Consider the following 144,179-nt stretch of genomic DNA (forward strand, 5'->3'; position numbering starts at 1 on the left):
GCCAACTGGCCTCCTAAACAGGCCAAATTGGCCAGCGCAAAGCCCGGGAACACTCCTGGGACCTGCACAAAGATATCACTCCAGGGACTGATGTTGTCACACCATGTTGGAAGTGCACCCTGAGTAGCCCGTTCCCACACCTTTTCCCCTGCTGGCTAGGTGAGTGGTGGCAGGGGGAGGAAGCTCCCAGTGGGGGATCCTCCGCCTCCACCGGGGGAACTGCAACCCTCTTTTCCCTATATGCTACTGTTTTGATCTTTTTGTACTAGGAAAAAACTCCTTCAGTGCAAAATGCCAGCAAGTTAGTGACCATGCAGTGAATATGATGACACCACAGAATCATGCAGCCAACAGTCCTAGACTACCAGAGCAATCCTCAGGGGTGCTGCAGTGGGGCATACAGACACCTGCATAACTTTGGCGGTGTTAGTCTGCTCCCTAAAGATTTTCAGGAAAGAGAGATGCCAAAGGGCAAACCCAGCCAGGGTTCAGGTGGCAGAGCAAGCTCTCCAGTTGCCATAGAAACTCTAGCAGCATCCACTAATCACAGCTGCCGTTAACAGCTCTGTGAGTGACAACTAAAGGCGGACCCAATCTCTAGCAGCAAATATGGCAGCCACCTGTCATTACCACTTCCTTCCCCCTCAGAGAGCCAGCAGACAGGCTGTCAAAAACCCACAACTACAGCATCCAAACAGAGGCTGTCAAAAACCCACAACTACAGCACCCAAACAGAGGCTGTCAAAAACCCATAACTACAGCACCCAAACAGAGGCCTCACCTCTAACCCAGCAGGACACACACTCAAGTGGCAGACAGGGTACCCACCCCATGGCTAGCGAGGGCAAGACTGGCAGCAGCAGCACAACCATCTCACAACCTCCCCCCAAGTCACACACTGCTTCCCCCCCTCCCCGCTGCCCAGAAAAGTAAAACAGAAGGCAAAAGGACCAAAAAGACTAGACCAGCCTTGAACCCACAGCCCTTGGTGCTCAGGTGCAGATCTCAAGCCTCAGAGCCAGGAGAGAAGGTTCCTGAGAGACATGCCAGCAGGAACTAGACACCCCACTGCAATTCTGATATCACCACCAGACACATGGGGCCAGGCAGAGAATATCACACAGATTGACATGTCTCAGTGGAAAGACCCTGGGATAGCATGGCTGGGCCTCCTGGTTCAACTCCCACTTGGGCAGAAGGGAGAGGAAGGATAAAGCCCCAGGTCTGACTCCCTCCCACACACACAAATGGCAAAAGAGGGAGTAGGATAGCCTAGCTGATGTACCCCAAAAAACCACAATTTGGGCTGGTACATGGCTCCCCAAGTCCTCTGCTTTATCCATGGTCACAGCACCCTAGCATTGAACTTGGAGCCCCCCATGTGCTAACCATCTTCATGGCTTATCAGATGCCAGCAGTGCTGTGGGAAAGTATGGGACCCCTTAGAGCCCCCCCTCAACCTCCCAGGTGCCAGAGGACCACTGCTCTATTGAGCAGCAGAACAAAACAGAGGTCCAGTGGCACCTGGAAAACCTTCAGGAGCTACTCATCATTACTATCCTCCAACCCTGATGCCATCCTCTGGGATATGTGAAGGGACAGCCCTATAGGGAAGTGACAAATGGAGGGAAGTTGAGGCAGTGAGGGTTAACGAGCTACCATCATCCACACACAAGCAAACAGATAGGGAGAGAGTTGTGAAACAACACAGACTTTATTGAACTGTCAGACATGAAGGGGATGCCTGGATGCAGGTTGCCCTTTGTCCAGTATGGCAATTGTACCTGTGTCCTGCTCCTAGAGGCCTTTCGGAGGCAGGTTGAGCCATCCCTTGTGCTGTTTGCTCGCAGGTGAAGCAGACTCACAGGCCAAATGGCTGCCTGAGGGAGGATGCTCCTGGAGCCAGGCTGGAAAAAGTCTGAGATGATTACTGGGGACTGTGATGGCCATGTTCCCAAGTCACTCTCTTGGATTGCCACTTGCCTGGAGGAAAACAGAGACGTGAAGCGATGGCAGGCCAGGTCTACTGCACCTCAGAAGGATCTATGGCCCCACTGGGGGGCAGGAGACTCTCCTGAGGCAGAGAACCCTGGCATCTAAATGACACTAAATGAAGTGTTCTTTGACTGTGTCAACTTGCTTTGCTGCTCTGCTGCTGCTCCATGGAGCTCTGATCCTGTGGGGGAATGAGTCCAGGGACCATCTTAATGGGGGAATACAGAGAACCAGCTCCCAAGGACCCTGACTCACAGTTGTGCCCTGTCCTCTCCTCTGGGCCATTTGGGCAGGATCATGCATGAGGAGAAGATGACTCTTCCATACGCGTGGGCTACACCACCATTTTTCATGGCATAACTTTCCACCACTGTTTGGGAGTGTTATGCAGCCTGGAGTGGCATAGGAAGCTGATTAATTCCCAGCCACTCCCTGGACTGCCCAACTCACATGCTGGTGCATGGATTTATGCCCAAGGCCCGCCAGCAGCTGGCCGATGCCGGGCACCACCAGTGCAATAGCCTAGGGGAGTAGTTCCAAGGAACTGTGCTAGTGTAACTTGGACTCAGAACGACTTAACTCCAAGAAAAATCAGCGCAGGGGTTAGTCAGCTCCCTGAGCACTCCCCCACCCTTATGATTGCTCTGTACATGATGATGTGACTGAAAGTAAGGCCTCTGTCTGCCCTCTGTCTGAATGGGAGGGGGAAATTGATTGATTGATTGATTGATTGATTGATTGATTGATTGATTGATTGATTGACTGACTGACTGACTGACTGACTGACTGGCTGGCTGGCTGGCTGGCTGGCTGGCTGGCTGGCTGGTTGAAAGCATTCATTAGCTGCCTTTCCTCCAAATGTTCTCAAGGAGGTTTACATCATAAATATATCAACAAATAGCAGATAAAAACAGAGTTAAAACACAGTTAAAAACAGAGTTAAAACTATTAAAACAGAATTAAATATTCAAAAAAATGTCCTAAATAAAACAATCAAATCGTCATTGCCAGGCAACTGATCTGGGAGGTTCAAGAAATCACTCTCCATCTTGATGTGCTATTAACTTAATGCCTGACAATATAATTTGAAAAAATGCAACATTAGATTTGTACACATTACTATGAACACAAGTGTACCCTCAAGTAGACACATACATCCATTTGTAAGAAAGAGTCAACACGTGTTCATTTTAAAAATAAATTGGAGGCCAGTACATGGATAAATATGGGGCATAAATGATATGTTCAGCCATACAAACATTAAATGTAAGGTAAGAATTACTCAACGCACAAAGAAAAATCATGTGTACACTGGTTTATTGTAACATAGGTTATCAATAATATAAAAGTTCAAAATATAACACATTAGGTTGGATCCTACCAGCTTTTCTACTAGTGAAAGAGGTGGAACGGACCATGTTTGGCAACCAAAAAGGCTATGCTGAAATTTGTGAAACCCACATGGAGAAAAGCCACATGGGATGATGACTGTGGTGAGGTAGCAAATTGGGCACAATTGAGCAAAAAAAACCCTGGTTCAATCCAACTCACTGTAGAAGCAAATATACAAGCTACATGTTGCATACAACAGGCTGACATTCCTTGTCTTACCATGTTGTGCAGGAAATTTTGTAGTCTAATAGTGTTGAGAGGCAAAATTCTTAACCCGACCGAGCAAAAACAGAATATGGATTAAAATGGTCATATCCATCTACATCTACATCCACGTTCTGCACCACTATGTGCAGTTCTGCACGCTTGAATGGAAAAACTCTCACTCCTGTTTCCTCTTCCTCCAGTACATGCCTCCTCGACAAAGAATTTTTGCACTGGGAAAGGGTGCAAAAATTTCTCAAGAAGAGTGTATCAAATGCGCATACAAACACCATTTCATCTCAACACCAGTGATCAAGCTTGGTGGATCACTTTAGTTAAGGTGTTTTTATTCAAGAATTATTTCAAGTTCCTAATCCACAACATTTCATTCACTGCTTTGATATAGTCACTCAAAACAGGTCATAAGAGATTAAAATTAAATAATTACGTCTGGAAGGATACCCTTGTTACAAAAAAGGAAAGAAAAACCTTCCACTTTTGAGATACTGCTTACAGAAAGGGACTCAGAAGCAATGTGGAGCAACTTATGCCATTGTATTGCTATTTCCCAAATTTTGAGACGTTACCTACCATTCATCACCCAAAGTCCTAGGTGCCGCAATTCCAACTGCACATGCAAACTAGTTCAGAACTTAATAACTGGAGCAAATTGCTGAGAATTTTAATTGCTAACAAAGAAAGGTTTCTCATCAGTGTTTTTGACAACATCCTCAGTGGGTTAGATCCAGACTAAATTTTCCAGTAACAGAAAGGAACTTTCCTTCCTCCCCTTCCCACTACAGCCCTCCAACCACCACCAAATGCTGCTATTTGGGGATAAGGAACCGTGAAGATTGACGTGAGCAGGGCTTTTTTTCTGGGAAAAGAGGTGGTGGAACTCAGTGGGTTGCCCTCGGAGAAAATGGTCACATGGCTGGTGGCCCCGCCCCCTGATTTCCAGACAGAGGGGAGTTTAGATTGCCCTCTGCGCCAGTGGCCACCAGCCTTGTAACCATTTTCAAGAGGTTCCAGAACTCTGTTCCACCATATTCCAGCTGAAAAAAAAGCCCTGGACATGAGGTGGATCTGCCACAGGAAGGGAGAATTAGGGGGAATTGCTAATATAGTCTGGATCCAACCTGTTATCTGCAGAAAATGCCTTTGTTATTCCCAATATAACGCAGCTGTGTTTTCCTTCCCACTGAAATCTATACATTCATGTCTCTCATCTGTCCTATGCAGCATGCCTTTATCCCCAAACTTCCAAAATATAGAATCCAGGATAAAGCATGAAACTTGAGTTATTTGTCGTAAGGTCAGAACACATACATAAATGTAAAGTACTTGCATGGCAGAGGTTAGAGAGGCAAAGAAAAGGAAACCTAATGAGCAGCAGTTCTGGGAACCATGCCAGAAAATATTTGTAGGGTAGCCACATTGAGGTTCTTAGGTACGGCCAACAAGTATATCCTCTGAACAATTATACAAAATAGTTACTGTTTGCCTTTTGAGAGCCTGGTATTTATTTATCCATACTGATAATAGCATCATTTTTAAAATAGTTACAAATAGGAGCATTCTAATAGTTGCATGGTGCCTTTTCTCACAGAACAATTAGCAATAGGAGCTAGTTATCTTTTAACGAGATGACTGTAAAGAAAAAAGAAAGAATATACATTAAAATGTTTTATACATAGTAGAGATGGGCACGGACCGGCATTTGCCTACGGACCACCGGTTTGGGGTTCATGGGCTTCCAAGGACCACGGTCCATGAACTTTTAACGGACCAGACCCGGTTCGAGAACTGGTTCAAGAACCGGTTCGAGTCAGAAAAGGCCTTGGTTTTCCCACAGATTTTCACTTCAGTCGACTTTCCCCACCAAAGGTTCTCATGTAATGCTCCTCGATTATCACTTTTCCAAAGAGACAAACAACAACTTCCCCTCCCCTATTCTGACTGACCCTTACCCACCCTTGGGGGAAGGAGAGAGTCTTGTGCTCCTGTCCAGGAGAGGTGGCTACCCACTAAACCCACCTACATGGGGCTGCATCAACAAGAGATGCCCTCCCCGGGGGCAGGGAGACCAACTCTCCATGATGGGAAATGAATGGATGTACTTTAGTGAAAGCCAACTCCGCAACAGGATCATGTAGCAATTCAAAGGCCCCTTGCTGGAATGGAAGGCACGGGAGGGATGGAAAGGATGTCTTCCACACCTTGAGGGAAGGAAACTTATGCTACCCTGTTCAGAGGGAGCCTCTTTGGGCAGTGGACAACGAGTCCCACCTAAGTGACGTGGTGTGTCAGCTTGCTTGCTATCAAGCAAGCTGACCTGGGCCACTGTCCTACTTCTCACTGGACTTTGGGGATTGACCCTCAGAGGGTCCCTTGCGCTCACAAGAGCAGGACGGTCACGGACAAAACCCACTTCACCGAACGTGATGCAGTCCATCAAGGAAGCTCATCATGTGCCTTAGACTGTTTTGTCAGCATACAAATCATATCAAGAAAAAGAGGAGGTACTTAGAAGGTGCCAGGGACAGGGCTTGTCATCAGGAGGAGGATAATATATGTTTGTAAAGCTCAGTCATCATGTGCCTTACACTATTTCATCAATATACAAATACAAATCCACTATTTAGGGAGTGAAAAAGGCTTAGAAAGAAGTGAAGCAGACAGGGCCCCCCAAAACCTGCTGCCAGTGGTCCTAGGGTGGGTGTTTCACAGAGGCCAGTAGCAGTCTTCCCCCTGCACCTCAAAAGCCAGGCTGGAAATGTCCCCCCAAGTCACCCACTAAAAAGGCTTTGAAAGGAGTGAAGCAGAGAGAGCCCCCCCAAACGTGCTGCCGGTCATCAGAAAGTAGGTGTTTCACAGAGCCTAATAGCAGTCTTCCTCCCCTTGCATCTCATCAGCAGCCAAAAAAAAATGTGGGGGAATGAAGGCAAGAACTCAAGCAGACAACGCCCAAAGCTGCCTTGCACCCACTGTGGGTCTGTGAGTGGGGTGGCGTCACAGCACAATAGAACCCACCGGCAACCCAGAAAAAAGGAAGAGATTTGGGGGGGGAGGGGGGTTAAGTCCGAGAAGAACCCAAGGACTCAAAATGCAAAAAGAAATCAGAGTAACCCAATAGTGCAGTAAAAGGATTTTTTTAAAAGTGCTCTAGAATAGAAACGAGGAGAAAAAAATTAAACAGGAATGGAGAAAAGAGAAAGCTCTCTTGCACCAGAAGCCCCAAAGCCCCAAGGCACAAGCCGCGCTCTCACAAAAAAAAAAACCTTCCCCACAGCAAGCAGTTGCTAAGCTAACTCGCGTCCCTGCGCCAGCAAAATGGAGTGGAGTTTCGCGCGCTTTGTCTTTTAAGCAGAAAAGCTGGTAATCTCTGTTTGGCTGACAGAGCTGCCAATCAAGGTTTCCTGGGCTAAGATTGGTGTGTTCCAAACGGGGAAGGTGGCTCCACACCGCTGCTGAGGAAATTGTTTGAGCGGGAATCCTGGCATGACGGGCCAACGGACACACGGACAGAAAGCCCCAATGTTCTGCGGTTTCGTGAGAAAAACATGCACCCACGGGCCGCGTGTTCACGAAGGACGAACTGGGTAAGTTCGTGACGAAATTAGGTCTGTTATGCGGACCGTGCCCATCTCTAATACATAGTATTAAGAATGCACTCTGGACTAAGATGGCCCTGGAGGTCCTTTCCAATTCTGTGATACTTGAAAGAAATCTCTAATCACCCCATAATTTAACACAATTCAACCCATGCTTTCCAATTTGAGCAAGAGATCAGGGTGAAAGGAGCAAAGTGTGTCACATATGAACAGCAGATCTGGTTGGAGTTTGATTATGAGGAAAGAACTATTGCAGTCCTGCTTGTTCAGCACAAATCCATATGGAAACAGGGACAGGGGAGCTAGTTCTTCACGTTATAGCATTTGTTGGGAATTTTATAGCTTCAACATACACAAATCAAAAACAGTAACCAAAAAAAAAAAAGAATAACCAAACCAAAAGATATTTTCTTGTGACATTTGGGCAATATTCCAGTCACCTAATCAAAAAAGGAGTTACGGCCAAAATACAAAGGGGAGGGGATTTGCAATTGTTTCTACGTGTCCAGCGTTTAACATCTAAGTAGGTGGGTGTCTTTTTTAAAAAACATTCTTTGTGTGAGTGATGGGGACTAAACATTAGTTGTGTGGTTTCATTTTAAGGATTGTTTTTCCCAGCCCACCTCCAGTACCAGAAGTGGTCATGAACGGGAGGCAAAAAACACAGAAGTGCTACAAAGTAAGAGACCCAGTATGGTGTAGTGGTTAAGCGTGTGGGACTCTAATCTGGAGAACTGGTTTTGATTCCTCCACTTGAAGCCAGCTGGGTGACCTTGGGTCAGTCACAGCTTCTAGGAGCTCTCTCAGCCCCACTCACCTCACAGGGTGATTATTGTTGTGGGAATAATTAAAGACATACTTTGTAAACCACTTTGAGTGGGCATTAAGTTGTCCTGAAGGGCAGTATATAAATTGAATGTTGTTGTTGTTGTTGTTGTTGTTGTTGTTGTAAGGAGGCAGTGTCTGATCCTCTTGTCCACATGCTTTTTTTTAATCTAAAAAATAGCTCACATCCACCATTTTAGACATGAACAGATGGACACGAACATAAATATACATGGATTTCTTACCCTTAAAGGAAAGTAGAAAAAAGTCCAGTAGCATGTTTAAGAAGGCAGCCTGAGCTTGGAAAACCTGCTTCCATTTCATGGAAAATTCTTGTGAGATCAGGATGCAGGAGAATTTTTATTTCTTTATTCATATTATTTCAACCACCATTGTAGAAATCTGCCAGAGGTGGATGACAACAAAATTGAAACAAAGCAATAGTACTGTGAGCCCAATGAAAATCAGCATCTTTGACTGATTTTGCAAGATAACTCTTCCCGCATTTCCAAGTTAACGTACAACCGTTGAGAAAAAGAGCATCCAGACATTCCCCCAACTTTCCAATTAATAAGTGAAGCATTCACACCAAGCTTTGAAAATGTTTGAAAATTGCAGACATTCATCTGTTTAAAAAAAACTTCACACAACATAAACCTAAACGTTGCAGGCAAAACAGGCATTTTATTTATAGTTTTGTTTTGGCACTTGTGTGTATTTCATATACAAAAATGAAAACTGCTATTTTTAGGTTATATAACATTTAAAAGAAAGAAAATAAAATGATTTCCAGTTTCATGTGCTTCCTTTGGCACAGCCCCACCTTTTCATAATTGGAAAATGATGATGATTGGGGTGGGGGCACCCCGAATTCTGTGAGCATCTAACTTAAAGTCTTAGAAAAACAAAGTTGTGACATTTGTGGTAGGAAAAAGAAATGAAGAGCGCCAACCAAGGGTTCATATACTCACAAAGCTGTCATTGAACTCCATTGTTTTAATCAAGAGTCAGAGTTAATGTTCATTCAGCAATTTTCATTTTATTATTATTAATTTTCACTTAAAATTGTTTCAAGTAGCTTTTAAGAAGTTGTTGCCAAAATGTACTGTTTATATAGTGCTTTGCAGAGTAACAAACGGAAAGGCCCAACTTTGCCAAGACCTTAGAGAGCAAGAGACAGTCTGCCCCAGCGCTCCCCACAGCACAATAAAGACAAGGACAACTGGGGGGGGGGTTCAACCGGTTTTATTTATTTAAATTCATTTAAATGGCCGATCTACATCCCTGCTTATTTAAATAAGCTGACCGTTTTGATGCCAGGCTGTACTAGGCAATCGCTCCAGATGCCCACTTGGCAGTTCGATTCTGGCTCTAAACTTGACCAGCAGTTATCACCAGCCTTGTTTATCCCAGCAACCCATCCTATTCCTGCTGCCACTCAAAGTTTAACACCCCTTGCCCACCCAAAGGTGCAGGTAAACAAATAGCTTCCTTTTGCGTCCCCTAATTGACGGAGTCCCCTTAACCTCCACCAATAATGTCTCCTGTTCCATTTGCACTGATGGAGGCTGGAGCAAACGGAATCCATGGTGTTAATGCAATGAACCTCCCATTTTCTCATTCTTACACAAGGAGAGTGAGGTGACTTGGTGACAGACTGAATATAGGAAGCAAAGGAGAAGAAGGAAGCTGAGAAAGCCAAGGCTTTGGGCATGCTCAATGAGGGTGGATCAATAGATATGGAAAATATGTGAGAAGATGAAGGCTTGGAAGGAAAGAGGAGAGATTCAGTTTCAACACATTGAGATGGTCATGTTATGTTGGACAGGCAGTGGGAGATGTAGAACTGGATGGAAGAGAACCGGCGTGGTGTAATGATCAGAGTGTCAGACTAGGATCATGGAGACCCACGTTCAGATCCCTACCCTGCTATGGGAACTTGCAGGGTGACTTGGGACAGTCACTCACTTTCAGGCTAAGCTATCTCACAGGGCTGTTGTGAGGATAATGTGGACGAGATGAGACACTTTGGGTTCCATTAAAAAGAAAGTTTCAGGTGAGTAGCCATCTTTATCTGTACTAGTAGAACCAAATTCAAGTCCCTCCAGTGGTAACTTAAAGACCAAAATTTTCCAGGGTATAAGCTTTCATGATTTAAAGCTCACTTTGTCAGATACTCAAAACCTGGGCCGTTTCCACACTACTCACCTTCATCCAGAACACTGCCGAATGTTGCGAAAAAACCGTGGAAGATAGCGTCCTCTCGCACAACATCGCACAAAACTCAGTGAGAAGACGCTATCTTCCACATTTTTTTCACGACTTTCCGTAGCGTTCCGGATGAAGGTGAGTAGTGTGGAAACAGCCCAGATATTTTATATCTGAAGAAGTGAGCTTTGACCTTTCAATTTGGCAGCAAGAGGATTACCATTAATTTGAGAAATGACAGTTTTGTTGGAGTAGAGAAGAAAGGAAAAAAAGCTTTTTTAGTAAGGGGAAAGAGGAGAGAAAGTGATGATAGGAGTAAGTGGTGCACGGTAGGAGTATAGAGGCAAAGAGGAGAAAGGAAATCAGATCAGAGAGGAACAGATATTATTTTAGAATAAATACAATGCTAGCAAAGGAAAGAAAGTAGGGTTGCCGGTTCCACGGTGGGGCTGGGGAATCCCCCCGCTCCCAACCTTCGCACCCCCCTCACCACTCACCTGGCCCATGGGCAGAAAAGGTGGGAAAACAGGCCTCCGGGGGCACAGTCCCAGCATGACATGGCAACTTCACTTCCAGGAGTGATGTCATCACATTGCTGTTGGGACCCGAGGTAAGTACCGGGTCTTCCCCCACCCTCCCGCCAGGAGGGTAAGGGGACCTGGCAACCCTGAAAGAAAATGATGGTCAAAATTCCAAAGGGGAAGGAATTTAGAAACCTAGTACATCTGAGAAAGATCTGATCATTTGCCCCTCCCCATTTCAAGTACTTTCAAAAACTCAGAACTTGCAAGCAGTGTGAGCTTTTACCAAGTGTCAAAGGGCTCAAAGCGGGAGGAGGTTCTGTCACCAGCCTCTACTCTACGTCTCTTCTATACTTCAAGAGCACCGAGGAAGATTGTTCTAACGGAATGGAACTTGGATTATAAGGAATTGAATAAGAAAGGGCTTTTCAGCATACCCGGATATGTATAGGATGTTTATGGATTGTAATCTGCTCTTTATGTTTCATTGCTGCTATTATTGCACAGGATATACGTTGATATGAAATGATTGTTCAGTTTTGTTATTGTAGGCACTGATAAATTAAGTAGCACTTGCACTTTAATTGATAAATTGGGGATTTAAAAACGTATTGTGTGGATTTCCTGCGGGATTATACCAATTGCACGGCATTTGGATAGTGTCAGAAATCAGGGAAGGATCGAGGGGGGACAGGGGGGGTAACCTGCCCCCGGCGCTGCCAAAGAGGGGGTGCCGGGTGAAGCTGCCAGCTGCCCGGGAGGCTGAGTGCAGGGTTGGTAGACCCTCGCCAGCCCCGCCGATGGGGCAGCTGGCTGGCCTGCCGCGCGCGCAGGACCTCCCAGCCCGGCACTCAGCCACCAGTGCAGCAAGCCAGCTGCCCCAGCGCACGCCCTCCCTGCCGCCAGGTCCGCGGCTCACCGTGGGCTGGGGCAGCCAGCTTGCCGCAGGCGGCACAGGGCAATGGGGCACACTAACTGCATGGAAGGCATCCTAGCCCTGTGCTCAGCTGGCCGCGCGGCAAGCCAGCCGCCCCAGCACCTGGTGAGCCACGGAGCTGTCAGCAGCGAGAACGTGCGCTGGGGCAGCTGGCTTGTCACGCGGATGGCTGAACGCAGGGCTGGGAGGTCCTGCACGCGTGGCAAGCCAGCCAGCCGCCCCAGCGCACGCCCGCACCGCCACCAGTTCCATGGCTTACCGGCCGCTGGAGCGGCCGGCTTGCTGCACATGGCTCCCTCCCTGCATGATGTCACAAAAGTGATGTCATCACGCAGCACCGGGAGCGAACGCGTGCACTCGGGCAAGGTTTGCCCTCGGCACCCACGCGCCTGGATCCGACGCTGTCAGAAATGCACTGACATAGCTGAGTGAAGTTACTAATTTGACAGCAGAGTGCAAGTGTGATCTTCAGGTTATCAAATGTGTACTGATGTCAGCCATTTGGATTAAAGTTCTCACAATGATCTATGAGGTCAACTTAGTAATAGAATCTCGTGATGCCACCTTAGATGTGGAAAAGGACAACATTGATCAATTATGGGCAGATATCCTGAAATTGAGAGAGAAATGGAATGATGTACTTGAGGAAGCGTGGCATGTGTCAGTCAAAATTGGTGTTCCAGATAGTTTTGCTACTCACAGGGGACCCGGGGACCCAAGAAACCCAACTCAAAAGGATGCTGAAAATTATTTCAGGGTGAATGTGTTCTACAGCATAATTGGCTTTGTTACTGATGGCCTTTCACGTCGCTTTTCTGCAGTCAGGGACATTTGTAGACTTTTTGATTTTTTGTGACAATTTAAGCAGTTAAATGAGAATAAGTTGTCACAAAAACCTAGTCATTTCCAGCTGCGATACCAAAGGCACATTTCAAGTGACATTCAGAGCAAAGTACTTCTTCTTAAAAGAATTTTTGATGTTAATTTCAAACTCAATGTTGTGTCACTGAAAAAAAATTGTGGTCATATATTGAACTTGAGATTGGGCATTTTTTTTTCCAAATATCATAATTGCATTGCTCATTTGTCTGTCATTACCAGCAATTGGCGTCTAATGAGAGGAGCTTTAGTGTTCTAAAACGAATTAAGTCATACTTCCGGTCCCAAGAGTTGCTGTCATGGGTGCAGTATAGAGGGGCACACTCTGGATATCCAGGGTAGCCAATCAGCTGGACTATCCTGTTCCCGCCTTTGTAGGGGCCAAACATTTGCTGCAAGGCTTTTGTCTGCCTCTCGCCTCTTCCCATGTGTGGATTGAACCAGCATCCCTGGATGTGCTATCCCACTACCTTTCTACTGAGCCATGTTTGTCTGAACAATGATGTCTGCCTGGCCCCTTGTGGCTGGTGATGCTAGAAGGACTCCAGTGGAGTGAGAGACATCTTTATGGATCTTCTCTAGCTCCCTCACAGCTTCTCTTCCAAGTCTCAGTCTTCTTCTGATTTCTTCATTGCAGTCTCCCTTTGGGTTGATGATTGAGCCAAGGAATAGAAAATCTTGAACAATTTCAATTTCCTCATTGTCAACTTTAAAATTGGGTAATTCCTCAGTAGTCATTATTTTTGTCTTCTTGATGGTCAGCTGTAATCCTGCTTTGGCTACCGGAGCTGACTAATTGGTTTGGGAGTGGAGATAAAAGGAATTGGGAACTTGAACAATTTAACTTAAACATTCCATTCTTGTTTTGGTTGCATATAAAACAAAAGCCCCATTCTAAGACATAATAGAATTTTATTCAAGAATCCTTGATAGAGATATGGGATAAATGCAAGATTCAATTGAAAAATGTACCGAGCAATATATATGCCAGACTTACAGATGCCTGGCTGTGCTATCCCAGTACTTTCCCCTTGAGCTATGGCCAATTTTAATTCATTTATGCCTTGGGTTGAGAGAGACTGTATTATTAAGAATAATATGATTTATACATGAATGTTCAACTTTAGCCTAGCAGGTAAGATAGCACTAACATCAGTTATAATATTTCCATATACTCAAATTAAAAGTACTATTTTCTTCCTACAACATTAGATAAATATATTTTGTCTCTTAACAAATAACAACAACTACACTTATACACGCTCTTCTAGACAGATTAGTGCCCGGCTCAGAGCAGTGAACAAACTCAGTGTTATTATTACCCCACAATGCACCTGGGGAGCTGGAGCTGAGGGGAGTGGCTTACCCAAGTCCACCTGCTGAGCTCATGGCAGTCGTGGGAGTCAAAGTGCTGATTTGCAGTCCAACCATTTAACCACTATGCTACAGCAACTCTCTTATTTCTGTATACCTTGGGCTCTGAATCAGTAGTGAGCAGCAGGAGAATTTTTGTCATTGCACAGTGGTGATAAATGTGTAAGAAAAAAGTTCTGTATTTTCAGATGTATTTGGATACTCTGTACCCTGTACGATGATTACACTTATAATGATATTTGTATTATATTGTTATGGTAACACGTTTTTTAAGAGCCCCCCAACATAGAGCCAGCTTCTGCCACTGTGTCAAGCCCATTAATGCTTGACTGAATCAGGGCCTACATTGTTCCCATAGAGACAGCCATGCTATAATGCTGAAAGTCCTGCTATATGATGTCACAACCAATCAGAACGTTCACAGTGCATGTGCACAGTGCTTGCTGTGCATACTGCTCTGTAGTATCGGCCTGTTACCATGGCTTATACCCACCTCTTCCTCATGGTCTTGCTGGTGTCCCTTATGAGGCTGAGTGAAGCTTCATGGCCTTGCCCAGTCCCCTGCCGCTGCTCCATGAACACTGTCAACTGCAGTTGGATCAACAATTCTCCCAGACTCCACCAGGTGCCCCTTCCCAAGCTGGCTGTTCATCGCCATCCTTTTGAGTACTTGGACTTTACTGGGAATGCGATTTCCTCCATTGGAAAAGAAGCATGGCAGGCCTATCCATGGGCTGAGTACTTGGTCCTCAAGGGCAACAGCTTGAGCAGACTTCAGAACTCATCTCTGGATGGCTTGCTGTCCCTTACCTATCTGGACGTGTCATGCAATAAAATACAAATTATTGAAAGAAATGCATTTGAGGCAGTTCCGTTCCTGCAATTTATAAACCTCAGTGGCAACGTCATTGAACGGATCATTTATGGGACATTCCGGGCCTGGCATGGCATGCAATTTTTGCTCAAGATGAATCTCAGCCACAACCCACTGGCAGTCATTCAGGATCCTTATTTTTACAGACTGCCCTCGCTGAAGCTGCTAGACCTTGGAGCCACCAAAATAACGCCAAGGATATTGGAGGACCTGCTGCAGATCTCCCTGCAGCTGAGAACTCTCATCTTGCCCCCAAAGATATCCTGTTGTCTTTGCCATATTAAGGATGACATCGAAGTTTTGTGTGACACAGTCAAGTTGAGGTGCACAGAGCCATGTGCTGTAAACGCAATTGTGTGTGAAAATGAAGAGCCTTTGAACAGGATGCAAGAAGAAATCGTGAAAGTATTAGAAACCAGGAAACTGAAGGGCAGCAGCCTGCTGAGCATCATGCCGGAGAGAGCTGTATCCAACAATAAGATGCTGGCCCAAAACTACTCCAGCTTAACTGCCAATTTTAATCTGTTGAAATCTATCAAGCAGTTAATGGCGCAACAGGCAGAGTCCTTGGATGTGGACCTGGCTGACAAAGGTGAGCTGAAAAAGTTTTACCTGCTGGCCAGTCTGCTGCTGGCGGCACTCAAAGAAAAATTGTTGGAACTTATGGAAGACAATCCAGAAGCAGCTGTCCAAACTGAGTTGTCTTCCCCGGTTCCAGAGAAGTCCAGAGATGAGGCCTCAAAAGAGTCTGTGAATATTTCCCTCCGGAAGGAAAGGCATGTGAGGAAAGTAGAGACAGAAAACTGGCTTGGAACAAATCAAAGAAGCAAGGCTGAAAGCTGGAGGAAACTAGCAGAAGACGTAGACCCTCAGCTAGACATGTCCCATCTCAGGTCTTACCAAGGAGCACTTCAGTCCTCTTGGAAACGCTCCATTTCAGACTCTGCAAATAATGGCCAGAAGCTGACAGCCTCCATCAAAGTGGCCAATAATGAGAACGATTTAACAAGCCCCTCTAGTGACAGAAACTCTGTGGCAGTATTGGGAAATGGACTTGCAGCACAGAGCTTGACTGAAGAACTGCTGAACTGGCTGCTGCACAGACATAACCTTCCTGTGGGAGATGGTACATCTGAAATCTCTGCCGTTGACTCAGAACCCACCTTGCCTCATGGGACATACTGGGAGCATCAGAGGACCTCTGTTTCTCCGCCGCTGAACTTCTTGGCACCTCAGGATGACTACTTGCTTCAGGGCAATCTCTTTGAAGCTGAACTGAACAAGAAGTTGACTTCCCTTATCCCAAACGTACCAGTGAGGAAGCTTATCTCCCACGTAATCCGTATTCTGAAAATAGATTTCACAGAGGCCATGATGGAGATGGCTTGCGCTAAACTCATCTCCAGAACAGGCCTACTCATGAAACTCTTTAGCGAGAGGGAAAACGTCAACGAGACCTCCTCCCTGTGGAGGTTGTATTTCTGGCCTTCCAAGAACGTAGCCAGTATGACCACAGCAAGCTCAAGGAAAATGGAGAAGCCTTTTGATATTACAGCAAGCCAGGAGATTCTAGGGTACGTGAATGGAAAAAAGCTGCTGTTGGCTATTTTGGTGATCGGCATTGTCGTGTTTATTTTTGCTGTTATGAGCCTGATTGAGATGTGCTCTTGGCGGTGTGCAGCCAGAGATTCTCAAGAAGGGACCTTTCTAGGCAGAAAGAAGAAACCCTTACCAGATGAAGAAAGAACAGGGTCTTTGTTGATGGATATGCCTCTTTGGCTTAAAGACATTCATCAGCCTCGGGATGAAATGCAGAAGAAGAACATGGTGGACAAATTGCATGATGAAGAGTCCTTGGAGGATATATTCGGCTGGGGCAATGCAAGGCCACCCTTTCAGGGACCCCCTGTGAAGAAAAGCAGTTCAAGAACATTATCTATATCAACATTTAAAACCCAGCCTGCCTCTGTAGCTGCACCACCACCTCCTTCTCCACCACATTCTACTCCTTCTCGAAAGTCCAGTTTGAAACAGGGTTCGGACACAGCCAGGGGAAGTGCTGAAGCTGCCAGTTCAAAAGCAGCATCTTCTGCAGCAGATCAAGATGATGAAGACGAGGAGGGGTCTGCTGAGAAAACTGAGAGTCTCACTGAAGAGACTATGACTGAAGCACCAGAAAGTGGGGAGGGGGAAGGGGAAGACGAAGAAGAAGAAGGGGGAGAAGAAGAAGAAGAGAGTGAATGACCTCTCATAGTTTTATGAATATTTATGTATATTTTCTAGAATAATGTTGTGCTGTTGTTTATGCTGAATATTATTACAAACATAGCTCTGAAATATAAGAAACCCAACAGAATTGAGGTTTGTTTGGGTTTGACACAAATTCTGCAGTCATATTTCTGCCTGCAGGATTCTAATGACACTACACTTTTAAAAACAGAACAGAGCTGTATTTCAGTACTGTTATGTGTTTTTCCACACATGAGTAGGCAAGAGAGAGATAAACCATGACAATTCCTTGATTAATAGTATGTTAACACTTTGGGATGCCTATTGTTAAAAAAAGTCCTGTAAATCCATGCTCAGATTAGTCACTAAAGAAGAACAAATTGTATATGTTTTTAAGCAAGGAGGGTTTAGTAAGTGGGAAGGGTGTAAATTAGGGAAATGATTTGATTAAAAGACATAACGTGCCATATGAAGAAACGTGCTTGAGAACTGAACCAAAAATATCCAATGTCTTATCTACAATCAAAAGATGTTTAATACAGCAGATTGAATCTAGTAATGTAGCATATGAACTGACACAATTTGAACAGCTTATGACGACATTAGACAAGAAGATATTGGCCGTTTCCATACATCCTTAACATAACACAAGACTCACGGAACACTGGCGGCTTCGTAGCACAATTTCTGACGTCACCCGGATGCAGGCAGTTGCAAGGGCGCCATGAAAATGGCATCACAATGCAGTGACATCAGAAATCATGCAACGAGGCCACCAGCATTCCTTAAGTCTTGCGCTATGTTAAGGACATGTGGAAATGGCCGTTGTCTAAGATCTACTCAATACTGTACAGGCTAAACTCGGGAAAGGGAAAATCCCATAATATTCTTCAATGGAATAAGAGCCTTGGCTGTTGCTTGGACCCTAGCAAATGGAGCTTAGGAATGAAGTTCTTTTCCAGCATAAAAATGAGAGCTGCTTTAAAATGGTGCATCAATAGCACTTAACACCAAGCAGATTATCTAAATTTCCAGTCGGTTAGTAGTAAGTGCTGGTTTTGTACCTCACCAAAAGCAAATTACATTCATATGTGGTAATTATGCCCCATGGCTCAAGTTTATTGGGGGCATAGTACAAAAGATACTTTTGAGATATAGGGATTGGTACTTAATTTGAAATCTGAAATTTATCTGGGAAAAGAGGGTGCTGCAATTCCAACTGTACATGCAAACTAGTTCAAAATTTAGTAACTGAAGCAAATTGCTGAGAATGTTAATTGCTAACAAAGAAAGGTTTCTCATCAGTATTTTTGACAACATCCTCAGTGGGTTAGATCCAGACTAAATTTTCCAGTAACAGAATGGAACTTTCCTACCTCCCCTTCCCACTACAGCCCTCCAACCACCACCAAATGCTGCTATTTGGGGATAAGGAACCGTGAAGATTGACGTGAGTAGGGCTTTTCTTCTGGGAAAAGAGGTGGTGAAACTCAGTGGGTTGCCCTCGGAGAAAATTGTCACATGGCTGGTGGCCCTGCCCCCTGATCTCCAGACAGAGGGGAGTTTAGATTGCCCTCCGCGCCAGCAGTGTGGAGGGCAATCTAAACTCCCCTCTGACTGGAGATCAGGGGGCGGAGCCACCGGCCATATAACCATTTTCAAGAGGTTCCAGAACTCCGTTCCACCACATTCCAGCTGAAAAAAAGCCCTGGACATGAGGTGGATCTGCCACAGGAAGGGAGAATTAGGGGGAATTGCTAATATAGTCTGGATCCAACCTGTTATCTGCAGAAAATGCCTTTGTTATTCCCAATATAACGCAGCTGTGTTTTCCTTCCCACTGAAAGCTATACATTCATGTCTCTCATCTGTCCTATGCAGCATGCCTTTATCCCAAAACTTCCAAAATATAGACTCGAGGATAAAGCATGAAAGTTGAGTTATTTGTCGTAAGGTCAGAACACATACATAAATGTAAAGTACTTGCATGGCAGAGGTTAGAGAGGCAAAGAAAAGGAAACCTAATGAGCAGCAGTTCTGGGAACCATGCCAGAAAATATTTGTAGGGTAGCCACATTGAGGTTCTTAGGTACGGCCAACAAGTATATCCTCTGAACAATTATACAAAATAGTTACTGTTTGCCTTTTGAGAGCCTGGTATTTATTTATCCATACTGATAATAGCATCATTTTTAAATAGTTACAAATAGGAGCATTCTAATAGTTGCATGGTGCCTTTTTGTTCTCACAGAACAATTAGCAATAGGAGCTAGTTATCTTTTATGAAGCAAGTGAGATGACTGTAAGGAAAAAAGAAAGAATATATATTAACATGTTTTATACATAGTATTAAGAATGCACTCTGGACTAGATGACCCTGGAGGTCCTTTCCAATTCTATGATACTTGAAAGAAATCTCTAATCACCCCATAATTTAACACAATTCAACCCATGCTTTCCAATTTGAGCAAGAGATCAGGGTGAAAGGAGCAAAGTGTGTCACATATGAACAGCAGATCTGGTTGGAGTTTGATTATGAGGAAAGAACTATTGCAGTCCTGCTTGTTCAGCACAAATCCATATGGAAACAGGGACAGGGGAGCTAGTTCTTCATGTTATAGCATTTGTTGGGAATTTTATAGCTTCAACATACACAAATCAAAAACAGTAACCAAAAAAAAAAGAATAACCAAACAAAAAGATATTTTCTTGTGACATTTGGGCAATATTCCAGTCACCTAATCAAAAAAGGAGTTTCGGCCAGAGGGGATTTGCAATTGTTTCTACGTGTCCAGCGTTTAACATCTAAGTAGGTGGGTGTCTTTTTAAAAAAAAATACTTTGTGTGAGTGATGGGGACTAAACATTAGTTGTGTGGTTTCATTTTAAGGATTGTTTTTCCCAGCCCACCTCCAGTTCCAGAAGTGGTCATGAACGGGAGGCAAAAAACAAAGAAGTGCTACAAAGTAAGAGACCCAGTTTGGTGTAGTGGTTAAGCGTGTGGGACTCTAATCTGGAGAACTGGTTTTGATTCCTCCACTTGAAGCCAGCTGGGTGACCTTGGGTCAGTCACAGCTTCTAGGAGCTCTCTCATCCCCACTCACCTCACAGGGTGATTATTGTTGTAGGAATAATTAAAGACATACTTTGTAAACCGCTCTGAGTGGGCATTAAGTTGTCCTGAAGGGCGGTATATAAATCGAATGTTGTTGTTGTTGTTGTAAGGAGGCAGCGTCTGTTCCTCTTGTCCACATGCTTTTTTTAAATCTAAAAAATAGCTCACATCCACCATTTTAGACATGAACAGATGGACACAAACATAAATATACATGGATTTCTTACCCTTAAATGAAAGTAGAAAAAAGTCCAGTAGCACCTTTAAGACTAACCAACTTTACTGTAGCATAAGCTTTCGAGAACCACAGTTCTCTTCGTCAGATGCACCTGACGAAGAGATGCATCTGATGAAGAGAACTGTGATTCTCAAAAGCTTATGCTACAATAAAGTTGGTTAGTCTTAAAGGTGCTACTGGACTCTTTTCTATTTTGCTACTACAGATTAACACGGCTAACTCGTCTGGATCTATGATTAAAGGAAAGTAAATGCAATGTTTACCTCACTGTGTTTATTTTAAAAAATCCAGCTATCCTTTGGTATCGCCTTTTTGGAGCACAAAGAACAAAAAAAGATAAATAGATAAACCATCTTTCCCTTATCCTTAGTTTGGCACCAACCCTTTAAACAGGTGTTACATTGATTTATACATATTTTTTTGGTTTTGTACTATTTTAAGCCTTATACTTTTTTACAGCATTAGACTGTTTTGTGTGTCTTGTGCTGTTGCTGTTTTAATGCTAGTGGGCACCTTTTATTCTTTGCTGCAGTATTGATTTAGTGAATTTATTGTATTCTATATGTGTCTTGGAAACTGCCTCAGTCAAATTAGTTTTTGAGAGTTGTGATAGATAAATATATTGAAATACACCAAAACATGCTAACCAGAATTGGTAAGCTTTAAAATCATAAAACCACCTCGTTTCTGAGGCTCTTATAGTTCGATATACTTGCAATCATTCTTTGTTATTTTGAAATAGTGTCCCCATTATTTCCTATGGGTAGACCTACCCTGGCTGTAGTCCACAGGAAAGGGCCCTGTTATTTCCACTGCAATTGCCAATAGCCCTGTCCTCTGCCCAACCCACTTTTAGTGGGCATCAGATATTAGGCCAGGCTTCTAGTCCCTTAAAAATGTAAAGGGATGGGAGATGCTGACTAAGAGCAATTGGAGAGGGCCAATTTTCTATCCCTCTCTGCTCATGTTGCCTTTGGGACAATGAAAAGTGTGCAGTCCCCAGAATCCTTATTCGAAAATAACATAACGCTTAAATGCACACTGTGCCAAGCATGCTACATGCATGGGTAGGGTTGCCAGCCTCCAGGTGGTGACTGGAGATCTCCTGGAATTACAACTGATCTCCAAGTGACAAAGATCAATTCCCCTGGAGAAAATGGCTGCTTTGGAGGGTGGGCTTTATGGCATTACACTCCACTGAGGCCCCTCCCTTCTCCAAACCCTGCCCTCTCCACCCTCCACCCTCCAAATCTCCAGGAATTTCCCAACTTGGACCTGACAACCCTTTGCATGGGTCTAGCAAAGGGAATCAAAACATTATTTTGAGCCTATGGAGCCTAACCTAGAGGGCAGCCTGAGCTTGGAAAACCTGCTTCCATTTCGTGGAAAATTCTTGTGAGATCAGGATGCAGGAGAATTTTTATTTCTTTATTCATATTATTTCAACCACCATTGTAGAAATCTGCCAGAGGTGGTTGACAACAAAACTGAAACAAAGCAATAGTACTGTGAGCCCAATGAAAATCAGCATCTTTGACTGATTTTGCAAGATAACTCTTCCCGCATTTCCAAGTTAACGTACAACCATTGAGAAAAAGAGCATCCAGACATTCCCCCAACTTTCCAATTAATAAGTGAAGCATTCACACCAAGCTTTGAAAATGTTTGAAAATTGCAGACATTCATCTGTTTAAAAAAAACTTCACACAACATAAACCTAAACGTTGCAGGCAAAACAGGCATTTTATTTATAGTTTTGTTTTGGCACTTGTGTGTATTTCATATACAAAAATGAAAACTGCTATTTTTAGGTTATATAACATTTAAAAGAAAATAAAATGATTTCCAGTTTCATGTGCTTCCTTTGGCACAGCCCCACCTTTTCATAATTGGAAAATGATGATGATTGGGGTGGGGGCACCCCGAATTCTGTGAGCATCTAACTTAAAGTCTTAGAAAAACAAAGTTGTGACATTTGTGGTAGGAAAAAGAAATGAAGAGCGCCAACCAAGGGTTCATATACTCACAAAGCTGTCATTGAACTCCATTGTTTTAATCAAGAGTCAGAATTAATGTTCATTCAGCAATTTTCATTTTATTATTATTAATTTTCACTTAAAAATGTTTCAAGTAGCTTTTAAGAAGTTGTTGCCAAAATGTACTGTTTATATAGTGCTTTGCAGAGTAACAAACGGAAAGGCCCAACTTTGCCAAGACCTTAGAGAGCAAGAGACAGTCTGCCCCAGCGCTCCCCACAGCACAATAAAGACAAGGACAACTGGGGGGGGGGGTTCAACCGGTTTTATTTATTTAAATTCATTTAAATGGCCGATCTACATCCCTGCTTATTTAAATAAGCTGACCGTTTTGATGCCAGGCTGTACTAGGCAATCGCTCCAGATGCCCACTTGGCAGTTCGATTCTGGCTCTAAACTTGACCAGCAGTTATCACCAGCCTTGTTTATCCCAGCAACCCATCCTATTCCTGCTGCCACTCAAAGTTTAACACCCCTTGCCCACCCAAAGGTGCAGGTAAACAAATAGCTTCCTTTTGCGTCCCCTAATTGACGGAGTCCCCTTAACCTCCACCAATAATGTCTCCTGTTCCATTTGCACTGATGGAGGCTGGAGCAAACGGAATCCATGGTGTTAATGCAATGAACCTCCCATTTTCTCATTCTTACACAAGGAGAGTAAGGTGACTTGGTGACAGACTGAATATAGGAAGCAAAGGAGAAGAAGGAAGCTGAGAAAGCCAAGGCTTTGGGCATGCTCAATGAGGGTGGATCAATAGATATGGAAAATATGTGAGAAGATGAAGGCTTGGAAGGAAAGAGGAGAGATTCAGTTTCAACACATTGAGATGGTCATGTTATGTTGGACAGGCAGTGGGAGATGTAGAACTGGATGGAAGAGAACCGGCGTGGTGTAATGATCAGAGTGTCAGACTAGGATCATGGAGACCCACGTTCAGATCCCTACCCTGCTATGGGAACTTGCAGGGTGACTTGGGACAGTCACTCACTTTCAGGCTAAGCTATCTCACAGGGCTGTTGTGAGGATAATGTGGACGAGATGAGACACTTTGGGTTCCATTAAAAAGAAAGTTTCAGGTGAGTAGCCATCTTTATCTGTACTAGTAGAACCAAATTCAAGTCCCTCCAGTGGTAACTTAAAGACCAAAATTTTCCAGGGTATAAGCTTTCATGATTTAAAGCTCACTTTGTCAGATACTCAAAACCTGGGCCGTTTCCACACTACTCACCTTCATCCAGAACGCTGCGGCATGTTGCGAAAAAACTGCGGAAGATAGCGTCCTCTCGCACAACATCGCACAAAACTCAGTGAGAAGACGCTATCTTCCACATTTTTTTCATGGCATTCTGCTGCATTCTGGATAAAGGTGAGTAGTGTGGAAACAGCCCAGATATTTTATATCTGAAGAAGTGAGCTTTGACCTTTCAATTTGGCAGCAAGAGGATTACCATTAATTTGAGAAATGACAGTTTTGTTGGAGTAGAGAAGAAAGGAAAAAAAGCTTTTTTAGTAAGGGGAAAGAGGAGAGAAAGTGATGATAGGAGTAAGTGGTGCACGGTAGGAGTATAGAGGCAAAGAGGAGAAAGGAAATCAGATCAGAGAGGAACAGATATTATTTTAGAATAAATACAATGCTAGCAAAGGAAAGAAAGTAGGGTTGCCAGGTCCCTGGTGGGGGTAGTAATAGAATCTCGTGATGCCACCTTAGATGTGGAAAAGGACAACATTGATCAATTACGGGCAGATATCCTGAAATTGAGAGAGAAATGGAATGATGTACTTGAGGAAGCGTGGCATGTGTCAGTCAAAATTGGTGTTCCAGATAGTTTTGCTACTCACAGGGGACCCGGGGACCCAAGAAACCCAACTCAAAAGGATGCTGAAAATTATTTCAGGGTGAATGTGTTCTACAGCATAATTGGCTTTGTTACTGATGGCCTTTCACGTCGCTTTTCTGCAGTCAGGGACATTTGTAGACTTTTTGATTTTTTGTGACACTTTAAGCAGTTAGATGAGAATAAGTTGTCACAAAAACCTAGTCATTTTCAGCTGCGATACCAAAGTCACATTTCAAGTGACATTCAGAGCAAAGTACTTCTTAAAAGAATTTTTGATGTTAATTTCAAACTCAATGTTGTGTCACCGAAAAAAATTGTGGTCATATATTGAACTTGAGATTGGGCAATATTTTTTCCAAATATCGTAATTGCATTGCTCATTTGTCTGTCATTACCAGCAATTGGCGTCTAATGAGAGGAGCTTTAGTGTTCTAAAACGAATTAAGTCATACTTCCGGCCCACAGTGGTGCAAGACCGATTGAATGGTTTAGCTATTTTGAACATCAACAATGACAAGACAAAGTGGCTTGATTTTTTTGATCTTATTCATGAATTTTCCCAATGAAAAGCACGTAAAGCATTTCTAAAGATGAAGAAGTGATGCCCATTTCTGATCTGAAATTCCCAATACAGAATGTATTTGGTGCTTCTCATTACAGTACTGTACTTTTAGTATCGTCTTAGCATTACATATATCTTGAATAAAGCTGCTTACTATTACTTTTTTAATAAATCGTTCTGTAGAAATCATTCATTTTGTCATTAATGTGATGTAGTTAAGGAGTGTTTTATCATACAGTTCTAAGAATAAATTGTTTAATTTCTTGTAAGTGGTTGTGATTTTGTGCTAAACCAGCAGCTCCTCCTTAGCCGTTACAGTTCTATTTCTTTTAATCTGTTCTAGTTTTAAGTATATCATATACCACATGTACATGTATATACCCATACATAAATCATATGTATATAGCATTGATTACAAAAGTACTTGAAAAGTACAATTTGAAATAGGGCCTACATTTCCCATCTGGCTTGGGCCTATATCCAGCTCTACATGGCCCTACGCTCCCACACCTCACAACGGGCCCATTTTGGGCCAAATCGGGCCCATGGGGGGGATGATTCAGCTCTTTGGCAAGCACAGAAGCGCATGCCAGGCCACCCTTTGACTTGCGTGATGATGTCACTTCCCAGAAGTGATGTCATCTTGCATGTGCATGCAAAGAATGAAGACTTCGGAGGGTAAGTGCCAGGTGACCTGGCAACCCTAGGACCATAGCAAACCAACTTGTTTTAAAGTGACTAAAATAAATCAGTTAATATTAGAAGAAAGGGTCCTTAAAATGCTATCCTGCTGCTGACGGCTGAAATCTGGTCAAATTATCATTTTCACTGGATCTTTCAGTAAGAAACACTGAAGTAAGAAACACTCAGTAAGAAACACTAGTGTGTGTGCACTCACACGTTGCACCAGAAAATGACATCATTTTCTAGCACTACAGAGGAGCTGCAGGTCACACTGAAGCCCAGTTCAGTAAAAAATGCCCATTTGGAGGAGATTTTTGCTGAATTGGGCTCCAGTGCATTCCACAGTTCCCCAGTTGTGCTGGAAAATGACATCATTTTCTGGTACAACGTGGGACTGTGGGAGCTAAGTACCGCCCTGCTTTGGCCCCTGGCAACCCTACCATGGCAGCATAAGAGTAGCTTGGTTGACTGCATCATTCAAGTAATAAGGAAGATTCTAAACATACAGTAGGTACTGATTTGTGGTAGAATTTGTAGCAAACTGATCAAAAATCAAAAAGGCTGAGCACAGTGTGTGAGGGAGTATCTTATCCAACCATCGGCAGACTTTGGAGAGCAGGACTTTTCTGTTTCTTCCGCCTCCTGCAGGCCATTGAGTCTTTAAAATTCTGTTCCTGAGGGTTAGCAGGCACTGAGGAACAACACAGAGAGGAAAGTCGGAGGGAGAATTGGCGGAAAATGTCAAATGTTCCACCAATGGAAATGCTGTTCCTCTGGAGGAATTGTATGGCTGGAAATGCCCCGGTGAAAACAAGAAACAATGCCATGTGATGTCTGCATTTGGAGCAGGTGTAGGTGTGGGGGATGATATAACACAGGTTAATGCATTTCTTACTGTAAGTCAATTTGAGCCTAATTTCCTGGGAATTTGGGTGGAATATAAAAGTGAAACTGTAGTATGTTGCAGGCTCCCCCAACCCTGTAAAAAGGGGATTCTGTGGGACTTTAACAGCTAACAGGATGTATTGTAGTACAAACTTTTGGAGGCTAGAATCCATTTTACCAGCTGCATAAAGTCTGTGCTGACTGAAGGTGTCCTTCATAGGAATGTCAGTCAAAAGATTCCATTTTTTTCTGTTCGCAGACTTTTAAGTGACCTCTGTGTTCTCTTTGGTGTCAGAGACAGATGCAAATTGCCAATTCATGTTTCAAATGGAGTTTCCTTTTTTTAAAACCTGAGATCAAAATGATTTTAAACCCACATACCTGTTCAGCATTTTCCTTTCCACCCCAATGATGAGTTCTTGAGAACTTTGGTTGTCATAAGCATTACATGACTTTTCTTTTTCTTTTTTTTGAAAAAATTTTTATTGGGTTAGAATCCGTTATTTTTACATTTACATTCAATTTTCCCCAAATTTTTCATTTCTAACCCCCTCCCTTTCCCCCCCTTTTGTTGACTTCCAACAGTTTTCCAACCCTTTGTCCCTTTTCCCCTACTTCTATTAAATTTCTCTCTCTAAAACAAATACATATTCTCCATTATACTAAGCAGTACATCCTTAACTATTTTTCTTATTATATACCCAAACTGTAAGTCTTTGTTTCCATCTTAGATAAACAATTTATCCCTTTTTCCAATTTTAAATATTTCTATATTTCTATATCATAAACCTGTATATCATAAACCATAAAAATCTTACACATTTAAATCAAACAATTTGACTTATTCTCTATGTATTACTCATTCTATCTTTTTATGGTAATTCTATATAACTCTCGTCACCTAGTCAATCAATTTGACTCATCTATACATTCAGTTTGGTGCATTATACAAATCTTATCAAAGAAAGAAAATATTGTTGGTTACTCAATCCGTATATTTAATCCTTATCCTTAATTATTTTCTATCAATATTCTATTTATTAACCACTATATATCTATATACATATCAATCTGTTAATCTAACTGCTTATAAATTCACATTTATCTCTTCCCCCCCCGGTAAAGTCACCCCCCTCTACATTTTATTATACTTCAGTAGTTCTCAAACTGCCACAGTTTTCCTCCCACCTCCCATTTCTTCTCCAGATATTGTTTCAGGTTCTCCCAATCTGTGTTAAACTGCCCTGAGTCCAGATTTCTCAATTTTCTTGTCATCTTGTCCATTTCTGCCATGTACAGCAATTTGTAGGTCCAATCTTCAATAGTTGGCACTTCTTGTACTTTCCATTTTTGCGCATACAAAAGTCTAGCTGCTGCTGTCATATAAAATATCAACGTCCTATGATGGGCTGGAATTCCCTCCATTCCCAAGTTTAGTAGCAGGAGTTCTGGGTTCTTATTTATTTGAAATTGTAAAATTTCACTCATTTCTCTTATTATTTCCCCCCAGTACTGCCTAGCTACCTCACACGACCACCACATATGATAGAGGGAGCCCTCATGCTTCCTACATTTCCAGCATTTATTAGAAGTGTTCAAATTCCCTAGCGCAATCTTCTTTGGTGTCATGTACCAACGATAGATCATTTTGTAGATATTCTCTTTAATATTTGTACATGTCGTTGTCTTCATTGTAGTCTTCCACAAGTATTCCCATGCCTCCATTGTTATCTCTTTGTTAAAATTTATAGCCCATTTCACCATTTGTGTTTTAACTGTCTCATCCTCAGTATACCATTTCAACAGTACTTGGTATACCTTGGATATTCTTTTCTTGTCCTCTTTAAGAAGGGTCTGCTCTAGTTCCGAATTCTCTATTCGTATACCTCCCTTTACAGAGTCCGAGTTATACAAATCTCTGATCTGTCTATACTGGAACCAATCATAGTTCGGTGATAGTTCCTCTTGCGTCTTTATTCTAAGTTTAAATGCTTCTATTTTAGTTATTTCTTTATAAGTCAAACATTGTCTTTCGTTATCAACAGCTCTCGGGTCTATCACCTCATATGGAACCACCCACCAAGGAGTTCCTTCTTGTAGGTAAATTCTGTACTTCTTCCAGATTGTGTATAGACTTCTCCGTACAAAATGGTGCAGGAACATCGAGTTGACCTTTACTTTGTCATGCCATAGGTATGCATGCCATCCAAATATTTTTTTATATCCCTCTAGGGCTAATAGTTTCTTGTTCTTTAATGTCATCCACTCTTTCAACCAAACTAGGCAGATTGCATCGTGGTAAAGTCTCAGGTTGGGCAGTTGCATTCCGCCTCTTTCCTTTGCATCTTGTAAAACTTTCGTTTTCACTCGAGGCTTCTTGCCTGCCCATACAAAGTCTGATATTTTCCTCTGCCATTTTTCAAATTGTTTAGAGTCTCTGATGATTGGTATTGTCTGTAGCAAAAACATCACTCTTGGTAACACATTCATTTTAACCGCTGCAATCCTACCCAACCATGACAGATTGAGCCTATTCCATTTAATCAAGTCTCTCTCAATCTGAATCCACAATTTTTCATAATTATTCTTGAACAAATCTATATTCTTTGCAGTCAGTTCAATTCCCAAATATTTCACCTTACTTGTTACTTCACAATCCGTTGTTTCCATTAACAATTGTTGTTTCTGCTTAGTCATGTTTTTGCATAGTATCTTTGACTTCTTTTTGTTAATGAAGAAACCTGCCAAGTCTCCAAACTCCTTGATCTTATCTATCACTTTTGGCATGTTCTCCAGTGGGTCCTCTACAATTAACATTATGTCATCCGCAAATGCTCTGACCTTGTATGAATAGTCCTTTATTTTTATTCCTCGAATTTCCTCGTCTTGTCGTATTTGTATCATCAGAATCTCCAATACTAAAATGAACAACAGTGGAGACAACGGGCAACCTTGTCTTGTTCCTTTGCTTATAATCAATTTCTTGGTCAATTCATCATTCACCACAATTGCTGCAGTCTGGTCTCTGTAAATTTCCTTAATTGCTCTGATGAATCTTTCTCCTAATTGTAGCTTTTCCATAGTAGCAAACATAAAGTCCCAGTTTAAGTTGTCAAATGCCTTTTCAGCGTCAACAAAGAAGAAACCAACCTCTTTATCACAACGCTTATCATAATATTCAATAGCATCAATCACTGTCCTTAAATTGTCTCTTATTTGTCTGTCTGGCAGAAAGCCTGCTTGCTCCTCCTCTATAACTTCCGAAAGCCACCCCTTCAGTCTCTCCGCCAGTATCTTCGCAAAGATTTTATAGTCATTGTTGAGTAACGATATAGGTCTGTAATTTTTCACACTAGTCAAGTCTTGGCCCTCTTTTGGGATCAATGATATGTTCGCTTCAGACCAAGTGTCTGGAATCCTTTGATCCCTTAAAACTCCATTGATCACCTCCTTTAGGAATGGTGCCAGCTCATTGGCCATAGTCTTATAAAATTTAGCTGTAAGTCCATCTGGCCCTGGCGCCTTTCCTAGATTTGCAGATTGTATTGCATTACTTATTTCCTCATCCGTTACTTCACTGTTCAGTTTATTTCTCCAAGCGTCCGAGATTTCTGGAAGTGTCATTTTCTCCAAATATGACGCTATTGAATCTTTATTTACTTCTTTCTTATTATACAGTTTAGCGTAGAATTTATAAAAGGCTCTACTAATGGTATTCTGTTCCAAATACGTTTTGTCATCTTCACAAATTTTATTTATTGTTTTCTTTTCCCTTCTCTTCTTCAGTTGCCATGCCAGGTACTTCCCAGGTTTATTTGCACCCTCAAACACTTTCTGATTCAGCCTTTTGAGATTCCACTCCAATTCTTTATTACTCATTGCTGTTAGCTGTTCTTGCAGTATTTTAATTTCCTGGTATAATTTCTTTTTCCCTGGTCTCTTTTTTAACTGTATTTCCTTGGTTTTTATTTTCTCCTCAATCTCTTGTCTCTTCTCCTCTTTCTTCTTTCTTGCTCTACCATTTAAGTCCATTAGTATGCCCCTTATAACCGCCTTATAAGCATCCCAAACTTTATCAGTTGGTACTTCTTTATTCACGTTGTATTGTATGAAAAACTTTGTCTCTCTTCTCAATATTTCCATATTCTCTTTTTCCTGTAACAAATCCTCATTTATTCTCCATGCTTTCCTTTTCCTCCTTTTCCCCAGCTTCCACATGATTGGGTTGTGATCTGAGCCTACCATCGGCATTATTTCTACATCTTTAGTCCATAACGCCAAATCTTTTGAGGCCCAGATCATGTCAATTCTTGATAATGTGGAGTGCCTTGCAGAATAAAAAGTAAACTGCCTACTTTTAGGATATTCTCTCCTCCATACATCTTCAAGAGTCTCTTGTTGAATCAACTCAAAAAAGAGCTTTGGTAATAGTCCTCTTTTCTTTTGTGCCATTGTAGTCTTTTTGTCCAGTTCCAAGTCTGTCACTCCATTGAAGTCTCCAGCAAGAATTATCTGGTCATATGAAAGATCATCTAAATGCTTCCTCAAATCCTCAAAGAAGCTCTCTTTTGCACCGTTGGGTGCATAGATTCCGACTACCAACACTCTCTTTAAGTTCCAAGTACATTCCACTGCTACAAATCTGGCTTCCACATCCTTCATTATGAATTTTGGTTGTAGCTCCTCTTTTACATACAACACCACTCCTCTTTTTTTCTTACTTGAGGCCGCTACAAAGTCTTTGCCCAATTTTCCCAGTTTTAAATATTTTACATCCTGTTTTCGAATATGAGTCTCTTGCAAACAAACAATATCACATTTTTGTTTTAGTAGCCAGTGAAAAATATTTTTTCTCTTATTCGGTGAATTTAGTCCATTTACATTCCAAGATAATACTTTACACTCCATATTCATAATCTTGTTGGTAAGTCTTTTTCATTGTCCCTTATAAATCGCTCCATCTCCCGCTCAGATCTGATACGCTTTTTGGCGCCTCCAAATTCGAAGGACAAACCCTCTGGGAGCTCCCATCTGTACCTGATTTTCATGTCCTTCAGCATCTGGATTAGCGCTTTATATTTTTTCCGATCTAGTAACACTGATCTGGGTAGTTCCTTCATTATAATGATTGTCTTGCCATCGATCTCCAATGGATCTTGAAACTGTTTAGTCACAATCTTCTCTTTCATGTTTCTTGTTGTAAATTGTACAATCACGTCTCTTGGTACTTTTCTCTGGGTTGCAATTCTCGAGTTCACACGATATGCCACATCTAGGATAGCCACAACATCCTCCTCCTCCTTCCCCAGGTATTCAGCTAACACCTCCGTCATCTGCTCTTGCGCTGTCTTTCCTTCCATTTCCGGCAGGCCGCGAAATCTGAGCTGCTTCTCCATATGTCTACTTTCCGCAACCGCCATCCTTCCCCTCATCAACCTCATCTCTGTTTGTTGCGTGTCTGCTAAGTTCTCCATCGCTCCTTCTACTGTTTTAACTCTCTGCTGCGTCCCTTGTAATTCACTTTGTATTGTTTCCATACCTTTCTTCACTTCTGACAGCTCCGATTTTACTTCTGACAGCTCCGATTTTACTGTCTGTTTAACCTCTTTGATCAGCTCCAATTTCATGTCTTTAAATTCTTTAATCACCTCCAAAAGTTTTTTATCCAGGTTTTCTATTGCCGATTGCCACTCTTTCTTCGACATCGTGGGGCTTGCTTTGGCTCGCTCCCACGAATCCGCTCTCTTCCTTAGCTCCGTGGCGTTAAATTTAGTACCTTTTTTATTTCAAATGTCCCGGTCTTCTTGCATAAATTAATTTTAAAGGGTCCAAAATGTCGGGCGTCTTTTCTCTATGGTCTCTCTATGATTTTATAATCCAATATGGCCTACTTCCTTTTCCGCTGAAGCCGCGACCCTTCCCCTCTCAAAGATGGCGATTCCCTTCTTCCTGCCCTCCAGCAAGGGCCGCTTCTCTCCAGCCACTCTATTGTTGTTACGCACTTCCTGTCTCCCGTCTTCCCACAGCAGGTCTCGCGATGGTGTCTTTTTCTCACAGCTCCAAAGCCACAGGTATTCAAAACAATAATCCGATTTCTTTAATAACTTCTTTAAACTTAGTCTCTTTTCTAATACAACTCCTGCCGAAGCTTCCCCTCCTTTTCGCTAGTCTGTTGCAGTTTAAAATTCTACTTTTTTTCCTCTCTGTTTTTATCAATCTGTCCCGTATCGGAAGATAGTGATCTTTACCTTCCCTTCTCTTTCCTCGGGTTGTAATCGCTGTTTCGATTTCAAGTTCTCCTTTCCACTTCTTCCCCCAATCGAAGCTTGGGTATGTAGGTCTTATGCCAGCCGAATTGGCCCCAAAACTGCCGCAGAGATTGTAGCCGACCCGTCGCAAGGTGGGACCTCAAGGATCGGGAGGGGACCCGTTATGTAGAGCCCCCCCTCGTCCGAGATCTAACTCACCCTAGGGTCTTGAGCGTTCTTTGCCTGCTCTCCGCCTGAGAGCAGTCGGCCGCGGGCTATTTTCACCCCGCCGGCCGCTTAAAACGGCAGTCCGGTCAGCTCCGCAAATGGAGCTGCGTTAGACCTCCATGAATCCCAAACCGGAAGTCACACATGACTTTTCTTTTAATACTCCTTTTTTGTTTTGCTGCAGTATGAATCTTATGTCCAAATATTGTTTCCTCCAGCTCTTCACACCACTACACAGTGCTCTCCTTATCTGATCAGTTCTGTTCTCCTGATATTTTATCTATTGCACATTTTAGCCTTCACTTTTGTTCTGTCCCAGTCAAAAGGCAATTCATCCCTCTAAGAAATTAAACAGGACTGGCAGCACCTGACTTCCTCCTCTGAGTTCCTGTCCCCCTCCCCAGCATCCCCAGGTAAGGCCAGGGGTGCCACAACCGCCCCCCACCCCCCGGACAGCAGGAAAAGAGAATAGAAAGATGGTGTTTCAAATTATATAACTGTTCTTTAAAAGCTATATAAAACAGACACTGAGGATGAAATTCTCCCTAATGAAGAGCCTCAGGCTCAAAGTCCAAGTCTTTGTCTTACTTCCACTGGTATTTCTTTACTTGTGTTGAGTAAGCCATACTGCATGTTCACCACAGCTGCCTCTGTACAAGGAAGCTGGGGTTTGGAGCAGGGTTTGCTTTGATTGCATTCAAGCCTCATTGAATTTTATGGGATGAGATGAACTCGGTGATTTAAACTTGGAGCCATTTATTGTCTTTTAGGAGTTGCAGATGGGATTGTAAAGCTAGATGATCATTTTCAGAGGAACTGTCTTTGCCCCCTTCCTCCCCTTCCCCACATCAGATTTCAAGAAATATAAATGTGGAGTTAGCAGGACAATCGGTTGTGACATTATAGGTTCACTTATCCCCTCTTTTGCTTCCAGCAGCTGCGCCAGAACAAGGAGAGAAAAGAGCAGCATTTTCTGTGGAATGCTGCAGAAACATCCAGGTGAAGTCTCTGCTGCCTTGGTCGCCAACAGCTTTTTGGCAAAGGGCCTCTTTGCGGAAGGATATGACATGGTGGTTACCAGATGTCACTCTTCCACTTGCCCCCTTCTGTCTCTAAGTTGAAAATGGTGCTGGGCAGCAATACCCCACAGCCAAATTGTAGCTTTGGACAATGAATTGCCGATCACTGTTGTGAACCCTGTAACACCACACCCACTCACACAATTAGCTGAAATCTTTGTCCTAATCTTTAATCTCTTTTTGAAATTGATCCATAGATAAGACCAAAGTTAATTCTGTAAGTAATTTCAATATGTAGCCAAGTTTAAGATAAAACCTTAATATTAAAAAAAAAGTTTCCTGAAAAACTGCATGTTACCCAAAATAGGAGGTCTCCTCAATCAGTTGTGGGAATTAGCATTAAAGGAGGGGGCAACGGGGAATTTCCATCTATGTATACAGGGACTGTTCCCTTAAAGAACACTCAAATAAATCAGGCAGTTTTTCAACAGGACAGGGTTTTTTATTAAAGAAAAAGAAAAGGCAAACCTACAGAAAATCACACATAGCATGCATACAAGGCTAACTAGGAAATACATGGAGGAAAGCAGGAGAAAGTAGTTAGGAAGAGTGATAATTACCAGTCCTGAAGAAGAGGGGTCCGTGGGAGCAGCTGCAAAATGACCAGGAAAGAAGGAGAAGGCTCAAGTGAGGGTGCGTGAATGAGTCCCAAAACACACACACAGAGCACATGTCTTAGCAACCCAGTTATAGAGCAAAACGTATCCTGGGGCAAGGCTGACGTCTTGCTCCCAAAATGACACCTTAATGGCTTGTCCAGAGGTAGGACAATAAATTGGAAAAGGTGTTATGTAACTATCTGGGATGGACTATAGATAAAAATATTGCTTGATGACCTGATAAGTGCCAGGCTGGACGTCTATCAGATATGCTGAATAGCCTGATTAGGTGAGAGAGGAAAGATGGAGGAAGGTGTTGATGAGATTAGGTAGGGAGATGTCTCAGGAAGCCTTGCAATCTCTGCTGCTCTCTGGGGTGTGGAGGGCCGTCAGTCAGTCACTCCTTTCCCAATCACTCATGGCTCAATAACTTTCCAGTCTCCAGGCCAACTGGTGTCCTCTCTGCCTGGGGCCAGGCAGTGCCCAAGGGGTTCATGATATTTTATATCCATAAACTGCTCTTGCAGTGTGGGGAGGTGGTCTGACTGCTAATATGTGAATGGGGGAGGGGGTATGGCTGAAATGCTTTTATCCCCCCCCCCTCCAGCAGAGATAGAGACTCTTGGCACATCCAAACCAACCTCTTGGCCTCAGCTCAAAAAAGTAGTAGATTTACAGCCCCTGACAAGTAATATTCTGTACTGGTTTTGCTGCACTGTTGCCCTGCTCCTATCTATATTTTAATCTCATTTTGTATGGAGTCTCTGTATTTAAAATTTTATATTTTATATATGCCAATAAAGGCTTGCTTGACTGACTAGATTTACAGCACCTAGGTCCTCCTCCGTCTGCCAATTGCCCTTCAGAACCTTAAGGGGGTAGCTGAGCCTCTTTATCAGTCTTGTAAGGCGCCACAACCACATACAGGCATTCTGGTCCTCACAAGACATTAAGGCCATTTCCACACACTTTCAAAGGGATGGTCCACTCACCGAATGCTGGCGGCTTTTCCCCACAGTTCCCCCACAGTTCTGAGGAAGAGAACTGTGGTTCTCGAAAGCTTATGCTAAGTTGGTTAGTCTTAAAGGTGCTACTGGACTCTTTACTATTTCAGCTTTTCCCCCAGGAATCCAGACAGCTCCATTTGCAAAATGGCTGCGGGCCATTTTTCTTTCTTTCGAGTGTTTTTATGGGAACGCGGAATATGTGCAGAAAAAAGGGAAGCCAAATGGCCCACAGCCATTTTGCAAATGGAGCCATCTGAATTCTGAGGAAGAGCCACCAGTGTTCAGTGAATGGGCCGTCCCTTTAAGAGCATGTGAAAATGGCCTAAGTGCTCTGCTTCCTGAAGCTGTGGGACTGCCCCACCACTTGCAAATGGCCACCAATCATCTAGAAATAGGGAAATAAGGCTTTAGAGACCTTCCCTTCAGTCGTGGCTGCCCAACAGTCAGGGGTGGGTAAGTCAACATCCCCTGACCGTTGTGTCATTGTCAGTTGCCTCATATTGGATCTATTATCACTGAAGAATACTACTTAGGACAGGTTCATGGTTGGACAGCCTCAAACACAATTCTCTCAATGATTTGGATTTTTTGAGATGACAAGTCCCAGTAGGTAAGGGAGAGCAAACCTTCCAGAAACAAACTCTGCTCAAGCTGTTGCCTTTGAAGACCAAGTACTCAGCCTTCCACACTTCTTTTCCAATAGAAGAAATCACATTCTCAATAAAGTCCAAGTATGCAAAAGGCTAGAAATGAACAGCTGGTTTGGAAAGGAGCATTTTGTGGAGTCCAGGAGAGCTGGTGATTCTGCTGCAGTTGATGATTTCCAAGGTGCAGTGGCAGGGGACTGAGTGAGACCCTCCAACTCCATCCTGCCTAGTCAGGGGCACCAGTAGGGCCATGAAGAAGAGGTGCGCATAAGTCATAACAAAAAGGCTCATCCTACAGTGCAGACCTTAGCACACTGCACAGCAAGCACTGTGCACATACACCATGAGTCTTCTGATTGGTTGTGACATCATTTAACAGGACTTTCAGCATCATAGCATGGCCATCTCTATGGCAACTATGGAGGCCTTGATTCCAAGCCAAGGATTGATGGGCATGAGACACTGGGAGTAGGATGTGTGTCATTTTAAAACATTATTACCATAATAATACAGCCATTGTATCATTGTAAGCATAATCATCGCACAATGTACAGCATATGCAAATATATCTAAATATTATATAAATTCCTTACTTACACATTTATCCAATTTAATTTTGTTTGAATACAATAAAAAGAATACCATTTCTTAACAAGTGGTAGCCAGTTTGGTGTAGTGGTTAAGAGCAGCAAGACTCTAATCTGGAGAACCAGGTTTGATTCCCCACTCCTCCACTTGAAGCCAGTTGGGTGACCTTGGGTCAGTCACAGCTCTTCCAGAGCTCTCTCAGCCCCACCCAGCTCACAAGGTGATTATGGTGAAGAAAACAATAGCACACTTTTTAAACTGCTCTGAGTGGGTGTTAAATTGTCCTGAAGGCAGTATATAAATTGAATGTTGTTGTGCAAATTATTTATCATCCCAAGTTTGTACATATGTTATTTTCTCCACATATGGATAGCATATGCTGGATTGTAATATAGAGCTTCAGAAAGGGCAGGTACAGATGAAATGCCACTCAATTTCATGACCGTGGTTAAGTCCAAGCTATGGCTTGCATCCTATCAACTTTCCCACTCAACCCCACCAATTTTCCTAATCACTGTAGCCCATACGACTTTTTTTTTTACAGGGGACCAACAGTCCATGATGTAGCTTTTTTGACTCTCCAAAGGGGCACTGCCTCCCTTGCTAGCTAAAAAAAGTTGGTAGTCTTTTAACTGTAGATTGATTTAATGATAGTCATACAATATGCATGTGGACACAGAACTTTCACTACTGTAATTCCCCTGAAAAAGAAGGGGTAATGGCCATGTGAAGGACAATGGGGACAGATCATTAGACCTTAGAATGTTCTCCCATTCTTGTATTATTAACAAAACACAAAGAGTCACTGAAGTTTTACATGCCACCCTCTAAGTATCTTGGTAATGCACATAAATGGCTTGTCTTGTACCTCGTTTCTCCCGTCTCTCTTTGTTCATCTCCTTTCTTTTTCTTTAAATGTTGTTCTAACATTTACTTACCTATTCTGTTAAAACAAAATCAGTTCAAGTTAGCAAAAAAAAAATCTAATTAGATAACATTACATGTCCAGGAATTGCAAAAACGAGATAAATGATTGGGTAGCCAAAGAATGTTTGTATCAGCTTATAGAGACTCCCCCTTCCCCAGTAAACTAGCATTCCAAGGTTCACGTCACATGATAGGGTCTGAAGGGAGAAATCTGCTGGCCACACATCACTAGAAACCAGAGTCAATACATGCAAAAACTGCTCGTTTACCTAGCCAGATCTGCCTTCAGACCCACATCAAAGGGTATGCTCCCATTTTGCCAGCAACATATTAGCTCCTGTGTTTATCTTAGGAACAACACTGTCATGTAAGATATTTGCTTGCTGTGCTGTTCTTAACACCCATTTAATGACCTATGTTTTTAAAATCAGTCTGTATGACTGACTTACTGCTTTGTGAGCAATCTCCTATGACAATCGAGGAATATAACAGTGGAAGCCCCCAAAAGACCTCTATTGCCGTTTCTCTGGACTGATTTTTATTGGTCACGCTTTGGGATGACTCCAGGCTTTTGCTTCAATAGCTTTGTGCAACAGCTTCATGTCTGCTAGTATTTATTGAGTGAGCTAAAGTTTAAGTTCTGTTAGTATCCCAGATCCAAGCCAGCCTTCTTAATCTTCATTAGAAGGGTGGTTTCTCCATCCAAGTTCAGTACCTCAGATTTTGAACATGAATTTATATAGCCTTAAAAATAAACTGTTTGGAGTCTCCATTCTCAAAGGGGCATATACGTAGCCTATTCTCCTTTTTTTTTTTTACCCCCACAGGAATGATTAATGTCACTTAAAGTAGGTTAGAGAAGAAAGAATCATCTGGAACAGATCTCCCATTGATGAACTGTAATGGTTTTATAGCACTTATTCAACTCCTCATCCCAAGATTTACTAAACTCCATCCACCTCATTAACTCTAGTGGGTTTTGGGGGGGGGGCATTATCTCCCTTTTTCTGCTGCTTTGTCTTCAAAACCGGCAGGAAGTTCTTTTATAACTCCTTTTTCTCTATGAAAAAAAGTAATGTCCCATGTGTCACTCAGCATCATTCCTGAAAGGGACAAATAAAAGTTCTGAGGTTTCAGTAAATTTAGAACAAACGTGTGGTCCTCCTGCGTAAAATTAAGAGGCATAGCCAGACTGAATAAAAAAATCTGTAAATATTGTATCTAAATGTAATTAAGAACCCAAACCCACTAGTAGGAAAGACTGAGCATAATCACAGAGGATAGATTTTGATAAATTCTGCAATGGTGGGAATAGTTTAAAAGAAGTTTGGTTTCAAATATAAAAAATGTTGTTTTGATTTTGTTGCAAAGACCAGTTTGGACCAGTTCATCTTGCAGGATGAAACTCGTGCTTCCTCTGGAATAGCTAAAAGCAGGGAGTCATACATCCGTCCCATGAAGTGATGCACGATCTGTCACTGCATTTGAAGTACACATATCCCACCGCAGAGCACTTGCAAGCTCCATCTTTCAGCATGAACAGATGTCATCCAAAGAGAGTGTCACTTGTTCTCCCTCGCTTGTTCACTTGGTATATCCTGAAAATCTTGTTTCTCTGTAAGGTACCACTGGACTCAAATCCTGCTTTTCTACTGCAGACCAACACAGCTGCTCACCCCAAATTTTACTCTGTCCCTGTCTGCTTATGATTGAGTGAGACTAACTCCACGCCCCACCCTGCCCCACCTCCCTCCATCCACAATTTCCTCTAAACATGTCCAAGAGGGTGGGCTCTGACTCAGGGATGCCCATGCTAGACTTGCTGTCGCTGGTCATTGTGGAGCCACTGGACTTCTGTTTTGTTCAGCTGCAGAACATAGCAGAGGTCCAGTGGCAACTTGAAGGCTGACCCCCATATATTAGTCCCCAGCTCCCTCACATACACATGCTTACACACCTGCTGAGTGTTGTGGGTGAGTTGCAGAGCAAATGGGCTGGTGAGTGATCTGAGGGGGTGTGGGGCTGCTCTGTCATGGGAGGGGTCTCTAGGGCCCACTCTCCTTACAGCACTGCTGGCATCTGATAAGCCATGAAGCTTGGCGGTACAGAGGACCCAAGAGTTGCTGTCATGGGTGCAGTACAGAGGGGCTGCACATTTTATCTTGGCCAAAATGATGGATATCCAGGGTGGCCCATCAGCTGGACTATCCTGTTCCCTCCTTTGTAGGGGCCAAACATTTGCTCCAAGGCTTTTGTCTGCCTCTCGCCTCTTCCCATGTGTGGATTGAACCAGCATCCCTGGATGTGCTATCCCACTACCTTTCTACTGAGCCATGTTTGTCTGAACAATGATGTCTGCCTGGCCCCTTGTGGCTGGTGATGCTAGAAGGACTCCAGTGGAGTGAGAGACATCTTTATGGATCTTCTCTAGCTCCCTCACAGCTTCTCTTCCAAGTCTCAGTCTTCTTCTGATTTCTTCATTGCAGTCTCCCTTTGGGTTGATGATTGAGCCAAGGAATAGAAAATCTTGAACAATTTCAATTTCCTCATTGTCAACTTTAAAATTGGGTAATTCCTCAGTAGTCATTATTTTTGTCTTCTTGATGTTCAGCTGTAATCCTGCTCTGGCTACCGGAGCTGACTAATTGGTTTGGGAGTGGAGATAAAAGGAACTGGGAACTTGAACAATTTAACTTAAACATTCCATTCTTGTTTTGGTTGCATATAAAACAAAAGCCCCATTCTAAGACATAATAGAATTTTATTCAAGAATCTTTGATAGAGATATGGGATAAATGCAAGATTCTTTTTTTAAAAATATTTTTATTAGGTGAGCATAATTTACAAATAACATTTATCTATTGAAACCTTAATATCTATATTCCCCCCTTTCCCTCCCCCCTTTTTCTAAGACTTCCAACAGCTTTCCAACCCAATAACAAAATCTATTACTTACTTATCTATTCTTTCTACATATCATTATAACCTTTTACTTTACTATACTAAATAATATCCATTAATTTCAAATCAAATTCTAATCTTAAACTCAATAGTTAAAACTTCCCTTTATCAGATAAAGATTCATATCTCCTAATCTCCAAATTTAATAACTTTCCAGTTGCCAGTTTTCCCTTTACATCCCACTTCTTCTCTAAATATTGTCTTAGCCTTCCCCATTCGTTAAAAAATTCTTCTAAATTCTGATCTCTCAGCCGCCTTGTCATTTTATCCATTTCTACCATGTACAGCAATTTTTGTATCCAATCTTCAATAGATGGTATTTCTTGCACCTTCCATTTCTGCGCATATAATATTCTTGCCCCTGCTGTCATATAAAATAATAATGTTCTATGTTGCATAGGAACATCTTCCATATTTAAGTTCAGTAGCAATAGCTCTGGGTTCTTTGTTATCGATATCTGCAAAATTTCATTCATCACTTCTAAAATATCTCCCCAGTACTGTTTAGCCACCTCACAAGTCCACCACATATGATACAATGATCCTTCATGATTTTTACATTTCCAACATTTATCTGACATCTTAGCATTCCCATACGCTATTTTTTTAGGCGTCAAATACCATCTATATATCATTTTATAAACATTTTCCTTAATACTAGAGCAGGTTGAAATTTTTAATGTATTTTTCCACAGATACTCCCATGATTCCATTGTTATATCTCTCTGACAGTTGATAGCCCACTTCACCGTCTGGACTTTAACAGATTCATCTTCTGTATACCACTTCAAACGTATTTTGTAAATTTTTGATATTTTCTTACTTTCTTGTAGTATATTTTCCTCCAGCTCCGAATCTTTCCATCTAATTCCCCCTTTTAAGCAATCCGAGTTATATAAATCCTTGATTTGCCTATACTGAAACTATCCATAGGATAAAGATAACTCTTCTTCTGTTTTAATTTTAATCATATTTTGTTCCATTGTCAATATCTCTTTATATGGCAAACACTGTTCTTTATTATAAATAGCTCTCGGATCAATAACTTCAAACGGTACCACCCATGCAGGGATACCTTCGCACAAATAGTTCTTGTACTTTTTCCAGATTGTGAAGAGGCTTCTTCTAATATAGTGGTGTAAAAACATAGCGTCCGCTTTTAATTTATCTTGCCACATATAGGCATGCCAACCAACCAATTTCTTATAACCCTCTAAAGTTAGAAGCTTGCGGTTCTCCAATGACATCCAATCTCTTAACCACACTAAACACATGGCTTCATAGTACAGTCTAATATTTGGTAATTGCAGTCCACCTCTTTCTTTAGCATCACACAAGACTTTCATCTTTACTCGAGGTTTCTTGCCTGCCCATACGAAATCCGATATTTTCCTCTGCCATTTTTCAAATTGCTTACTGTCCCTTATTATTGGAATTTTTTGTAATAAGAACATAATCCGTGGTAACAGGATAAATGCAAGATTCAATTGAAAAATGTACCGAGCAATATATATGCCAGACTTACAGATGCCTGGCTGTGCTATCCCAGTACTTTCACCTTGAACTATGGCCAATTTTAATTCATTTATGCCTTGGGTTGAGAGAGACTGTATTATTAAGAATAATAATATGATTTATACATGAATGTTCAACTTTAGCCTAGCAGGTAAGATAGGGCTAACATCAGTTATAGTATTTCCATATACTCAAATTAAAAGTACTATTTTGTTCCTGCAACATTAAATATATTTTGTCCCTTAACGAATAACAACAACTGCACTTATACACGCTCTTCTAGACAGATTAGTGCCCGGCTCAGAGCAGTGAACAAACTCAGTGTTATTATTACCCCACAATGCACCTGGGGAGCTGGAGCTGAGGGGAGTGGCTTACCCAAGTCCGCCTGCTGAGCTCATGGCAGTCGTGGGAGTCAAAGTGCTGATTTGCAGTCCAACCATTTAACCACTATGCTAGAGCAACTCTCTTATTTCTGTATACCTTGGGCTCTGAATCAGTAGTGAGCAGCAGGAGAATTTTTGTCATTGCACAGTGGTGATAAATGTGTAAGAAAAAAGTTCTGTATTTTCAGATGTATTTGGATACTCTGTACCCTGTACGATGATTACACTTATAATGATATTTGTATTATATTGTTATGGTAACACGTTTTTTAAGAGCCCCCCAACATAGAGCCAGCTTCTGCCACTGTGTCAAGCCCATTAATGCTTGACTGAATCAGGGCCTACATTGTTCCCATAGAGACAGCCATGCTATAATGCTGAAAGTCCTGCTATATGATGTCACAACCAATCAGAACGTTCACAGTGCATGTGCACAGTGCTTGCTGTGCATACTGCTCTGTAGTATCGGCCTGTTACCATGGCTTATACCCACCTCTTCCTCATGGTCTTGCTGGTGTCCCTTATGAGGCTGAGTGAAGCTTCATGGCCTTGCCCAGTCCCGTGCCGCTGCTCCATGAACACTGTCAACTGCAGTTGGATCAACAATTCTCCCAGACTCCACCAGGTACCACTTCCCAAGCTGGCTGTTCATCGCCATCCTTTTGAGTACTTGGACTTTACTGGGAATGCGATTTCCTCCATTGGAAAAGAAGCATGGCAGGCCTATCCATGGGCTGAGTACTTGGTCCTCAAGGGCAACAGCTTGAGCAGACTTCAGAACTCATCTCTGGATGGCTTGCTGTCCCTTACCTATCTGGACGTGTCATGCAATAAAATACAAATTATTGAAAGAAATGCATTTGAGGCAGTTCCGTTCCTGCAATTTATAAACCTCAGTGGCAACGTCATTGAACGGATCATTTATGGGACATTCCGGGCCTGGCATGGCATGCAATTTTTGCTCAAGGTGAATCTCAGCCACAACCCACTGGCAGTCATTCAGGATCCTTATTTTTACAGACTGCCCTCGCTGAAGCTGCTAGACCTTGGAGCCACCGAAATAACGCCAAGGATATTGGAGGACCTGCTGCAGATCTCCCTGCAGCTGAGAACTCTCATCTTGCCCCCAAAGATATCCTGTTGTCTTTGCCATATTAAGGATGACATCGAAGTTTTGTGTGACACAGTCAAGTTGAGGTGCACAGAGCCATGTGCTGTAAACGCAATTGTGTGTGAAAATGAAGAGCCTTTGAACAGGATGCAAGAAGAAATCGTGAAAGTATTAGAAACCAGGAAACTGAAGGGCAGCAGCCTGCTGAGCATCATGCCGGAGAGAGCTGTATCCAACAATAAGATGCTGGCCCAAAACTACTCCAGCTTAACTGCCAATTTTAATCTGTTGAAATCTATCAAGCAGTTAATGGCGCAACAGGCAGAGTCCTTGGATGTGAACTGGGCTGACAAAGGTGAAGTGAAAAAGCTTTACCTGTTGGCCAGTCTGCTGCTGGCGGCACTCAAAGAAAAATTGTTGGAACTTATGGAAGACAATCCAGAAGCAGCTGTCCAAACTGAGTTGTCTTCCCCGGTTCCAGAGAAGTCCAGAGATGAGGCCTCAAAAGAGTCTGTGGATATTTCCCGCCGGAAGGAAAGGCATGCGAGGAAAGTAGAGACAGAAAACTGGCTTGGAACAAATCAAAGAAACAAGGCTGAAAGCTGGAGGAAACTAGCAGAAGACGTTGACCCTCAGCGAGACATGTCCCATCTTAGATCTCACCAAGGAGCACTTCAGTCCTCTTGGAAACGCTCCATTTCAGGCTCTGCAAATAATGGCCAGAAGCTGACAGCCTCCATCGAAGTGGGCAATAATGAGAACGATTTAGCAAGCCCCTCTAGTGACAGAAACTCTGTGGCAGTATTGGGAAATGGACTTGCAGCACAGAGCTTGACTGAAGAAGAACTGCTGAACTGGCTGCTGCACAGACATAACCTTCCTGTGGGAGATGGTACATCTGAAATCTCTGCCGTTGACTCAGAACCCACCTTAAGCGAGATCTCACCTGACATAAAATTGCCCCACGGGACATACTGGGAGCATCAGAGGACCTCTGTTTCTCCGCCACTGAACTTCTTGGCACCTCAGGATGACTACTTGCTTCAGGGCAATCTCTTTGAAGCTGAACTGAACAAGAAGTTGACTTCCCTTATCCCAAACGTACCAGTGAGGAAGCTTATCTCCCACGTAATCCGTATTCTGAAAATAGATTGCACAGAGGCCATGATGGAGATGGCTTGCGCTAAACTCATCTCCAGAACAGGCCTACTCATGAAACTCTTTAGTGAGAGGGAAAACGTCAACGAGACCTCCTCCCTGTGGAGGTCGTATTTCTGGCCTTCCAAGAACGTAGCCAGTATGACCACAGCAAGCTCAAGGAAAATGGAGAAGCCTTTTGATATTACAGCAAGCCAGGAGATTCTAGGGTACGTGAATGGAAAAAAGCTGCTGTTGGCTATTTTGGTGATCGGCATTGTCGTGTTTATTTTTGCTGTTATGAGCCTGATTGAGATGTGCTCTTGGCGGTGTGCAGCCAGAGATTCTCAAGAAGGGACCTTTCTAGGCAGAAAGAAGAAACCCTTACCAGATGAAGAAAGAACAGGGTCTTTGTTGATGGATATGCCTCTTTGGCTTAAAGACATTCATCAGCCTCGGGATGAAATGCAGAAGAAGAACATGGTGGACAAATTGCATGATGAAGAGTCCTTAGAGGATATATTCGGCTGGGGCAATGCAAGGCCACCCTTTCAGGAACCCCCTGTGAAGAAAAGCAGTTCAAGAACATTATCTATATCAACATTTAAAACCCAGCCTGCCTCTGTAGCTGCACCACCACCTCCTTCTCCACCACATTCTACTCCTTCTCGAAAGTCCAGTTTGAAACAGGGTTCGGACACAGCCAGGGGAAGTACTGAAGCTGCCAGGTCAAAAGCAGCATCTTCTGCAGCAGATCAAGATGATGAAGACGAGGAGGGGTCTGCTGAGAAAACTGAGAGTCCCACTGAAGAGGCGACGACTGAAGCACCAGAAAGTGGGGAGGGGGAAGGGGAAGACGAAGAAGAAGGAGGAGGAGGAGAAGAAGAAGAAGAAGAGAGTGAATGACCTCTCATAGTTTTATGAATATTTATGTGTATTTTCTAGAATAATGTTGTGCTGTTGTTTATGCTGAATATTATTAAAAACATAGCTCTGAAATATAAGAAACTCAACAGAATTGAGGTTTGTTTGGGTTTGACACAAATTCTGCAGTCATATTTCTGCCTGCAGGATTCTAATGACACTACACTTTTAAATACAGAACAGAGCTGTATTTCAGTACTGTTATGTGTTTTTCCACACATGAGTAGACAAGAGAGAGATAAACCATGACAATTCCTTGATTAATAGTATGTTAATACTTTGGGATGCCTATTGTTAAAAAAAGTCCTGTAAATCCGTGCTCAGATTAGTCACTAAAGAAGAACAAATTGTGTATGTTTTTAAGCAAGGAGGGTTTAGTAAGTGGGAAGGGTGTAAATTAGGGAAATGATTTGATTAAAAGACATAACGTGCCATATGAAGAAACGTGCTTGAGAACTGAACCAAAAATATCCAATGTCTTATCTACAATCAAAAGATGTTTAATACAGCAGATTGAATCTAGTAATGTAGCATATGAACTGACACAATTTGAACAGCTTATGACGACATTAGACAAGAAGATATTGGCCGTTTCCATACATCCTTAACATAGCACAAGACTCACGGACACTGGCGGCTTCGTAGCACAATTTCTGACGTCACCCGGATGCAGGCAGTTGCAAGGGCGCCATGAAAATGGCATCACAATGCAGTGACATCAGAAATCATGCAACGAGGCCACCAGCATTCCTTAAGTCTTGCGCTATGTTAAGGACATGTGGAAATGGCCGTTGTCTAAGATCTACTCAATACTGTACAGGCTAAACTCAGGAAAGGGAAAATCCCATAATATTCTTCAATGGAATAAGAGCCTTGGCTGTTGCTTGGATCCTAGCAAACGGAGCTTAGGAATGAAGTTTTTTTTCCAGCATAAAAATGAGAGCTGCTTTAAAATGGTGCATCAATAGCACTTAACACCAAACAGATTATCTAAATTTCCAGTCGGTTAGTAGTAAGTGCTGGTTTTGTACCTCACCAAAAGCAAATTACATTCATATGTGGTAATTATGCCCCATGGCTCAAGTTTATTGGGGGCATAGTACAAAAGATACTTTTGAGATATAGGGATTGGTACTTAATTTGATATCTGAAATTTATCTCTTGATATATATATACAGGGCTTTTTTTCTGGGAAAAGAGGTGGTGGGACTCTGCATTACCCTATGTGCTCGTGCAAAGCGCCCCCCCCCCCCGGAAATGTGTGGTGACGTCACTTCCAGAAGTGACGCCATTGTGCAGGGCATAACCACCCCCCCAGGAGCCCCCCTGCAATTCAAGCCCACTCACCTTCCCACCCCTTACCTGGCAGCAATGTTCCCTCTAAGTGGTGCAGTGCTGTGAGCCAGAAATCTACTTTGTGAGCAGCAACTTGCAAGTTTTGAGCATGCCTTTTCCAAAACCAGAACCCATTTGATTAAAAGACCTTGGTATTCGGTATCATTAATATTTTAATGACACCCACTTATGCATGTGGTTCTCAAAAGCTTATGCCTCAATAAACTTGGTTCTACTGGACTTTTTAGTATTTTGCAACTACAGACTCACTACTATTACAACTACAGACTAGCAATATGACTATTCCTAACTGCTGTGTATCAACATACAATAAAATCATATAAAAACCAATTTATAAAAACAAAGGGGGAAAGAAAGGGGAGAAGCAGCATGGTGGTACTACTGGGCAATGGCTGAAAGCATTTCCTACGAGTAAACACAGTGAATAATAATGTGGACTGACTTTCTGTGTAGATCTACTTGCTCATAACGAGTTGATGGTTGCTAGGCTGCTACCAATGCTCCTATGGAAGTGTATCGAAAAGAGTTGAAGTTCTTCTTACCCAGGAATCCTTCCCTTATCTTCAAACCAGTCACCTGGTATGGCTCATTCACTTTTTTTTTTTAAAGTGTTCCCCTGTGCTAGCATTAGATCATTAGAGGGTATTGCCTTCCCCTGGCCATCTGAAGCTGTGGGGGTTAAAGAGCCCAATTGATAACATTATAGTTTCTCCCCCTCCTCTCACCCATATGTATGAGTTTCTCTTTGCTAACGTGAGACTGAAACCCTCATTGTCAGAGAACAATGCTGGAGGAGATTTGTTTCTTTCAAACGCAAGCTCATATCCCCGGAGTGACAGTCCACAAGAGTAATATCAGCATTATATTTCTAACATCTTAGTACACTTTTTCAATTTTTTTTGTAAGAACACAGGAGTTATACTTCATAATTATAAAGTGCTTCCTTTATAATGCAGTTCCCAATTCAGAAAAGCTCTTAATAATAACAACATTTGACTTATATACTGTCCTTCAAGACATCTTAATGCCCACTCAGAGCAGTTTACAAAGTATGTTGTTATTATCCCCACAACAAACACCCTGTGAGGTAGGTGGGGCTGAGAGAGCTCCTAGAAGCTGTGACTGACTCAAGGTCGCCCAGCTGGCTTCACACGGAGGAGAGGGGAATCAAACCGGGTTCTCCAGATTAGAATGCCGCACGCTTAACCTCTACACCAAACAGAAGAGTTTGGTAATTATTTATAAATATGAGGGAGGACAAATCTTTATGGTCTCTCTAGATGTCTCTTTAGCTTGTAAAAACCTAGAGGGATTTTTTTTTTGGCAGACTGATAAAGAATGTATGCAGGAAAATATTGAAGGAATCCAAGCTTGGGGTATATTATTAATCACAATATTTTTTTGTTAATAATAGAGTTTTCTCACTAAAGATGGGACACTCCCTATACCAAGTCAGACTATCGGTTCATCTAATCTTTGACAACCACAGTTTCCCAAAGACTTAAGCAAAGGCTTTGGGAAATTTGTAACACCTGAAATTTATGGAGATTAAACCTGGGACTTTCTGTGTAAATGGCCCATGCTCTGCCTGTGAGCTATAGTCCTTTTGACAAACGGGGGTGCCTTACAGAGTAACATTTGTTTATACCCTGCCTTTTCCTTGGGCTGAAGGTTGCTCAAAATTCCAAGCAATAAAACCATACAAAATTACAGAGTAACATCTATTTATATATTTATCCCCTTCCCCAACAAACTGCAGCTTAAGCCCCAATAAATAATGCTACTCACTGTTTATTATTGCAGCCCCCTCCTTTTGTAGGCCTCCTATGTTATTTGCTGAGCTGTTTCCCCTTCACATTGCTATTTTCAAAGCTCCCAAATTCCTTCATTTACTCTCTGCCTGTACTAGCCCAGCCAAATTCTGTTTCCTTTCCTCTGTCCTTCTTTATCTTACTCACTTTATTTTATTAACTTCATTTCTCTCGCCCTTTAAGATTTTCTCTAGTTACCCCTTTTCAGTAAGCAACATACATCCAGCAGCAGTAGTTTCGGTTTTGAAGCACCCGCCAGGCTAACCTTTTCACTTCCTGAGTCACTTAAAGTGGCAATGCCTCCCTCTCTTTCCCGCCCTCTTTCTCTACTGCAGATCGTGAAAGCTGCCAAACCATGGTGGTTTTAAGAGGGATTTCATTTCCTCATCTAGGATTCAGCTTAAAAAAAACCCCGTTCTCTTGCAATGAGAAAAATTACTCTGTATTTCTATTTTCCGTTTAAAAAGTAGGCTTGATCAGTGGTTTGATGGAGCTCAGCCTAATAATCAGCCTGGCAAAAAAGTCAAACGAATGCTGTTTTCTCCTTCTGTACAAAGGGAAAGCTGGGCAGCTGAGAGGCTCCTCTGCAGTTGCCTGCTCTGCTCTGTGTCCCACAGGCTTTCCCCTGTGGCTCCCTCCCACCAGGGAAGCTTAGAAGCTTCTGGGTAGGGCCAGCCAGCTGGGAAAGGGAGGGAAGTTTAAATCGTGCTGGGTGCTGCTCCAGAGCGGCAGAGAGCAAGATTAAATACCCCTTCCCCAGCTGACGGAAGATAATAGAATCAAGTGGGTGGGGCCACCAGTCATGTGATTTTTTTAAAGAGGTTATGATAACTATTGATCTCAGGAAAGTATTGCTGTGTTCTTTGACCTCTGTGAGAATAGTATTTGCACATTACTGCAAACAATTGAAGTTGCTTGGCAAATTAGAACAGTTCTTGAAACATGTAGCAATTGTTATCAATAGTTAACAGCCACTCAAAATTCTAAGAATTTTAATGATAAAAATGGCAACAATTGTCAGCATTTTTTTAAAAAATCCTTAAACTCAAACTGTTAGAAATGATGGTTGTTGGGGGTTTTCCGGGCTGTATTGCCGTGGTCTTGGCATTGTAGTTCCTGACGTTTCGCCAGCAGCTGTGGCTGGCATCTTCAGAGGTGTAGCACCAAAAGACAGAGATCTCTCAGTGTCACAGTGTGGAAAAGATGTAGGTCATTTGTATCTACTCAGGAGGGGTGGGGTTGAGCTGAGTCATTCTGTAAGAGTTTCCCAGGGTGTGGAATGCTAATGGCGGGAGGCTTCACTGTATCCTGAGGAGGTTCTTTTGCATATGGATTGGTGCTTGATGTGCTAATCTTCTCTGCAGGGCTATTGTCGGGTGTGGAGTGTTTTGTTGGCCTGGTGTTTTTCAGAACTGGAGCCCATGCTCTGTTCATTCTTAAGGTTGCTTCTTTCCTGTTGAAGTTTTGTTTATGCTTGTGAATTTCAATGGCTTCCCTGTGCAGTCTGACAAAGTAGTTGGAAGTGTTGTCCAGTATTTTGGTGTCCTGGAATAAGATACTGTGCCCTGTTTGAGTTAGGCTATGTTCAGCCACTGCTGATTTTTCAGGCTGTCCAAGTCTGCAGTGTCTTTCATGTTCTTTTATTCTTGTCTGGATGCTACACTTTGTGGTCCCGATGTAAACTTGTCCACAGCTGCAGGGTATACGGTATACTCCTGCAGAGGTGAGGGGGTCTCTGCTGTCTTTTGCTGATCGTAGCATCTGTTGTATTTTTCGGGTGGGTCTGAATACTGCTTGAAGGTTATGCTTTTCCATAAGCTTTCCCATCTGATCAGTAATTCCTTTGATATATGGCAAAAACACTTTTCCTGTAGGTGACTGTTTTTCCTTGGTTGTTTGATTCATCCTGGGTTTGATTGCTCTTCGGATTTCATTTCTGGAGTAGCCATTTGCCTGAAGTGCGTGGTTTAGATGATTAATTTCCTCATTGAGAAAGCGCGGCTCACATATCCGTCTTGCACGATCCACTAATGTTTTCATTATGCCTCTTTTCTGTCGGGGGTGGTGATTGGAGTTTTTGTGTAAGTACCGATCAGTGTGAGTTGGTTTCCTGTAGACCTTGTGACCTAACTGAAAGTTTGCTTTGCGGATGACCAAGGTATCCAGGAATGAGAGTTTTCCCTCACTTTCTTTCTCCATTGTGAATTGTATGTTCAGGTGGATGTTGTTGAGATGATTCAAAAACTCCCTCAAGGTCACAAGGTCTACAGCTCCTTAGGTCACAAGGTCTACAGGAAACTTGGTCTACTGGGAAAGCTTATGGAAAAGCATAACCTTCAAGCAGTATTCAGACCCACCCGAAAAATACAACAGATGCTACGATCAGCAAAAGACAGCAGAGACCCCCTCACCTCTGCAGGAGTATACCGTATACCCTGCAGCTGTGGACAAGTTTACATCGGGACCACAAAGTGTAGCATCCAGACAAGAATAAAAGAACATGAAAGACACTGCAGACTTGGACAGCCTGAAAAATCAGCAGTGGCTGAACATAGCCTAACTCAAACAGGGCACAGTATCTTATTCCAGGACACCAAAATACTGGACAACACTTCCAACTACTTTGTCAGACTGCACAGGGAAGCCATTGAAATTCACAAGCATAAGCAAAACTTCAACAGGAAAGAAGCAACCTTAAGAATGAACAGAGCATGGGCTCCAGTTCTGAAAAACACCAGGCCAACAAAACACTCCACACCCGACAATAGCCCTGCAGAGAAGATTAGCACATCAAGCACCAATCCATATGCAAAAGAACCTCCTCAGGATACAGTGAAGCCTCCCGCCATTAGCATTCCACACCCTGGGAAACTCTTACAGAATGACTCAGCTCAACCCCACCCCTCCTGAGTAGATACAAATGACCTACATCTTTTCCACACTGTGACACTGAGAGATCTCTGTCTTTTGGTGCTACACCTCTGAAGATGCCAGCCACAGCTGCTGGCGAAACGTCAGGAACTACAATGCCAAGACCACGGCAATACAGCCCGGAAAACCCCCAACAACCATCGTTCTCCGGCCGTGAAAGCCTTCGACAATACATGTTAGAAATGAATTGATAAGAAATAATTATAACTACGTACATTCTCTTCATTTGTTTTCAAACTAGATGTGAACTGGATGTGTTGTTTGCTCTGTATAGTGATTCGGACTATGCATAGTTTTTTTAAAAAATTCTGCTTGCGGAAGGAGCAGTCACTATCTAATAAGAATGTTCCTAACTACTGTTCCTTTCATTAGAAACAAGGGAATGCATGGAATAAGAGCTTCTTGTTGCCTATTCTCCCATTCATAATTTTGTTTTAATTGAGCAACGTTTAGTTTTTTAGTTAGCTAGAAATACCATCAGCTTTACTGTGGAACAGAGTGATCAGAATGAGATTTTTTTTCAGTCCAATCCAGGCAGTTTATTCACTCGGTCTGCCCCAGATGCCCTGCTTGTCACAGCCTTCGTCTTTTGTTCATGACCCCCCCATAACATAGTGTTCTTGGTGGGCAAAGACAATATCCCCTTCCTTTTTCTGCAGCAGAGCAGCTGGATAGATGCAAACCGCTGATTCTAATGGGCTTAGGCTGGGATAACTCTGCATAAGACTTAAGTTCACCATTAATTATTCAACATTAGTACTTTTAACAAAGTAGGCACTTACTATGCATCAATTAGTACAGTAAGAGTATGGAAGCAAATAATTCATATGGTAGCCATGTTAAGTCTGTTGCAGGAAAGATAAACAGGAATCTGGTGACACCTTAAAATCTAACAAGATTTTATTTTATTTTTTATTTTATGTTTTGTGAACTAGATTGTATAAAACTATGGTGGTAGCTTGTCCCAAGGGGAAAAATAATCAGTATTTCTGATACCTATGCATCAATGGCTGAAAAAAGCAGTGGATTTCTGCTTTCTTTCTTTAAAATGTGGATTTCATTGTGATGATATGGATGCAGAACTGAACTGTGCTCAGCTGGTACCTTTGAAAAAGCGATCCATATCTACTACAGCACGATCACCCCTCCAGAATTTTATGCAAATGACAAGGTGCTAGACATGACAACTCACTCTTCTACAGTTTAATATTACTAATATTGTAAGGCAAAAAACAAAAAGCCAAACTTAAGTTTTTGAAAAATAGCAATGTTGTTACTATCTTTTGCAAGGATGTGGGGGAAATCCATTAAAATAAATCTATTCTTGAGGATCTAGTAATCTCAGACCTCCACTACAGACTGTGCCAAAATTCAGAACAGGTAAGGGAATGTTTCCAAACTGAACTGTCCTAGTTTAAGAAATGGAAACAATTATGAAATGGAAAACAGGGTCCCAAATGCTTCTTAACAAATTTAACCAGAGGATGCTGAAAACCATTTCCCAGACTTCCCAACAGCAATGAATATTTCCGAGCAAAACCTTCTGAAGGTTCCTCCCTCCATATTTGTAAAATTAGCAACTGCCCACTGACATGCCAACTCATGCTCATAGTTGCCAATTCTGGGACGGGAAATTCTGGAGATCTGAGAGTGCAGCTTTGGAAGGGCAATGTTTGGGGATGGACCTCAGCTGGATATAATGCCATATAGCTCACCCACCCAAAGCAGCCATTTTTTCAGGGGAACTGATCTCGGTCATTTGGTGATCAGCTGTAATTCCAGGAAATTTCCAGGTCCCACCAAGAGACTGGCAATTCTATCACATGCACTTTCTGCAATGGCTCCCACCTTGCAGAAAGGCATGCCAGAGGAGGTCAGGGATGCTCCCAACAGTACTATCATTCTGCAAAACCCACAAAACAGAAATGTTCAGGAAGGCATTCTTGTACTGTAGTGGGAGAGAACAGTTCAGAACATACAAGCAAAGCACACATTCAGTACAGAAAGTTTAATTTGCAATACAGTGAAGTCCATTCTGAGATTCTATGCAAGATTTTCAAAAGACCGCTGACAGAAAAGGTCAAATTTATTATCTTCTTTAAAAAAAAATCTTTTGACTGAATTTAGCACCTGTCTCTAATTGTTTATAATCAGAGTGCTATATTTATCCTGTAAACTATAAAAAGCAAAAATCTAAGCCACGTTAAATAATGTGAAAGGAGTAAAAGAAAGCTGCAGCAGCAGATAGAAATACTAGACAGAGGGGGCTTCAAAATAATATTTAAAAAAGACAAAATTTTAAAATTTTACCGTAAGAATATTAACCGTAATAAAAAGAGAAGACATTAAAACTAACAGTTTGTTAGGTGCCAACATGTAATAGACTCCATAAGACAAGCAAATAATGAAGTTAAGGAGAAAATATCTGTTTTTAGGGAAGAACTTCCTGACAGACACTACAAAGCAGTGCAAATGGTGACTGTGTGGTCCCCCTTCTTGGTAATAAACCAACTGTCAAAGGTTGATCTGCAATTAATAAGCATCTTAAGCCTTTTCCAAGATTTTGTAATACTCTGTCAGTACAGTCCATGCTTTAGGAGCCATGAAACCTTCCGGAGGATTCTGCCCTTCCCGAGCCAGTTTGCGCATGCGGGTTCCCGAAATAAATTCAAAATCTTCATGGCTGGAAAGGAAAAAAAGTTACATTAAGTAGAGGATTCAGCCATTCGATTCAACTTTATTAGTGACTTTGTCCTAGAAGTGCTCCTGGGGTGAGTCACTAGTCAGAACACAGAGATTTGGACTGAGGGAATCATTCCCCATCTCCCTTGTAGAGTGGAAGTCCTCTTCATCTACACACAGTGAAGTAAGTGAAATATGGTAGCAACCGTTACCTCTACTGAACACACATGAAGCTGCCTCATACTGAATCAGACCCTTGGTCCATCAAGGTCAGTACTGTCTACTCTGACCGAGTTTATTCTATTTAGCCCCCAATAAGACTCTCTAAGAATAGGCTAAGACATAGTGTTCTCAAGCCAGGCCATAACTGAGGAATAATCTGGATTCACATCTGTCCAATCCATCTACTGCTCTACAATAGTTTGATGAATAAGTAGTAGGAATGCAACAAAGAAGGACTATACAACAAGTAAAAAAAGATAAGGCTCCTGTAACCAGGGCTTTTTTTCAGGGGGAACATGGGGGAACGGAGTTCCGGCACATCTTGAAAATACTCGGCAATAGTGCTTGAAAATAATATGATTTCAAAAAATCCCATGTGTTTCTTCCTCATTTCCCCCTTGAGAGTTCCGCCACCTCTTTTCCCAGAAAAAAAACCCTGCCTGTAACCAACAAAAAGCTTTACAAAAGAGGCTGATGGAGGGAGGAAGGGAGGAAGAGAATGGGCAAGCCTATTTCAAGGACAGATAACAGCATCACAAAGGCACAGAAGTAGTAAGGGCAGCAGGAAACAGGGGGCCAAGATTCAGTCAGACAATTCTAATGAGATTCCAGTCATAGGCAACAGCAAGATGTTGTGATCCCACATGCTTTTACTGAGCAGCAGAGACTCAAGAGGTTGTTTCAGTCACATTATGCCCAAAGCTGCAAGTCACACTCAAACTAAGTATAATCCTGCAGCATCAGCTTATGGAATCCATTGCTGTATACTTGTTTAGGTATTTAAAAAAAAAATTAAAGAAATTCATAGAGTATAGGAGTTAGTGGTGACTGCTAAATGAAGGACAGAACTTCCATACTCAGAGGCAGTACATCTATCACCACCTGTCAGTGATGTGGGTTTTCCAGGGGGAAAATTCTGATGCAAATTTAAATAAATAATGTTAACAAGATTTAAATATTTTTAGCAAAAGAAGGCAAATGCACCACGTACAAACATCGGGGTTTGTCTGCACTTCATATCCCCCATTTTATTTTTAAAAATTATTTACGTTGCAGCACAACAGCTCTGACAACTAAAACTATATTTACATATGTGGGGTAGAATCGTTTCCACATAAAACACCGGAAAAATTTTCAGAACAGAAAAGTTTCACCCCATATCACTAATACCTGTGCTTGGGATACATAAGAACTCACCTGCCCTAATTGTTTTTCAGAAGCCACTTTAAGCAACAGGATTGGACGAGACAGACATTTGGTTTTCAGTGTTTTTTAAAACAATGCTTAGTCTTGCACACATTAAGGTCAGTTTTTCCTCCCACAAGGAAGACTTCATGCACTCATGAAAGCACCCAAGGTATAAGAGAGAAGGCATGCAACCAGATACCTAACAACTTACCGAATGAATGTAACCATGAGATGGAACAATGTACCTAGCTTGAATTTTATTAAAAATTATACTCTATATTTGATTTTACAGCCGTTCACTTCACCTTTGCGTTAGTGTTGTACTATGTACTAGAGTTTTAGCTCTTGGGCAGGGCTGTCTTGTTGTCTAATATTGTTCTGTACAATGGCAAGTTGTTATAGGAGATTTATATTATTGTCTTATAACATCAGCACTAAAACGTGCCTGGAAAAAAGACAAAGGATGCATCATGTTAAGTAAGAAACACCATTGTTTTTAATAAGTACACTAATTTAAATAAAGGCTGTTTTGTTCAGTAAGAGTAGGAAAGCAGCTTACATATGAATTATTAAACTACTGTGTGACAGAATCACACATAGCCTGTTTCAGCCAATTAAAATACTGAATATTCCAAAATGAATAAAAATTATTATAGCCTTTCAGAACTAGCCAAAAAGCCAATCTAATAATTTGTAGTAATAAGAGAGTGTTCATTCCATTTATCTTGTGATTTATGATGTGTTTTAATTTTTAGGATAGACCATATTAAATGAATGACAGAAACACATTGTCCATTCAGTCTGAACTAGGATTAAAGAATACAAAGCCCTTTTTAAAAGCAAACACTAGAAACTAATTGAGCAATACTGCCAAACTACTGCTTTTCTCAATTGTCCTTCCATGTGGTTAAGAAACATTTGTCTATTGTTCAGCAGTTCCTATTGACACTAAATCTTTATTACGCAGCATCAGTAGATGGACAAGTATCCTGCTGAACAGCACAAACTACTTTCAGATCATCCCAAGCTACAACTAGATATAGATAGCCAATCACAAGTTATGAACAAGTTGATGCAAGTTTGTGGACCAGCAATCTGTTGGCAAAAGAGGACAAGGGGTCTCTCTTGAAACCTGAAAAGGCAATGCTAAGGATTGGAGGACTCATGTGGACAAAAAGCTATACAGGTCAGGGAAGCAATGAGATGGGAGGGATCACTTGCCTTCCCTCATGTACAAGTGAACCAAGTGGTAGGATCCAATCTGTTGTTTCTTTACAACAGAAATAAAAGCATGAAGCAACCCACATTTTCAGCTGCGTATGGGGCAGAGTTTGTTGAGAAGGCAGCTCAGATAGCAGCATGTCAAATAAGATGAGGGGAAACTGTACCGTAACGACCAGAATGCACAACTTGTCCTCCTATCTCATTTGAGTTTCTGGATCCAAATGGAGATTATTCTCTCTCGGTGGGTATTTGAAGCTTGTGAAGTGGCCAGTTTATTGTAATAAGTGGCATGGTGCTGAGCTGGTATTTAAATATATTTTGAGATTCTGGTTTTATTATTACTTACTCTTATGTTGTATTTTAACTTTTTACATTGTTAAATGTTGTAAGTTGCTTCAAGAGGAATGAGGAATGACTGAACTAATAAATAAATAAAAATAATGTATATCTGTTCTTTGTCTTGTAAAATGCTTGTCACATATGACACCAGGGACTGCAAATTTCATGTTCTGTCCTAAACAACTGCAGAAAGAAGCAATACCAAGCAAGAAGCAATACCAAGTAGCACTTATAAGATTAACAGAATTAGTTGTAGGGTATGAGCTTTCGTAAGCAGTGAGCTGTGCTGCACGAAAGCTCATGCCCTACCACTAATTTTGTTAAGTCTTATAGGTGCTACTGGACTCTTTACTCTTTTCCACTGCTACAGACAGACAAACACGGCTACCCATCTTGAGCTAAGAGACGCAGAGTTCTAATCAAACAAATAGTGTGGTTAGATAAAGGTAGGAACAGTGAACTGGCAACTCTGATCTGAGTACAAGAGATAAGTAACCATACGATTTTTCACTACTCTTGCATCAGTTGTTTGCCTCTAAAGAAGTGTAACATGTATGCTGGAAATGCCTACAGGTACCTCAGCATCCACTTGTCTGTGTGAAGTCCACTAGGGTTGCCAACTCCAAGTTGGAAAATTTCTGGAGATCTTGGCGGTGAAACCTGGAGAAAGTGGGGTTTGGGGAGGGGAAGGACTTTGGCATGGCATAATTCCATAAATTCCATCCCCCAAAGTAGCCATTTTCTCCAGGTGAACTGATCTCTGTGGCCTGGAGACCAGTTGTAATTCCAGGAGATCTCCAGCCACTACCTGGAGGCTGGTAACCCTAAATTCCACAGTTGTGTCTGAGTATCTTTGTTTCTTTGTCTGTGATCTTTGTTTATTCTGAGCTTGCTCCTATTCTCAAATAAAAGGTCTTTCACATCAGGTTCATAGGTTGAAATTGCCACTACTCTCAATTATGGTGGCCCGCAGGCTACTTAATGACTACTTTTGGCTTTGATCTTGTTTTTAAATGTTGGATATTAGAATACAGCCTTTTTCTTGGTTTTGCTTCTTTATGCAGTTGGTATTGTCTGAGGTTTTGCTAGCTGTTTGTTTTGTGGGGTGAGGTATTTTAAAGTGTATCTGTTATAAATTGTCAAGTTACAATGAAGTCTTTAAAATATCTTAATAATATCCTTGAAAGGCAGAGGGCTTTTTAAAAGTAGAACCCTAACCTTAACTGAAATAAAAATTAAATTGACTGAAAGCTTTGATTCTGAGATGATTTCAGCAAGCTATAAATGGTACTGTGTGCTAAGAGTTTTTGTGATTAGATCACTATGTCATTAAAACATTTCTATTTATAACTTTGGCCTAGTTCTTCTAAGATTAAGTAGTTTTCATTTTGCTTTAGGAAGAGTTCTATGGAACTCAAGAATCTTGAATTCTAACTGGACTGGATCCAATAAAAAGCAGTTTTTTTGCCGATGACTCACATTTGTTCATCACTTGGTATCTCACAGTTGTACATGGGAAATGCCTCCATCAAACTGTACTGTGCTTGAGGTGATACAAAAGTTCTGTCTGTGTTGCACAATCTGTGATAGCTGATTCACACACGAAAGTGATTACTTCTCAATGCAGCCATCATGTAAGGAGCCTGCATGTGTTAACCAGCTTTATTCTCTGCTACCAACAAGGCAACAATGATCTGTACTCTAGAGAAAGCGGAGAAGTACTTGCTAGTACTAAACAGACACTGTGTGGTATAGAAATACACCAGATATTCTGTCAAGATGCAGAATTATTAGCTTTTGCACAGATTTTTCTAGTTTTTTACAAGACATATTTCCTTTCTTACCAATGTTCACTCTCAGCAAGCACCCTGTGGCTAAATTTTACAGTAGCCTTCCAATAAAGACTTATGAATGTGTACAATTCCAAAACAATATGGCAAAATGACGTGCCAAGTCTTGTCTTGCGGCACTATACACCCCCACATGGCTAGATATACATATTTTTCCTCACTTCTTTAAAGGCCAAATGAAACAGATGGTCTTCCATCGTCATTATTATGGATGAGGCGCCAAGCTTCATGCATTTCCTGGCAGATTTTCATTACAATTAACATTTCAAGACTTCCACAGCCATTCCATTATTTTTTTTAAAAATAAGATCACTTATGTGAATTAGGCTAGAGTGAGAAAGGAAAAGAAAGCAAAAGAAAAGACAAAGAATTCAAATATAAAATCTAGAAATGGGACAGCTAACACTTTGTATGGCATCCCAGAACTGCGAGAGAAGACATATTTCGATGTATTGTCGAAGGCTTTCACGGCCGGAGAACGATGGTTGTTGTGGGTTTTCCGGGCTGTATTGCCGTGGTCTTGGCATTGTAGTTCCTGACTACAATGCCAAGACCACGGCTATACAGCCCGGAAAACCCACAACAACCAAGACATATTTCGTTTTCCTATTCTGCTATTCACAAACCTTCGACAGGTGCACCCAGTGAGGACTTGCAGGGCAGGAGAAACCCCACCCCTTCCACTGGTCTACTTCCTTATTTCTTGCTATCCCAAACTTCCCATTGCCGCTGCCACCGTCCAGCTTCATCCCAACCCACTGCCTCCACTTTCTTTCCCTCCTGCCACTGCTTCCTCTTCTACCCCACTGACTCCTTCCCCTCAACTCTCTCACCACAGTGCCCTCTTCGTCTCCACTTCACCACAGCCTTAATGTTCCACACCCCACCTACTCTTCACCCCTCCCCTCAGCCATTTCTGAGACTTTACAAAGATGCCTGTGTGTGTGAGGTTACTGACCATGATTTTGCAAGTGTGACGTATATGCAGGTGCACACACCACTTCTGTTACACAGGCTTGCAGAAACATCACTTCTTCCGGTATCTGGACCCTCTGTGTGGATTTCTTTGATATTTACTCCAAGGCCCACTTCAGAATTAGACATATAATGAAGTGGCCTTATATAATCCTAGAACGTATGATCGTGTGTAAAGAGCCAATCTGAGAACAGGAGGAATGTGAGCAACCATGCTAGCCCCACCCAATTGACCCTATATGGTTTTCACAATGCTGTACTCCCATGATGAAGAATTCTGCTTTTCAAACATTTCTGATCATAGGGATGAAGCTTACAAAGCACGCCATTTGTATATTCACATGCACTGTGCCCGCATGAGGCAGAGGTGGGGGCGGGGCCTCTGCACCTCTCCTCCCTGTACATGCATGTCACATGCACAGAACTGACAGTCTGACGATTGATCTCAGTATTGTCTCCTTTGACACACAGTGGCTCTCCAAGTCTCAGATACTGAAAGTTCTTCCCAATCCCCAAGAGCTGCTAGAGACTGAACTTGAGACCTTCTGCATGTGACATCTTCCTGAGCTGTGCTCCCTTGCAAGAACTAATAGTCATTATGTGCCACCTGTTTCATTCAAAGTCCTTCTCAAACCTACCTTTATGAAGTCTTCAACACATGAAATTCGTGGCTCAGAGGGGATTTGAAACTGGACTGCCCCATAGACCAAGCCTAAACAATTACAGTACACTAGCTCGTTTAGACGAAGGGTGCTGTATGAATCAATAGCAGTGTAATTTGGTGCTACTTTGCCTGTCATCAGTGTAACTGATCTACATTCAGATGTAGAAACTGAGCATTAGGACTCATAAGTTTTTTAATGACTTCGGAAGAAGGGTTCTTGTCTTCTCATGCTTTGCCATGATGATGCTTCAGCTCTTATAGTATCCTCACACATAATCTTTCTCATATTTTCTCCTCAGGCCCATAACCAATGTAGATGCCTGTGACAGTTTTTAATTTTTTTTAGATTCAATTACAAGAGGACCCATGATGCTGTCTCCCTCTTGACTGCAGTTTACCCCTCCCTTTGTTCTAACCAGGGCTGGAGCACAGTGGAACGAAGTTCCAGCACCTCTTGACAATGGTCACATGGCCAGTGGCCCCGCCCCCTAATCTCCAGACAGAGGGGAGTTTAGATTGCGCGGAGGGCAATCTAAACTCTCCTCTGTCTGGAGATCAGGGGGCGGGGCCACCAGCCAAGTGACCATTTTCGCCAAGTGTGATTTAAACTTTAAAAAACTCCTCCCCTCTTCCAGCTGACCCAAAGTGACGTCATTGTGCGGTCCTGAGTTCCACCACTGAGTTCCACTACCCCTTTTCCCAGAAAAAAAGCCCTGGTTCTAACAATGCTTCATCGCTCTCCCCATGAGCCCACTCTCTTCTCCCTGCCCCCTCGCCAGCCTTGTTCAACGACTCCTTCCTTTCTTCATCTCCATTCGTTGGCTCTCCCTTCCCAGCCCTGAGTGAGCCCTTTATCCCCATCCTATTTCCGCTACTGCTCCCCTCCACCCCCGAAATTCACCAATTCCGCTGGTTATCAGTTATCATTAAGCGTTGCTCTGGGAACCCAAAACACCAAGCAAAGTTCTTCCTGCCCCCATATTTACTATGAGGTATGGTGAGATCAGGCCTCCATTTGAAAACACATGCACACATTTTTCATCTTGTTCTGTAAACCTCAGTTCTTCCTTAGGCTTGCAGAAACCTATAATGTAACAGTGGGTATTCCCACTATGCTTTTTTTTTTACCCTGCAAAGTTGGGCAATCATGGATATTAGATATACAGATGGTATTTTTGGAGGGGGGGCTAACCACATCATAAGATGGCAGCAAGGAAGAGAATTCATATAATGTGTTCTAGCACATCATCCTTTCTTTCCTCCGGAGATCTCAGGGCAGCACATTTGGCCTCCCTCTGCTCCACTTTATTCTCACAACCATCCTGTGAATTAGCTTATACTGAAAGGAGGTGACTAGTCCTGGCTCACCCAGCAAACTTCACTGTTGAGTAGGCATTTGAACCCAGATCTCTTAGATCCTAATCAATGATCCAAGATCATTGCCTCTTTTCCCTACATGCATCAGATTGCTCAAATTGTACTGTATTGAAAGTCCCTTGCATGACAAGGCTCGCATTTTCTACAGAAATAAGAGCATAACCTTCTTTCTGGAAAGAGAAATGGAACAATAAAAACCAATGAATTTGTGCTGTTCTGACTTCTGATTAAACGGGAAAAGGGACAGACCAATTAAAGTCTCATATCCTCATGAAGCGCCAAGCTGAGTGACGCTCAGATGGCTCGTGTGCAGTCCCTTTGAAGGGGGGATTTAAAGCGCTGTTCCCTAGGCACCTTTTTTTCCCTGAGAGTGTTTCACCCAACATCTGTGCTGCATGCTACAGACACCACACCAAATAGGACTTCTGCTTTCACATACTGCCAGCCATCCTCCTTCCATTCCAGCAACAGTAAACACGTCTCTATGGCATAATTAAAAATTGCCTTCTTTCCCACCACCCCGTCACGGTGACAGAAATGCTAGAGTGTAAGCAAAATAATACTCCTCCTCTGCTGAACAGGCTAGACAGACTTGTAAGCTACAAACCGGAGAGCCATTCCACTGCCCCCAGCAGCAGCTCAGGCTCTTTGCTTTAACAGCAACACTATGTGTTACTCGCCAAGCAGCTTTTGAAACAGAATGTTCAGTAAATTAAAAATAAAAGCTCACTTGAAGGCCGTTTGATATATAGAGCTTTGCAGGTGACCAGTCCCTTTAATCAGGAGCACATTTTACAGCCACATCCCATACGTTCAGGGTGCTGCTCACCCGTTCCCAACAATGCTGCTTTGTATTAGCTAGGCACTGAGTAAGAATAATAAGCTGCACAATGCCCGAACAGGAAAAATTACTCTCTGTGCTACAGGGTTCATCGCCCCAAAACGGATGTAGAATGTGTTGGCCTAGTCTTTTGTTCTCTGCTATTGGAGGTTAGAAAGTGTCCAAAAGAAACCTGTGCCTCCAAGGTGCACTTTTTAAGCTCTATCGTGTGCATATCTAGGAGCAGGACTGTAAGCAGAACTGTGTGTGTTCTGTACCCTCCCCCATCCCTAATTTTCTTATGTAGCATGAATTACTTGGGATTTGCTGTTGGAAACTTCTCTCCCAATCATCAAACACACTTTCAGGTTCTGAATTTTTCTAAGCACTTATCTATACGTTTTTGAGCACTTTTTAAAATTTTATTTGTGCAAAAAAAAAAACCAATGCTTTTATAAAAGGTCTCCAAATATCTAGAAATAAATCCTTATGAAATTATCATCTACATGCAATATGTTCAAATGTTAGAATTTTTATAAGGTCTTCAATCCAATATTGCAACTTATTCAGCAAAAATTATGTTCAGAGTATATTGGACACCACAGTGCCTTTTTAGTAAAGGGTTAAGTACAGTGTCCAGTTGCTTGTGTTGTAACATACAAGATGCGACTCTTAAGCATATGCTTTTTCTTGGCCTCAGCTCCTCATATATGTGTGACCGCCTCTCCCCCTATGTTGCACCATGGCAGCTTCGCTCATCTGGACATGGCGTTCTACAGATACCACACAACAGTTGGGCAAAATCAACAGCTGCCTACACATGTGCTTTTTCTGTGGTAGCCCCCATCCTAAGGAATGGCTTGACTAAGGTCAAGAAAGCTCCCGCTCTCCCGGCTTTCTGCGAATGATGCAAAGCTGAAATATTCAGGAGAGCTCTCTACCCAGATTATAGAGCTGTGTTGTAAGAAGTAGCTCAGAGAGATGCATTGGAAGAACTGGGACTATACACTACTCTGTTGGGTACTGTCTGCTGATGTAGACAATGACATGTGCCTACTGGGGAGTTTCCACCTTGCAAAATATGCCATGTAAATTAATTATGTGTTGTTTCAGAAAGGTTTCACATCTCTGTACTTGGCTTTATGCTTGTTTTCCCATCCCAAGTTTTTGCTACCATATCCTATTCTATCTCTTTCATTGAATGTCCTAACGAAAACTATTGTATTGTCGAAGGCTTTCACGGCCGGAGAACGATGGTTGTTGGGGGTTTTCCGGGCTGTATTGCCGTGGTCTTGGCATTGTAGTTCCTGACGTTTCGCCAGCAGCTGTGGCTGGCATCTTCAGAGGTGTAGCACCAAAAGACAGAGATCTCTCAGTGACACTGAGAGATCTCTGTCTTTTGGTGCTACACCTCTGAAGATGCCAGCCACAGCTGCTGGCGAAACGTCAGGAACTACAATGCCAAGACCACGGCAATACAGCCCGGAAAACCCCCAACAACCATCGAAAACTATTGTACTCAGTGAATGACCTAGCTGTTGATTATATTGTATTTTCATCTGTACTGTGTACTTCACCTTGGATCTCAGTGAGAAAGGTGTAATACAACAACAACACGGCCCTTTGGAGAAGAAGTCATTACTCATATAAATTTTGTATTAGAATACTCATTTTTCAGAATGTTTACCTTTAAACTATTTGCCTGCCTCATGGAACCTCACAGATAGTTAATAGAAATGGACCCTCCATGCCCTTACAGTCACTAAAAGAGTTATACCACACTAAAAGACCAAAGCCTACTTTTTCTAACTCATTTTTGAGCACATCTGTCACGACTATAAAAGTTAGGACATTGTTTGTTTGAAAGAAAAAAAAGGTGAGATTCTCAAGATGATGAGTTCTATGGCTAATACTGCATTCTATTATGTTTTCAGACACCCACAGAAACTTGGCATATAGACAGCCCTGGTTGTAACTTTAATGCATGGACTAGAGCAGTGGTTCCCAACCTTTTGGATATGGTGATCCACGAGTCCACATTTACTTGGTACGGTAACCCATCCAGGGTCTAAGTTTTCTAGTCTAGTGGAAATATGACTGTGACACCCATCTAGTCCAGCATTCCATTTTCTACAGTGGCCAACCATATGTTTTTGAGAAAGCAATGAACATCACATCCTACTATGAACCCCACACAAGTGGCATTCCAAGGTACACAGCCTTCACATATGAGGACTACACTCCAGCCTTTGACCACCCTCTTCTTCTCCTTTACTCCCTCTAATCCCCTTCAAGATTCTAAGTCCCTCTAGTACTCATCAAGACACATTTACTTGATTCTTTATCAATCAACATGTATATGCAGTGAAGAAAAAAATACCAACTAATGTTGGATATGAATGTTGGATATGACCCTGTTTCCAAGGTCAGGTCCAAAATACAAGTTAAAGCCGTGCCTCAAATTAAGCACCAAAGTTGGTACTTATAAGAGCCACTTCACACATGATGATTTTCCTTCAGAAATATTATTCTTCATAGGAAAACATGCATATCTGTGAAGTTATTAGTTGCTAGATGGCTTCCCCCCTCTTTATTGTTGCAAATGATAGGGGAAACAAAAGTGTAAAAAGGTGGCATAGAGGAAGAGGAGATAAAGAGAGGTATGCAAAGGGCAGGAGCAGCCATTAAGGTAAGGCTGGCATGCGACCAACTTTTGGGTCCCAATCCACAGGTTGGGAAACACTGGGCTAGAGAATACTGTACTGTAACTTCCCAGGGCAACCTGAGGCACTTGCCCATCTCTTCCAATACTCCTCTATCCTCACCAGAAAAGCCAACCTTAATCAGTTTTTCTTCGTGCTTTTCCCCTGGATGCTAGTTAAGTTTTCTTCCCTTTTCAGCATAGCCTTTTGTTTGTAACATTGTCCACACATTTTAGGCTTATGTTTCCAAACTAAGCACCTCAGTATTTCCTGTCATGTTTTTCTCCTATACTAAAAAAAGTGAATTTAAAGAAAAGAAATTCCCCACCCCATAACTACCCTACATGACTGAATGTTTACATTTCACCAAATCCAAGTTTCTCAGACTGTAGACATGCAGGTACAACATATACATTTTTCATCAGTTGTGAGAAGTGGGCCTGCTTTAAATTTCTGCTTTACTCAACAAATTTCATAGAAGCAGAGGCCTGATCATTTCCCTATTGCTACTTCCATATATTTTACCCCAGAGCATCCACTAAAATATATATCATTCCTCTCCAATGTGTGCTTGTTTCATATGCTTTTGTCTGCATCAAAATATAAAATGAATAATGTATCCTTCATTCACTCCTTAAAACTGCCAATATGCTGAATGAGCCTTTATTGCATAATCAAGTCACTTTTATTAGTAAGTATTTACATCATTTATAAAACGTACACAGCCAAAGACCTGAACAGATATACTTAGAATAATTAGAATAACATCTACACACAGGGGCTATGTCAGCTCCATCCAGTTTGCTGAAATCAAGCAACAGTTTAGAGGTTCTGCTCACTTCTGAACTTCATGGGACAGTTACTTTGCAGGAAAATTATTAAAACAAGATGGAGGACATTCCAGCACTTTCAAGCAACTTAAGCATCTGTTAACACTTACACCTGAAAAAGGGATTCAGACGAATGCAAAGCTAGGAATGTTTTTCTTTTTACCTGGTCTGTGTATACATATAGCAGCACTGCATGAAGCAAGCAAGTCCTGGGTGGCTCAAACACTGGCTTTTATCAATTAACCTTTCAACAGGTCAGGCAGCCTCTCTCAAGAGTACACGAGCTCTTAGCAATACTTTACTCACAGCCTGCAGGAGTACTTAATTTGTCAGATATTACATGATAAAATCAGTGACTACTCAAACTTCCCAACATGATTTCTATTTCTTACACATTTCACAATTTTCATACAGGAATGGAAATAGGTAAAAGTCAATGGTGCAAATGAAGAACATTATTTGCCACACTGTATCCCAAATACCAACTTATGTCTGGAAACCAACTTATGTCTGGCATGGTAAAAGTAATATTAATAATAATAATAATAGCATTCGATGTATATACCGCCCTTCAGGACAACTTAATGCCCGCTCAGAGCGGTTTACAAAGTATGTCATTATTATCTCCACAACAAACACCCTGTGAGGTGGGTGGGGCTGAGAGAGCTCCAGAGAGCTGTGACTAGCCCAAGGTCACCCAGCTGGCTTCAAGTGGAGGAGTGGGGAATCAAACCCGGCTTTCCAGATTAGAGTCCTGCGCTCTTAACCACTACACTGAACAGGCTAGGCTCAACCAAGTTGGCTAGGCACACCCAAGTAGAAGCTTGGGTGTGCCTAGCCTCATTCAATCTTTGGCTAAAGTTAAATGTAAATCCTCAGGGTTTAACTCCTTTGATCCTTAAAGATAGCTATGAGTCTGTATGGTTAAAGGCACTCAAAAATAAGTTACAGAATTTAGGTTTTCTCCTCATTCTGTGTTGGAGTTGGGATACGAACAGGCAAAACAAACCTAAAACAAAGGATGCTGGATATTGAGAAACAGATGGACATAGAAAGGTCATGACCTCCTTATCTATGGATAGCTCTAGATGCATAGTTTCCCCAGCCGTCTATTTATTTCGACTGGAGATACAGCAAAAAAGCAGTACTGGGTAAGAAAAAGGAAAGACTTGAAGTTTTGCAGCAAAACTAGTAGGGAATTTTTACTTGGATAATAAATATTCTTCTTCATTTGCACTGCTGGCTTTTGCCTATTTCCATTCTTCTGTGACTGGTGCAGCCTTCCAGTTTTCTTCTTACAAGTTTCATACATACTTCATTAGCAATTTTTTTCAAAAAATAAAACCTAGCTTGCTTACCATCAAACCTATCCCAGGAAACAGACTTACATATTTTAGCAGCTAAATAGTACCACAGCAAGGCTGTGAAAATGTTTGATTTGGTGTTCTAGGAGTCCTAGACTAGACTGCTAGATGACCTTATTCTTCCTCCATAACCTACAGAAAAATCAAAAGTGACAACCGACTGCCCTTTCTGGAGATTGTGACACTGTGTTGCATCAAACAGACCTTGGGTGGGTCATATGAAGAACACCCTCTCACCGAAGAGCCACAAGAAATGTGCTTTAATTACAAACCCCACACAGAAATATCAAAGTCTCAATTAGCAGTCTGCATGAGAGGGTCAGCCATAACTGGATATAAGGTAGGATAATTTTCATAGAAGGCCTACATAAAGGTATATATTTGCGACAGATGGAAGATCTCTGCAGTCTAAGCATGCTACAGTTAAACAAGCATTTAGAAATTTGTCAGACCACATGGTGGTGTCAAATGTAGTCTGTCAAACTAAATCCTCAAAGCTGAAAATAGAAATTGCAAAATGATCTACAGTAATAGGGCAAGCAGTGGAGTAATAATAGTGTATTAGAGATGCAGGAACACTCTTTGGTGCCATTCCAAGGCCACCCAAGTTGGCAAAACGACTCAGAGCGGTCAAGATCCAAGCTGATTTGAGGATTTTTATTTAAGATGCAGAGACAGAAGTTTTTTTTAAAAAACTCTGCTAAATGGTGAACCAGGCACTGCAGGTTCCCAGATTAGAATTTAACATGGGCCCTGAGAAGTGGGAATGTACTTGAAAGTGAAGTAATAAATGCAGAGACGTGCTTGTGTACAAATCCAAATCCCATACCCAAAATATTATGTCAGACATTCATCAGCTTTTAAAACTGAAAAATAACTTACTGTTCCGAGTCATAGTAATCCATGCATTTCTTTTTCTTGTTATAAGCTGCCACTCTGAAGGGTACAATTTCCAATGTTATCAGGCCTGGCGCCATAGTCAGCACTTTGGCACCATGGGTTGGATCATAGAGATCTTTTCCAGTCTCAGGATGAGGCATGCCGGCAGGGTCTCGGCCCACAATGTAGAAGTTGGCTCCAGCTACCATTCGTGACCTGCAATGCCACTGAACCTAGAATAAGATTTGAGAAGCAGTTTTAGCAGGAGAGAGGAAGAAGCAGCAAGGAAAAAAGCAAGATCCCATTGTTACTATTAGGCAAAAAGCAAATTCTCTACACTCCAGGATCATATATCCATCAAGAGCAGAACTGGGCTGAGTGGGCACCCCATGGCCACCCCATCCATCTGTTCATAGAATTCGTTGTCCCATTGGAAGTAACTGGTTGTCAGACAATGGTGGAATAAGGCTGTTACATCCTCTGGGAAAATCTGATTAATAAGTGCAATAGTGTCTTTTACTGGAACCTTGGTAAACAGGGATACTACATCAAAACTGACAAGTATGTCTTGTGGATTGAGTTTCAGAGAACTGATTTTGTTGATGAAATCTGCTGAATCTTTGATGTAAGACGAGGTTTTCCCAATGTGGTCCTGCAGGAGATCTGCCAGATGTCTAGCTAATTCATATGTCGGTGAACCAATGGCACTCACAATGGGTTGGAGTGGGACTGGGAGAAAGAAATCGAGGGAAAACTCCCATTCCTGGATACCATGGGGTGCCCACTCAGCCCAGTTATAGCAAACTTCTACATGGAACATTTTGAAAAAACAGCTCTAGAATCAGCACCCCACAAACCTAGTGTATGGTTCCGGTTTGTGGATGATACATTTATCATTTGGAGCCATGGGGAGGAAGAATTGATGGGGTTTTTGAATCATCTCAACAACATCCACCTGAACATACAATTCACAATGGAGAAAGAAATCGAGGGAAAACTCCCATTCCTGGATACCTTGGTCATCCGCAAAGCAAACTTTCAGTTAGGTCACAAGGTCTACAGGAAACCAACTCACACTGATCGGTACTTACACAAAAACTCCAATCACCACCCCCGACAGAAAAGAGGCATAATGAAAACATTAGTGGATCGTGCAAGATGGATATGTGAGCCGCACTTTCTCAATGAGGAAATTAACCATCTAAACCACGCACTTCAGGCAAATGGCTACTCCAGAAATGAAATCCGAAGAGCAATCAAACCCAGGATGAATCAAACAACCAAGGAAAAACAGTCTCCTACAGGAAAAGTGTTTTTGCCATATATCAAAGGAATTACTGATCAGATGGGAAAGCTTATGAAAAAGCATGACCTTCAAGCAGTATTCAGACCCACCCGAAAAATACAACAGATGCTACGATCAGCAAAAGACAGTAGAGACCCCCTCACCTCTGCAGGAGTATACCGTATACCCTGCAGCTGTGGACAAGTTTACATCGGGACCACAAAGCATAGCATCCAGACAAGAATAAAAGAACATGAAAGACACTGCAGACTTGGACAGCCTGAAAAATCAGCAGTGGCTGAACATAGCCTAACTCAAACAGGGCACAGTATCTTATTCCAGGACACCAAAATACTGGACAACACTTCCAACTACTTTGTCAGACTGCACAGGGAAGCCATTGAAATTCACAAGCATAAGCAAAACTTCAACAGGAAAGAAGAAACCTTAAGAATGAACAGAGCATGGTTTCCAGTTCTGAAAAACACCAGGCTAACAAAACATTCTATCCCCGACAATAGCCCTGCAGAGAAGATTAGCACATCAAGTACCAATCCATATGCAAAAGAACCTCCTCAGGATACAGTGAAGCCTCCCGCCATTAGCATTCCACACCCTGGGAAACTCTCACAGGATGACTCAGCTCAACCCCACCCCTCCTGAGTAGATACAAATGACCTACATCTTTTCCACACTGTGACACTGAGAGATCTCTGTCTTTTGGTGCTACACCTCTGAAGATGCCAGCCACAGCTGCTGGCGAAACGTCAGGAACTACAATGCCAAGACCACGGCAATACAACCCGGAAAACCCACAACAACCATCGTTCTCCGGCCGTGAAAGCCTTCGACAATACATTATCCTGTGAACATGAAGACATGGCCCTAGACAAGACTGGGACTACAAGATACAAGCAGCACACAACACAAGTTAAACAGGGTAGTGCTTTCACACTGCTCTGCTCAAATGACGAGGAACGTGATAAAGGGAGACACAGAATTCAGAGTAAAATGGATAGAACAAAGCAAAGGAGCAGGAGATAGGAAATGCGTGAACTGGCAAAGATCATGAGACCGAAAGCTCTTGGCTAGGGTTACAGGAGGAAATTTTTCTTGGGCTGGGGTTCTGGAAAATGTTATTTCCTTCTGTGGTGGTAGGAAAGTCTTAGCAAATAGAAGCAAACAGAAGATCTTGATTTTGTTCTATCTTGTGTCCCTTTAAACACTTAAAAAAATAAAATAGAATTTGTGTTTTAAAAATAATTTGTAATGAGAATATCTATTAGATCAATGCAAAACCAACAGGCAGACAGATCATTTATAGTGTTTATTCTGCTCTCCTCTGCCCACTGGCTTGCAAGCAGCATTCAAAGACCACAGAAATTCCACTAAGTGACAGCACAAATCAAAAATAAAAGTACTAGCCAACAAACCTTGAAGATGGCCTATTTTTATTAAGTGCTGAATACCCACAATTAGGGTTAGATTATATTTTTCCTGTGACTCCATCTGACATATAACACTGTCTATCCAACTGGCAAGCTTCCTGCGCTGCTTGATTTGGTCTAAACCAGGAAAGCTGAAAGCACTCTCTAGAGCAGTTAGTGCATGGAGTCCTGTGCAACACTTCTGAACTGTGCAGCCCCCACTGGCCCCAACTGCAGTGTCTCCCAACCAATATGTGGGCTAGAACAGAACACTGCACTCCTTGGGTACCAATATGCAAAATCAAACACACTGCCTTTTAGAAGCTACCCAAGCTCGTGGCAGTAGTGGGATTCAAACCAGCAGAGTGCTGATTTGCAGCCCAGCCACTTAACCATTATGCTAAATCAACTCCAACTGTGGTTTGGGCTAACTTTGATTAGCATTGAGACTAGTATATATACACACAACACTAACCACAGTTCCAAAACAAACAGGAAGAGAGAATGTCTGCCTGTATGAGAGATGCACAAACTCACAAATGGCATATCAGCATCAGGCCACAGAAATGGCCATCAGGAAATAGCCAGTTCCCACAGCCCTGTATTTTAAGAGGAAAGTAGAAATTTATTTATGCATGCACCCTGCTTGACTGATGGCATACGCTCGGTTTTGTGGAAGAAGAGATCTTTTTCCACAAAGCATGAAAAGCTGCCTCAGTTTTCTGACTACTAGAGACTTCCTTAAAAGTCTGATCTTCAGTTGCAGCAGCAGCCATAAAAACAGTTTCAAAAAGTAATTACTCTTTGCAAAATACCAAGTCGTGTTTTAAAGCTCCAAGTCAAATTCTGGCCTGCTACACCTACAAGTGAATATCAGGGTTCCTACTGACACAGCTATGTCCCTCTTTTAATATTCAATTACAAGTCAGATGTAGACCACGATACCCCAATATCCACAAGCCTCAATGGGTTTTTTTTTTATTCTTTAAAGATTATAACTTTCTTCCTAAATTCACAAGAACTACAGGGAAAAAAGTTTCAACACAACTGCATACCAGCTTTCAGATTTTGCAGCCAGGAGCAAAGTGAACAGTTGCCAGAGTGAACAAGTGGTAAACATTTTCACCTTGACCACAGAGAGAAGTGACAGGCACCAGATTACGGAGAGAGGTGTGTTGCAGACACATGTGGTTTCCCACTTACTATTGCAAGTTTACAGATGTTTGCAACACAGTCATATAACCCATTTAAACAAAGATCAACACCTCTGCCACTTCAGCTTTGGGTATTTTACCTAGCATATGTGAATAATGATATGTTCTAGGTTGCCACAAAGCGAGCAACCTACTGCAATTAAAAATTAAGAATGTATGAGAAAGAATAGTTTCAGAAAGCTTGAGTGCTGTAACTTATTTGATTTCAGAAACCAGGATGTTCACGTCCCCCCAAAAACTATCTGCTCTTTTTAGAAATATCTTTTGCCTTCATATAGGTAACAACCTAGCTGAAAACATTTCTCATCTCGTTAGGCAACACTCCATAAAAACTGCATTTTTGAAAAAGAAAAAAAAATAAAGTTACTGAGACCTACAAAACACGCTCATTAAATATTTACTGACTGGAAAACCACGTCCAAACCGCTGATAACCATACTGGCTTAGCAGCTGTCTATTGTTCTGCAAGTCATTTGTGTTACAGAAACAAATCTGGTACCAATGTCTTCTAAATGACCGACAGAAAATGATTAAAGGGAAGAGTTGTCTTTTATTAGATGGCTAAAACATACTATTGGCAAGCGGTTGTCTGAGGTCATTGGAAAACAGAGAATAAATTAAGGGATGTTTCTTATTTTATTTTCATTCACAATTGAAGACAGTGGACACAATTTCTTGATCAAATCTCAAACATCTTCCATGTTCTCCAAATTCAAATCCCAAAGGACATTAGAGAGAGGGTATCCACATATACAACCTTATTATTTTCAGAGACCTCATTAATTATGACAAGTAGCTGATGGATGCTATTTGGCACATGGTTCAACTGCTCAATATAAAGACACCAGAAATGAAGCAGACTGGTGTTCTACACTTTACCCAAACTCTCTTAGGAGGACTATTTAAATATGTATTTTGCTTGTGACACTTGTTGGCTTCATACCGCGTGAAGTTTTGCTACATGGAATCTGTTTTAAATAAACATGAGTTTTCCTGCATGCCCTCACTCTTTCTCTCTCTGAACTATCCTCTCACTTTGTGAAGCGTTCCCAGACAGAGAAAGGTGTCCCCACGGACAATACCTGGCATTAGAGAAGGATGAATCTACCCCACTGTTTACACTTCAGGCATTTACAAAAAGAAAATTAACCACTCCTAATAAACCAAAGCCCCCTGCTGTGGTAAAGGAATGTGCGATAAGAAAGAGAAACAAAGGCACAATGCCTTTTTACATGCTCCCTGGGTTTGTTTTGAATTGTTAATATGTATCAGATTGGATTAAGGGCCACTTAACTAACTGTTGCATGTAAATACAAATGCGTTATGTGAACCATGCCACTACTAGGATCATAATCTGTTCCAAAAGCATAAAACCATGATCTTTGAAGACAGAGAAGCAAATGAAATTACTTTGGATAAAACCCTCAGTGTCAAAGGATCTGCCAACACTCCTGATAATTCCGGCAGCAAAACACTGGCCTGTATCCCACCACACACTTCCAAAAACTTATATGGGCATTTAGTTTCTCTTAAAAGGGGGCAACGATTTCTATCCATTCTTCCCTTGCGCTACAGCTTACTGGGTTGGATCCAGCCAGGCATGTGGGGGGAGGGGGGCAAGGTCACCTGGTCTCACTACACTGCAGGCCCAATAATGATCAGGCCGTCGTAGCATTTTTAAATGGATAAATTCTTCTCTAAAATGCCATCGGCATCCATAGGTTAAACCCATAATGTCTTTTTTGGTCCTCAGTCTCATCCAATTCCCCTTTGCTTCATTGCCCATACTACACGGCTTTTGTCCACAGAGGTTCCATTATCCCCAGTATAGCCTTTTTAGGTGATCCAAGGGGACCTCTCCTCCTTTTGCCATCAGTGGAGAAGACTGTTAGATCCAAACCACTGAGTCCCCCTGAAATTTTGCTCTTTGGGGTCAGTGGGCCATGAGGAACGTAAGAGGGGGAAAAGCAAGGGCCTGCAAGCAGGAGAGGGAATCAACAATCTTTGCCTCTTCATAAGAGGGTACTGAAGTTTTCATAACTCTTAAGTGTTTAGAATGTGTGGATGGATACAATGAGTGAATGAGGAGAATACCAACGAAGAGAGAAAGGGTGCCTGCCAACAAGATCTGTTTGCTCAGAGAACTCTATAACCCATCAGCACCTCCTTATTGTCCCTCACATCTTCTTTTATATGCAAGAACAGGTGTAATGGATGGGTAGCATGCCAGAAAGCTTTGAAAGAATTCCAGAATTCATACGCCAGAGTCCATGTGGAAGCTTTTATAATGTGCAATTTTCTTTCCATCTAAGAAACGTAACATTTTAAATTAGGCCAAAAATAATAAAGAATACTGTGAATGTAGATTTTGTTAACAGTAAACTTCACAATTTTGCAAATCTAAATGCAGTTGGATTAAGGAAAGTGTTATTGAAAGATACCAGAGACCAAAAAAAAGACAAAATTCTCCACATACAGGATTGTAGCTATCAACCCAATAAAGGACTATATCAATCCTAAAGATGATAGTGTCCACAAAGCTCTTGGCAAGTTTGATTTTTTTAATGTAAAAACCAAAATTGTCTGGATTCTTGAGAAACAGAAGATTCCCCATTAAATATCATGTTTTACTCCATGTACATCCTCAGGGCTTATAACAGGTCACAGTACCAGTTTTCTTGACATCTGCTAGCATGCTTCAGTTAGCAGTAGCCATCTCTGTGCATATTTTTCCTTTTGTTTGATTTTTTCCCCTTTTCTCTGTGGGAAATCATAAGCAACAATATATTTTTAAAAAATCCTTAAACCAATTCTTTTCAGTATCTTTCTGAAAGATTTCTAGCAAGAAACACAGTCCATAAAACTGGGCATTTTTAATGGCATGGATAAGGCCAAAGATGAGAAGAGATGGTTTTTTCTCTTAGAGCGGAACCACAAGTGACGCCTGACACAGGTTGGACACTTGTCAGCTTCCCTCCAGTTTTGATGGGAAATGTAGGCAGCTTGGCGGAATGTTGGACAAATGACAGTTGAAAAGTCCATTGGACAGCAGTAGGAGAGCCAAGCTGCAAGACCAGGATGCCTACACTTCCCATCAAAACTTGAGGGAAGCTGACAAGTGTCCAGCCTGTGTCAGGCGTCACTTGTGGTTCCGCTCTTAGATGTTTGGATCAAGATTCCATTACATTCAGCATTACTGTTCCCACAACACTAGATGGACGGAAGAAAAATCACACACATCTCTAAAAGGAACAGAAATGAAATGTTTGCAATGTTCTGAGGAAACACATAAGAAAGTTTATGAGGTATAAAAACTATGGTCTGAACTACACAGCCCATCCAGAACTGATCACTTAATTTCTTTTCCAATTCCCACCAAAGTTCTAAGTAAAAAATTGGGGGAAGGAGACATTTTATGGCACTGTGTCATACTTTGAAACAATTTGCCCAGACACAGGGACTGCCAAAAGTATGTTTTCTTTTCAGCTGTTTGCTCACAGTCGTCCCAAATCCAAGAGAACCAGAAGACAGACACTGAAGTATGAAAAATAAAAAGATCCCAAATCTTTCACATATTGAAATATATCCAAGATATAAACCACCCTGTAAATCAAAGGAAAGAGAGGAAAAGATGGTACAAGAAGTCGCTTGAACAGGAAGCATCTCGTGTACCTCTCTTTTAAAGCCTCCCAAACAAGTGTAAATAGCTCGTAGCAGGAGCCCCAGATGCCCGTGAATGAGAGCCTTGTAGACAAAGTGTTCACTCCTAAGATGACTGTATTGGTAATTTAAGAAATTAATTAAGACTAAGTAAGATTGGAGACATAAGAATTAGCAATCGTAATGAACTTCCTACCTCGGTTGGTCCAGCATACATCATGGGAGAAGGAAATATGGCCACCACAGTTGTTTCTGGATTTAATATTCCTTCCTCCAGGACTGCCGCATGTTGCTTCATCCGCCACATCAGAGGAACATCATCGTCCTTTGTCCAACCACCCAGCGGATGCAAGAGCAGAACTGGCCTCCTGTAGCCCCGTGCCAGCAGCTGCTTATGAGTGTCCTGCATTAACAGGGCATGCCCATTGTGCACAGGGTTGCGCAACTGGAAAGCGAAGACAGCATCTACGGAACAATGAAATATTTTAAGAGTATTAATGCAGGCAGAACCAGTCAATGAGAAACAGCCTGTGCATTCCAAGGTTTTGTCTACAATAGAGCTCCATGGGGGAGGACAGGAGAAGAATTCAAAAAGCTGCAGAAAAATGTAGATGTTAGTGGATGGTCTGCCAAGTTCTGAGATCAGAGAATAATCTAACACAATGAGCACTATTACACTGAGCTTCACGGGGAATATTTAATGTTACTGGTCAACAGTGGTGTGATGCTGCCTTCCCTTACGCCATGCAGTGTCTTAATGTTGCCTGTTTAGATAGCTTTGAATTAGGAAATGGCTGTAAACAGAGTAACACACCCTACAGAGACAGCATCACAAAAGATGAAAGGCCATACAGGTGCAAGAAACAAAATGCACTGATTTTGAAAGATACCCCAATTCATTTCAACCAACTGGCTATCCATTGGGGAACAACAAAAAAGGGTAACAATGCATTTACGGTAATTTAGACAATGATCCCCAAAAGGTGCAATTTATATAACTCCTGCAGTAATCATTTTGTATTTCTGGATCAATAAATCTCTCCTCTGCATCTGCAAGAAGTTTCATTTATCCTGTTATGAAAGCTACAAATAAATCAGAACTAAGTGTTAAGTGTACAAAAGACCCCTAAGCTGTTCAGTGTTCTAATCGAGCAAACATCCATATACCGCTATTTATTTATTACAGAAATGAAGTCCGTGTGCACAGATACACACCCTCCTGACCTTGAGAAGTTATCAAAGCTAGCATGGATATAGTCTCAATTTCCGGTTACACAGGCAGCAGAGAGAGCAAAGAAAAGGAAAACACAGCTTGACCCCGTGCACTAACAATGCTTAGTGTGAGCACAGAGACCAGCTGCACAGTGTGGGGAATGCTGCATTCAGCAGCTGGCTTTTGAACACTGTCCTTGCTGTCACACATATTCCTCCCATCAAGCGTCTGGATAACCACCCTCTCTCACCTAAATGGGAGTGAAAGAGCACTGAGCAAGAACAACATAACGAAAAAATATGTTCAAAATCCAGCTGCTGCATGCAGAAGTATCTCAGGCCATGCAGCTGGCATTTATGTTCATATTGCAGAAATACTTTTCCATGCATGGATTACTATCATTGGAGCAGGACTGTTGCCTTCTATAAAATTATAAGCCTGCTGGCAACTTGTGTTCATTTACAAGATATAGTTCCACATTATTTATTGCCCATTATTATAGGCTATCATGAGTCTCATTTTGTTTTCTCATTCTCATGGCTTACGGGAGCAAAGATACTTCTTATCAGGACTATCCAACAATGAAAAAAATTGCAACCGATTAACACTGCAATCCCAAGGAAAGGTCATTCAGACTAAGTTTACTGACTTTGGACTGCACTACCAGTATCTACCTTCCATGGTATTAAAATTATGCAAATCAAGTCAATGTAAATAAATTTAATATTACCCCACCTACAGTAACAACATAATCTTGAGTGTGTTTGTTTGTTTGGGAGAACTCAAACAAAAGCTGCTATTCCTTGTTAACAGAATCAAAAAGAGTCCAGTAGCACCTTGTTAACAGGGAAGTCCATGAGATCTAATGGTACACTTTTGCTAATGGAAGGGGGGGAGATTTTGCCAATTCCTCCCTCCCAGTGTAGACCTCCAATTCTTTCATACTCTCCCCTGAAGGTCCCAGTCCCCTAGGAGCAGCATTTGGGGCTGTAGCAGGAAGTCAAGAGGCATGGAAGTCTACTTCCACTGATAGGTCTTTTGTGGCAGGAATCAAACCCATTTCCTCCCCACATGACATGACCACGGAGGCAAAATTGGTTTAAAAACGAAATGCATCGTTTGTTCTCAGGCCTGTTGGTCAAGATATGCACTCACCATTTCAAGAGCTAAAAGCAAATGGATTAAGGCATGCTGGCCTACTAATTTTGGAGAAATGTTTCCGCTTTCTCCCACCTCTGCTTTGAATTTCCTCCTCCACACCTATTAGTGTTAATTGGCAGGCAGCTCTTGCACTGCCAGCTAGAAAGGCGCAGAACACATACTTCCAGGCTGTTGCTGTCTGGTCTGTTACTTATTGCTCTAACACGAAAACACTAAAATGGAAAACAAATAAACTAACACATCAATGGCTTTTCTCTACTCTGCTGTGAAGCTAGCAAAACTATTTCCTAACTATTTTTCATAAGAAATGGACATAATTTAAAGCACAGTAAAAATCTTTGGAAGGCTCATGTGGTTTGTTCCAATGCACCAGCATTGAAAAAAAATTACAAAGTAATTCTGGAGTATTTACAAATCATAAAAGTGTCCATGTGCTAAGACACTTGTCAGCCAATGAAACAGAAAGTATCAATAGTTATGGACCTGGCTGGCATAAAGAAACCATCAGAATACTACAGAGTCACAGCAGGGCAGGAGAGAAGCCTTATATCCGCCCTGAGCCTGCGAAAGCGGGGAGGGCGGAATATAAATATAATAAATTAAATTATAGATCCAAAGACATTTAAAAAGTTTCACTGCAGCTGATCATCCATTAAAAAGATTCAAGACTGGGTGAAAAACCACTCTGGCTGCATACACATACCTTTTTCCTATGTAACACTACTGCTATTTAGGACTGCAGCCATCACAAATCCATTTTGGATAGAAAATTATAATCTTTTTGCACTGGTAGTGTGTTGGTCTTTAGCGATCTCAGGCAACGGTGGTGAGGTTTCAGGCAGGAAAGAGCTGGATTCTTCTCTTGCCTACCATCAGTTGTTGTCAAGGCATCTCCCAAGCAAGAACTCACCAGCATTCATGTCTTTGAACTTCTGCTTTAGCTCAGCAGGTGTGAGACGGTATTGATCAAGGCCATCATTCCAGAAAATTCGATCAAGAACTTGTAGATCACCACCCACAAGCCAGTCCCCTTGTTCCAAGACCATCTAGGAAATTTTAAAGAAAAGAACTTTCTCATTAGCATGAGAACAGGAAGGAATACCTTCGGCTCAACTACACAGAAGAAAATAATCATTTGCTTTGAAAAACTGAAAAGTATCACATTTAAGAGTTCTCTTGTCTCAACAAGCTAATTTGCTACACTGGAAACTGCACTATTAAGAGCCTCTTCATGTGTTACAGACTACACAGACTGGGTATACATCCCCATCCTGTGTCATAGATAACAGCATGAATTGTGGGTTCTCCTAAATTACTGTACATGAAGTTGACAATTAGGATTAGTCCAAAGGAATATTATTTGCGGAAACTCATGAGTTTCCTGGGATATAACATGGGCTTCCTTAACAGCCCCTCCCCAGGTTCTGTTTCAAGTTCAGAACTGAATAAAGAGAATCAGGAAAACAGGGGTCCTGTACAGAGCCACTATCTGTGATCAGGCATAGTGGGGGAATCTTACACAGTCCAAACTTCAGACGAATTTATAGCAGCATACATAAGATGCATTCATAAGAAGCAAAGACTGTCAGCAGATGTTTATCTACATTGCTGGAAACTGCCTACAGTAGATTACCATTTCATGTGTCCTTCTGACTACACAGCCAATATCATGACTCTCAAGCTCTGCTTTTCCTGACCTATCCCTATCCCTAACTTAAAAAAAAACTTTGCCCCATGACACTTGGCATCTCAGCAGACAGAACATGCCAAGAGCAAAACCAGAATTCAACCACATTTTTAGAACTTGAAGTCTAATAATTAGATTTTTAGTGGCAATTAAGAAGTTGTATTAAAGCAACATTAAAAATTGTTTGTCAGAATGAAAGGAGGATGAGCCGAAGACTGGACACAAATACTCTGGATCAGACCAAGCCAACCCCTACAGCAGAAAGGCCAGCTGTTTTCCTGTCATCGCTGCCAAATAATTCATTTTGCTGTGTTTTCCTCTAGGTCTCTTGTCCACAAAGCTGTTTTTATAAACCACAGGAGAGGCCAAACTTCTCTCTGATCTTTGCTGGCAAACTACAGGACTTGTCCCTCTTTTACATTCATGCACACACGATCATGGAAATCAAATTTCTACAGTTTAAATCAAAAATAGAATGTGCTCATGAAAAATCAATAAAACAGATCAGCAAATGGAATTGTCAAGAAATCTGGATCAAGGTTTTCATAGATTCTTCACCAACAGGGAACCCTCATCAGGGTTAAAAACGGATTTTGTTTTAAACAAAGATCAAAGCAGCTTGCAAAAACTACCTTGATGTAGGGATGTTCCTTGCACGTTGTCCCCCACTGTCTGGCACAGCGCTCTTCTTTGCGGTGCTCATAAAATTCTGGATTTCGGAGAATAGCCACACGCCGACCTTCGTACAGAAGAGCAAAAGCTGTGCAACCATCTAGCCTCTCTTTGTCTTCTTTTGACGCTGTCAATACTATAGGCACTGAGAGATTAATAACTCCTCCTGTAGGGCACAAGGGAATGACAAAATTAGTACCAGTTGTCCTGTAGCAAAGAGTCTCCTTCTAAGTCTCCTAGATGCCTTGAAGAAGAAGAAAAATCAGTTCTAAAACCCTTATGTTAACCGCTTGCCTTTCCATAAGGTTTTTTGCTTTTCATTTTCTTGGGGCACAAATATAACTTCAGCAGATTTTTTAGGTGTTCACTTTTCCCCACCGCCACCTAGACAAACATGCAGCAAACATGCCTCTCCTTCCTACAGTTTTGTAGCAGCACAGGGGAAAGTACCTTGTCTGAAAGCTGGGAGACCAACACAGTGCTGTATGAGAACTGATCACACCAGCCTCAGAGACCATGTGAAAGCAAGCATCCTTACACTAAAGAAATGTTAGGCATTAACACTTCAAGGTTCAATGGCCTCTGAATCTGATTTCATTTCCACAGAACGCTTTTAACCAGAAAACTTAGAACAGCTTTAGGCAAAAAGAAACACATTTTAATTCAAAAGTGGCACAACCTTGGATCTAGGCCTTTCTCTTGTTGCATTATTTTATACCACTTTACCATTAACAAATCCCTCAGGCTGGAGAGTGGCGAAGCACCTCATCACTCACATCCTCCTATTATATTAGGTGTGTGAGATAAAGTGGATTTCTTTTATTAGTGCATCTTCTTTTACACACACAGGATTCCTTAATCCTTCACCAGAGAGAGCTCATCAGCTACAAATCAAGACCCTTTTTCTCTGGATCCAATAATGTATTAGATTATATGGGATGAGGATAACATGGGAGTCACAGATAACAAAGCACATTTATTTTGTTAGTAAGCATGACCTGTCATGCTTTCCCATTCTAGTCTGATAGCTGATACAGTCACCAAAGAGGTGTTCAATGCTTGTTGGTTACAACAACATTTGTTTTTTAAGCATTTCACACGTATCATCAGTAACTAGACAGCTTTAACAACTCCCTGTGTTTTCAATGAACAGCATCTCCAAACCCTGTCTGCCAAAAATCATACATTACAGTCCTTAATGGACTCCCTGCCTAGTCAGGATGCCTCCTGTCCCTTCTCCATTCAAAACCCAATTCTTCTTTTTGTTGACTGTTAAACACCTCGGGTTTTCCCCTCCCCCCTCACTTCAGCATTCCATACAGCCTTTCAAATCCTACTGGTCAGTCCTGAACAGGGAGAAAAAGTGGGCGCAATCGTCTCCTGTCCATCATAAAAAGATTTAGGTATTTATGAAACAAACATTTTGTCCTTCCTGAAGGTGATCGAGACCCATTCTCTTTGAGTTTCAAAAGGATGCCAAGATGCAAGGAACTAATATCCAGCTACTCTTTTAAGTGGTAGTTCCCTTCTGAAAGAAGTGGGCACTTGCTTCACAACTTTCTCATTAAGTCCAGAAACTTTCAAGTGCATAAAAGTATGTTACCAGCTTGTCTGTCCATATAAAAATTCCAGCTATTCTTTTTTATTTTTAGTAATAAGAATTTTACCCTGTCTTTCTGCCCTCATAGAGCCAGTAAGGCAACTAACAAAACATACAAGTTAAAATCCCATCTTAAAACCAGCACACAAATACATCATTAAAACAACTTAAAACCAGAGTGTGACATAAATACAAAAGATATAAACAACTGTTAAAACATTGGGGAGGGGCAAAGTTTACTGAGGGAATGCCAAGCAAAACACTGCTGGAAGATAAAAACAGAAAAGGACAGGCAAATCTCCATGCATCTGACGAAGAGAACGTGATTCTCGAAAGCTTATGCTACAATAAAATTGGTTAGTCTTAAAGATGCTACTGGACTCTTTTTTATTTTCCCAAGGGAGAGAGTTCTATAGTTTGTGTGCCATTACTGAGAAGTCCTTCTCCCAGGCTGCCATCTGCCTAATCTCAGAAGGTGGGGCACATGAAGCAGGGCCTCCGAAGATGACCTCAACATTCAGGTGGGTTCATAAGTGACTAGGCGGTCCTTCAGATATGTTGGTCCCAAACCATATGGAGCTCTAAATGTCAGCACCAGACTCAGAATTGTGCCCAGAAAAAAACTGAAAGTATTAGTGTTTCGAAACATGAAGAGAAATATTATATAAAATATATTGGAAAATTAGCTTTTTCAATACATTTGGTATTGTTTCTTCTGCCTGAAATTGTTTCCAGTTTATGCAAAATATCAAGTCTGGAGCTTTGAAATGAAATAGGATTTTTTGAAAAAACAGAAGGGGAGGTAATTTGAGCACTGAGCTTGAAAGAATTCCAAAGCTGCAATCCCATTTTCCAAAACAAAATAAGGGAGGGGAGAAGCAGGGTTTAATTTGAAACCAGGTTCACACACACACCCCAATTTTTCCAACTAGAGTGTAAGACTCAGTCTGGACCTTGAGAAATAAGGAAGATGTTAACAGACATCAGAGTATATCCAGTGTGCCTTTCTGAAAAAAAGGATAACTAGCATACACACCCACTGGGGCAAGGAGTGAGACAGATGTAACCAAAATGTGGTGTGGGAAGGCAGAGGGTAAAGGTGCAGTACAACACTGAATAACTAACATCTATTTATTGTTTTAAAAGTCAAATCAGAAACCTCCACAGAATTTAAAACACAGACACATTTTAAGACAGCAAAAAGGATATCAAAGTAGAATGTTGTATTTTTCTGCTGTTTGGTGCTGGACAGGGTTCAATGCTACTTATAAACAGTTCCTTATTTTCTACTCATGGCTGAAAGGTGTTTTTTCCAACTCAGTACAGCAGCTCGGGCTCAGCCATGCTGCCTGCCTTTGTAGGCAGCTTCAAGAATTTCCACTATAGCAAGAACTCCAACATGATTTCTACCAACCTTCTATCAAGAGAGTGAAATGTATATGATTCAGGTGGATCAAAATCATATAGTTTGAATTGTCTGGTAAGAATATTTTTTAGCCAGTTAAGGCAGCCATCTACAGGGAATAATTCTAAGCTGAACATCAAAGTGGCGTTCCCTTTTATAGTGACTGTATCATTCACAAGTACAAGGAGAGGAAAAGGAAGCTCTTTTCTGGCAAAACCTAATACATACATAACAACCTGTTAGACTAAAGAAGGAAATTCTAGGTTACCACTAAAGGTGTTCAGCACTGGAAATTAAATACTTTTCTATATGTCAGTAAACAGGTTTCTAACAAGGAAAACAGAGGAGCTTTGGGGGCCTTGCTTCAAAACTGAGGGCTTGAAACAACTTTACCACACTTAAACTGGCAATTAAAGAGAGTAATGTAAAATAAAACCATTTCTACAGCTGAAGTCACAGTTCACAACATGCAGCGATAGCGGTGGCAGACAAAGATGGAAAGAGCAGAAACAGCAGGGCACAAAGAATAAGAATATTTAATTGCCCCAAACCCCTGAAAACACGGCATCCAGCTTGCCCTCAATTGCTCATTGTGCCCCAAAGGAATAAGCGTTCTTTAACATTCCACTAGAGCAAGCACGTGCTGCCATCCTCTTTGTGCCTACTATATTTAAAATGTCTTACCATCCAGTAGACAGTCAAAATGAAGGCACTGCAAGTATTCTCTCTCTCTCATAAAGCCATTAAGAGGCGTTGCCCAACCCTCTGCCAGAACTTGCACCCATTGCATGTCCACCTGAAAATAGAAGTATGTTTAATGTACAATCAGCTCTCAAGTTTTCACCAAGTTATGTTCTCGCTGTAAAAAGGGGCAAATCTTCCAAAAAGAGACAAATAACTATTCTTCCAAGTGTAGCTTCTACACAATACTGAGAGCGACTGTATGCAGTAGCTTGAATGAGGAACTTAAGACTAAAGAAAAGACACCCAGGTTCAAATTTCTGCAAAGTTTCTGTTCTGGGGAACCCCTCCACCCCCCCCCCATCCACTTACCATACCTGGAAGGAGAGTCAGCTGTGCTGCAGGCCACTGCCGCTGTGGCAGCACGAGGGTGCGCTGGCCTGGAGGCTCCAGGCCGTTGCAAAAGCCTCGTGCTGCCACTGCCGCAGCAACAGCGGCAGCATGAGGCTGCTGCAACGGCCTGGAGGCTCCAGGCTGTCGCAGCCTTGTGCCGCTGCCACCTGAGCCTCCGGGGCATTGGGGAAGGCCAGAGCTGCCTCCTCTTGCCCTTTCTGCCCCTCAAATGTCCACGGTGCGCCAGCGCCGCAGCGGCCATTTGAGGGGCAGGAGGGGCTTTCTCCGCCTCCTCTGGCGCACCGTGGCCATTTGAGGGGCAGGAAGGGCTGGAGGAGGTAGCTCCAGCATTCCCCAACATCCTGCAGGCTCGGGCGGCGGCAGCTGCTGCCAACAAGGTAGTTGGGGGTGGGGGGTGGGGGGTGGGGTGGGATGACGTTTAAAGGGCCCCACCGCTGCTTGCAATCTCAATCTTTAATCTCAGCCCCGAAGCTTTCCGAAAGTTTCGGAAAACTTTGATTCAGGATTTCTGAATCGGGGCCAGATTTGGATATCCAGAATCTTTCTGGATCGGCACCGCTTCAGGTATTTTTACCTGAAGCGAATAACAAAGAGCACAGCCTTAGTAATAATCACCTACCACAACAAGTTCATATGCCAAGGACAGAAAGCTAATCTTAAAGGAAGATACTTCACTTCCATCTAGTATATAATTGAATATCATAACACATACACTTCTTCATTATCCATATTTTTTCTGTAACACAGCAAGCCTATCTAAGGCAAACATCTTTATTTTATCAAACCAGTGCTGTACCTTGGGAAAACTTTCCTGCTTCCAATGTCTAGCAAAAAACTAGCTGCTCAGAACAATAACTGTATCTTTGGCGGAATCATTGAAACAGCAGCAAAGTCTCTGGCATAAGTGGAATTTCATATGCAGTTTAGCAATTTTACTACTGTTTTCCAAAATCCGCTAGCTCACTCACTAGTATATCACACTTGTAAAAAACCCAGCCCAAGCAGGTTTACAAAAGCAACATAAATGCTGGCATTTTTCTTTTCTTGTCTGTCAATGACTCAACACCAGTTTCTGCAAATAAGTGTATATTAGTAACTTGTGTGGATTTAGCTGCAAGTAAATATTACCTTATTTATTTCCAGGGCTGGTAAAGTGTCAGCATCTGTTTTGGCCAATTTAAGCTTATTTTCAGGGACATACAGTTCTTTAACCTCATAAGAGGCATCCACTGGCACAATGTCCTATGAAAAAAGGCAAACATTGTTTAGCAGTTAAAACAAATATTTTAACATTTTGAAATTCCCATGCTGTGGTCAGGCTGAACGGTGTGTTTCCCAACTAAGATTCAGAGAGTGTTAGAAGAGAATTCAGCCCTATCTGCTCAGGGCTGCTAATGCTGGAAAACTCCATAACAAGCAGCTCATGATGACTCCTTTGTCACTGCCCTAAGAGTCCCACATGCAGAGACAGGTGTGTAAGATGCACATATTCTGTACGTTCCCCTGATGCACAGACAGAACATACATCTCAGCAGTGGGAGACAGCTTGTATCTCAACGCCTTCATCTCCATCAGAGAGTCTGTAGCAGTTCCACAGTTACACAGTGAGAGTCATTCATGCTTCCTCCTATCAGCCCTTACCTTATCACCCCCACAACTTTGCCCTCATCTTTATTACAATGTGGTGCCCAAGAGCATGGCACAAAGCAATACAATTGCACTGCCTGCCCTGGGAGAGACATTTGGGATAACAGTCTAAAGGAGACCTTGCCAAACAGCGTAAGTACTACACAGACAACCAGAGCAACATTCAAGTGGGAAAAGAACGTGATGGAGTCACCACAAAGTTAATTTCTTGCCAATGATGTATCCAAACATTATTACTAACTAAAAACAGTTTGCAACTTTGGTGCCTAAGCAAGCTAATATTAATTTTCCTTTGACGGGAAGAAAACGTCAATCATGCTTTTGATTTTGAAACTGGAAAAATATACTGCAGATATTCTTCAAATAAGCCTGTCATCCCCAAATCATAATATAAACCTAAGCCTGCTCCTAAATTCTTCCATTCCTTGCAACTAATATGTAGACTGGAACATCTTCTGCAACGTGCTAGAAAGCTGTTGGGAAGTACAGAAACTAGATGCGCTGGGAACCCTCTTACCAAAAATAACTAGTGTAATTTGTGTAAACAGCTGAATAGGATCACACCAAAATTAGTATGGGAAAGAATTAACAAAGGAAACAGCAACTTCTGCTATATGAAGACAATGGGTTGTCTAGCCAGTGAATGAGTTGCTAGATTTGCTAGATTTGCAGGATTTGCTAGATTTGCAGGATTGCTAGATTTACTAAGGCTATACATTTATTTAAAAGTTTCTTCTTTTCATGAAGTCATAGTTTAATGTTCTGAAATAAATTTCATATTGTACATGAATTGGGCAGCTTTAAGGAAACGGATTTAATTTAGGGTCAGCCTCCACAAAATACTAAACTTAACTATTAATCTGAAGGCCACTTCAGGCAACTAAATTTGCTATCCTTTCATACGTGCAAGACTGAAACATGAACGCATCTAAAGCACAGGTCATACCCACCGCTAGTTCTATATCATAAAATGAACTCTGGAGAAAAGGACCCCAGCAAACCCAAGTTCATGTATTAGCATTTCACATATTACGTATTTGAGTGCATGGAATATTACAAGTGATTCTTCCTTCTATCACACCCACCCCAAAAAGGAAAGTCAAATTAAGCTTAGAAGAAGAGAAACGGATCTAATTCAATAGTTACATTTTGACTAGTGACATTTTCCATTAAAGTCCCAAAGCATTTGTTCTGCTGCAAACTTTCACGTCTGTTTTGGAAATTACTACTACTTTCCTTAATTCTTAGTTTTCAATTGCAGAAACCTATAAGCAAGTCCTCTCTCACATACCACTTTCAAGGAAAGATTATCTTTTCAAAAATAAAAAGATTTGGTCGGGGAACAGCTTCCAGAAAGAAAGCAACATTTTAATTAGGTTTTTTATATGAGAGGAATTCATCTGAATAATTTTCAGTGAGGAAGAGGTCTGGTTAAGAATTACCACCAAACATTAGTGGCTTAACAGTATTCACAAGATTGATACAGAGGCAGCATCTAATATGCTGTGCGCTTTCCTCCATAAATGAAAGAAAACTTCAGCTAAGGGATTTTTCTAATCAAACTACTAGGAATACATTTCTCCTGAAACAAGAGTGGAATATTTAATACTCCTTCCTCTGTGCTGCTTTGAAAGTAAAAGTATGTACAGATGGACAAGTCATTTAATTATATGAAAGAAATATTTTAACATTTTATGAAAACAATCCACTTTTATAAATCCTGAAGAATGTTTCTCTATTTCAGTCCTGTTTTGTCTTTGGCAAAACTTATTTCAAAAATGAACATTCTGTGCCTGTTCCCTCAACGACGTGATAAACACAATCAACGTACATGCCTGCACCCAACCACCACCCCAAAAATGCAAATACAAATGACATCTCAACAGTGTTTTAAAACTTAGCCAAGATGCCCAATTCATGTACAATATGAAATTTATTTCAGGACATTAAACTATGACTTCATGAAAAGAAGAAACATTTAAATAAATTTATAGCCTTAGTAAATCTAGCGATCCTGGTACAAATAAAAGACAACTTTTAAAGCATCGCTTTAGATTAAAAACAGAGGCAAGAAGAATCTTGGTTCTTTGAGACAGCTGAGCAAAAAGGCGATACTGGTAGGCCATCTAGTGACTGCCTGAAGGTTGTGCTTCGCTGCAGGATCAATGAAGTTTATCTTAACACTTTCATCACTCTCCGCTTTGGTGCAGATACCTAACATGCAAATGTTAATTTATTAACCCTTAGTTAATTAACACAACCCAGGTATACAAAAATTCTGTTAATTTGCATAGCTACAATGTCTTTCACCATGTCATTTTACTGAGCTATTAAGATCAATATTAATTGACCCAGTACTTAAAGCTACTATGTAAGAGCAGAACTGATATTTATTGCTCATATGAAAATTTAACACTGCACTTTCAACATGGGCACAATTGCAAGTGCATTTTAATAAGTGGTGTAATTTGTGGGACATGTTACATCGGATGTGTAGAAAGGACACAAGTAAAAAAAATGGCACAGATCTCTAGTGGACAATGTATCAGGCTATTTTCTTATGAGCAGGCAATGTCAAAATCATATTTTGAATAGCATTAGGATCTAGAGAATGTCACACATAAAACACAGCTCACCAATTTCAAAAGAAGACCCCCTAATCATAGTTAAACATAAAGATGTATTTCCAAACAAAACAAGGCTGCTCATCCTTTAAGAACAGCCATGCACATTATTACATACATAAGTTAACAATCTGTGAAAAGTCAGAAGCCATAAATCAACATTCCATTAAGTGCATTTAAAGCTATTGATTTTTGTGAGCTTAAGCATGGACTTGCTTAATCAGATTCTGTTTTTTCATACAATTGACCAAATTAAATATTCAAATGTTACTGTACTGTGCAACACTATAGATGGTCTGCTTGTGCTTTGTGGTCCTTTGCGGAGGACCACATTTTCTTAACTTATGGCCATAAATGGGCAGCTGTTTGCAGTGGGGGAGCCCTTGAAAGGCTTTCAAATTAAAATGTAATCCCTGATGCTTCTAAAGAAGAGCAGATGAACATAGAAGATAATCGTGAAAATACTACAATACAAGCTGTAGATTTTGACTCAGAGATGTGTGTGTTCCTTGCCAACACCTTTGAGAATCAAGGTTCTAAAATTCTTATAATTAAGTGCAACATACGAAGCCATCTGAAACGCTTCCACATGTCACCTTGCTCCAAGAAGCATACATAATACATAACAGTCAATCAACTTATGAACCAACTTCACTGAATGGAAACTGTCTGCAGCACAGCCAAACAGCAGCACAGAGGAAGGTGATAAGGGTGGTAAAAGGTCTGGAAACCAAGCCCTACGAATTTAAAATATTTCTATACAGCTTTTTCCTGCCATAACGTAAGAAAAAGTTGAAATAACTGGTCATGTTTACCCTGGAAAAGAGAAAGGGGAGACATTATCACAGACTTGAAGTATCTGAAGGGGCTGTCAGTAAAAGATGGAGAAGACGTGTTTGCTCTTGCTACCGAAGTCATAAGCGGAACGATTGGATGGAAATTGAAGGAAGTAGATTTCAACTAAAAGTGAGGAGGAACTTCCCACCAGCAGGTGCTATTCAGTATTGCCACTTGAAATTATGGCCTGCCCTTCACTGGAAGCCTTTAACTGTCAGGGATGTTGTGGCTCAGTAGTCATAGACTTAGGTGGGTTCAATAGACAACCTCCACCTCTAACATTCTATGACTCCATGACTCTGCTAACCCTATTGTCACATGGCATGGAGCACTCACAGCATGGCGCACTCTGAGCTAAGCACTCGCATAATAGAACAGTGGGGACCTGATTCATTAGCAGGTTGTTGACATAGTACACTCACAAATCCACTCATGCACATCCAAAACCTAGCACTGCTTCCCCTTATCCTCTCCTCTGAATGTGCAATACAGCAGTATTGGAATGAAGAAGGAATTACTGAGCTTTTCATTCAAGGATTATTCTGGCTTAAGCCCCCCCCCCCCAATTACAATACTAGGCAGTGGATTGGATCTTGTGATCCACAGATGTAAGGATGACATATTTTTCCTGTGTCCCCCTCCATCCAAGCAGTCATTTTTAACCCCTGGAAAGTTTACACCCAAGTCTGTGGAACCCACAAGGTCTAACAGCCATGTGGGTTAGAAGGATGGCTCTCTTATGTGCATGCTTCTTTATGAGTTTGTTATGCCTGCATTCTCACTGAAATAGGGCCAGCCCTAGACCAAATGGTGCCCTACCTAGGCAGGAGATTCTTCGGCACTTCCCCAATCTTTCTTCAACTTGTCAACACCTTTTTTTAAAAATTGGATATATAAGTCTATACTAGAATTTAATGCACAACTCACTTGTATAATGTATACCTGTCATACAAGTTGATCAACTTTCAGGTTAGGATCTGTATTTATTCTTGACATAAATAAGAAAACAAAAACAAATTTGTTTTCTTCACATTTACAGAATCTTTTTTCAAAATGTCAAGTCCAAACCATATTTCATCTAGAAATCAAACTGCTTATCAATATTGGGTCCAACTGAAGTAATAAATTTTCCCACCAATTAAAAATAATAGCTAAAAGTCAACACAGCATTGGCTATGCACACAAATCAGTGTTGTCAGCTTTGCAAGGGAAAATTAACCACTTATACTAGTCTATTTAGCTGCTGAGAGTGGAGTTGATAATCTGTGAAGGCATACCCTGTTCCTGGCACCTGCCTCAAGGAGCTGTTTGATACGCCTGCGCCTAAAGCCAGAACTACTGTGGTAAACAGATCATATGTGTTGCTTTTATTCCATTTTACAATTGGACTAACATTTTAAATATTTATATAATATTACTGTATTATATATTATTGTATTATATATATATATATATATATATATGTATTTTAACATATAATACAGTGTACATGCATATGGTATAATATGGGTTGGATTCAAAGTATGAGCAAAGCTCACAGAATGGAACATCCCTGCCTCTCCCCTTCCATTGCTTCCCCACCATTTCCTGATTCTGGTCATCACAGGAACTCATCAATGCATGGGAGGGAATGTGGGGATGTGCAGTGGGAGGAGAAGCTGGCAAATGTAACCCTCATCCACCATCAACAGTAATGTTGTTACAGAAGCCTAAGTGTCATTACACTGGCAGAAGAGTACCTTTGGATCCAACCCTCTATTTCTAATGTGACTTCACAGTACATTAGAAATTACACATAATTTCTGTAAATAAATTCCAGGGTTTGTTACTGAACCAGAGACTAGTAAAAACTATGTTTTTGTAAATTTACATATTCTGCAGTTAAATATTACATTAAGCTGAATAAATGTAAGATATTCAGAAAAGAGATTTCTGTTGAGCCTACAAGCCTTCCACATAAGCTCATATCTCAAAATCACATGCTGTACAAACTGTCTATTGATTTCTATTGTGAAACACAACACAAACACACAAAGATTCTTCAGAGTTAGACTAATTGTTGCAATTTTTCCTTTATGCTAAGGTTTCCTTTTTATGTTTTTGATATCCAGTGATTTTACGGGAAGTCGAGGGAGAGGAGAAATTTTTCTTATGCCCTTGTAATAGCAGATAATATCTTTGAAGATGAACGCAGGATGCGCTTGTGGCAGTCAAGTATAGAACTGTGGACAGCCCTCTCATCTACTCATTTCCTGTCCCAGCACTACTTTTTACTCCTTGCAAAAAGAAACTTGAAAAACATAAATACTACAAGTGAAGGAGGACAGGTGGCTCTATTAACTGTGTAGCTGGATTCACTGACAGTGTAATCATAAGCAGAGTTACTCCAGTCTGAGGGCACTGACTTTAATGTGCTTAGACTGGAATAACTCTGTTTAGGATTGCACTGTGAGTCACATAAGCAGTGATCTGTAGAGCCCTATCATAATCATCACAAAGGAAAACTAGATTTTGTCATCTCCATGAACCATGGTAAGTAATGCATATATTTTGTTTTGTAACATCATACATTGATGTCTCCCACTAACTGCCAAAGGGAAACAACCAATCCATATAAGAAAGGACACATGGGCTAACTAGTTTTTGTTTTAAATAGTAAAATGGCTTGTTTATTAAGGCTTTTGGCAAGGCTCAGAGATCAGGAAGTGTTTTACATGAACAAAAGATTTTTGGACTTGAGGTGTGTACAAAATATTCTAAAAGCTCACAATGGATGGAGCCAGGTGGACAACACTGCATCCTAGAAAGTGCACTAGGTACTTACCAACGATATTTCGGAAGACTGAGTGTTAGCGTGACTCAAAAAGAAATGTTGCAAGAAACTTTACCATCCGCTTACTTTGAGCAATTAAAAAAAGGGTGAAAGGACATCTGAGGCACTGCTGAAATCAGTATCTGGTGCAGGATCTGTCCAGTATGCACCATTTCTTTTCCTTCAGGTGTGAATTCCAATGCTTAAAAAAAGTACACCTTCCTTACATTACAATAAAGGGAAACAGAACAGAATGTGCATAACCTGTAGGCAGAACCAGTGGCGTGAGATAACAGCCCTAAACTATTTAGACGGCAAACAGTAGAACAAAAAGCTTTTTATACAGGTACATGATTTCCCAGGCTGATAACATGCACCAAAGAACAGTGATCTCAGCGTAAGTCTCAGGAAGTGCTAACATGTTTAAGTACATGAAAGAATAACCCCACCAGGGGTCGCCATAAGTCAACTCTGACTTGAGGGCACTCTCCACCACCATGCCATAAGAACAGGGACATCAAACAGGGCATAGAGGCGAACATCTTTCACAATGTTGCCTCCTAGCACTGATATTCAGAGATCTGCTGTCCCTGAATATGGAGGTTCCTTTTAATCACCATGGCCACTGATGGACCTCTTCTCCATGAAACTGTCTAACTCCCTTTTTAAAGTAATCCATGCTTGCGGCCATCCAAGTGTAGCAGCTGTGACTGTCAATGAACATTAAAGTGCCACCACTGTTCACATCTACCCAGAGGAAGGATGGGCAGCAGATACTGTTCAGAAGAGGAGTTGTCATACAGGTTCAAACAGGGATAAAGTCCTTCAGATAATGTGACACCTAGGTTATAAATCCAGAGGAGTTAGCCGTGTTAGTCTGCAGTAGCAAAATAGAAAAGAGTCCATCAGCACCTTTAAGACTAACCAACTTTACTGTAGCATAAGCTTCCGAGAACCACAGTTTGATGCATCTGACAAAGAGAACTGTGGTTCTCAAAAGCTTATGCTACAGTAAAGTCGGTTAATCTTAAAAGTGCTACTGGACTCTTTTCTATTTTGCTAGGTTATAAAGTGATTTAAATACAAGATTCAGCACCATGAATGGAGCTTGGAAATAAATAGGCAGTAAATGTAAACATCACATCATTGGTGTAATACAGAAAGAGAGCCTCACTCCTGTTAGTAATCTGGCTGCTAAGATAATTAAAGTTTAATTCTAAAATAATTAAAGTTTTTGTGTTTTCACTAGGGCAGCCCCACACAGAGCATTTTACAGTAGCCAAGACTTAAAGTTAACCAATGCATGGATCAGTATTGGATTCAAAATTTTAAAAGCATCATACCTCTCACCTTCATTCATTCTTAGGGTGAGAAACAAGCATCGCCTTTCACTTGAGAAAGGCTAATCTATTGTAGCTTTCCAAATATTAAAGAGGATCTCACAAAATTCCTTCTTTGTTGATATGCTACCTTCAGACCCAAAAATTACACAACTGCTCTGTAAGTATACACTGCTCCTAGCACAGGAATTCACATTAAGATTTCTAGAACTTTCCCTGAGTTTCGGAACTCATTTAATAGCTTTACAATAGGGAAAATTAACTACTCAAGTATTATAAAGACTTCAATACATGTACTTCTCCCCTAAATTTAAGTTATTCAAGTTATTTCAAGGATGGCAGCCAGAGTCATAAACAACAAAATCAATACACTGTATAGGTTATGTATTATTTGATTGATGAAGCAACTGCAGTTATCCTTTCATAATCCAAATATGTAAGCCCATAACTTTGTATCATGGCAGCCAAACAATGGCTTTGTGTAACTCAACGTGTTAAAACAGAACTCAATTTATCTTATTTATGATCCATTTTCCTTTCAGATTCTGAATGCTAAAACACTGACATACTGCAGAGGAAAAACAACTGCTGGCTTTTAAAAGTGCTACATCTTTGAAAGGCATTGTCACCTAGTTAAAAAATATCTTACAGTGCAAACCTAAACAGAATTATGCCAGTCTAAATCCACTGAAATCAATGCGCTTAGACTGGAGTAACTCTCCTTAGGATTGCACTGTTAGTCAATGATGAGTTTTAAACAATGATGAGTTTTAATCAAGTAAATGATTCAATTTTTATAAGTCTGTATATGAAGAAAATTATTATTTTAAGAAAATATTCATGATTTTAGATAAAGCATCTATGCACTGTAGCAGGCACCATCTTGAAAGAGGCATTCCCTTAGGTTTCAGATAATGGAGACAACTTGGCCAATATTCTAATACTCCACAAGAAAAAAAATTGCCTTCGTCAGGCCAATGAAGACTTTTGCTTGCTAGTCAAAGTTTTTACAAGTTCATGCATTAAGAATAAATAAAAAGCTTCCAGTTAAATTGGGGATGGGAAAAGGTTTCTGGTTCATCAATTAATCAGTTGGATTAACCGAGCTTTTAAACAGCGCAGCTCTCCTTTCAAACAAGCCATTCACTCATGCTGCCACTTCCCACTGACCAGTCTACAGGCTGGACAGATGTCACCATCACCACATGACTCCATACCCTCTCTTGCAGAAGTTCTACAACTTGCTGAATGCAATCGTTGACATCACAGGAATCCGTTTTCAGTACCAGCTCAGGGGCTTCAGGTTTTTCATACTCTGAGTCAATTCCAGTAAAACCTGCATGAAAGAGAACTTAAAATAGTATTGCTTTTCTTCTATGGGTGATCAACAGAATTTTCAGCTCTAACAGCTTAAAATGAAAAGTTGCTTTAGCAGACGTATCTAATATCATTGGTCCTATTGGTCCATTCAGGAATAACATCAAACCCACCAGTTAAAATCCTCCTCACAAGCCCTGCTCTCCGGGTCCCTGCCTTCCAAGACCAGTGGCAACAAGAACCATGATTCTTTAGTGGTAGCACATGGTCTATAGCATGTCCTCCTCTTCATCCGTATCCACTCTACTTCATTTTACATGCCAGAATAAAACAAACCATATTTTTACCAAGCCCTTTAACTAAGAATTTAATCTTTCCAATTGTTTTTACAATCTGCTTCTAGCCTGAGCGTTGTTATGAATATACTACACTTACAATTTATTTTAGTTTAGTTTAGTTTGCACTTCTGACTTTTACTAGCTGGTTTTTAAAGGCTGTTAATTTTGGTTGTTGTGGGTTTTCCGGGCTGTGAAAGCCTTCAACAATACGCTGTTAATTTTAATTATTTTATATTGTGATTTTTACCTTGTTTTATTTTGTGAGCTGCTTTGAGCAGGTCTCTGAAGAAGTTGCATATAAATAAATAATAATAACTGAACCATTCTTTATCAGCCACTGTATATCGATAAATTGTTGTATTTCCCTAGTATGAATATACACACAGTTGGAGACTCAAAATTTCCTGGATTACAAATCCAGAAAAATCCAAAGAATGTGTGACCTAGAAAATGTGTTGCTCTTGCCTAGGAAGCTAAAATACTCTTTTAGTAGTTTGTAAAGCAATATTTTTTTTTGCTATCAATTATTTATCACTGAAGTTTTAATTCAGTCACATAATCCACCCAATCAAGTCATTAACACAAAAAGATTTGACTGTGCCAGACTCACCTTTAATTTCCCCAGCACGAGCCTTTTTGTAAAGGCCTTTCACATCTCTCTGCTCACAAACATGCAGTGGAGCATCCACAAATACTTCAAAGAAAGGCAGGCTTGATGCTTCGTGAATCTGCCGAGCATTATTACGATCCTGAGAAGCAATGAAGAGAAAAATAATGTCACAATTACTTAACATATTCATACTTAACACATCTACCTATGCAGACCATGGCTAATACAAACCAGGAATTGTAACCATCGTTTGAAGTAGGTTTGCTAGGTACAGTTACAAAGGAACCAGGTTTACATTTAACCATGGCTTATGTTAGTGCACATTTCATGTGAAACCACTGGTTAACTACCACACAGGGAAAAGAAGGGAGAAACAGTTCCAGGGAAAGACTGGCTCTTGAACAATGAACCACAATTTGCAGGGACATTTAGGCCAGATGTATGGGGGGAGGGGGAGAACCAATAATAAGGCAATAAAATCATCATCTACTAAAGTTATCAACATATAATTAATTCTGTTATTGAAAAACCTAACTGGATATCAACATCGGATTGTTTGATTTGAACACTAGAGGTTCACTTGCATTGCAATGCTTACACTTGTATTTAAACAACATATTCCAAGCAGCTTTAAGCACCCATGATACAGACATTAAAAATATTTGTTTTTCAGAAAAAGAATTTCTGTTATGAATGCAATTCAAGCTCTTACTGAGCCATTAAAGCCGACAGTTTGTAAAGCTGCCAACTCATTTTAAACTTCTATTTGAACAGATGGTTGATCTTATCTTTTGTCATAAAGGTAGGAAAAATTCTTAAGTATGCATTTAAATGTGTACCAGCATTGCTAAACATCTGAATTTTCATACAGGCATATGAAATAATGGTCTCTCTAATAAGGTTTTTTGCACTCTTGCAAACAAAATTCAAGATTGCCCAATGCAGCACTACTTGGGATATCACTGTAAATCGCTCCAAGACTACAAATGGGAGAAAGATTGTCTGTTTTACTGATGGTGGTGCTGCATGCAGTCTGGGAATGCGGTGGAGCGCAGAAGGCCTTGCTTTGGCTTTTCTAGGGAGGAGAGGCTGAACTTTTTATTTTGTTTGCTGTATAAGATGGCTGATGTGATCGGGATTGCAGTTGCCTGAACAAAAATGATGTTCCCCTATAATCCTAATAGTAACAACAACATTTGATCTATATACCACCCTTCAGGACAACTTAATAGTTTACAAAGTATGTTATTCTTATCCCCACAACAACATTCACCCTGTGAGGTAGGTGGGACTGAGAGAGCTCTGTAAGAGCTGTGACTGACCCAAGGTCACCCAGCTGGCTTCAAGAGGAGGAGTGGGGAATTTCTCTTTTAAATTTGCTTTTAAATCTCTTTATGGTTTTAACTGTATAAATGAATTCTAATATGTTTTTAAACTGTTGTAATCCGCCCTGAGCCCTCCATGGGGAGGACGGAATAGAAATCCAAAGTAAAAATAAATAAATAAATAAATAAATAAATAAATAAATAAATAAATAAATAAATATGGTTGTTGTGGGTTTTCCGGGCTGTATTGCCGTGGTCTTGGCATTGTAGTTCCTGACGTTTCTCCAGCAGCTGTGGCTGGCATCTTCAGAGGTGTAGCACCAAAAGACAGAGATCTCTGTGTGTCTTTTGGTGCTACACCTCTGAAGATGCCAGCCACAGCTGCTGGCAAAACGTCAGGAACTACAATGCCAAGACCACGGCAATACAGCCCGGAAAACCCACAACAACCATCGTTCTCCGGCCGTGAAAGCCTTCGACAATACAATAAATAAATAAATAAACTCGGTTCTCCGAATTAGAGTTCTGCCGCTCTTAACCACTAAACCAAACTGGCTCTCCTAGTCATAGCTGACCTTATTATAAACCTTGTAAATATGCAACAGAAGTAAGCAAGATTGTCTTCTACGGAGCATCTCTCCTGTTCAAGAAATAGGACATACACACTGCAGCATCTCTAGCTGATAATGTTGCAGACTGCAGTAATACTTGACAGTAAGGAGACAGAAAAGTTATCCTACAACATGTACAGTGATATTACATCTACTATGGAAATAGAAACATTACTCTGAGTATCCTCATCATGTCTGTTCTCCTTGAAGAGGATACATTTGCAATCAGTCAGCAGACTTGCCTTCCTCTTGGTGTTAAGAAACACATCCTTGGAGCATCTTAAAATTATATTCAGAGAGACTCCACTTTTTTAAAAAACGGAACATCTGGTGATCACATCTTTTGGATTTTTTTTAAACCAGGGGGGGATTGTTTCGTTTACCTGAAATATTGCATAATTTTGATACTGTTGTTTCATATATTAATGGTGCTAAATATCTGATTGTGTAAAATATTTTACTTTTTCCTCCTTGTAGTGGTAAAAAGATTTTTCTTTTTACCACTAAAACTGTGATTTTAAAGTAATATCAAAGGACACTTGCTCCAGATGCATCCACTCCAAAGGTTATGCTAGTTCTTTAGTTGTTGTAGATTTTCCGGGCCATAATGGCCATGGTCTTGACATTGTAGTTCCTGACGTTTTGCCAGCAGCTGTAACTGGCATCTTCAGAGGTGTAGCACTGAAAGACAGAGATCTCTCAGTGTCAATGTGTGGAGACGATGTTAGCAGGTAATTTATATCTACTCAGGAAGGTGGGTTTGGGCTGAGTCATCCTGTAAGAGTTTCTCAAGGTGTGGAATGCTAATGGGGGGAAGCTTCACTGTATCCTGAGGAGGTTCTTTTGCGTATGGATTTGTGGTTGATAAGCTAATCTTATCTGCAGGGCTATTGTAAGATGTAGAGTATTTTGTTAGTCTGGTGTTTTTCAGGACTGGAAACCATGCCCTATTCATTCTTAAATTCTCTTCTTTCTTGTTGAAATTGTGCTTATGCTTATGAATTCCAATGGCTTCCCTGTGCAATCTGACAAAGTAGTCCGGAAAATCTACAACAACTAACGTTCCCCAGCTGTGAAAGCCTTCGACAATATATACTAGTTCTTGTTACACTGCCATTTATATCTATAGGTACCTATCTGCTTAGCCTTGTTCTGATTTAAACCTATCCACACTCCAGTATAGACAGAAACAAGCCAAAGAGCATGTTACTGATTACTTGGCTGCAAGCCATTTAAGAATAGTTGCAGCAAGTGATTCTCTCTCACACAGAGACATACATCCCTCTATTTCTCTAACTATTCTGGCTTAACAGTAAACTAATTAATACCTGAATAATCCTTCTAGCACCATGCTCATGCCCTCCCAGTATTAGGACCTCTGATGCATGTCATGCTGTGCTGCCAAGTGACAAAGACAAGGCCTTTCCATCAGCCTTGGTACAGCCTGATACTTCATGGTTAGCAACAGGTTCACTGGTTTAATGAGTAACTGAGCTGCTATTTTTTAAATTATTTTTAGTAATTTGTATTCAGCTGTTGTTTTATTGTGATTTTATTGAATATTATATTTTTGCATTGGTTGTAATTGTGAACCGCTTCGAGATCTTAACAGAAGAGGAATAAAAATTGAATAAATAAATATTTATATTAAGATACCAAAAAATTCTCCTTCAGTTATACCTATCTGGCAAGATGGGCACAGAAACCATTTTTGTCCAAGGAGAGAAAGGTTAAAACAAGAGAAGTTGCTGGCTTAGCTGTGCTTTGAATCTGGTATACGGTCTGTCTCCTTTCATCTGTGCCCACATGTGTGATCAATTTATACATCTGCAAGCAGATTACAACACCACCCTGAAAGGTCATCAGCGCAAAGGTCGTCCTTTGTCTCATTAACCCCAAATTTGCACCAGTCCTGTTTTCTCAGCTTGCCTAATGGTTAAATTTGCTCTGCTTTAGTCTAAACCCACATCCAGATGAATGCGCTGGGCTTTATAGGGTTCGCCTCTTTCTACTACAGTACTTCATACACTCCTGAAAAGGTACTTCTGGATACAGAGCGTCATGGACAGCTGCAGGAGGAAAGTAAAAATTAACTGTCTTGACACAGGCAACAGGCTCTTTGATTTCTAATGGCTAGACGAATTTCTCGATAGTTGACACACAGCTTACATTCTACTGCCTGTATTAACCAAACAGATTAATGATGACCATACTTTTTGAAATTGCCACATTTCAGTACTACAAAACTCTGGATGCTCACCTGGGCATAAGGAGAAATAAAGCTAGTGATGCACACCAGGCCGGCATCTGCAAACAGCTTGGCAACCTCAGCAATCCGGCGGACATTTTCTTCCCTGTCTTCTGGTGAGAAACCCAAATTCTTGTTGAGGCCTTGCCTGATATTGTCACCATCCAAGGTGTAGCATGGGATGCCGTGGCACACTAGATACTCCTCCAAGGCCATGCTAACGGTGGTCTTCCCGGCTCCAGACAGTCCTACATTATTACAGATTGTTTTAAAAATTGAACGACATTCATTGAGCATATGTAATAAACGACTAGTTTTCCAACTATGGATGCAGTAGAGTCATTTTTAAATTAATCTGATTTAGCAGTTCATGGAAGAGAAACGCAATGTTTCCCAGGTATACCCTGAAATAAATCCCAGCCATTTAAATGGGATTCATTTATATGTATGGGTTGCTGCCTTGAGTACAAATAGGCTTGGATTCTAATCCTCACTTCCATTTGCACTGCATTACAGGGATGGCCCTCTGCTGTAGAGCACTTTTTTCCAGCACGGGGCGCTTCTGTTCATGCAATGCCAGAGCTTCACTGAGCAGAGCAAAAATGCCTAGCCCAACAGAAAAGCAGGTCACTCACACAACAGAGGACAAACGGTCTCAGCAATGGACAAAGAGGCACGCACGTGGAAACAACACTTACGATCTAAGCCACTTTTTTTTACAACTTCACGATATACATACAGATTTTAAGAAGTGCTGAAATTTAACACACATGTACCATTCAACCAAGATAAAAAAGACTAAATGTGGGCATGTACCTTGAATCAATGTTTTTAAAGATTTTCAGCACAATTTTCACATATTTATACAAGGTTGGATCCTATGCACTGCCAGCAGGAAGTACTAGAGCAGAGGTGAGTTTTTCCCCACCTTCCTCTTTTTCCTGTGAGCACCAAAAAGCTGATGCTGGGAGTTGAGGAGGGGGAGCATGAACAAAAAGAACCACGCAACATGGGCAGCTACAGCAAAGGAAGCAGAAAAAATGGCCCCTCCTGCCTCTGACGTAGTCAAAGCTCCTATTTAAGACTCTCTGCGCTGGTGGAATAAATTCACAGGAACCTGCCTTCATGCCCATTTTCCTAGCTTCAATTATAGAGCAGGGTCCCAGCAGGGAATCCAAGATCCTGATGCTAAGCTGTTTAGTTCTTTGAAAATTCACCAGCACCTTGAACTCTGACTGGAAGCCAATTTGTAATTAATAGAACCACCACAGTATCCATACATTGTGTACATATCAGTACAACACTGTAGGTTCCCATTAGGTATGCAACTACTACACAGCATGGCTTCATTTTGCAGATCACTCCAAGAACTTTTTTTTGCCTGAAAGCACTTACCAAGGTTTTTTGTTTTTGTTTTTAAATTGCTGTTCTAGTCTGGACACTCACTAAGAGTTTCAATGTACTTCCCTGGAACCCGATGGAAAGTAAATTGAGTGTCATCAGCATATTGATGGCACCATATTCCAAATCCATGGCTCATCTCACCTACTATTTTCCTATACATGTTAAATAAATGATGGACTGCTGTCAAACCCCATAAGCCAAAGACTACTGCCTGCAGTTCCCTAGTATGTGTATATGCAGTGAAACTTTTCGCCAGAGTGCTCCTTATGAGAGATGGGCCCAAACCAAAATATGACGCAAAGTTCATCACGAACTGGGCCATTTTTTTTAGATCGCAAACTGGCAGTTCATCGGAGGGCATTTCTGACGAACCACAATTTTTAGAGCATTTTATTTTTCGGTTTGTCACTGCAGACAGCCTGGCACCAATCAATCAGTTTCCTAGGCAATGAGGGGGATGGGCTTTCTGCAGACCTGCTGCTGCCCCAGAAGTGACATATTAATGAACCAAACAAACTGGTTTGTGAACCGGGCAATTTTATGCCAGTTCGTGGTTCATGAAATGCAATGAACGACGAACCACAACAAACCGCCATTTTCCTGGTTCGTGCCCATCTCCTCATATGGCAAATCCATAATGTTTAAAGCGGTCCTACTCTGAACATTATCTCTTTCCAGAAAGTTCATATTACTTGCTTAGGAGACCGCAAAGTGATAATGACCCATCCAGCCTTTCCTCAATATCCGGAGTAGAAGACTGACATCAGAAAGGTGGGTTATTTGGAAAGATACTTTGGGCTTCTAAAACAGCAGCTGGGAAAATCTTCAGCTGGTGCCTCCTGCTATTGTTGGCCTTCTAAAATGGCCAACAGCAAAAATACTGTACCTGTTAACCAGACTGTGCAGCCTCGAAAGCCACTTCTGGTCCCTACCACCTGGCCCCTCTTATTTCGACTGACATGGTGAGCTTGATAGGTGACATTAGTAGCTCTCTGCATTCCCTGAAGAAGGAAAAAAATAAAGAATCAGTAAAGTTTTGTCTTAGTAAGAACAAATTACTAAAAATCTATTACTTGCAAAATAGAAAAGCAAACTAGTATACACAAGTGCTGTTGACAGGAAAGCTCTGCTACTGAAGGCTTATGGAACCAAAGTCACTGACAAGACACCATTCACCTCAAGAACGTGAAATAATGCAGCAGTATTTGAGTTACAGTTTTATATTACAACCTATATTTTTATTTCTGATCTGACCCACACCATATTAGGACACTGACAGTGAAATCTTAAGCAGAGTTACTCCAGTCTAAGACCTCTGAAAACACTGGAGTAACTCTGCTTAGGATTTCACTGTTAGCGTCCTCAGGCAATGAGTTTAATTGCTTCAGTAGTCAAATGAACACCACAGTCCAAAGAAAGGCAAGAACTAGAGTACTCCCAAACCATTACAATGACACTGACGTTCCATGAATTAAGAAAGTGAAAATTCCTAACAGTAGCAATCAAACAGCACAATCATCTGTTCAGATAAAGAAGGGCACTGCCTCCTTTAACTGATAGTCTCAGCTAGATAAAGAATGGATTGCTAAAATACATACCCACCGTAAATAATCAGAAAAATCTGGCTACTTCCTCCCAACCCAGAGAATGATGTTAAACATCAACTCTTCCTGTATTTGCTTAGGGGAAAAGGGGAGAAGTCTGAACTAGAGATAGGCACGAACCCAAATATGAAGCAAAAGTCATGACGAGCCAGGCCCATTCATGGTTCGCGAACCAGTGGTTCGTCAGATCCCATTTCTGACGAACTGCCACGAACTTTAGACTAGTTCATTTGGTTTGCTTTTTGGTTCGTCGCTGCAGACAGCCTGGTGCCAATCAATCAGTTTCCTAAGCAACAGAGGATGGATTTCCTGCAGACTTCTGCTGGCCCGGAAGTGACCTTCTGCTGACCCAGAAGTGATTATTTTCTGACCTGGATGTGACATTTTCACGAACCAAATGAACTGGTTCACAAACGGGGGGGGGGGGCAGATTCATGAAAGTGGTTTGTGGTTCGTGAAATTTGACAAACCACGAACCACATGGTTTGTTTTTTTCCCCAGTTCGTGCCCATCTCTAGTCTGAACTCTGAAATCACAATCAGTCTCTCTACAAATTGCCATAATTTCTACAACATATATCTTGTCTATCTACCACATTTTATTCCACCCACAACATGTTATCCTAACAAGCCTGTGAGGTAGGTTAGGCTGAGAGAGGAAAAGTAGTCTAAAGTTATTCACTGAGATTCATGGGTAAGCAGCAAATCATTCCATTTGAAATCCAATATTCTAACTGGTATATACCCCTCTTAAAAAATTCACAGAGACTGCAACAGAGATGTGCTGGTTCACAGAAAAAATTCAAAAACAAAAACCAAAAAATACTTTTTATTGGGACCAGTCAACTTATCACAAAAGACTGTGCAATCTTTCAAATTAGTCAAGTCTACAGAGAGAAATGCAGGACATGTTGTAAGTGTAATCAGATTAGGTGATCTGGATATAACTAGTTTCAGCTTGCACCTTCACCTTCTGGGATAAAGAAAAAAGCAGCCTCCATCTGAGAACATCAGCTGCTGATTAAATGCATGCCCAGCACCAAAGAGACCAGACAAGTCCCTTAAACAGCCAAAAGAATTTCAGAGCTGCCATGTTTCCAACTAGACAATTCTAATCAGGCACCTCACAAAGTTCATCTTAAAACATCTTTTAGTTTAAAAAATTCATTAATTCTTTCATTCATTCACAAGGCAGAAGATGTGAAGTACCGGGGCATTATATTGTTTTCAGATGTAACCTTTAGTTGTTTCAGTTCTAAAACTGAATCTCTAGTCATCCCCCCCCAAAAAAACCTTCAAAAGATGGCAGCATCTAATAGCCTAAAAACTAGAGCACAATTTGGGGGACGGAGGGAACTTCAGAGCAGATTTCTTTAAGGCTCTCTCAAGAATTTGAACTGTTGGCATTTAACAATTTCAATGTTTTTTACTTCTTCCAATGTTCTTATTTAACCCTTGAATTGGGTTTTCAGAAGCTGAAGACAAAGGTAAAATATAAACAAACTATAGATAAAGACTTGAATCTCCAATAAAATTTCCACAGACTGAAGGACTTCTATCCATGTAAACATCCTTCTCACCTTCTCCCACACCCCAAAATGGTCCTCAAAAAGCTACTCTTGGGGAACAGGGGATCCCTAGGACAGCTGAAGGTCTGCCACAGAACAGTGTAAATGGTGAAAACTTTAAGTTTTAGGGAAAGATTAATCCTATAATTTCATGTTTAAACAGTGTCATTAGCATTTACTTTTCTAGGTTACCAAAAAACTTGTCTACAACTTCAACTCAACTTGCCATTCCGTGTACTCCTGCTGAGTTTTACCAGTCTATTAATAACCCAAAGCATAAAAATGTTAAGGTTTACTTTCTCCCTTGGCACAGAATAGAAATAACTCCTGACTTTTCTAAACTTCACCACAGCTAAATCTGTATTCCATAAACAGGGGATTTTATTTTAGTATATTTCACAAAAATGTCAAACAAATCCATTTAACCAATAAATTAGAAGTTACTGAAGGCTGGCATACTTTCCTTTTTATTTCAATAATTTAAAAAAGGAACACGTATCAAAATCTTAAGATGAGCTTCCATTACTTCAATAACAGACCGTCTATTGCTGAGGTTCCTACACACATCAATTGTCAGCTAAGTCAATCCTGGCTGTTATCAACAGGTTAACAGGGTTGCCAGCCTCCAGGTGGTAGCTGGAGATCTCTCGGAATTACAGCTGTTCTCCAGGCAACAAAGACCAGTTACCCTGGAGAAAATGGCTGCTCTAAGGGGTAAACTCTATGGCATTATACCCCACTGAGGTCCCCCCTCTCCAAACCCCACCCTCTCCAGGTTCCACCTCCAAAATCTCCCAAAATTTCCCAACCTGGACCTGGCAACCCTATTAACAATTCAGTAATCGAATTGCCTGATAGGGAATTTCTTAGCATCACTGTAATTATTTTAAATGTGTGGTGTGTGGTTCTTTAAATGATTGGTGTGATACAGAAGAAGAATGGGGGAGAAAGAGAGGGAGGAGTGAGTGAGGTGACTGGCTGATTAGAGAGTATGGATGCAGCTGAAAAGTGTGACTACAGTGAAATCTGATTGGACAGTGGCAGTGCTCTAGGGGCGGGGTGAACTGCAGTTTTTTGTTACTGAGCAGAGAGAAAAGATTCATTCTGGTTTAGACAGGCAAGCTGTGTGTACCTGAGAGAGAAAGTTTATGTATATCTGTGTAACTGAGCCTATGTAAAGAAAATTTAAGAACATATAACCATCTCTGAAACCATCAAACTTAAGAAACAGTGTGAAACCAATATGCTTCATCTAATAATAAAGGTTTATTTGGGTTTTTTTTGTTCACCCATCTGCAAGAGGGTTGTATTTTTTTATCCACCCCAGAATATGCGATTCCTATATATCTCATTCCTATCCTCAGGGCCACATAGTTCTACAAAGGAGCCTGACACTTGGGCACATTATTCAGGGGGCAATTTAAATTAACTAGTTTGGAATATAATTCCTGGAGGCAGCATTATCTACCCATAGGGTGTAAGGAGAAGATGGTTAAAGGCAAAATCTAACTACACAACAGAAAGGGAGTTGTGATCGTCTCCTCTTCATTCTCCTCATCACAAGACTACATGATACTCAGAAAAGAACAATGCAAGTTGTCCCTCCACCACCACCAACCCATCTCTCAAGGATATCACTGACCAAGAAAGATAGATATGGATTCTTCCTACCTTAAACCACTTCATTCATAAAACAAAGTAAAAGTAATGAATAGCTACAGTGCTGATGCTCATGTATGTTTTATTACTTACCTGAGTTTACAGATCTCAGTTTCATCAAATTCCCCACTCCCTCCCAATTACATTTTCCTAGTTATTTCAAAATAATGTACTTAACATCTCTGTGCTTAGGTTCCATATCTTCCCATAATTTTATTCATCAATTTATCACTTACAACTGACAGGTGCTTTTTTTTTTTTGCCCGAACAAGATAAATTCGTCAGACTTCAAAGGATACTAACAGTGATGTATAAAGGCCAGATTGCTTGCAACTGGGCAAAGTCTGGTGGCTTGCTGTTGTCTGCAGCGCAAAATTGAAATGTTTAGATAAGCTTCTATTCACATAATCCAGGATATGTCAATGAAGAGCAGCTGTCCATAACAATACAAAGAAGTCTAACATCACCCCCCTAATTGCTTCAACAAGACTGGTAGCACACATTGCAGTCCGACGCATGTTTACTAAGCAAGTCCTACTGCATTCAATGGATCTTACTCCCAGGAAAGACTGCGCAGGCTGGGGAGGTGCACTAGGAAGAAAATAAAAGCAGAAACCAGCAAGAGTAGGGGAAGGAAGGAGAGTGGGACTGGGAAAAATAAAGGGCACTTAAAAGCCAGTAGGGCATGTTAGAGACAAGAACAGAACTGAACCAAAACTGACGGTTAGTGGGGGCAGACAAGAGCAGGGGAATGAAACCAAGAGTGAGACCTACAGCCAAGGTCATTAGACAAAGTCAGAAAAGGTGGATGGCAGAGGACTTCCCTCCCCACGCTAGCCCTTGCACATCCCCCTCTTGCTTATATTTAGTTTCTACTGGAAGTCCAAGCCAACAATTTCATAGAAGTATATATATCACGCTACCCTCTGGCCTTACTTAATCTGAGCAATAAAGGACCCTCAAAAATGTAAAAACAGCAATCACAACTAAAAGCAGAACCTCATTTAAATGCTAGCGTACCTTTTATTTTGAACAAATTGTGCTTGTTACAAGTTCCCTATAGGTCAGTTTAGGTTAATACACAAAATTTCTGGTTTTTTCTTATTTATTATTCCAAATCAATCAACATTATGTTCTTTAATGGAAATTTCAAGGCCAATGTAAAGGTGTTCCTGAAATCAGAACACTGAGATATCACAGGTACACTCCATACGTGGAGAAGAGGCTTCAAAATAATATTCAGAGAAAAATGTGTTGCTGTAAATTCCATCTCACATATATAACAAAAACTGATTCAAGATAACTGCATTCCTCAATACAGCACCGTTAGGAAGTAAAAGGGTTGATGAAGTCAAACAACAATTGCTTTATTTCTATTTTGATTACAGCCCCAGCCCCAATATACATACCAATTGCTACCTCTCTACACAAGTTTGCTAGTCTATGTCCTGATTAACAGTTTTCTTCGTCCTGATATTTGAGACACAGGTGGCGGAAGAAATATAAAAAAAGAATATCCTGCTCTTCTGTCCTCAGCTCCACAGTTCAGACAGACTTTCTGCGAAATATACAACAGGCACCCAGACACATGCAAGAAAGATTAAGTCTCAGAGCCAAACTACAAGTGATGCCTGACACAGGTTGGACACTTGTCAGCTTCCCTCCAGTTTTGATGGGAAATGTAGGCAGCTTAGTGGAATGTTGGACAAGTGACAGTTGAGAAGTCTATTGGACAGCAGTCGGAGAGCCAAGCTACAAGACTAGGACGCCTACATTTCCTATCAAAACTTGAGGGAAGCTGACAAGTGTCCAACCTGTGTCATGCGTCACTTGTAGCTTGGTTCTGAGATGACACAAGGTTCTTTCTGAACTTGACTACTGCCAACTTTGTTAAGAGTCCCACCATTTGTTTGACTGAAATGAATGTATTGTCCTCATGTTCACATTTGAGCCCCATGCCACAAAGCTGAGTGTATGACTTGATCAAAGTCACATGCTTGTTGTCTGCACTTGAAACGGCTCAATGACAAACTTGAGCCTTGATTGGCTTCAAAAACCTGACCTTCCAATCCAAAGATGTCCAATATACTCAAGTATCATGAACTGCTTAGAGCAAAGCTACACTGTCTCTTCCCCAATAAGTCTGAAACTCAGTCAGGAAGAAGAGCAAGCAGATAGGTTCCACCTGACATTCCAATCCTGCTTCACTGCTCCGATTGCTCCTTTCCAATGAAAACAAAAGCAGTGGCCTTCAAGGTCTGCATGATTCCTTAGAAAGCTTCATCAGACGTGAAAATAATTCAAATGCTTCAATAATTCAATAAAGATCAAAACAGGTTTGTAATTAAGACGCTGGGCAAACAGCCATCACCCTTTAAACAGGATTGAGGCAAACCTTTTAAAGTGCTTTTCAGCTCTTCTCCACGGGTGAAAAACTGAAAGGCAGCATGAAAGGGTTCTGAGTATGCTGGTGGCCATACAGCAAGGATGACTGCATTTCAGCCTTCTTGCACTTCACCATGCACAGGTGATTTATTTTCTTCATTTATATGCTGTCTTTCTGCCGGATGGGGACCCAAAGCATCTAACATTGCCCGCCTCTTGTCCCTTCCATCCTCAACACAACCCTGTGAGGTAAATTAGGCTGAGAGTATGTGACTGGCCTGTCAGCCCACCAGCAAGCTCCTCTTGCTTCAAGATTAATTCGAACACAGCACAATCATTACACTGTCTGTAGTTTCCTTGTTTTATGTAGATTTAAAACAAGGTATTAAGCACAATCTTTTATCAATATATCTAATTCTCAATGTGCCCCATCTGTAGATTCCTAAATCGGAGACTGAGGCCATGAACAGATAAGATAGATCTATCCACAAACCTTAGAAAAACCCCAGTTTGCAGAAAAATATGCAATCTACCAAAAAAACAAACAAACATTGAGGGGGGTTTAAAAGCCTCAAAATAATAGAAGCAGATCCTGTAGCTTTAGGAAACAAATGCCCTCACTGGCCAATGCTAGGCAACCACAATAGTACCACCACTCTTCTAGCCTTGTGTTTTGTCAGTTAAAAGCAAGGAGATGGACATGACCATTTCCAGGACTTTTTTGGCCTTTGATGGCAGGACCAGGCCTGACAGCAACTACTAGGCAACCTGCTACCATGCAACTTGCATGGCTCAACTGGGCCCAGATACTCAATACTGCTCAACAGCAGTCTCCCCACAATAGCCAGTGTGTAGCGGTTAGAGTTTGAACTTGAATCCTGGAAACCTAGGTTTGAATCCCCACTCTGCCATGGAAACTTGTTGGGTGTCTTTGGGCCAATAACTAATTATCAGCCTAGCCTACCTCACAGGGTTGTTGTGAAGATGAAATGGAGGAGAGGAGAATGTTGTAAGCTGCTTTAGGTCCCCACTGTGGAGAAAGGTGAGGTTGGCATTGTGCGACTGATTCTGGCCCAGCAACGAGAATAACACACAGTTTTCCCAACTTGAGGTTGCCAGGTGAGGAAAGGAGGGAAAGATGAAGACAAGGCAGCAGATAAAAATAGGTTGGCTGGCAGGTGGGAAGGAGAGAAGGAAGCAGGAAAAGGGGACTTTCAGGGACAGGAAAGAACGGGGGAAGGGAAAATGAGATCATACCTCCCACAAGTCTTGGTGGGTCCCCCACTTGTCTTATTATTATATTAATGTATAGTAGAATTCAATGCTATAAATTATGATACAAATATACAAAAATTTAAAACAAGGTTTGTAGCTTAAACCTTTGTTAACGAGACACTATCATAATTTCCTTCTCTCTTACTTCCCTATCACTTCAGGAGGGAAAGTTCGTTGTATTCTGGCTTTCAGAAGTATTTGCATAGTTTTCGACTAGGCTGTGGTTATGCAGTTATGCAATGTGTTGCTCGTAACAACTTTTAATATATATTGGTCAGAGTTGCAACACTGTATGGCTTTTTTTTTGCTTGAATGCTTTATCTACTGAAGTCTTATCTTCTCAGCAACAAGCATGACCAAAATGCCATTTATTCCTTTCCATGTTAGTCTAGCTAACCAGGCACAGGAACAGCAAACGTTACAACAATAAAGTTCAATGTTAAGACTTCCACAGCCTCAACCCCTTTGCACTGGTCCACTCAAACTACGCTGAATCTTGCTCAGTTCATCACTGACACTTTATCAAGACACACATATAGTATTTGTTTTAACAGATTTTAAAAAGGAAAGCAGAAGTATGCAATAAGTGCACAATACCCTTGCAGTCCCAGTTTTTAAAATATATACCAAGGTAAAACAACATAAGAAAATGTTTTGCGGAGAGTTCTAAAACACTCCTTCAATATCGGTGGACTTCCAACCATTTCTAAGAATCCTGTCTTTTTAAGCAAGGTCACCCTGGTTAATGACAGAAACTGCCAAATAGAAAATATGCCATAATTGCATGGAAAAATGGGATAGACTCCAAAGAACAAACTCAGTTTGCACATAAATGTCTAGCCAGTGACTTATCACATGCCAGATTGTTGTTTCAATTTCTTTTTTCTTTTCTTTTGGGGTGTTTGTATTTAACTGGATGTAACCCACCCTCAAGCCCATATTTAATTAATACTACTTGTTTACAGCCTCTACTCCGTGCCTTTCTCCCAAAGCTGCTTACAGCATTATCCTCTCCCCCATTTTGTCCTCACAACAACCATGAGGTAGGTTCAGTGCCTGTCCGGCCCAAGGCCACCCAGCAAACTTCCACGGCAGAGTGAGGAATAAAATCTTAGGTCTTTCAGATCCTAATCTGACACTATTTAGCAGGGGTCATGTCGTAGGAAAAGAGCTGGAGGAACTCATTAGCATATGCCATGCCCCTTGCCATCACCAGGAGTGTGTCATTGGCATAACTGATTTGCGTATGCCACACCCCCTGACATCACCTATCCTGGCTCTTTTGGACCCAATCCTGGCCATTCAGGGCAGAAATTGGGCCCAAAATGGCAAAAAGGGGCTGAAAATGGCTGAAAAGGGGGCCAAAATGGTCAGGATCGGGCCACTGCTGAGTGGGAGAGTGATCCACCACCCATTAGAGGTCTGATCCGGGCCATTTCGGCCCCAATCCAGGCTGAAATGGGCCTAAAATGGCCAAGTCAGGTGAGCAGGGCCACCTGACACGTGACCTCTTTCGGGAACTGCCGGAATTATGTTCTTGTGCATTCCCCCTCGAAATGAGCCCTGCTATTTAGTATTCTCTGAGAAATAAACCCCTGAGCCACTTTTGTAGTCCTGTCCTAATCTTGACATAGTTTCTTCAGGAATGGGGTTGATTACCAAGAATAAGCCCAATTCCTTTTAAAAATTATTCTTAGCAATTCACAGCTCCCAGGTCAGCATCTACAATCACTTCAATTTGAAATTAATTCATTTTAACTCTTGATGCTGGGTTCATCCTTATGTAAACTGCATGCTTACACAAGGATTTTCCACTGCTATCATTTATTAGAAGTTATTCATTCAGATAAGCATGGTTGCATTTTAAAAGAAAAGACAGAATAATCAGATTGCAACACTTCAAAGATACTCATCTCTTATGTTTTCAGCCATATGTCTTCTCACACAGTATGGTTTTAAATGATCCATTTTTGTTTATTTATTTATTTATAGTCCACCTTTCTCACTGAGACTCAAGGTGGATTACACAGTATGAGATTAGTACAATCAGTATCAAGTACATTTCAATACAGTATCAAGGACATTTCCACAAACAATGCCATAGGGCAAACAGACACAATATTTAAAAGACATAGCATTAGCAAGAATCCAATATAGAGTAGAAAAAATACTGAAACAGAACATTATTCTAGGACTGACATTAAACAACATGGAACACTGGCGGTACATCAGAGTACATATTTAAAGCAGCAGATAATATGTAAGGCAACATAGTGGTGAAGTCTATGGTCCCTAACTTACTAGCGAAGCATCTGAGACCCCATCCCTTCTCATTTGAGTAAAAAGCCTTTTTGAATAGCCTTTCTGAATCTGGTAGGCTAAGAAATCTCCAAGGCTGTTACAACGGAATAAGCAGGATGGGAATTTATTGTATCCCCAACTGAACTCTTGAAACAAGATGGGGGGGGGGTGCATTTGTGCCAGAATCCTACCAGAAGACATGTAGAAGAAAGGGAAAAGGAAATTTTAGATGCAAGGGGCAGGGAGAGATGTGTTTTATTTGGGACTGTATGTTTTCACCTGAAGCACTAACCAGGAAAAGTGAAACTCTAAAAAACTACCAGAAAGATCACTGAACTTAACAAGGAACTCCGAACAGCACTAATATATATGGCTTGCCAGAAGAACAGCCTTTTTTTTTTTTTTAATCTTATCAGCTCATCTCCACCCAACCTGAACAACATGGCTGGACTTGCCATGCTTTACATTGAATATAGTACCACAGGAAAAGATTAATATCTGCCATTTTTAAAGAAGCAGAAAAGTTCTGGCCTTATTTATCTCAGTAACAGAAAATTAATAATAAACTTTGCTGGCTTTTGAGGTTCTAATGCTACACTGATTTTTTCTACCTGAACTGTCTCAGACAGAACAAAACACTTTGTGCACCACAGTGCATTTGTTTTCAGGTAACTGCAACTCTTTATTATTCAATTCAAATCACGGCATCATAAAACCAGCCCTGCTGGATCAAACCAAAACCATCCAGCTAAGGTAGCATTCTATTTCCAGCTGAAGCCAAGCTTCGTGTTTGGTAAACGCCTCTTCCCCCACCCCCCTTGCTGCTGTATACAGCCATTTTTTCCTAGGTTTTGGCAGGTACTGTAAATCGATCTGTTGGTAGCACCTTGGCAAGGAAAAAAACCCAACTTTGTTCATTCGTGCTTCAACAGTGCTCTCATTCAAGCAGCAGTCCACAAAGAACCTCAGTCTTCCACCACCCAAGATTTATGAATGGTGACATTGTACACTGGAGATTCCAGTCCTTTCCTCAGCCAATAGTCACGAAGAAAAATGATACCAAAGGCGAGGAACAACATTCCTCTGCATCATCATCTGCTTAACCACCCACAACTTTTTAAAGCAGGAGATAATCAGAGAGACAGCACGAAGCAGCACAGAACCTCATTCAAAAAAAGCAAGCACACTCTCTCTCATACATATATACAAAGGGAGTTAACAAAAAAACAAAGGAGGGATTGTGTTTTGTGTGTGTTATGTGTTTTCAAGTCACTCCTGACTTATAGTAACCCTATGAATGAAAGTCCTCCAAAATGTCCTATCATTAACAGTCCTGCTCAAATCTTGCAAACTGGAGGATGTGGTTTCCTTTATTGAGACAATCTATTTCATACTGGGTCTTTCTCTTAGCCTTCCACCTTTCCTAGAATTACTGTTTTTTTAATTTATTTCTTCCCCTCAAAGCAGAAGTTGCAAGGACAAGGACACCTCATGAAATATGATTTTCCTATAGAGCAGGCAAAGCCTTGCCCTTGACATCCCAAGCACCTAGGGTTTCTAATCTCCAGGAGATCTCCCGGAATTACAACTAATCTCCAGGCAACAGAAGGCACTTCTCCTGGAGGAAACGGCTGCTTTGGAGGGTAGTTCCTACGTTGTTTAATGTCAGTCTGAGAATTGCTTACGTACCGTTTCTACATGTATTCAGCACTGTATTGGATTTCTGCTGTTTTAAATTTTTGCAAATTTGCAGGTATATGTTGTTTACTGATATGTATGAAACTGACTGTATTGACCCACATTGTGTAATCCGCCTTGCATCTCAGTGAGAAAAGCAGACTATGTATAATGCAAATAAATAATATCCTACAAAGCTCCCTCCCCAAGCTCCGCTCCCAACATTTCCAGGGCTTTCCCAACCTGGAGTTGGCAACCCGACAAGTACCTCCTCCGTCCCTTCTTTCAAACTCGGGATATTTTCTGCACCTCATCTTTTTTTTGGCAAGGTTGTCCTCGAGCCAAAGCGCATCACAACAAGGCAAGGGCGGGCAAGCACTTTCTATATCTTCATTCTTCCCCCTTCTCTAAAACATCTCCTTATCCTCGGTTGCAGCTACAAATCGGGACTTACCCAGCTCTGCACTTTGTTGCTTAGCTTGACTTTTTTGCACTGGCTGGCAGGCAACTCCATTGGCAGCGGGTGGGGCGGGGGGAAATGAAGCTGAGGGCAGGCACGGGGGCGCGCGCGGAGCAGAGGGTTCGACGTCCCCGAGAAAGCGGGGCGGGAGATGCTCTCGCAAGGGAAGATGCCGGCGGTATCGTCGCGCGCGAGCCCAGCTTGGCAAGAGGAGGCAGATAAGCAGAAAGTGGGTGGAGCGCGCTGGGAAGGGACCGAAAGGGAGGAGCAAGAGGGAAGCGCCGAGCGAGGAAAGGCAAAAGCGCATGCGCGCGAATAGACACGTAAACCCCACTCGCTCCCCTCGCAGAACCCGCATGCGCGCGGCTTCTACTGCCACGCCAGCCGGCGCACCCGTCTATAGGCTTGCCGCAAGCTCGAGACGGGAGGGGGGGAGAAGGGAGCGCGCGGCACTTCCGTGTCTGCCGCTCTAGGTCCGCAGAGGCGGCTGCTCTTTGTTGAAAAGCTGTCAGGCTGAGAGGAAAAGGAGTTCGGCTGAAAACAGATGTTTACAGAAGAAAGAGTAGCCTTTTCCTGTGGTCAGTCAATACCTTTTATTGGCATTCAAGAAAAAAAAATGTGCGCCGAGAAAGACAAACCAAGGCTACAACAAGATCAGCCGGCAGTAGAATCAACTATATACTCCCTAATCCACATAGCAATTGAAAGATACAGTACAACTGTATGTGTGATAAAGGGGCGCTGGTTTGATAATAACAAAAAGACTACTAGCCTTCCATCAGATTGACCTTTTCCTGTGGGGGTGTTTCTTCGCTGCTAGCAAGGAAAAGTCAGAGGTGCGATGTTGCTTCAGAATTTGGGAGTTCCGTTTAATTGTTAATTTCCAATGGGGAAGCTGTTTTTCACTGGGCTTGGCGACTCTCTGTGTGTACTACCTGTCATGTATTTTATTGTATCAGTCTCATCACTCTTCCTTATCTACCTCCCTCTTTCTAATTTTTTGTATTTGTTTAACTTTTTAAACTTATAAATCTCTTTATAGCACATCAGGCCATTTATTTGCCTATCTTGACCTGTACTGGGACTGCTTCTGGCTCTCCAGTATCTCAGGCACAGGTCAACAGTTCTCTGCTTCCTTTCTTCCGATTAAGATAGTTTCAGGTGGGTTGCCTTGTTGATCTGCAGTAAGATTTGGGTCCAGTAGTACCTTAAAGATCAACTAGATTTCCAAGGTATGAGTTTTTGAGAGTCAAAGCTCCCTCTGTCAGACATCTGACAAAGGAGTTCTGACTTTTGAAAACTCATACACTGGAAATCTAGCTGGTCTTTAAGGTACTACTGGACACAAATCTTGCTCTTCTTTCCCATTGACTCTCCTCACCACCTCCTCTCAACACAGTCTTTTACCCACCATTCACTTTGGCAATGACAGGAAGGATTCATCAATGAAAATTTACCCATAAAATACTGTTAAACAAATCTGTTTTAATAGTATCTTGAATACACACACTATTTGAAAATAAAATACATTGGAACTCTTATGGTGGCTGATGGTAGGCAAGTGCATAATACTGTCTTCTGCAGCTGCGTCAGAACACCATGCTGTCTTCTGATGTGAAGTTGCCCTGGCATAAATCTTCTGGGTGTGTTGTGTAGTAACGACACGAGACAGGGTTTGGATGCAAAGTCTGTCCCTCCAAAGATGGAGGCGAGAGTTTTATTAGCTCGTATTCAGGAAGTCCCGGATGCCCAAATATGGTTATAGCAACAGTTACAAGTTACACATTCCATTCTCAGCCAACTAAGCGAAATATGCTGTGATCAGACTTTTTTCTTATCTAGGAAGCATAACAGAAAGAAAGGTACATCATGAGCTTCTGAGCATAGAAGAATATTACTTAGAGTGTATGGGAATGTTGTGCTCTGTGAATGATGAGAGAACAAGATGAAACATGTTACTCCCTGATTCCTGTTGTGGTGTGCCAACTGACCAGAAATCAGGGATGTAAAGAGTTGTTAATGCAAACTGGGTGGTGTGCCAGCTCCAGTCTACGCTTCGCTCTTTTATTTATTTAATTAAAGTGGCAACAAAGGGCCATTCTCTGTATCATTCCAAGAGCATTCTTCCTCTTCCTCATCCTCATCAGAGGATGTAAGCCAAGAGGCTGGGATATTAGACACTGAAGTGGTAACTGAATATGCAGCAGGATGTGGTTTTGGAATTACTAAAGCAATAAGTACATTGAATACATTGAATGTAACAACAGCTTACAATAAGCGCTATTAGAGCGTATGCACCATATTGTACAATGATACCTAAGAGCTTTCCACCAGGAGGGTAAAACATCTTCTTTTAGGGAAGTTTGTAAGTGAGATAGTTGTTGCAGTTGCTTGCTTATAGTTTTTGAATTATCAGACAAATTAAAACAACACATATTCTTTACAGATTCACAGTTAATAGCAGCTCTATTGTCTAAAACAGCATTGCAAAGTTCTTGTTGCTCAGAATTCAGTGCTGCTAAAGCTACAGAGGTGGCATTAATAGTTTTAGCTAAGTTGTAAGCTAAGTGCCTTAAATTGTTAGCATTAAGTATAGCAAGAGCTGGAACCCCTATAAGAGAAGCCCTTAAAGCAACAGCTTTAGCTTTATTAATAAGAGAGGTTTCTTCAGAGCATGTAGCATCAAGAGTAACTGATATTCACGAGAAGCAGTAAGCATGGCTTTGGAAGGTAAAGCAATAGCTAAACGACTTAAACAGCAAAGAGAATCAGACAAATTAGCAGGTATGTAATCAAATGTTCTTGAACCACAGGTAAAGAACCAACCTTGGGGTAACTGAGTATATGCAAAGGCAAAAGAAACATTTTCTGTTTTTTAAACAATTAATAACATTTGGTCCTACAGAAAGACAGTGAGGTTTGGATTTGTGCTTGGTGCAGTTCACTATTTGAGCACAGACAGTTTGATTTGCTGATGAATTGGAAGCTTACATAAGGAGTGTAAAGAGACATTGCAAACAATGGTAGTCAGGGCACAGTTGGACCCCAATCATACATTTGAGTATATTTCATGTTACTACGTTTTAAAAACATGCTTAAAGATGTATCGTTCAAAAGTAAGGCAATAGGTTCATGTCATTTTTTTGCTGCAGGCAAAAGTTGGAACTGTTCACGTGTGCAGCAAGCTGTTTCCACAAATTGTATTGAAGATAGTCCTGCAGAGGCTGGGTGTCAGCGTGTACAGTCATTGGCAGAAAACAGAGAAGCACACACAGAATGAGTGTAGAATTGGCAGTAATAACCACAAAGATGGCAGCACGATTGTCCAAAGCAGCACGTCTGAGCTCTATGAGTTCAGCATTCAGGGCAGCAATTACAATAGAAGTTGCATTCATTGTCTTAGTCAGGCTGCAAGCTATTTTTGCTAAGAGTTCGATGGTTCACAATGGTGAGCACTGGAACACCAACATAGAGAGGCTGCAAGAGCCAAGGCCTCTCATCACTTAGGAGATTCACTGTAGAGTCACAGCTGGAATCTAGCATAGCACTTTTCAACAGAGAAGCAATTAATCAGTAGACTCCTCAAGGCAAAAGGTGATACATTAAGTTGCGAGGACAGCACACAAGGAATGAGAAGTGAATTGGAGGTTTTCCATCTCAAATCGGTTGCCACTTGGATGCCATGAGCTGGCTGGATACACCTGTTAGGGACCCACAAAGGACCTGTGGATGATAAAACAGAAACATACCCTTTCCCCCATGGTAACAGGGGGACCGGCCCCTGCCAGGTCTTATCTGGCAGGCTCCGATAGTACACCTGCAGAGTAGGTAACTGGTTTCTGCCAGAAATGTCTATCAGAGGCAGAGGTATTTGAGGAGGCAGCAGCTTATGGCTGCAAAAAATTAAGCTGATTATACGTGAATAAACATTTATGAATTTGCTGCATAGTTATTCCCAGCATTGGGAGTTGGGACCCTCCTCCCCCTTGTTTTATTTGTTTAGAGAGGAGGGTTTTTAATAGAACGATTGGCATGTTGTACAATCGCCTGACCTGTAGAATCGTAAGGGATTTTTTGAGTAAGAACAATGTCTGAGCCTCTTGGAAACAGTGGCTGGCAAGCTGAGAGTTAAGCAGCTCCCACCTTAGGAATGTTCAGTAACTTAGCTTTGTTTGTGGAAGTGAAGGGGAGAGGGGGGGTGAGAAGAAAGCAGGCTAGCCGTGCGCTGCCTGAATATGTTGAAGTGGTGATGAGAGAACTATTATCTGTGAATAAGAGTCAGAGAGGATAGCTGTGCGTAAAACCTTACAAGAGATTTGTGTGAATGAGTTTGGATGAAGTAACTTTTAGAACTAAGAACTACTTTTATGAAACCAATATGCTTTTTGAGAAATAAGCATTTAATTTTGTTTTGTTATATTCTAGAGTAGCTGTCAGTGTTATATCCCAGGAGATAGGAAAAAACATGAGAAGCAGTTTTTCCCCTCTGAGGAGTGGTCTAATAGAGAATTCTAAGTCTACTTCATGAAGAATAGAGACTCCCCTTTCCACGGTGGGAATCTTTACTAGAAACTAAGTGGTTACATGCAAATAAGTAACATAAGCAGTTGAACTTTTATTTCTTTTGACTGAAAGTAAACACTTGCTAATTCTTAAAACTAGGCAGGGTTAGCTCTAGTTAGTATTTGGTTGGAAGAATGCATGCATAACCCTTATGCTTCAAAGCAGTAACCTTTTGAGACTTTAAAAGAGAGGGGAGGACTTAGAGACCCATGCTGTAATTCACTTGGAGATTCAGTGAGAAAGACAGACTAGAAATAATGTGAATAATTAAGAAACAGACAACCAATCAAACCAAAGAAGTTTTTTGTTTCGTGGTAGGAAGCGAGGAAAACATTGGACTCAACAGACTGGTAGGTAAAGAAAAATAAGATTGCACCCAATTGAGGTTGCCTAGGAGCTGCTGCAAAGCAACGAGAGTGAACGGAGATGGGAACTTTGAACAAGGAATTATCAGAGCTGCAAAGGAGTGATAGGCTTCACAATTTGCACCATTTCAGGAGCTACAATGAGGCCATAAGGTTGGAGAGACTCTTGAGGAATTGCTAAAACTCCTGTAGGAGTCTGAGTGGTAGGAAAAATGCACAAGGAAAATCCTGAATTCATGGAAGGAATCTGACTGACACACGGCTGAGCCAGAATGCCATTAACTGATTGTAAGACTTGAATAACATCACTTGGATGTTTTTTTGCAGTGGTCAGTGAAGAAAACAGAAGGCTTAGGAGACTTATAAGAAGAGCAAAAGAGGGATTGACTTTACTTATAGTACCCAGAAGCTGCTGTAGAGCTACAAGTGTGTGTGTGGGGGTTCCATTTCCAGTCGGGCTGGTAGGACTTGGTTTTACACCTGTACCCCCAAGATCCTGACAAAGGTCTTGATGAAAGGAATTTTCTATATCTTGGCAAGCTCTAACCATGTCTGCCAAGTCCGGGGTTTTTCCCAGACCTGCAATAACCCTTCGGTACTCAGAAGTAGCATTCTCTTTAGCCAAGTTGAGAAGCAACTTTTCTTGAGAGCCAGTGTTATTAACTTGATGCTGGATAAAATTTGGATAGGGCTCTGTGGTTTTTCTCAACTCAGTAAGAACAGTACAAGAGAGAGGCTTGTATTCCACAGTCTGATGGCTTTGATCATCAGCTTGATCTGTTGAATGAACTGGGCAGATAGCAAGCATCTCAGTTAATTCTGCCACATCCTCAGATATAGCCATTTCAGTTAATTCTGCAGCATCCACATTCCCTGTGAAATGCACTTAGCTCACTGACAGCATTTCCGTTGATTCTGGAATGCTTACAGTGGGAGCCTCAACTAGAGCATCCTGGAGGCGATCTCGTTCCAGTACCTCCCTCACAAGACTTGCTGAGATTGTTCCAGCAGAAGGTGGAGGATTGAAATCTTTACTGGGGGGTGCAGAAGGTTGTGGAGAAGAGGAAGAGCTGAGCGGTGCTGGAGGAAGCAACTGCACCTCAGCATACTTTGGTGGACATTCCTTAGATAATTGAGCTGAAGTAGCAGCAGGTGCCAAAGGAGGCAAGAGATGGCAGGGGGAAGATGAAGGGGGGACGTTTAGAAGGGAAGCTGCTGGAGGTTTTGAAGGCGAGCTAAAGCACTCCACAGCATAGCGACATTGGTGCCAAGTTTGTAGCAATTCCACCGGAGCTCGTGGCTCCATGTGTAAAATTCTCCCTACTTTCTCCCAGTCCTGTAGGTTCAGGGAACCTCCTTCCGGATATGCCGGACAATGGAGGTGAAGACGTTGAATGAGACTTGCTATCTGAGCTGAAGTGCTGGGCCTGCCAGACTTCTTGACTAAAAAACACAATTCTTCCACATGCCTTTGCTGAGGTAGCGTTAAAGAACTTCCCATTGCTTACCAGTTGATAAGGGGCCGCAGAAGTGACGGAGTGCACTCGATGAGGGGCCTATTCCAGGCGCTGGTAGATGGGGGAGGGTCCCTGGCTGTTTGGGCGCCAAATGTAGTAACGACACGAGACAGGGTCTGGATGCAAAGTCTGTCCCTCCAAAGATGGAGGCGAGAGTTTTATTAGCTCGTATTCAGGAAGTCCCGGATGCCCAAATATGGTTATAGCAACAGTTACAAGTTACACATTCCATTCTCAGCCAACTAAGCGAAATATGCTGTGATCAGACTTTTTTCTTATCTAGGAAGCATAACAGAAAGAAAGGTACATCATGAGCTTCTGAGCATAGAAGAATATTACTTAGAGTGTATGGGAATGTTGTGCTCTGTGAATGATGAGAGAACAAGATGAAACATGTTACTCCCTGATTCCTGTTGTGGTGTACCAACTGACCAGAAATCAGGGATGTAAAGAGTTGTTAATGCAAACTGGGTGGTGTGCCAGCTCCAGTCTACATGTTGACCATCTGCTGGTCTCTCTCAGCTAATGACAACAGGTAATGTAGCAGGGGTTGTTCCCATATCTGTAATTAGGCATGCAAAATGTTGCTGTTGCAATTTCAGGAAGGAACAAGGAGACTGTTTTTCTTCTCATAGATGCAGAGGAGTTAGCCATGTTAGTCTGTGGTAGCAAAATCAAAAAGAGTCCAGTAGCACCTTTAAGACTAACCAATTTTATTGTAGCATAAGCTTTCGAGAATCAAGTTCTCTTCGTCAGACGCATGGTACAGAAACTGGTCAGATATAGAAGAGGAGGGGGGAGGAGAGAGAAGATGCAATTAGGGGGGGAGAGGGAGGGTGCAACCAAAACATTCCTTTGCTAGTAAATGTAAACATCTCCTTTTGGTGTGGGGGTCAGTTGGAGTTTGCCGTGTTTTTGTAGCAGCAAAACCAATTCCAATGCAGTATAAGCCTTCGATAACCACAGCTCTCCCCGAAGGCTTATACTGCATTGGAATTGGTTTTGCTGCTACAAAAACACGGCAAACTCCAACTGACCCTCACACCAAAAGGAGATGTTTACATTTACTAGCAAAGGAATGTTTTGGTTGCACCCTCCCTCTCCCCCCCCCAATTGCATCTTCTCTCTCCTCCCCTCCTCCCCCCTCCTCTTCTATATCTGACCAGTTTCTGTACCATGCGTCTGACGAAGAGAACTTGATTCTCGAAATCTTATGCTACAATAAAATTGGTTAGTCTTAAAGGTGCTACTGGACTCTTTTTGTTTTTCTTCTGTTTCCCTCCTGCATTTGCATATCATGTCTAAACCAACATTTACCCCATCAAGTTTATAGCAGGCTCACTGCATATGGTACCATACTGTTCTCTTGAAATCACATGATAGGCATTCAGTGTGTAAACCACACAGTCATGTTCAGTTTGATGTAGTGGTTAAGAGCAGCAGGACTCTTAATCTGGAGAACCAGGTTTGATTCTCCATTCCTCGGCTTGAAGCCAGCTGGATCACCTCAGTCACAGCTTCTCAGAGCTCTCTCAGCCCCACCTCGCAAGGTGATTGTCATGAGGATAATAATAACACACTTTGTAAACCGGTTTGAGTGGGTGTTAAGTTGTCCTGAAGGGTGGTATATTAATTGAATGTTGTTGTTATGATATTGAACTGTTATCTGCATATAACATTATCTTCTACACTGCAGCCCTAAAAAAATCCTATTTGATAACATGCTACAGCAGTTGACAAGATGTTACTGTGTTGTTGTGATGGATTGATCTGCTCCCAGGGACTGTCATTCCATTCTTGGGGCTGTCATTCCAGTCCCAGAACACTTAGAGCCGAAACAGACGAGACGAGTTCCCTCAATTCAACCTGGGTTGAATTGCCTCAAGGTTTGACGGGAAATGTAGGCATTTCTCCTTCCCGTCGCTCAGAGGAGGAGGGGGGAGGAGGAGGGCTCCTCTCGCCTGGCCGCCGCCGTTCCCAAGCGCGAGGGACTCGAGGAGCCTGGAAAGTGGCGGGGGGATGCTCTTAGGCTGCGGCGCAGCGGCAGCGGTGCTCTTGCTGCAGCCGCCCCCCTGCCCCAGCCTCTTCCTCTCGTCCTCCTTCCTCTCAGCTTCCTTCTCCAGCAGCGAGAGAGGCGGCGGCGAGCGGCAGCAGCAAGAACGCCGCCACTGCCGCGCCCCAGCCTAAGAACATCCCCCCCGCCACTTTCCAGGCTCCTTGAGTCCCTCGCGCTTGGGAATGGCAGCGGCTGTGCGAGAGAAGCCCTCCTCCTCCCCCCTCCTCCTCTGAGCAATGGGAAGGAGAAATGTCTACATTTCCCATCAAACCTTGAGGCAATTCAACCCAGGTTGAATTGAGGGAACTCGTCTGTTTCGGCTCTTATGCTACTCCCATGGACCATCATTCCACTCCTGGGGCTGTCATTCCAGTATCAGAGCAATCATTCCATTCCCAGGGATTGTAGATTCAGTCTGGGGACTGTCATTCTAAGCCCAGAGCTCTAAATCCATTCCACATTTTTTTTTTGAAAAATTTTTATTGGGTTAGGATCATATATTTACACATCACAGTCAATTTTCCCATTTCCCAATTTCTAACCCCCTCCCTTCCCCCCCCTTTTTATTGACTTCCAACAGTTTTCCAACCCTTTGTCCCTTTTCCCTTACTCTTTATATATTCCTCTATCTAATCAAATGTATATTCTCCTTTTATTCTAAGCAATACTTCTTTAACTATTTTTAATGCTCTGTACCCATAATGGATAAACAATTTATCCCATAATTCCGTTTTCAAATATTTCTGTATAACGTAAACTATGTAAACTATATAAACCATACAATCATATAAATCAACCAACTTAACTTATACTCTATATATTATTAATTCTATCTTCTTCTTTCTGTTTTAGTTATATTTGTTTACATTGATATTTCTATTCCCTTCAATCATAGATCTATATATGATATCAATCAATTTGACTCATATATACCTTCATATAAACATATTCAGTTTGGTACATTGTACAAAATCAGAACGAAAATATTATTAGTTAGTCATTCCTTATAATTAACCCTTATGATTAGTTATATTCTATCAATATTCTATTTGTTATTCTGTATATATCAATCTAATAACATAACTGCTTAGAAGTTCATTTTTACCTCTTCTCCCCCCCGGTAAAGTCACCCCCTCTGCATTTTATTATACTTCAATAGTTCTCAAACTGCCACAGTTCTCCTCCCACCTCCCATTTCTTCTCCAAATATTGTTTCAGCTTCTCCCAATCTGTGTTAAACTGTCCTGGGTCCAGATTTCTCAGTTTTCTTGTCATTTTATCCATTTCTGCCATATACAGCAATTTGTAAATCCAATCTTCAATAGTTGGCACTTCTTGTACTTTCCATTTTTGCGCGTACAAAAGTCTAGCTGCAGCCGTCATGTAAAATATCAACGTCCTATGATGGGCTGGAATTCCCTCCATTCCCAGGTTTAGTAGCAGGAGTTCTGGGTTCTTATTTACTTGAAATTGTAAAATCTCACTCATTTCTCTTATTATTTCCCCCCAGTACTGCCTAGCTACCTCACACGTCCACCACATATGATAGAGGGAGCCCTCATGCTTCCTGCATTTCCAGCATTTATTAGAAGTATTCAAATTCCCTAGCGCAATCTTCTTTGGTGTCATGTATCAACGATAAATCATTTTATAGATGTTCTCTTTAATGCTGGTGCATGTCGTTATCTTCATTGTAGTCTTCCACAAGTATTCCCATGCCTCCATTGTTATTTCTTTGTTGAAGTTTATGGCCCATTTCACCATTTGTACTTTAACTATTTCATCCTCAGTATACCATTTCAACAGTACTTGGTATACCTTGGATATTCTTTTCTTGTCCTCTTTAAAAAGGGTCTGCTCTAGTTCCGAATTCTCTGTTCGTATACCTCCCTTTACAGAGTCCGAGTTATAGAAATCTCTAATCTGTCTGTACTGGAACCAATCGTAATAAGGTGATAGTTCCTCCTGAGTCTTTATTCTGAGTTTAGATGCTTAAATTCTAGTTATTTCTTTGTAAGTTAAACATTGTTGCTCATTATCAACAGCTCTCGGGTCTATCACCTCATATGGAACTACCCACAAAGGGGTTCCTTCTTGTAAATAAATTCTGTACTTCTTCCAGATTATATATAAACTTCTCCGTATATAATGATGCAGGAACATCGAGTTCGCCTTTACTTTATCATGCCATAGGTATGCGTGCCATCCAAATGTTTTTTTATATCCCTCTAGAGCTAGTAATTTCTTATTCTTTAACGTCATCCACTCTTTCAACCACACTAGGCAAATTGCATCATGGTAAAGTCTTAGATTGGGCAGTTGCATTCCGCCTCTTTCTTTTGCATCTTGTAAAACTTTCATTTTCACTCGAGGCTTCTTGCCTGCCCATACAAAGTCTGATATTTTCCTCTGCCATTTTTTAAATTGCTTAGAGTCTCTGATGATTGGTATTGTCTGTAGCAAAAACATTACTCTTGGTAACACATTCATCTTCACTGCTGCAATCCTTCCCAACCATGACAAATTCAGTCTGTTCCACTTGATCAGATCTCTCTCTATCTGAGTCCATAGTTTTTCATAGTTGTTTTTAAATAAGTCTATGTTCTTTGCAGTCAGTTCAATTCCCAAATATTTCACCTTATTTATTACTTCACATTCCGTTATTTCCATTAGCAATTGTTGTTTTTGCTTAGTCATGTTTTTGCATAATACCTTTGATTTCTTTTTATTGATATAAAAACCTGCCAAATCCCCAAACTCCTTGATCTTCTCTATCACTTTTGGCATGTTCTCCATTGGGTCTTCTACAATTAGCATTATGTCATCCGCAAATGCTCTAACCTTATAAGAATAATCCTTTATTTTTATTCCACGGATTTCTTCATCTTGTCGTATTTGTATCATCAGGATCTCCAATACCAAAATGAACAACAGCGGAGACAGCGGGCAACCTTGTCTTGTTCCTTTACTTATAGCTAATTTCTTAGTCACTTCATCATTCACCACAATTGCTGCATTCTGGTCTCTGTAAATTTCCTTAATTGCTCTAATGAATCTTTCTCCCATTTGTAGCTTTTCCATAGTGGCAAACATAAAGTCCCAGTTTAAATTATCAAACGCCTTTTCAGCATCAACAAAGAAGAAACCAACCTCCTTATCACAACGCTTATCATAGTATTCAATAGCATTTATCACTGTCCTCAAGTTGTCTCTGATTTGTCTGTCTGGCAAAAAGCCTGCTTGTTCCTCCTCAATAACTTCCGAAAGCCACCCCTTCAGTCTCTCCGCCAGTATCTTCGCAAAGATTTTATAGTCATTATTAAGTAGCGATATAGGTCTATAATTTTTCACATTTGTCAAGTCTTGGCCTTCTTTAGGGATCAGTGATATATTCGCTTCATTCCAGGTACCTGGAATCCGTTGATCCTTTAAAACTCCGTTGATCACCTCTTTTAGGAATGGTGCCAGTTCATTGGCCATTGTCTTATAAAATTTAGCCGTAAGTCCATCTGGCCCTGGCGCCTTTCCCAAATTTACAGATTGTATTGCCTTACTTATTTCCTCATCCGTTACTTCATTATTCAGTCTATTTCTCCAAGCTTCCGAAATTACTGGGAGTTTCATTTTCTCCAAATATGTCGCTATTGATTCTTTATTCACCTCTTTCTTATTGTATAACTTAGCGTAAAATTTGTAAAAGGCTCTACTAATGGTAGTCTGTTCCAGATACGTTTTATTGTCCTCACATATTTTGTTTATTATTTTCTTTTCCCTTCTCTTTTTTAGTTGCCATGCCAAATACTTTCCAGGTTTATTTGCTCCTTCAAACACTTTCTGATTCAGTCTTTTAAGGTTCCACTCCAATTCTTTATTATTCATTGCTGTCAGCTGTTCTTGAAGTATTTTAATTTCCTGGTATAATTTCTTTTTCCCTGGTCTCTTTTTTAACTGTATTTCTTTGGCTTTTATTTTCTCCTCAATCTCTTGTCTCTTCTCCTCTTTCTTTTTTCTCACTCTGCCATTTAAGTCCATTAGTATGCCCCTTATTACCGCCTTGTAAGCATCCCAAACTTTGTCAGTTGGTACTTCTTTATTCACGTTATATTGTATGAAGAACTTTGTCTCTCTTCTCAACATCTCCACGTTCTCTCCTTCCTGTAACAAGTCCTCATTTATTCTCCATGCTTTCCTTTTTCTCCTCCTCCCTAATTTCCACATGATTGGATTATGATCTGAGCCTACCATCGGCATTATTTCTACCTCCTTAGTCCATAACGCTAAGTCTTTTGAGGCCCAGATCATATCAATTCTCGATAGTGTGCAGTGTCTTGAAGAGTAAAAAGTAAATTGTCTACTTTTAGGATTTTCTCTTCTCCATACATCTTCTAAAGTCTCCTGTTGTATCAGCTCGAAAAAAAGCTTTGGTAACAATCCTCTTTTCTTTTGTACAGTTGTTGTCTTTTTATCTAGTTCCAAGTTCGTCACTCCATTAAAGTCTCCAGCAAGAATTATCTGGTCGTATGAAAGATCCTCTAATTGCTTCCTCAAATCCTCAAAGAAGCTCTCTTTTGCACCGTTAGGTGCATAAATTCCGACTACCAATACTTTTTTAAAGTTCCATGTACATTCCACTGCTATAAATCTGGCTTCCACGTCTTTTATTACAAATTTTGGCTGTAGCTCCTCTTTAAAATACAACACCACTCCTCTTTTTTTCTTATTAGAGGCCGCTAATAATAATGTTTTAATAGCCAGTGGAAAATACTTTTTCTCTTGTTTGGTGAGTTTAGTCCATTTACATTCCAAGATAAAACTTTACACTCCATACTCATGGTCTTGTTGGTAAGTCCTTTTCATTGTCCCTTATAAATCGCTCCATCTCTCGCTCAGATCTGATACGCTTTTTGGCCCCTCCAAACTCAAAGGACACACCTTCTGGTAACTCCCATCTGTACCTGATTTTCATGTCCTTCAAGATCTGAATTAGCACTTTATATTTTTTCCGATCTAATAACACTGACCTGGGTAATTCCTTCATTATGATAATCGTCTTGCCATCAATCTCCAATGGATCTTGAAACTGTTTTGTCACAATCTTCTCTTTCATATTTCGTGTCGTAAACTGCACAATCACGTCTCTTGGTAATTTCCTCTGGGTTGCAATTCTCGAATTTACACGATATGCCACGTCTAGGATAGCCACGACTTCCTCCTCCTCCTTCCCCAGGTATTCAGCTAACACCTCAGTCATCTGTTCTTGCGCTGACTTTCCTTCCACTTCTGGCAAGCCACGAAAGCGTAGCTGCTTTTCCATGTGTTTAGTTTCTGCAACCGACATTCTTCCCCTCATCAGTCTCATCTCTGTTTGTTGCGTGTCTGCTAAGTTCTCCATCGCGTCTTCTACTGTTTTAACTCTCTGCTGCGTTCCTTGTAGTTCACTTTGTATTGTTTCCATACCTTTTTTCACTTCTGACAGCTCCGATTTTACTGTCTGTTTGACCTCTTTAACCTCTTTAATCAGCTCCAATTTCGTGTCCTTAAGTTCTTTAATCACATCTAAAAGTTTTTTGTCCAGGTTTTCTATTGCCGATTGCCACTCTTTTTTTGACATCGTGGGGCTTGCTTTGGCTCGCTCCCACGAGTCCGCTCTCTTCCTTAACTCTGTGACGTAAGATTTAATGTCTTTTTATTTCAAATGTCCCGGTCTTCTTGCAAAAATTAAATTTTAAAGAGTCCAAAATGTCGGGCGTCTTTTCTCTATGGTTTCTCTATGATTTTGTGATCCAAGATGGCCTACTTCCTTTTCCGCTGAGGCCGCGACCCTTCCCCTTTCAAAGATGGCGATTCCCTTCTTCCTGCCCTCCAGCAAGGGCCGCTTCTCTCCAGCAACTCTATTGTTATTACGCACTTCCTGTCTCCCAACTTCCCACAGTAGGTCTCGCGATGGTATCTTTTTCTCACAGCTCCATAACCGCAAGTATTCAAAACAATAGTCCAATTCCTTTAATAACTTCTTTAAACTTAGTCTCTTTTCAAATACAACTCTTGCCGAGTCTTCCCCTCCTTATTATTAGCCTGTTGCAGTTAGAAAATCTACTTTTCTTCCTCTCTGCTTTTATCAATCTGTCCCGTATCAGAAGATAGTGATCTTTACCTTCTCCTTCACTTTTCTCAGGCTGTAATCGCTGTTTCGATTATAACTTCTCCTCTCCACTTCTTTCCCCAATCGAAGCTTGGGTATGTAGGTCTTATGCCAGCCGAATTGGCCCCAGAACTGCCGCAGAGATCATAGCCAACCTGTCACAGGGTGGGACCTCAAGGATTGGGAGGGGACCCGTTGCGCAGAGCCCCCCTCGTCCGAGATCTAGCTCACCCTAGGGTCTTGAGCGTTCTTTGCCTGCTCTCCGCCTGAGAGCAGTTGGCCGCGGGCTAGATTTCCCCCGCCGGCCGCTTAAAACGGCAGTCCGGTCAGCTCCGCAAATGGAGCTGCTTCAGACCTCCATGAATCCCAAACCGGAAGTCAATCCATTCCACATTTTCATTGCAACTTTTCCGTACTTCAGTCGAGCCCATATGAGTTAATTGAAGCTCCCGTTATATCCAGTGGAACTTCAGGCATCTCCCATTATTCCATCTCAATGTTTATTCTTGTCATTCATTTTAGTACACCTCTATAACTTAGAGGCTTCTGTATGCAGGTTTTCCGTGTGTCATATTAATAACCCTTTGAGCCTAGATATTGTGCTGGTATAACTCACTTCTTTTCGGTTGTACTTGAATTCACTTATAGTATCCTCTAAGGCATAATGGGTAGGGGTAAGCAAAGTTAGAGTCCAGTAGCTCCTTAAAGACCAACAAAGAGTTTCCAGGATATAAGCTTTCGAGAGTTGAAGCTCCCTTCATCAGATACAAGTAGGAATGAAAATCAGAGTCTTTTTATCCCAGTTAGAAGGTGTGAGGGGTGCGTTTACTGATTTTGTTTCAGATCACCCTTCAGTCCTGCTCAATAGCCAGCACACAGAAGACTATGGTAACTTCAACAACAGGTCTTTCCATTGCTTTCAGCTGGGAGAGAACACTTACATATGGAGAACAATAAGACACACGATGGGAGACTATAACAAAAATACACAGAGAACAAGACCTAAATGAGGCCCTTGCAGTGAAGGCCTTGAGGGGGAAAACAGAGACTACCTTGAGGGCTCACTTAATCACCTCTCAATCTAAAAAAACCCAACCAAAATCCTCTTAAGGTTTTTCTCTGATAAAGGGAAGTTTGTCTCTTGAAAGCTTATACCCAGAAAATCTTGTTGCCACTGGACTCAAATCTTGCTCTTCTCATATTTTGAGCACCTTGAACTCTGGACAAGTTATACAAACTGAAATCGCCAGACAATGATGATTCCTGGAGATGAAAAATTCCTGGCGGAATATATGTTTTTTGGTCTTGTTGTCCTTTAGATATGCTGGAAGAATATAGAGAGGACATAAACTTTGCTTTGAACTCAGCATTGGAACTTCCTGCCCTCCATCTTATCATGTACTTTTTCGCAGAACATGGTTGGAAGAATTACCTCGGGGCAGAAATCCTGGATCCTAAGACCAAACATAGCTATCTGCCACCACCACTATTTTGTGGTATAAGGGAGGGGTTTCCCTCTATGTTGTTATTTTCTTTCTTTGTAAACTTTAGAAAATAAAAACCAAAAGTTTAATGAGAATACCAAGTTGATGGTTTGGGAGCATCATGTATTCTGAGGAAGAAGTGACCACTGATTTAATTATGTAAATTGGTCATTTGGTTAGAGGTTTACTGATCTTTTGCACTAAGGGATGTCAACAGTTTTAGTGGGTAGCAGTGTTGATCTGTAGCAGAACAGTAAGATTTGGGTCCCATAGCACCTTAAAGACCAACTTGATTTCCAGGGTATGAGTTTTCAAGAGTTAAAGCTCCCGTTATCTGGTTTGTAGTGGATTTTTAATTCTCATGCCTTTAAGTATAATAGTAAAGAGTCGAGTGGCACCTTTAAAACTAACCAACTTTATTGTAGCATAAGCTTTTGAGAACCACAATTCTCTTCATCAGACGCATGATGAAGAGAGTTATAATATGCAGTCTTTTGCATTTGATAAGAAAAGCTATATAAGTGTGTACCTGTGCACAGTTTTTTGTAAAGTTGATGAATTTCCACTCATTTCAGGTCAATGGGTAACATTTACAGTTTGAATTTTGGCCACCAGAGGCCTCTACAATATCAGAAAAAAAGTCCAGTTACTTGCCTCTTTATCCTGCTTCTCTGACCATTCGACCTAACCAATCATGAGAGTGCATCCTAAAAAATCTTTTAAGTTAAGTCTCACCACAACTTTTAATTTATATGCTATCTCTCTAGGTCAAGTTGCCCTGAGCCCTCTATTAGCCATTATTCCCTGGTGATGTAGAAGATAGTATAATGAACTAGCACTGGAGAGATCTGGGTTCCAATTCCAATACATAATGCCATCAGTTAGGTATAATTCTATCCTCAGGAAACACTATCTTGCACTGTTTAGTGGCTCCAAATAGCATACTACATGTAAACAGTGCAGATCAATCGTATTTCACATCATGTGCCACCTTTATTAATTATCTACAAAGGAGGGCAGGAAGAGGATGCCTCTCTGAAATCCCATCTTGGAAAACCTCTCTTTTAAAATTATAAAACAAAATGAGTTAGGGACATGGCAGGGGGTTTGAAATGTTGTGTGCAGTGGTAAAATATGGTATGCGGTGAAGAAAAATAAGGAGCCAAAATCAAGGGAATACAAAATTTGAGTCCTCACCTGCTAGCTTGTTAATGTACAATTTGTGCTGCAGCAACAGCTAGAGATTAATTATCATGACCCCTGTATGCCATTCATTAATTAGACACCATATTTAAGGATTCAGAGTACATTTTAATTTCAGAAGTATAAATGGTTCAAAACACAAAATTTTATTTCCAATACTTTTAATCTACAAACTATAGTGTGCAAAAAATTCATCAGCTTTAAATATATGTGTAGCTATGTGTTTCTTCTTGTTGTTGGGCAAAATGTACTTTCAAGTAGTCTCAGTTTAATTGACGTTGCAGCAGAAAAGATTTCAGCTATTTGAAGAGGAGTTAGCTGTGTTAGTCTGTGGTAGCAAAATCAAAAAGAATCCAGTAGCACCTTTAAGACTAACCAATTTTATTGTAGCATAAGCTTTCGAGAATCAAGTTCTCTTCATCAGACGCATGATACAGAGAGCTATTTGAAATCTGTAATGATATTTTTCCCCACTAGAGGCCACACATTCAACTGAAACAATGCTGACTTCTTGGGTTCTGTATCATATCTAATAGTTATTGTCAATCACAAATGTTGCACAGCAAAACAAGATCACTAGGGTTAACAACCTCTGGGAGTTTTCTCAGAATTACAACTGATCTCTGTACTACAGGGATCGGTTCCCCTGGAGAAAATGGCAGATTTGGAGGGCAAACTCTATAGTATACGATACACAATCTAGACGAAATAGAAGCCCCTTCCCAGCTACTGTCCCCAAATCTCCAGGAATTTTCTAAGCCAGAGGTAGCAAATCTACAAGCCATCCCCATTACAGCTGCCAAGCCCCTGAGAAAAATTAAAAAATGGTCTTGAGGCCAATGGCATGACATCACTTCTGGAAAAACCCAGAAGTGATGCCAGTCCTCTCTAGGTATCATTGAAAACTCTTATGCTTTTACCCCAGAAGTGACATGATGCCATTGCCTATAGTGCCCCCCAATGGTTCCTGCCCTCCAATCTTCCTTACCTGGCAACCCTAACCCACACACAAAATAAGAACCACACATACTGGGACTATGACTGGCAACCCCCTGGGAAAAATTGTGAAGTGGGGATAGATGCATGGCAATGATTTTGGGTAAAACCTAAAGGGTCACCCCAACAGAATAACATCATTTCTGGTTTTTTGCATGTTGCATGCTGGCATGATGCTGGCACACACCCTCATTTTCCACTATTTTTCTCCTGCCAGACTTGGAAGTATTAGCAGGGAACCAGGGTAAGGGGCAACAGGTCTACCACTATAGCTGGAGAACTGGCCTGCCTGCAGTCATTTAATGGGAGAGATAGTGGGGAAATTGGTCTGCTTGATATGATTAGCAGAGGCAGTGCTCCCGTAGAAGAGGACATGAAATCTGTGGTTTCTAAGCCGGCCCCAGATTGGACCTGAGGAGGATTTCTACATCCATCCCACCTCTGCGGTTGCTCTGTGCATGGAAAGGTCACAAGAAAGAAGGAAAGAGACCAATGCAAGGATTTGGATTTGAATTTGTACTGACTTTATTACACCCGGACATGTTGCAATATTCATGAATGCACTTCTTGTATGATGTATTTATTCTTGTTCCTGAAAGAGTTGCACAAATATGTATGAATGTATGGATTATATAGCACTGGCACTTTAAAAATTTAACACTTTGTAAAGCATTGTTTCATTGTATTCCCCATGGGCTTGTCCTTCCTAGTACACCAGGTTATAATGGGGTCTGCCACCCCTCCCCCTTCTGATATGACTAAAGAGCTTATAGAGTCTTAGAAGGAAAGATTTGCATTTCCAATTATTTATTTCCCCCAGGACCATCACCAGAAATTGTATGGCAAGAGGACATGAGTACATTGAGTAGGATTGTGAGATTAGCAAATTTTAGTAGAGACCTTGGATCAATCATGTAACTATGAATTTACACTAGTAAGAGACATAAAATGTATTTTCTATGCATGTCTTAAATAACTAGTCCCCGCAGGGCCTCTCTGCCCACATACCAAAGAAGAAGAGAGAAGTATAGTCTTCAGAAGATAGATAACTGGACATTCCTGAAACGCAGAGACAGAGGCAGAGACAAAGGAAGAATTATGAGTCCCCCCTCCCTTTGGAGAAGAGTGTGTGTGTGCAAAAAGTAACAAGTTACAGAATAGAGAGAGAGGCTAACATGAAGACAAGGAGGGTACACCAAAGGGCATTCCAGCATTCCACCTCACAAAAATAACACAACTCACTTAACATCATAGCAGTGTACTACGCAAAACAATACAACCCACTTCACCGTTTTTGATAGCAATTGTGTTTGGGTGATTCTCTGATGTGAAGTGAGTTGTGTTATTTTTGTGTAAGATACTGCTGCCATGGCATGCTGCCATGGCATGTGAGGTGGAATGCTGGAATGCCCTTTGGTGTGCCCCCCTGCTGTGTAACCTAAAGGTGTTCAAGAAATAAAGTGTTTTTGACAGGAATTGTGCTTTTGTGATTCTCTGATGTGAAGTGAGTTGTGTTATTTTTGTGTAAGATACTGCTGCCATGCCCTTTGGTCTGCCCCCCTGCTGTGTAACCTAAAGCTGTTCAAGAAATAAAGTGTTTTTGACAGGAATTGTGCTTTGTGATTCTCTGATGTTGTGAGTTGTGTTATTTTTCTGTGTGGGGGACTGCTGGTGTAATGTGTCATAATGCTTTGCCTACTTGTACTTTGAAAGGGAGAAAATAATTTTTAAAAAACTTTATTTTGTGTTGTTCGTGTTTTATTCTTTGTTGTGCAGTTGGTTCCCGTCATAGGGAACAATGGGGCTGGCTGGCCAGCCATCTCTGTAGGTGGTGGGGGAATTTGAGGGAGGGTGTCTGTGGTTCAGGTGCTCTTTCACAGGGACCAGCTGGCACTCAGAAGTGTGCCCACCATTGTGGCACCCCTGGGCTGTGCAGAATTGCCCAGGGAAAGAGAGTTTAGAAGTTCCCAGCATAGGGAACAAAGGGAGAGGGCTGGCCTTTGCCAGCCTGTTCCTGGGGTTATGGGTGTGGGGCTGCTGGGGGTGGATTTGGATCTGTGAGGAGCTAATGTGGGGATTTGGGTCTGTTTGTGGCAGCTGGGGGGGAATTGGGTTTGTGTGGGGCTGTAAGGGGTGGACTTTGGGGGCTGAGAGCACCTACTTGGGGAGGCCATGAAATGCCCCCCCCCAATTGGGAGCAGGCTGTGCCTTGGTGGGGGGTGGGAGGAAAGGTGGGAGAAGGGCTTCTGAGGGTTGGGGGGCATTTTGCATGCAAAATGCCACCCCTAGCAAGACAAGCCTCCCCCAGCTGTAAATAGTAGAGAAAAGAGCACCTACTTGGGGAGGCCATGAAATGCCCCCCCCAAGTGGGAGCAGGCTAAGCCTTGGTGGGGGTGGGAGGAAGGGTGGGAGAAGGGCCCCAGAGGGTTGGGGGGCATTTTGCATGCAAAATGCCACCCCTGGCAAAGGAAGCCTGCCTCTTCATTTTTTCCCCATAGGAAATAATGAAGAAGAAGATGAGCAGTAGCAAGCTAACAATATGCTCACCCTTCCCTTTCTTATGCGAGGATAGGGGGACCTGGTTTGGGGGGCCATAACATGGCCCCCCAAACCAGTGTGCCCACCACAATGAGCACCACAGAGCACCTCTGTCTTTTGGTGACACTGAGTGACACTGAGATCTCAGTGACACTGAGAGATCTCTGTCTTTTGGTGCTACACCTCTGAAGATGCCAGCCACAGCTGCTGGCGAAACGTCAGGAACTACAATGTCAAGACCACGGCAATACAGCCCAGAAAACCCACAACAGCCATCATCAGATTACTGTTTAAATCTAGCGTTATTGTTAGAATTCGATTATGTGGAGTTATGGTTAAGGATTGCACGAGAGATTTGGAAAGAATTTGGTTGACTTTTCTGGTATTTTTCAACATGAGAAAATAAGTGAAGAAAATTCCCCTTTTGAACGTGCTCATTCAAGGTGTGTTGTCAGAAGGAGGTCGGGAACTGTTTGGTCTGTCTCCTCTGACTCTGGGCTGCTAGCCCCCTTAACACCACCTCCTATCGACTACTTCTGTCACCAAGTGGTCAACTGACAATCCTGCCTTTGAATCAGAGTTGGTAAAGTGATGAGAAGCTAAAGTTTTGCCTTTAACCTCAACTAATCTTTTGTTTGGGGTTGGCATCTTCTGCTCATAGTCCTGGTCTATCTGTTTTAGTTCTGTCTCTGTTGGCTTTTCTTTGTGATCAATCTCTGACCGATTGGACACATGCTATTTTGCACTCTAGCTTGGCAGAAGAGAAGGAAAGGGGAGAACACCTCTCCTCCTCCATGAATATGACTTTGTAGCTTAGCCCAATCTTCTACGTTTAGTATCTCCTGCCTGGAGAGAGTGCCCTCTGTTTTCTGTCTTAATCTGCTTTAGACCTGTCTATGACACTTGGTCTTAGCATCTAAGCTCAGTTTGGTATTTCCCCGTTACACCCGAAACAGGACTCCTGGACAGGAGTTGGGAACCTGTTTCTGGGCTCTGTTTAGGCAAACTGGATTATCTTGCCTGCTGTTTCTTTCCTCTCCTTACAAATGCTGATTCTTTCTCTTTGGAAAGCTGCCAGTTGCTGACTGATTTTGGACTCCCGTTCCTCTCCCTGCTTTCTGGAGCCTCCTCCATTGCAGAGCACTGGGAAAGAGAGGAAGAAGGAAAGGGGTGGGTCCTTTCTTTGTCTTTTGGCCATAAAAGTTGGTTTTGTGCTAGCCTTTGCATTGTGGGTTTCTAATGTATATGTTTCTATCTTATGGTTTCTGTGGTCCTATGTCATGGCTAGATGCCTCTTTCTCTGCTTAGCGATAATCAGGGGATTTTAGTACATGTTTCTTAAGTAAAGATCCATGTGATTTTTTGAACCAAATTGTCTTAAGGGAGTTGAAACAGGAACATTGAAGGAGAAATGGTACATTGAATTTTGTGTAGGATGAAGGGCAAGGTCCCCCATGACATTCTGATGGGTGGACTGGAGGACTGTGGAGTGGACTGTGGAACAGTTCGGTGGATAGGGATCTGGTTGGAGGACCGCACTCAAAGAGTGGTGGTTAATGGCATTTCATCAGATTGGAGGGAGGTGTCCAGTGGGGTGCCTCAGGCCTCGGTTTTGGGCCCAGTACTTTTCAAATTTTTTTATCAATGATCTGGATGAAGGAGTGGAAGGGCTGCTCATTAAATTTGCTGATAATACCAAATTGGGAAGGGTAGCAAACACCCAAGAAGATAGAATTAAACTTCAACAAGACCTGAATACTCTGGAGAAGTGGGCAGCTGTGAATAGGATGCAATTCAACAAAGACAAGTGCACAGTATTACATCTGGGCCACAAAAATGGGAAGCACAAATACTGGATGGGGGATACACTTCTGGGTAGTAGTATATGTGAAAGATTTGGGGTAAGAGTGGATTGTAAACTAAATATGAGCAGTCAGTGTGATTCGGTGAAGAAAAAAAAAAGGAAGGGGGCTAATTAAATCCTGGGTTGTATCAAAGGGGCCATAGCGTCAAAATCACAGGAGGTCATATCACCTCTCTATACTGCCTTGGTCAGGCCGCACCTGGAGTATTGTGAGCAGTTCTGGAGGCCTCACTTCAAAAGGATGTGAACAAAATCAAGAGAGTGCAGAGGAGAGCGACAAGAATGATCAGGGGTCTGGAGACTGAGCCCTACGAGGAAAGGCTGAGGGCCTTGGGAATGTTTAATTTGGAGAAGAGGAGGTTGAGGGGGAACATGATTGCTCTCTTTAAATATTTGAAAGGCTGTCATTCGGAGGAGGACAAGGAGCTGCTCCCCCTCACTGGCATTCTTCAAGAAGAGGCTGGATGAATACTTGTCAGAGATGCTTTAGGCTGATCCTGCACTGGGCAGGGGGTTGGACTAGATGGTCTGCATGGACTCTTTCCGATTCTATGAGTCTATGAGAGAGAGATCCATATATAAGTTAGAGTTAAAGAATTGGGAAGGAAAGTCAGAGAGTAAGGTGTGGGAATGTAGGAAAGGAATTTAGATTTTAAAAAAGAGAGAGAGAAGGTAAAGCTAGAATATTTTAAGAGGGATTTCTGTATGTGTTTTATGCATTAAATGTTTAAGGGAGGTACGGAAAGGAACTTCAAAAGGGTTTTAAAAAAAAAACCAGGGGGTTTATTTCTTCCTATGATGTGAGCTTGTTTTCTTTTTCTTTCCTTGGGACTATCACTTTGAAACTAATAAGTGAATGTAATTATTACAGCTTTGGGCCAAACTACAAGTGACGAATGACACTTGAACAGCAAGTGTATTCCTCCCTGTTCACTTGCCCTCCACTTGCTCTCCACTCGATCCACTTGCCGTTCAAGTGTCATTCGTCACTTGTAGCTTGGCCCTTTGTTTACTGACTCTTTGATACTCCCTTCTGCATTGTTTCAGAAGGGCTGATCTGTTCTTTTCCTGTAAAGTGCCTCTACATAAGACCTCTTATACAAGGACACTCAAGTGAAGGGAGATGCAATGTTAGCCGGAAAGCATAGTTTAAAAAGACAGAGCCAATTTCACCTCTCTAGAGCCTACAGAGATTGCTCCTCAGAGGGTTTGCTAATTTCATTTTTGTCTCCTTAAAGGCTTGGTCAGTTTCACCTCCTCTTCAGGAAGGCAAAGATTAAATAAACCCTCTGACAAGTGATCTCTGCATGCTCTAGAGAGGTGAAATTGACAGAGTCTTTGGCTCTGTCTTTTTAAACTACGCTTCCTGGCTGACATTGCTTCTCCTTCAACTGAGTGTCCTGGTGTAAGAGGTCTTGTGTAGAGACACTCAGTTGCCTGCCAACTCAATAAAGCGACCCAACAAGAAGAGATTAGGAAAAAGAAAAGGGGAGAAGGTAGAATTAAAAGACAAGGGTGAAAAGGAAGGTTATAAGTGTGTGTGGGGGGTAGAATTAAAGTGGAGGGAGGTAGAATTAAAAGACAGGTGAAAAGGAAGGTTTTAAGTGGGGGGAGGGTAGAATTAAAGTGGGGGGAGGTAGAATTAAAAGACAAGGGTGAAAAGGAAGGTTGTAAGGGGGGGGATGAGACCAAGGGATGAGAGATTAAGTGGGAATAAATAAAAGGTAGGGGTGTGGGGGAGGAGACAAGGAAGACAGTGGAGGGTGAAGAGGAAAGCAGGCAGGGGTGTTGTGGAATTTAATATCAATCATGTATGCTATATAGAACATCTGTACTTTTAAGCAGTTTCATTTTATTTAATTAACATAAGTAGGCCTGAAATTACAATGATTCATAGAATCTGCTTATGAAATTTATGAAACTCTCTGTGTTCCAGTACACAGTTATTCATTAAAGGACTCTGCCAACAGGAACCTGTTTTGTTGTTTGTTAAAGTTTCTTATGAACAGTTGGTCATCTGCCAATGTAAGTCCCTGGACAAAGAACAAAGACTGGAAATGGTTACTGAGTCTGTATGCTCAGAGGAACATCATGTTTTAGACAGTGAGGCTCGGGCAATTCAGTATGCAGATATGGCCTTGAAATCTGGACTCAGGACAGTTTAACACAGACTGGGAGAAGCTGAAACAATATTTGGAGAAGAAATGGGAGGTGGGAGGAAAACTGTGGCAGTTTGAGAACTATTGAAGTACAATAAAATGTAGAGGGGGGTGACTTTACCGGGGGGGAAGAAGAGGTAAACGTGAATCTCTAAGCAGTTAGGTTATTAGATTGATATATATAGAATAACAAATAGAATATTGATAGAAAATAACTAACCATAAGGGTTAATTATAAGGATTGATTAACTAATAGTATTTTCTTTCTGGTAAGATTTGTATAATGTACCAAACTGAATATGTTTATTTGAAGATATATATGAGTTAAGTGGATTGATTAAATAATGACAGTAATATAGATCTACTATTGAAGGGGAATAGAAATACTAATGTAATTAAATATAATCAAAACAGAAAGAAGAAGATAGAATGAGTAACACATAGAGTATAAGTCAAATTGTTTGATCTATATGAATGTATGATTTATATGGTTTATGATCTATAGAAATATTTGAAATTTGAACTATAAGAAATAGGATAAATTGTTTATCCAATATGGAAATAAGGACTCATAGTTAGGGTACAGAGTTTTAAAAATAGTTAAAGAAGTATTGCTTAGAATAAAGGGAAAATATATATTTGTTAGATAGAGGAGCTTAAAAGGAGTAAGGGAAAAGGGACAAAGGGTTGGAAAACTGTTGGAAGTCAACAAAAAGGGGGGGAAAGGGAGGGGGTTAGAAATTGGAAAATGGGAGAATTGATTGTAATGTGAAAATAATTGATCCTAACCCAATAAAATTTTTTCAAAAAAAAAAAAAGTATGCAGATATGGCCTGTATAAACTATCAGCAAGCTTTGGTGTATAAATTTCTCAGATCTGGATTTCTGTAAGGCTTCTTCCTTTTTTCTGCAACTGCTTTGGTTAAGAAACTTAATTTTTTTAATTCATTTTTAAATTCCATTTAGGTAGAGTATGTTCTTAATTGCTTTATCTATGTCAGTGCAATCTGTGGATCTCTAAAGATGTTTTATCTAATCATTTCAGAAAATATTGATTACTTTTATATAAAAGTTTTTAACTAAAATACCAAGCGATTATTGGAAGGATGCAAGGTTTTCACACTTAACTTGGAAGAAGTAAATAAACTTGTGATCTTCCATTGAGCATGGTAAGTGGTGAATGTTTGAGGGAATCAAAAAGAGTCCAGTAGCACCTTTAAGACTAACCAATTTTATTGTAGCATAAGCTTTCGAGAACCACAGTTCTCTTCGTCAGATGTATCTGTGGTTCTCGAAAGCTTATGCTACAATAAAATTGGTTAGTCTTAAAGGTGCTACTGGACTCTTTTTGATTTTGCTACTACAGACTAACTCCTCTGGATCTATGACCGTTTGAGGGAATGTTCACTCACCACACAGTACTGTGGCTTAGTAGTTTAACAGTTTGCTTTAATTCAGATAAAGAGAGTATCAGTTATCTTTGATAGTTGGGTTAATGTAATACCCTCTCATGAGTGGGTCTGTAAGACCACCTTTGAGGATAAGATTTCCTCTCCTTATCTCACTTTCCTCAATCCCGCAAGTTGTAGGAATTCATTTCTTAACACATAAATCTTTCACAACAATACTTACAGAATACATTCACGATGTATTCCTGCTTTTCTGCCAACTTTATTAAAAGGTCATTTTAAATTTTATTTATCAATTTTATTTCACAAAAGTGTACATTGTACATCATATCTTTCGAATGTATTTACCCCTCCTAAGAGTTGAAAAATGAGAGTACTGGTACAATGGAAGCCAGAGGAATGATGATTGCTTTAATTTTCACACCCATGACAAGATCTAATGTCAGCAGCTTTGATGGTATTTTCCATTTTAGACAGACATAAATAAATGTGCAGAGATTTCCAAGATTAGGTTATTTAACTGGATAAGTACAACATGTGCTGCTTGATGAGATGTGGAAAAATATCTCTCAATGCATTCTTTAAGGAGCTGAACTTTTGGGTTTGCCAGTGCATGTTTCTTGATGTTCTAAAATGGACTATATAGGAGCAGGAGCAAGAGAAGAGATGGGTTCAATGCCTCACTGAAGAGGATCATTCCAGTGCAACAGACTGCAGTGCAGGGGTTACTGCAGCATGAAGGATAAGCTGCAGTAACAGCATGAATTACAATGACTCCCTTCATTCAGTTTAGCAGCTTGTGGCACTTGCAATAGTTGTTTCTACAGCCATAGCAGATACTGCAATAAAATCAGGAAACCTAGGTGTAATCCAACTAAGCATGCATAAACCTATTGAAATCAATGAATTTAAGGATGCTTAACCCTTTGTTGGATTGTGGCATACATATTTGAAAGGTCAAGTAAAAGAAAGAAAAAGGAGGGAAATTAATGTAAGTTGTCTTGTGATTTGTGTGTGCCCTGGTTGCTCTTGTGTTTCATTTCAATGGCGGAAGCAGATCATGAAGCACATAGGTATGTGCTAATAGAAAGTTCCCTCAATGTAAAATAAAAATGGTTGATGATTGACAAGTTAATTAATGATCCATAAGGCTTCTGCAGCACAAACATTGGTTGTTGGGAGTCTTTTATTAGGAAATGGCACACAGTCTCACAATAAACAATAAATATACAAAGGAGCAACCTATGTGATAGTTTTATTGCACTGGCATAAATCTGTTCATGGTTTGTACTTGGAATACCATTAACTGTTCACAATTGTGCCCACCAACAACTTTCCTGGTGCCCACCAAATGTTTTTACAAAGTGAGTGGGGCCAGATGGGACTTACCCATATCTGAATGTATGAACAACAAGGTACAACATAATGCATACCTTGCCATTTTGAACTGTTGATAAGAGACGTAGGACAGTTTTCCTGGAATATCTTTAATTTGAAGAATAAATACCTTCTTGACTTTTAAACAGAACATTACAGGCTATTGCAAATTAAATAAATATAACATTCCAACTAGAACCTTTGGAAATGTTTAATGGAAAAGACTGAGCAATAATCCTTGGAATGAGAATAAGGTCTTTTATAAGCATGGTCCTATTTTCATATGATTCTCACCATAGAAATTGCTGGACTGGATTAAAGGACCTGAGTAAGTCAATGAGTTGGATCCAGCCAGCTTTTTCACTCCCTGCCATCCATTCCTCTCCATATTATGACCTGCTTCTCACATAGCTGTGATTCTTGCACTCTGAAGTCTCAAACTGTGTTAATAGTCAGATTCCCCCCTCCCTCCCCACACTGCAAGGGCAGTTTATAGACATGGAATATCACAAACTCCTTGCAATGAGTCCTAGGCACTGCCTGGCCCTGGGCAGAGTGGGTGCCAGCTGGCCTGGAGATTGAAAGTTATCAAGATGTGAGTCAGAGGAGGGATGACTGATTGACCACCCTCACACCCTGGAGAGAAACAGAGATCATGAGGTTTCCTGAGAAAATTCCCTGCCTAATCTCTTCAACACTTTTCTCTACCTCTCCTCTTCCACTTACCTAATCAAAGCTATTCAGCAGATCTGATAGCCTTCCCATCTGAAACTTACCAGGTTGTCAAGAAATATTTTTACCTGTAGACCATCACAGATAATCTGGACAAGCCATTAAGCTACTATTTGGGGAGCAAGACATCAGCATTGTTTCAGGGAACGATTTGCCCTATAAATGGGTTTGCCAGCCATGTGCTCCGTGTGTGTGTGCATTGGTACCCATCCACACACACCCGATCCGTTTGGGCTTCTTTTTTCCATGAAACACTGGTAATTTTGTTGCTCCTCTATGGACCTTTTCTTCTCTGAGACTGGTAATTATCACCCTTCCCGCGAAACTGCTTTC

General features: G+C 41.4%; 1 protein-coding gene across 1 annotated transcript; it reads right to left on the minus strand.

Annotated features, from left to right (window-relative positions):
- Positions 1–53,858: 53,858 nt before the first annotated feature.
- On the minus strand, positions 53,859–115,673 carry PAPSS1 (3'-phosphoadenosine 5'-phosphosulfate synthase 1). Its single transcript, XM_054990540.1, has 12 exons — positions 115,436–115,673; positions 103,400–103,514; positions 101,122–101,357; positions 96,926–97,064; positions 95,878–95,996; positions 86,529–86,642; positions 84,990–85,101; positions 81,261–81,466; positions 79,852–79,987; positions 76,764–77,032; positions 68,985–69,214; positions 53,859–54,548 (listed from the first exon to the last, which is right to left on the minus strand). The coding sequence occupies exons 1-12, from the start codon at positions 115,493–115,495 to the stop codon at positions 54,410–54,412; spliced, it is 1,875 nt and encodes a 624-aa protein (XP_054846515.1). The 5' UTR covers positions 115,496–115,673; the 3' UTR covers positions 53,859–54,409.
- Between the last annotated feature and the right edge of the window lie 28,506 nt (positions 115,674–144,179).

The sequence above is a fragment of the Eublepharis macularius genome, chromosome 10 (genome assembly GCF_028583425.1).
Source record: "Eublepharis macularius isolate TG4126 chromosome 10, MPM_Emac_v1.0, whole genome shotgun sequence".
Lineage (NCBI taxonomy): Eukaryota > Metazoa > Chordata > Lepidosauria > Squamata > Eublepharidae > Eublepharis > Eublepharis macularius.

Excerpts from the sequence above, each read along its gene's own strand:
- PAPSS1 (XM_054990540.1), bottom strand. The coding sequence starts at position 115,495 with ATGGAGTTGCCTGCCAGCCAGTGCAAAAAAGTCAAGCTAAGCAACAAA. Across the intron at positions 97,065-101,121 it reads TTATTTCTCCTTATGCCCAG|GATCGTAATAATGCTCGGCA; the intron begins GTGAGCATCCAG and ends ATTGCTTCTCAG. Across the intron at positions 77,033-79,851 it reads GTTCAAAGACATGAATGCTG|ATGCTGTCTTCGCTTTCCAG; the intron begins GTGAGTTCTTGC and ends ATTGTTCCGTAG.